Genomic DNA, 127,602 nt, shown 5'->3' with positions numbered 1-127,602 from the left:
CAAATCAAATGATAATATTAGCTGTGGTATCACCACAATTAATATGCTCATAACGTATTAATGACAAAAACAGTTTATAAAATGATTGCTTTTTAAAAATAAAAATTTTTAAATGTAATACAATTGACCACCAAAGTGTCAGATTTGTAGGACAGACATTAAAGGAACAGAATGCCATGAGGAAAGTGAGGTAGCTGACCAAAGCCTTGCTGAGGCTCCCCAACACCCTCTACAGTACTGGGGATTGAACCCAGGGGCCTCTACCATTGAGCTATATCCCCAGCCTTTTTTTATTTTTTTATTTTGATCCAAGGTCTCACTAACATGCCCAGGCTGACCTAAACCTTGTAATCCTGCTTGAGCCTTCTGAGCCATTGGTATTACAGGCTTGAGACACCACTGCAACTGGCTTTGCAGCAGCTTTGAATATGAACAGAGCCCCCAAACTTGGCTAGGCTTGGTGCAAATGGAGAACAGCCAGCAGCATATGGGGCAAGCACAAGAGCAGGAGCTCAACGGGAAAGTTCTGATTTACAATGTGTGTGCTGCCAGTGTTCCACTGAAAAATGGCTCTAAAAACTGACTCTTCAAATGCATCAAGGTAACAGGAGAGAGACTGTGTTTGACATTCAAATTGTCATACTTTTTCTCTAAATAGTTCTTCAATAATGCAAACATACTAAAAAAAACCACCTTCTGACCACAGAAAAGACAGGATAGAATATAATTCCTTACTTTCTTTAAAAATCTTCCATCATGTTTATTTATTGTAACTTGACGTTGTTGTTCTTGCTGCTGCTGCTGGTGGTGGTGGTGGTGTTTTGATACCAGGGATTGAACCCAATGGCACTTAACCACTGAGCCACATCCCCAGTCCTTTTTACTGTATAGTTGTTTGTTTGTTTGTTTGAGTCAGGGTCTCATGTTGCTGAGGCAACCTTTGAACTTGCTATCCTCCTGCCTCAGCCTTTTGAGCCACTGGAATTACAGTGTGCACCACTGTAATCACATGAAGCTCATTGGAAATTGTATAATGCTCCCAGAATAGGGAAGTAGAAAAATGCAAAAGGTCAAGTGACCCCCAAATTACCTAGCACTTGTTAGTGTCTGGTATCTACATTCACTACTGAGATTATACTCAGAGGTTAGAGTTATGACTTAGCCACCTGATGATTTTTTTAAAAGAAATTTTATGTTGGAAATAAAAGAATTGAATTTTCGCCCCCAGGGCCCATCTCTATAGCCTGGGGTACCTCCTTTCCCCTCTCCCCTCAGCTCCACTCCCATGCATTGCTTATTCCCATGGGTGGCCCTCCTCTACATGCTTTCTCTCTGCCCAGGGCAGCTTTCCACCACCACACCTTCCTATTCTAACTACTACACATGGTGGGTTCATACACATCCTTCAAAACATGGCTTAAGAGTCCCCTCTCCCTCAAAGTCCTTCCTGACCTGCCCTTTTTACTTCTTTCAATCTCAAGTAGAACTCTATTATGGCTCAGGTCACACTGTGTGGTTAGGGCTCATTTAGTTTACCCAACTACAGATCTTGTCAGAGTCACCTTCTCCTTTGTCCCGTGCCCAGCCAAGTGAATGACAGATGCTAAATTTGTTGAATGAACACGTGAAAAATGACTTTCTTTTTTTTTTTTTTTAAAGAGAGAGTGAGAGAGGAGAGAGAGTGAGAGAATTTTTAATATATATTTTTTACTTCTCAGCAGACACAACATCTTTGTTTGTATGTGGTGCTGAGGATCGAACCCGGGCCGCACGCATGCCAGGCGAGCGCGCTACCGCTTGAGCCACATCCCCAGCCCAAAATGACTTCCTTTAAATAACTCTCTCTCAGGACACCTGAGAGAGAGTTATTTAAAGGAAGGCAGGAAGGTGGAAAGTCAAGGTGGGCTGCTGGACTTCTACAGGCTCCCTCTACTATCAGGTGTCCTGTTTCCCCTTTCTGACCTTACCTAGGATATCCCATAGCATCACTTTGGCGTAACTCTACTGAATTCAAGGGGAAGGGACATAGATTCTATGTCTCCATGGGAGGAGTGTCTCACTTACAGACTATTGGGAGATAGTATGTGTCAGATCAGGCGGGGGAGGCTTTATTGAGATGTCACTCCCAGGCGGAACTCAATCAGACCCACAGAGGGGACAGGGGAAGGGTCTGAGGAGAAACCGCGAGGAAGCTCGACTGGACTGGACTTTTATGGGGCTTACAGCAGGAAGGGAAGGGCTTGGGACAGGAAAAGGTGTTTCTAGGGTCCCTTGCCCCCTTGAAGTTGGTCAGAGGAGTTGGCTGAACTCCAGGATTGGCCAGGGGGGTCCTGTTGATTGACAGGCGTTAGTCAGGAGATCTGGCTGATTGACGGGCGTTTCCGCCGGCATCTGATTGGGGGCTGCTTTGTTCTAAGTTGCCACTAAGTCGCCACCAAGTCACCGCCACCCACCTAACAGTATGTGGTTGTTTATACCAGACGAGTGCATCCATGTTTTACATTTAGCCCAATCCAGTTTTATATTTTGTTTGCCTTGTTCTAACTCCTTTAATCGATTTCCATATCCCATAACTGCTGCCCATATAAATTGGCAAGCAACTTTATCTTTCTAGGCCATGTTTAGTACTTTTTGGTTTATGTTGGAATTAACTCCTCTTATGATGCAGAGGCAAGGGGCTGGGGTTGTGGCTCAGAGGTAGATCACTTGCCTGCCATGCGTGAGGTCCTGGGTTCAATCCTCAGCACCACATAAAAATAAAATAAAGATATTGTGTCCACATATAACTAAAAATAAATAAATAAATATCTTTTAAAAAAGATCCAGAGGCAAAGAGATGTGATAGGGCCCTCAGGAGAACTGGAATCAGCTCATAAGGCAAATACCTCAGATGAAGTGACTGACTTTACATAGAGGAAAGCTATTTGAGAAGGGGGTGTGGATATGAGGGTAAGTTGCTTCCACTTCTGGGAAAATCTTAAGGGGTTCTGGGCATTTGAAAATCTTGGTCTAAACCACATCTACCCAAATGTTTCCATGCAATTTTCCCAGATTTCCATTCCTTCCTATATATGGTCCCTTTGGCGGGTGGTGGTGGGGGGGAGAGGAGATCAGGGAGAGCACATCCCCAGTCCTTTTTATTTTTTATTTCAAGACAGAGTCTCTCTAAATTGATGAGTACTTGTACTTGGAATCCTCCCGCCTCAGTCTCCCAAACTGCTGGGATTACAGGTGTGTGTGTGTCACCATAGCTGACATGTATATAGGGTCTTTATCATCTATATTGTGCCTTTAGTTGGCACCTCAACTCTGTATCCATTCTGTCATACCCGGCCTTATCCTAAGCCAAAGTGCCCTGGCATCTATAGAAGACAATACACTCAAAGCTGTGATGGAGGCTTTCTGAGGTTTCACCCCTATCATAGAAATCTACTCAAGAGAAAAGTAAACATGCATACAAAAAGTTGTGCAAAAATATTGTTAGTAACTTTATTTGTAATATACAGAAACTCTAAACAATCCAAATGACCATTAACAGGTCAATGGATGAACAAACTATGATTGATGTACTCCTCTTGATGACATTCAGATGCCAGGGCCATTATCTTGGACTTCTTGTTCTCCAGACCTGTGAGCTAAATAAACCTCTCTATTTTCTTTTTCAGTACTGGGGATAGAACCCAGGACTTTCTGCATGCTAGGCACACACTCTACCACTGAGCTTCTCCCCAGCCCTCTATTCTTTTTTTTTTTTTTTTTTTTAAAGAGAGAGTGAGAGGGAGAGAGAGAAAGAGAGAGAGAGAATTTTTTTTTCTTAATATTTATTTTTTAGTTCTCGGCGGACACAACATCTTTGTTGGTATGTGGTGCTGAGAATCGAACCCGGGCCGCACGCATTCGAGGCGAGCGCGCTGCCGCTTGAGCCACATCCCCAGCCCCCTCTATTCTTTATGAATTTAAAATACATAAGATAAATACTGCCTGTGGGAAAAATAATTTATGTAAAAGACCACCTCAAAAGATTAGTCAACAAGGGCTTGGGATGTAACTCAGTGGTAAAGTACTTGCTTACCATGCATGAGGCCCTGGGTTCAATCCCCAGTATGACAAAATGCATTTTTTAAAAAGGTTACACAAGATCACATCAAATTTAACAATTAACTGGAAGGAATCACAGAACTCAAAAAAGCTGACAGTTACAGATTAAAATAAATAACTTTAAAATTGTTAGCCCAAGGCACCAGGTATTCAAAAACACTTTTAGGCAGGATATTCCAAGGGCTTGAACGTCCTAAGCCTATTAATTAAAACTGTACTGCACAGATTGCACTGTAAGATTCCATTTGTACTCTATTCTCAAATGAAAAATTGTAATGATGGAGAACAAGTCGTACAGGTGTTAGGGTTGAAGGAGGGAATGCCCAGAAGAACAGCATAAGGAAGATTGGGGGAGGTGATGGAACAGTTATGTACCCTGATTATAGTGAAGTTATGAATCTACCACATGAGATAAAAGATAAAATTTCATCGAATTGTATATACACACAAGTACCTGTAAAAATGACAGTCTGAATAAGATCTAATATGTGATGTACATCCCAGGCAATGTGCTTAAGAGACTACAAAAACCGAAATAAATCTCATCCTTTTATACAGCCATGCAGATGTGCTCTATATCATACATGTTTACAAGATAAAAACTAGTCCTCAAGTAAGGGGACTTGGCAGCACCATCACACAGTTCATACTAAATTCACCACCAGGTGAAATGGGGTAGTTACTTGTGTTTGGTAATTGCCTTGATCCAAAGGAAAATTAAATTCATCATCTTAATGATAGAATGTAGGTTGCAATTTACTGGGTGCCAGCTGAAGTTGGGCTCCTGCTTTTCCACAGAACTGAGAAATAGGGACAATATCTCCCTTGGTTTCATGTTAAAGAGATGTTTCTTGGTTCCCTCAGAAAGATTCTTTGGTGGGGGTGGGAAGGAGGAAAAGAAGAAAAATCTGGCTAAGGGTGGTAGTGCACTCCTGTAATCTCAACTACTTGGGAGTGAGAATTGCAAGTTCAAGGTCAGCCTGGGCAATTTAGAAAGACCCTCAAAATTTAAAAAAATAAAATAAAAAGGGCTAAGGATATACCTCAGTGGTAAAGTGCTCCTGGGTACAATTCCTAGTACCATACACACACACACACACAAAGTTCTAGACAATTCATCATGACTAAAAGCAAATTAATGGTTACCTGGAGACCTGGGAGAGGTTTGGGAGACAGGAGCAAGAAGCAAGGGGAGAGGGACAAGGGGAGTGGTAAAGATCTATCTTTATTGTGGTGATGGTTTATGGGTATACATATATCAAAACTTAATTATATACTTAACATATGCAGTTTATTGTATGTCAAATAGTGCCAAGACTGTTTATAGAAAATCCAGGCATAGTACCTTATATCACTTAATTGATAATCTCTGATGCTAGAATCCAAGCATCAGTCATTTTTAAACTTGCCAGGTGATTTCAATAGGCAACCACGTTTGGAGGGCCTCTTAGAATTTTTGAGGTAACATACGTTTGGGTCGGCTGCTCCAACCTACTGACAGGATAACCCATGGCCTGCGATAATCAAAGGCTCCAAAGTGAGAAAGAGGCTCTGCAGAAGATTCTGGATGTGGGAAAGATGTTCTATGGAATGTTGCCTGAGAACTATTAGGACAATCACATTGCAGACTCCTAGATTTGGAGTAAGGACAAGCCCTCTGTCAAGAACTATTTTTCCTTTGGGGCTGTGGATGTAACTCGGGGTAAAGCACTTGCCTAACGTGCAATGCCCTGGATTCAAAATATACAAAAAGTATTCTACCTTTGAAAAGCAGTTACTGACTTAATACTGCTAGAAACTAAATGCTTGACCTAGTGCATTGCCCATCATACAGCAGTGCAATTTGATCCAATGAACTATAAAATGGGACATGCACAAAAGAATTGCAGTGTACAGGAAAATGGATGGAACTTGAAAGCATTATGTTAAGCAAAATAAGTCAGACCCCAAAAGTCATGTGGTTTTTTTCCCATTACATGGAAGCTGGAGAGAATCTCATGGAAATAAAAGGGAAACCAGTAGAGTAGAGGAAGGGGAGGAAGGAGAGGGAAACAGGAGGTACTGGGGAATGAAACTGACCAAATTACGCTGTGTATATGTGTGAATCTGTTACAACAAATTCCATTATTGTGTATAAATATAATGTAGCAATACTTTTTAAAAAAATTCCAGTGTAAAATGGAAGTAAAATATAGAAAACCAGGCTCAGGGAGGTCTAGAACGCACTAATGGAATTTTGGAGGCCCAAACTCCATTTGCTCACCCTCAATTTACAGTTATGGGTGTATGGAAAGTTCCCAAGTAAGGGGTGGAGGAAGTACGGGCTTGGTTTAAAGATGAATCCACAGCACTGGCTACTGAGACTGGTCACTGTAAAACAGCCCACTCTCTGTTGGCCCTAGAAAGCAATACTAAAGGGAAACTTATAGAGTAAAAAACTGGGCAGCATATTTGGTAGTTCCTTTGAAGTGGGAGAAGAGATAGCCTGAGGTATGATCTATATCAGTTCAGAAGCAGTGACTAAAGATTGACAGACTATTGATAAATTTGGAGAAAACAAAAATTGGTGACCAGGAAATCTAGGGCAAAATATGAGGCTGAATCTCTCAAAATATGAGGCTGAAAATAAATGTCCACAGGAGTAGACATTTCTCAACATTCAAATGGATAAGATAACCCCCCTTTTTTTGGTACTGGGAATTGAACCTAGGGGTGCTTAACCACTGAGCCATATCCTTACCCCTTTTTATATTTTGTTTAAAGACAGGGTCTTGCTGAGTTGTTCAGGACCTTGCTAAGTACTTGAGGCTGGCTTTGCACTCATGATTCTCCTGCCTCAGCCTCCCAAGCTGCTGGGATTACTTGCTTACTCATCTTTTTGATGTCAGTCTCTTGCCCTGCCTCCCAGGACTTGCTAAATGGGCTTATGCATGGACGGATTTCATAACAAGGTCTTCTCCTTACCAAAAATGATCTGGTTCCCACCATTACTGAGGGCCCAACCTGTCAATAGCAAGCACCAATACTGAGCTCCCGATATGGCACCATTTACCAGGGAGATCTGGTGGCAGGGTGGTTACATAAGGTTCCTCCCATCATCACAAAGGAAACAGTCCTTTGTTTTAATAGGCATACACATATATGCTAGGTATGGAATTGTCTGCTCTATTGACAACATTTCTGCCAGCAACCATTGTTGGTTTCATAGAATGTGTTATCATCATTGTATATCCACACAAACACACACACAAAATTGTTTTAGACCAGAGAATACATTTTACAGCAGTGGTCTCAAGCACTTAGAATTCACTACTGTATGTATTTTATCATCCACCCAGAAATAGTTGGTGTGATAGAACAGGATTGGCTGCTATAGTTCCAATCAGGAAAAGCTCGGGATACAGTATATACCTTAAATCAGCAGCCAATACAAGCTGCCATTCTCCTTAGTCAGAATCCGTGGGTCTTGGAACTAAGAAGTATAGGAGGGAGGTGTCCCTCACTATCACACCTATCTATCGCTCATTTGGAGAATGTTTGCTCCCCTCTCAATACCCTTGGGCATTTGGAGGTCCTGGTGCCTAGCAGAGGATGCTCTCAACCTCAACAGGGAACATAAAGGCTATTTCAGGCTCTTCATTTTGCTAAACCAACAGCTTGAGAATGGGACAACTTACTTGAGAAAATGAACCCAATTAACAGAACTGTAGGATCCAGCAATTCTACTTCAGGATATGTACATATCCAAAGGAACTGAAGTCAGTATGTTGAAGAAATATCTGTATTCCCATATTCACAAAATCCTAAGTGTCCATCAACAGATGAACAAAGAAAATAGTTTGTGTACATCACACACACACATTATTTAGCTTCAAAAAAGGCAACAAACCTGTTTTTTGTAACTACATGGATGAACCTGGATAATGATGAAGTGAAATAAGCCAGGCACTGAAGAAAAAACCACATTCTCCCTTACATGTGGAATCTAAAAACCCCAACCACCGGCTCTGGAGATGTTGGTCAAAGGCTTTCAGTTAGAAAGGATGGTGACTAGTTATTAACAATATATCCTTGAAAAGCACTAAGATTGTAGCCATACAAAGTGGCACACACCTGCAATCTTAACTACCTAGGGATGGCCAATCAAGGCCAGGTTGGCAAATAATCTAGACCCTGTCTCAAAATAAGGAGCTGGGAATGTAACTCAGAAGTAGAGTATTCCTGGATGAAAAAAAGAAAGCAGCATTGTGGGAAGGAGGGGGATCAAGGACTGAGGTTTTAAGTGTTCTTACCATTAAAATAGTGAAATAATGTATATGCTAATTAGCTTGATTTAGCCATTCTAAAATGTACACATATATCAAAGCATCATGTTGTACATGACAAATATATAATTTGCCATTAAAATTAATTAATTAGAGGGGGCTAAGCACAGTGGTCACACCTTTAATCCCAGTGACTCAGGAGACTGAAACAGGAGGACTAAGAGTTCAAAACCAGCCTCAGCAAAACTAAGAGTTCAAAACCAGCCTCAGCAAAAACGAGGCTCTAAGCAACTCAGCAAGACCCTATCTCTAAATAAAATTCAAAATAGGGCTGGGGATGTGGCTCAGTGGTTCAGTGCCCCTGAGTTCAATCCCCATACCCCCCCCCCAAAAAAAATAATTAGAGGAGCTGGGGTTGTGGCTCATTGGTATAGCATTTGCCACACATGTGGCACTGGGTTTGATTCTCAGCACTACATATAAATAAAAAACAACTGAAAATATTTAAAAAAGTAATTAGAAATAAAAAGGGGGAAAACTGGGTTTCTGCTACACAATAAAAACAAGGACAATTATGACTAGGAGATTTGAGGAAGTGACTTGTTATTCTGTTTTATTTTTGTGGCACTGAGGATTGAACCTAGAGGGGTTCTTCCACTGAGCTACATCTCTAGCCCTTGTTATTGTTTGAGGACATCCTTAACCTGCTGAGGCTGGCCTTGAACTTGCAATCCTCCTGTCTTACTCTCAAATTGCTGGGATTACAGGTATGTACAATGATGCCCAGTTCCCTATCAAGCCCTTTATGAGAGTACCTAATACAATTCATAAGGGCAGAGGCCTCATGAATGAATCCCCCTGTAAAGACTTCACATCTTAATACTGTTGCAGTGGAAACTGAGTTTCAGCATGAGTTTTGGAGGGGACACCATCATTTGAGTGGACAGCATTGAGGCTGGAATGTACCTAGCACTTGTCTAGCATGTACAAGGCCCAGGGTTCTGCCGCAGTCTGGCTGGGCACAATTCAGGAGCCACTTGTCAAAAGAAACTAACTTTATTTTCAGAACCACACACGCCAAACAAAACAGCTCCTCAGGAAAAATCTTCAGAGCCCAACTGCCACCACCGGCTTCCTACAAGCCTCTCTACCTCCCCCACTCCTCCTGCTCTTGAGGCCGATTGGCTGGGTTGTGTGGGCGGAGCCAAAAAAAGTCCCCCAATGAGCAGCTCCATAGTCTGAAAGGGCGGGGAAACAGCCCAATGAGCATCACCTCAGAGGAGCCAATCAGCTAGAAGTTGCTGGGCAGTTGTGAGCCAATCATCAGCTGGCGGTCTGAAAGTTTGCTGGGGCCCCTTGGACTGTGGCTCTCAACAGGGTTCAATACCTACCATCACCAAAACAGAGGGGGGGGGGAATGGGAAGAGGTAAGCACAGTGTCTACCATATTAAATGGTAGCTTGTCATTTCATTCATTCATTGATCCCAGGGATTGCACTCAGAGGTGCTTTACCATTGAGCCACATCCCCAGCCCATTTTATTTTTTAAGACAGGGTCTAGGTAGCTTAGGGCCTCTCTCTAAATTCCTAAGGCTGATTTTGAATTTGCACTCCTCCTGCTTCAGCCTTCTGTGTTGCTGGGATTACAGGCGTGCTCTACCACACCCAAAAGTAGCTAGTTATTTTTAAAAAGTTACAGATTTTTAAAAATCTATGCAGGGGGAAATGAGGATATATAAATCAGAGTTAGTTTGAATTTAGAACACAAAATGCGTGACATAAAGTATTCTATTTTGCTAAAGGATGTTTCCAAATTCGGTTTTGCAGTGCAAAAGAAAATAACATAAGAATTCACATAGCCCAGCCAGGCACTGTGGCATACACTTACAATCCCAGTAACACGGGAGGCCAGACTCAGCAACTTAGCAAGGCCCTAAGCAATTTAGCAAAACCCTGTCTCAAAAGAAAAAATTAAAAAAGCACCCTTGGGTTCAATCCCCATTACCAAAAACAAAGAATTCACACAGTCATATAAGCAAACAAACTGAACAACAAAAAACAAACAACCAGACCAGTTGAATAGAAGCACAATTATTTCCGGCACTGAGACCAAAGAGAAATATCTCCTATAGGTTTCCATAAGAAAGATATGGGGTAATACAATAAAGTCCATATTTTTGTAGTAAAAATATCTTTAGGCTTTTGTACAATTTCACAATGTTTCTAAAAGTGAGCAAATAAGACAATGTATGTATCTTTTTTTTTTTTTAAAGAGAGAGTGAGAGAGGAGAGACAGAGAGAGAGAGAGAGAGAGACAGAATTTTTTAATATTTATTTTTTAGTTCTCCGCGGACACAACATCTTTGTTGGTATGTGGTGCTGAGGATCGAACCCCGGCCGCACACATGCCAGGCGAGCGCGCTACCGCTTGAGCCACATCCCCAGCCCCAATGTATGTATCTTTGACGGTGTAATAGAATCTAAGACAACTTAGCCTTTAGGAAAGTTACCACAGATTGTTGAGAGCCACAGCCCAAGGGGCCCCAGCAAACTTCCAGCTGCCAGCTGATGATTGGCTCACAGCGGCCCCAGCAAACTTCTAGCTGCCAACTGATTGGCTCCTCTGCTGTGATGCTCATTGGGCTGTTTCCCCGCCCTTTCAGACCACGGAGCTACTCATTGGGGGACTTTTTTGGCTCCGCCCACAGTGACCCAGCCAATTGGCCTCAAGAGCAGGAGGAGTGTGGGAGGTTGAGAGGCTTGTGGGAAGCTGGTGGTGGCAGTTGGGCTCTGAGGGTTTTCCTGAGGAGCTGTGTGGTGTGGTGTGTGGTTCTAAAAATAAAGTTTGTTTCTTTTGACAAGTGGCTCCTGAATTGTGTCCAGCCAGACTGCGGGCAACAGATATTTCTCTCAGCTATATTTTTTGGCTGAAATTTTTCCAATAAACACTTCAGAAGTCCAAGTTTATATTACATTGATAATTAGCTTTCCATTTTTTTTTTACAGAGAAAAAGAAATGGGGAAGAATGGGAAAAGCATTATTTAAGCAGTAAATAACCAAAAAAAGTAAGCAACCTCTCCTTATATCCTTATATGTCCCATATTTTGTGTGTGTGTGTGTGTGTGTGTATGCACGCACATGTGTGTGTTTGGAGGTGGCAGGGGCATCTGTTCTTTATTCTTGCAAGATCAAAAAAATTCCTTCATAATGAGCATATAAAAATAAAAATTTATTCTTTCAGCTATACTTCATTTTTATGGAAAAAAAACCTTGAAAACAGCAACTAGTTTCAGTTAACTGAAATAAAGATCTTTCTTACTGTTTGAAAAGAATACAACACAAATGATATAAAATAACTTTTATTTACATAATTTATATCTATAGAACATAACTGCTTTCTTTAGAACAAGAAAATTTACATATGACAGATATTGCTTTTTTTGTCAACAACTTCTTCAAGCGGTAGTATACATGGTTGTGTCTTTTTAAAATAATATGGTGGTAAACAATGGATATTAATATTTTTATCGGTGTCTCAATCATTTACCAACAATTAGGCTTTGAAGCCATCATGTTGATCACATGCTAAGATGTAAGTGTTTAGGAGGAAAAGTCAAGAAAAGAAAAAGACTTTTAATCACATCTCCTTCAAGATTTATAAAATAAATTCTTTGCAACACCTTTACATCAGTCAGACTTAACACAGATCATTCCATCTTGTAAGGTAAGTGCAGTGATTAAACTTCTCTTTATCAAGATAAGTTTTAAGACTATAACAGTGGGATAATTTGTTAACTGACTTGATTCTCTATACAATGAATGCCCTATATTTGTTATTGTTATACATTAAGAAATTATCATCCATAAAACTGGTTTATTGTAGATGTTAGCAAAGTTAAAAAATAAATATTATACAGGGATAAATTATAATTTAGTCATGGCAATCTAATACCCAAACTAACACTAATTAAGAAATTTCAGAATGAGTTTTGTTTGGTTTGGTTTTTGAGATAGGTTCTCACCATGTTGCCCCTGATGGGATCAAACTCACCATACTCCTGCCTCAGCATCTCAAGTACCTGGGATTACAGACATGTGTTACTGTACTCAGTACAATATGAGATTTTTAAAAATTTATATAAATAGGTTATTAAAATAGCAATGTGATTTACTACCATGATTTTGTGACATTAATCAATAAAATAAATAAATGCATACTTATATAGAGAATTTCCACTCAGATTTACAGATCTTCATTCACGAGAAAAAGTTAAATTGTAAATTTCTCTGTAAGGCAATAAATAGAAGATGCTCTAATAGCAAGTTCCAATAAATTGGCATCACTGTTAAACTTGCTAAGCCATTATCCTCTTTTTAAGGAACTTGAAAACTGGCCACCATTTTTTCAAATTACAAAACCCTAAAATTATCTAGACTTTAAAATATTTTCCCAATTGAAATACTGATCATTTCATAATGCAATCAACACAGTTTTAACTTATAGGCACAACTCATAACTCCAATGACAAATAACTTATACATACAGATATCAGCACCTTAAGGTAAGAAAACTATTGTTTAATGTAGGGTTAAACTAAAAACAATCCAGCCATGGCCCTTCATTCAAGTACTGTCTGTGGCAGAGTTGCATAGCTGCCACACAGACCAGCTGGCCTGCAAACTCAAAAATATTTTGCAGAAGTTTATTAACTCCAGAGCTAATATATAATGTCCAGCTAGGAGGCTTTTCAAATAAAATCAGAATAAATCTGCTCTTTGAGAAATTTAATTTGAAACAGGAAAGGTTTGTTCAGGTAGAATGAATGGAAATATCAATCTCAAAATTAAAAATACTTACATTCATATTGATGACAATTACTGACCTTATAAAATCTTAAAATCTTGTTCTTATTTTGTTTTTAACATCACATTTATGTTCTGTGGTACATGTTCTTTAAACAGGGGTTGGGGGAGGAGCTATCAAGAAACATTTTTTTTAAGGAGTGTATGTAAAGGAGACTGAGTTTTTTTGGTTTTTTTGATACCAGGGATTGGATCCAGAGGTGCTTAACCACTGAGCCACATCCCTAGCCCTTTTTTTAAAATTTTTGACAGGGTCTCACTAAGTTGCTTAGAGCCTCACTAAACTGTAGAGACTGGCTTTGAACTAATGATCCTCCTGCCTCAGCCTCCTGAGCTGCTGGGATTACAGGCGTGTGCCACCATGCCCCACAGAAGACTGAGTTTTGTGTGAGAATTTGTCTCCTAAGTGAAGTTGAGTTTTTTCTCTCCCTGAAAATCCTGAGATTACCATGAAATAAGAAAAATAAAAATTCACAGTACAAAGTCAATATACTAAACTATGAGGAAAAAAAGCATTTAAACCATACATACTACTCAAACATTTTCAGTTATATCATTTTAAAATCTACAAATAAAGAGGGAAAGGAGACAAACATAAAATTTGTTAATGCCTTCTTTACCCACAATCTGAGGGGTGCATATAATTAAAACTGAGTATGCTTTTAAATAAAAATTTAAAAATAAATAAGCTCTTTGATGTATCAACTTTATAAATAGTAAATTTAAATACTAGTTCTTCAATTAGGACTAATGGTACATCACCATGAATTAGAAAAATACATATTTTTGAGTGAGTCAGATACACAACTGATAATAGAAAAGTTTTTTAACTTTACCATACAAGTGGACAATTTGCTTTCATATACTTGGAGGTAACTGAAAGGGCCTTCATCATCCCCCCAAAAAGGAAAATAAAAACAAAAACCTTTACAAAAGAAGTTCACTGAATGTTAAATACAAAAAACCTCCAATGTCGGCACTGATTTATACAGACATTAATCCACAATATTCCCAATGTCCATGTGTGCTCAAAATAGGAAGTGTCAAAATGTAAACAAGAGTTGTTATTTCTGAGAAAGCAGTCTTAATTGCTTGGTATTTCCAAAATGCTGAATCAATCAGAACCAAAGGAACCTCAGCAATGTTTTCCATTAATTATAAAAGCTTTAACTTGAGCTCATTAGATGTTCAAACTTGACCTAAAGAAAAATAAACAGTGATGCTTTTTTCTAAATGCTGCTTTGCTGATGTAATTGATTCTGGAAATTCCAATACTTAAAAAAAGAAAAAAAGAAGAAGAAACCCAAAAGACTTTCATTCTGTTTCATCTACTTCAATGAAGATATCACTGAAGAAATATTCAGAGACTGTGGTTGGCTCCTGATCAGGTGCCCGGTGTTGGCCACTTTTATGTTCTTCTTTCAGTAAGGGCTGATCACAAGAAACCTAAAAAGGTAATAAAAATAAATACGCAATACAACATTTACATATCTCTAGTGGGTACTTTTCTAGTGTGCACAAAGGCCCCGAGTTTGATCTCCAGCATGGGGCGGGGGGGGGGGGAGTAATTCTAAACACAACAGAGTTTTAACAGCAAGGTAATTTGTTACATCAGCTATAACAATAAAATTGGACGCATCCTAAATATACAACACTTCGACATGATTTGGCAAATTATAAGATGCTCAAGATCCGTTTCTTCATCTTAACTCTCAAGAAAAAGTTGTAATAACACAGAAAAACATAACATTGTTGAATCAGTAAATGACACTTCAATTACTGATGTAACAACAGATAGACCCATAAAACAGAAAAGCACCCAAAGGCATCACAAATCAGAGATCTTATCAAACACTTATAAATCTATAAAAAATTAAGATAGCATAGTATTGGCACAGGAATACATACAGATCAATAAAACAGAAGATTAGAAATAACATGGAAATTTATTATCTGATGAAAATTATATTTTGAAGAACAAATGAGAAAAGTTAAGATTATTCAGGAGCTGATTTTGGAGAGCTGTATAACCACTACAGGATGAAAAACCAGTCAGACCTATATTTTATCAACATAAATTCTAGATTAATCCAAAGACCTAAATGTAAAAACATTAATTAAAACAACCACAAAAAAATGTACTATAATATGCCATAGTAAAATACTTATAATCCTGGTTTGGGAGGGGAGTGATATCTTTTTAAATGACCTGAAGTCAGAAGCCGTAAAAGAAACAATTGATAAATTCATCTACATAAAAGCTAACAGATGGGACTAAAAGACAAAGGGCATGTGCAAAAAAAAAAAAAAAAAAAAAAAAAAAGCAATCTATATCACCAAAGGGCATTTTCCTCCCTAATAAGAACTTCTACAAATCAGTATGAAAAGATAAATAATTTTTTTTAAATGTCAAATTATATCAATATATGTTACTGAAAATAAAGCATGAGTGGGGTATAGTGGCAACCACTTAAAACCTAGCTACTTGGGAGACTGAGGCTACTTGGAGGATCACAAGTTTAGGGTCAGCCTGAACAAAATAAAATAAAAAGGGGCAGGGGGTATAGCTTAGTGGTAGAGCACTAGCCTATACGCACAAGGCCCTGGGTTCAATCCCCAATACCACACACACACAAAAAAAATCACATAGAAACTAATAAAATCCATATGGAGAACAATCAGGCAGTACCTATCAAAGGAATAATCATTCCTTTTAATATTAAATCAACTCTATTGCTAGGAATTAAACCAATGGGTATATGTAATGAGTCATTTTTAAGTTAAGCTATTACCACATTGCTTAAAATAACAAATAATTAAGAACAACCTAAATGCCTAAGAATACTAGACTATGATTATTATAAGATACAACCAAATAATGGAATACCATATAGTCATTAAAAACAATGAGGGTACTCTTGGACAGTTATCCCTGAAAAATAAAAATTAATGTTTATATGGAACACACACATGAATGATCATAACAATTTTGCTCATAATAGCAAAAATTCAAAACAACTCAGATGTCCTTTAATGGCTGAATGAATAAGTAAAACTGTGGTACATTTATAGTAGGGAATATTATTCAGCAACAAAAAGATCAACAAAATATTGATACATAAAACCACTTGGAAGAATCTCCAGGAAACTGCTAAATGAAAAAAGCCATCTTGAATGTATGATTCCATTTATGTAACATTCTTTTTTTTTTGTTTAAATATATATATATATATATATATATATATATATATTATATATATATATTTTAGTTGTAGGTGAATATATAGTATCTTTATTTCGTTTTTACGTAGTGCTGAGGATTGAACCCAGTGCTTCATACATGCTGGGCCAGCACTCTACCACTGAGCCACAACCCCAGCCCCATTTATGTAACATTCTTGAAATGATAAATTCAATGGTGAACAAGTTGCCAGCAGTTAAGAAGGGAGTGGATGTGTAATCAATGTGAATCTGCAATATGTATACGGTGTAAAAATGGGAGTTCATAATCCGTTTGAATCAAATGTATGAAATATGATATGTCAAGAGCTTTGTAATGTTTTGAACAACTAATAAAAAAAAAAAAAAGAAGGAAGTGGAGGGCTGGGGATACTGCTCAGTTGGTAGAATGCTTTCCTAGCATGCACAAGTCCCTGGGTTCAATCCCCAGCACAAATACAACAACAACAACAACAACAACAACAACAACAACAACAACAACGGGTGGGGTGGGGTGGGGAGTGGAAATGAAAAAGAAGTGGGTGCATCTTAAAGGGGTATTATACAAAGGACACTTGCAGTGATAGAGAACTGTTCTGCATTCTGACTGGAGCGATGTCAATATCCTGGTTGCAATACTGGAACATATTTTGCAAAACATTACCAATGGGGGAAAATAGATAAAAGGAAGATGGAACTCCTCTGTATTACTTACAACTAACTACATGTGAAACTACAATTATTTTAAAATAAAAAATTCAAATTAAGGAAGATAGAGACAGAGAAGAAGCTCTTCACTACTCTCCAAAGGTTTCTAAGACATACTGTTACGTTAAAAAAAGTAGGATATAGACAGATGTGTTGGTAGTCCAAGGTACTTGGGAGGTTGAGGCAGGATCAAAAGTTTGAGGCCAGGGGCTGGGAATGTGGCTCAAGCGGTAGTGCGCTCGCCTGGCATGCATGCGGCCCGGGTTCAATCCTCAGCACCACATACAAACAAAGATGTTGTGTCCGCCGATAACTAAAAAATAAATATTAAAAAATTCTCTCTCTCTCTCTCTCTCTCTCCTCTCTCACTCTATCTTTAAAAATAATAATAATAAAAAAAAAGTTTGAGGCCAGCCTCAGCAACTTAGCAAAATAAAAAGTAATAAGGGGGGAAAAAAAAGTAATAAGGGGGCTGTAGTTGTGGCTCAGTGATGGAGCACTTGCCTAGCATGTGTAAGGCACTGGGTTCAATCCTTAGCACCACATAAAAATAAACAAACAGGGGCTGGGGTTGTGGCTCAATGGTAGAGTGCTTGTAATTGAGATTCTTGCCTCATATTATATACTAAGTTGCCTAGGCTGTCCTTGAACTTGCAATTCTGCCTCAGCCTCCCATGTAGCTGGGATTACAGGAATGTACCACTGGGCCTGGATGAACACAGTCAAAATTTTAAAACTGATTACTGAAAAATTTAAAGCTCTGGAGAAATATTTCTTAAATAATAAGCTATACGCAGCAAAAAAAAAAATCAACAAAAAATACAAAAGAAAATTCTAGTAAATATATGGGGAAAAAAATCAAGTCATTAGTAACTAAAGAAATGCCAATTAAAACAATAAAACAGTGAAAATTATATTTTCACCTCTCCATCATTATATTTAATAGAAAAAAATTTTTGAAGTGTTTTTAATATCTAACACTGGCAAGGATATGATTAAACTGGCACTGCCTTACTGCTAATAATTATAGCTGTTCTATAAAATAATTTGGCAATGATAATCAAGATTCACAAGTTCACAAATTTTTGCCATTAGACAGTTACAGGATACAAAGAAATGAAACACTAATTCTAGTTTTAAGGTTCTAGTTTATCCTTGTGGGTGTCAGGACATTTGTCCTAAGGCAAACAAAATGCAAGCACTGCTTCATTTTGCTTCCACAAATCAGAAGCAATTTGATAAAAGAAATGGCAATTAAGTGTCTATTTATGGTTCTGAACTAAACTAGGTGTAACTTAGTAATCCAATACCTTATTTTTTCCAGGATAGAGGGTTTGATAGGGGAGAAAACTGATGTGAATTATTCTGAAATAATTTTTGATACCCAAATGAAAACAAAAGTACCATATTTTTCCCGAGTCTAATATTCAACTCATTTTATTATACAAACAATAAAATATGATAGTTATCACATACCTGAGCTGATGAACTGTCAATATTCTCCGATTGAGTATTAGTAGCAACACTTGGAGATGGAAGCAGATCAGAGGACTCTTGATTTTTTTTCTCGCCTTCACTAAGTGGATTAGATCGTTTCAAATTCCTCCTCGATACAGGTATAAGAGGTTTTACGCGCTTCTTACTATGGACGTGAGTAGGTTCATCAGATTCCAAATTATTCTTTGAGCATATTAAAGATAAAAATCCCAGGGGTCTTCTGCCACGCCTAGAAATGCAAATGTAAATATATTCATGAATATCCAAGGAAGACATATTCTTAATGCTATCTTCTTTCTACTAATGCTAAAATGGCACACTCACTATGTACTGGTGTCACTAAGCCATAACATACATCTCTGACAGGATCAAGGCTTACTCTAGAGTAGAGTTTCCCATGTTGAAAAGTTCATATCAATCACCTGGCAACATAATTAAAGTGAAAATTCTGACTGAAATGCTAGTGTGACCTGAGTCCTGCATTTCTAACAAGTTCTCAAATATGACCACACTTAAGAGAAGCAAGGCTCTGGAACAGGAGTCAGAGCAAATGATGGTCCAATCATACGATTATGTAAGTAAGTTTTACTGAAACAGGCATGTGCATCTGTCTATGGTTGCTTTTGGGGTTTTTAAAAATATATTTAGTTGTAGATGGATACAGTAACTTTAGTTAGTTTGTTTCCTTATTTTTATGTGGGGCTGGGGGTCAAATCCAGTGCCTTATATGTGCTAGGCAAGTGCTTTGCCACTGAGCTACAGCCCCATATGGTTGCTTTTATATTGTAACTGCAAAGCTAAGCTGAGTAGCTGCAAGAGAAACCATATAGTCCACAAAGCCTAGAATATGTACTATATGACCTTTTATATAACAAGCTTGCTGCCCTCTGTTCTAGAACACTGCTTCTCTCAGCTTGTTTTAATCCAAACCCCCCATTCTATTTTCAGTACCACTCTAAAGACAGAAAATATATCACTGAGCTTTACTTTCTATATAGTTTAGATAATACAGACAACAGATTTATTAAATAAGCATTTTAAAGACATGTCCTTTCCCCTTAGTGGAGGCTAATGTATGTTGCCTCCCTTCTACTCACCATGTAAATTTTTTCTCCTTTTTTTTTTTTTTGGCAATAGTGAGGATTAAATGCAGGTCCTCATGGATGCTAGGCAAGCATTCTACCACTGAGCTACATCCCCAGCCCCATATAAATGTTTTGAATGCTGCTGACAAACCAATAATTGTTGATAACCTAGAAGACTCACTTCTAGAGTATGAGAAAAAACAATGTGGGAGAAGTTGGCTTTGGGCTTAAATTTAACTCTTAGTCTTATAGAAAGCAAGCCATGGTTTAATATGAGATAAGGAAAATGAGATAAGGAAAGAAAATGAAACATTATTTGGGAATTCAATAAAACAACTTCCAGCAATACCTCTGTACCAATTCTATGTCTCTTATCATCAATGTGTGCATTAGCAACTACATATGGCAGAATGCATAATGACCTAAACAATAACCACAATCTGGGGAAAAATGTGTGCCATATATCTAAAAAAAGTCAGATGCTCTTCTTTATATTACTGATAGAGAACATGTTTTTAAAACATCAACTTTTGTATTGAATTTCTTCTCTATATTCGTGTTATAGCTATAGGTTATATTTTTTCAGTGGGTAATGGAATATTTATTAAAGATTTGCACATGATACCTGGACAATGGAGTTTTTGAAGGTGCCACTCTGCTACCCATTTGTTCAGATGTAGAAGCAGAATCTGTTCCTTTTTCTTTATCAGATACAACCATCTCATCCTGAGGCAACTGACGCATATTCTTTTCTATACACATATCTCTTATTCTACCAACAGACCTAGACCCTATATTCTGAGAAGTTGTTTCAAGTTTCTCTTTTTGAGGTTCTGGAGTTGCTCGTGTGCATCCTGAGGTAGGGAAAATACCTCGTTCCTGGTAAGAGTCCCCTTCAAAAAAAGAGAACAAATGGTAAGTATGTATATTAAAATTAATACTTATATTTTAATTGCAATATTTGAGGGGAAAAACCATGGTATCTTATAACAAACCTCATCTAATAAGAGAAGCCTAAATTATAATTAGTGGACTTACTTGGAAAATTAAAAATAACTGAGTAAAAGTTATAGTAATACCTTTGACAAAAATAGTGGTATTACTATAAAAAGTTTTTTTCCAAAAATATATTTTGAACTATCAAAATGAAAGGATGATCACTTTAAAATAATCTAAGACTCTTTAAACTATAGAAGCTAAACCAACCCAAAATATAGGTGGTCACTTGGGTATCTGTAGTCTAGTGGAAAAGAAAACCCCACAGGTTCTTAAACACTCAGGTTAGCTTTAAAGAGTTTTATTTTCCTAAATAGTAGATAAAACCCAAAGCAGCAGTTAGTTAGAAATGAGAAATTTCTTGTTAAACAAAAAATAAAAAATAAATTTCCCTTTAGATAGCTATTTCTAAGGCTCAGTTCCCAGTGAGAATGTCCTAGGCTCCCTGAAAAAAGAATGAAGTTGATAAGTATACCTACCTTTAAAAAACAAAACAAAACATGATTAAGGATGGCATATGAGGGGCTGGGATTGTGGCTCAGAGGGAGAGTGTTCACCTCGCATTCGTGAGGCACTGGGTTCGATCCTCGGCACCACATAAAAAATAAAATAAAGATATTGTGTCCACCTATAACTTAAAAAAATTTTTTAAAAAGGATGGCATATGATATATCACTATATCATTAATACTTCAGAGTGTTGTGATCTGTTAACACTTTTATCAGAGAGGAGGAAATAAATGAAACAGATATTAGAACATTTCTAAAAGCTGGAAACCGTAACCAGATTACAGTTTCACAATTAAAGTTGGACAATTAAGATTAAGTCAATGACATTGTTATTATCTTGTAAGTGTCTTTAAAAAGCCAGAACCAGGTCTTGGGGAGCAGCCCAGTAGTAGAGCACTTAGTTAGCATGAATGAGGCCTCGATTTTGATCCCCGGCACCATACAACAAACAAACAAAAACCTCAAATCATTAAACCCTTCTTTTCGAATTTTAACTCTACAAAGATGCCACCATTAATAATTTTTTTTTAATTCTTGAGAATTAAATTTTTAAAAAAGTTCTTAACCATTGCCATAGTTCAGCAATGGCTTAACAGGCCTAAGAAATGGTAAGTCTCAAAGAAATGAGGAATAATAAAAATTCAGGGCAAAGTTAAGGAGCTATAAGAACAACTGCCTTCATACTACTCAGTTAATTCCTAAAATGTAGTTACTGAGCTTTTACAAAAAATCTTTGTACAGTCATTATGTTTTTCCACTAATTACAGGATGAAAGGAGCTTATTTTGGCTATCAATATGCCAAATCCAATGTCTTAATAGGAGAGTAAATACTGACAATAAAATTAAGGTTCTTTAAAAAAAAAAGTGAGCAAGAGTGCTTCAAGCTCAAAATGTGTGGGAAATAATCAGGGGTACTTAGCAATGTGATCATGTTAAAATTTATTTCACTCACCTGTTTCCTCAAAAACATTTAATTTCTCTGAACACACCTGTTTTAAGAAAATTTACAAAAAAATTTAGAAATCTATTTGTCAAATAAAATTCCCTCCCTCCATTCCCTTCTTTCCTTTCTATAAAGAAGGCATGTATCTCCCAGGAAGCTCTAGAGTCACTAATGTTTTATAGAAATTCTAGCAAACATTTCTGGAAATGATTTGGCAACTGTTAAACTGGTACACAGGAGAGGGAAAGCTGCCAAATGCCTCTTATCTCAAGCATAATATCGACACCAACCAAACATCATACTTAAATGTCAAGTGCAATAGTACAATTGTGTGTGTGTGGTGCTGGAGGTTGAACCCAGGACCTTGTACATGCTAAGCAGGTGTTCCACCACTGAGCTACACTCCAACCCCTCAAATCAAATATTACAAGTAGCACATCAATAGACTAGCAAATATATAATAATCAAATAGTTTGTTTCAGGAATGTAAAGATGATTCAACATTAGAAATCTAATATAATTCAATAGACCTAAGGAGAAAAAGCATTTATTAACAGTATTATTCATTCCTGAAAAAAGTAAATAAAATGTACTAGATATGTTCTTTTTTTTTCCTTTCTTTTCCTTTCTTTTTTTTTTTTTTAATATAGATGGGGTCTCGCTATGTTGCCCAGGTTAGTCCTAACTTGTGGGCTCAAATGATGCTTTTGCCTCAACCTTCCTTCCTTCTTTTCCCTCTGGTACTGGGGATTGAACCCACAGCGCTTAACCATTGAGCCACATTCCTAGCTCCTTATTTTATTTTGAGACAGAGTCCTGCTAAATTGCTGGCTTTGAACTTGAGATTCTCCTATCTCAGACTCCTGAGCTGCTAGGATTACAAGCATGCACTACCACACCTAGTAACATTTTCTTAAAGCCATAAAATATAATCATTGAAAGGTGAAAGCTGGCATCCCACTTAATAGGAAGTATCCTCATTAATCAGGAATAAGAAAAAGATGTCAACTTTGGGATTACTTTTTTAACATTATTTTTTACTTATATCAGTCATTATAAATAAAACAGAAAAAATTAGGAGTATAAAAAGTAGAATTGGAATTCCAATTGCAGATGAGATGCCTGTTAACCTACAAAACCTCAAATCAACTGAATGCACATGAGGAAATTCAGAAAGTTCTCTTAATTAGAGAGAAAAGAGAGTGATTGAGCTCAATGATAAAAACAATATGATTAAGTTCTCAAGGATAACATAATAAGAAATGTATGAATTCTATAAGAGCTTAAAATAAAATTGAAAAGACACATAGCAACACTTAAATGGAAAGACATTATGTTTTTTGATTGGAAGATTCATTATTATAATTATATTGTCAATTTTCCTTATGTTCATCTGACGGATTAATTAATAATTAACTCTAATTAAGAGAACTTTCTGAATAAAATTAATGCAAATTTTAAAGACTTCAACAAACTAATACTAAAATCCATATAAATTTAAGAACACTAGCAGTAATGAGAAGTCTGAAAAAAAGAATAAAAGTATATGTTATTAGAGGAGAGACTATTCCTATAAAATATTAAAGCACAAAGTTACAATACTTAAAATAGTATGAGATTGTCCCTGGAAGATCAGGTAAATCCACATTAAAAAAGTCCAGGAAGATATACAAATACATATGGAGATGATAACTGAAAAAAGTATAGTTTTCATCAGTGGAAAAAAGATGAATTATTCAACTTATGGTGTTAGAACAATTGAAAAGTCATCATGGAAAACTTAAGTTGGCCCCATTCTTTACACCAAAATAAACTCTACATAAGTCAGTAATATTAGCTAGAAATTTTAAGACTCAAAGGATTTCCCAGAAGCCACACATGAAAAGATTGATGTTTGCATGTCTTTTTTTTTTTGGGGGGGGGGACAGTGATTGAACCTAGGGGTGCTTAACCACTGAGCCATTTTCCCAGCTCTTTTTTATTCTTTATTTTTTAAAAATAACTTTATTTTATTTATAATTTTTATGTGGTATTGAGGATAAAACCCAGTGCCTCACACATATTAGGTAAGTGCTCTACCACTGTGCTGCATCTCCAGCTCTGTTTTGTATTTTATTAGAGAGAGGGTCTCACTGAGTTGCTTAGCGTCTCACTTTTGTTGAGGCTGGCTTTGAACTCACAATCCTCCTGCCTCAGCCTCCCGAGCTACTGGGATTACATCTGTGTGCCATCACATCTAGCTGCATGTCTTTTTGAATGCACTCTATGTATTATTCTAGGATGTCTTTTTGAATGCACTCTATGTATTATTCTAGAATTCTGCATAAGAAATTCTTTTAATTGTTAAAGTACTGAAAACAAAAGTTAGAAAACAAAAATCACAAGTAAGCCAATAGACTATTTCTTACATATTCATAAATGTACAGTTATCATATTTTAGACCTATTATAATCTGGTAATGTTATTTCATAATGTTTTGTATTTGATAATATACTATGATCTTTTTCATATGTCACTAACTATACTTTTAAAATCAAAACAGTCTCTGCAGGGAATGCTAATAAATTGCTGAAACTGGTGACTAGTACATGGGAATACATTATATTCTACTGTCTATCTCTGTCTAGGTTTCAAAACTCTTCCATCAAAAAGTTAACCTTGAGCCAAGTGTGATGGCACATGCCTATAATCCCAGCAGCTTGGGAGGCTGAGGCAGGAAGATCCTGAGTTCAAAGCCAGCTTCAACAAAAGCGAGGTGTTACGCAACTCAGTAAGACCCTGTCTCTGCAATTCAGTGGTTGAGTATCCCTGAGTGCAATCCCTGGTACAATAAAACAAAAAACAGTTAACCTTGGCAGGACTGGGTTGTGACTCAGTGTAGAGCACTTGCCTAGCACTTGAGAGGCACTGGGTTTGGGTTTGATCCTTAGCACCACATAAAAATAAATAAAATGCAGATGGCATGCTGTCCATATACAACTAAAACAAAATCTTTTTCATTAAAAAAAAAAAAAGAGTTACCTTTAGTACTGTAAAAAGTTAAATAAATCTGCCTAAGAACACAGAGTCAAAAGATAAATGAGGGCTAGGGTTGTAGCTCAGTGGTAGAGCGATTGCTTCACATATATGAAGCCCTGGGTTTGATCCTCAACACCACATAAAAATAAATAAATAAAAATAAAGGTATTGTGCACACCTACAACTAAAAAAAAATTTAAAATAAAAGATAAGTGACAAACTGGAGGTAAAAATTTGCTGCTCATTACCATATCTATCTCACAGAATTTTTCCAGATCTATAAGAAAATAGCAACACTCTTTTAAAAAAATGTGTAAAGAATATAAATTCATTTCATAGTCAAAGAAACATAAATGGCTCTAAATCATATGAAACGATGTTCAATCTTACTCATTACAAGAGAAACTAAAACTATTCTGTGATACAATTTTTTTTACCTATCATAAACATGAAAGTATACTTCCTCTGTATCTCATCTAAGAACTATTGGTCTTCAGCTCTCCCTTTGAAGAAATAGAATTTCAATTGATTTGCCATAGTATAGTTACAAATTATAAATAGTATTAGAAATAAAACAAGAGGATACTAGGAAACCTACAACATGATCACTAGTGATTAAATCTACATCAAGGAGTTTGACTTTCTTGAGGCACTGATAACTGAGCTAGAGCAGTCTGCAATGTTTTACAAGGTAATGTTTCATATAGAAGGGACAGCAAACAAAATGCCTTGGGACATGAAGGATTATAGCGCATTTAAAGGAATTGAAAGATGGCCAATGTGGCTAGAAAGTGAGATGAAAACTAGCACAAAATCAGACTAGAGACAGAAATGGGTAAAACTATCTATAGGGGCTCAGACGCTCTGGTTTTATTCTAAGAGCAATGGAAAACTTTACACATTATGATGATATTACTATTATTTTATACATCAGAAAATCGATCCTGAGAGGTAAAGTATCTTATTTACAGTTCTATAGCTGTTGGGTGGCAGAGCTAAGATCCAGGTCTACATAACACTTTTGGCCTTATTTTCAGCCTACATCACAGAACTGAGAGTAGTTTTCCCGATTAGGTCAACTGATTTTTACACTTAACTAATAAAAAAGTGATAATCCCAAACAGGCCTTATCTATTATTTATGATGATAAGTGTCTGAACTAAGTTTATGTATCTATAAAAGTGTTAAGAGCCAGAAGGAAAAAATAGAAACATGTCTCTTCCACTATGGCCATCGCACTTACCTAAAGAGTCTATCTTACCTCAGAAGTATATTGTTGACAATCATCTCCTGAAGTGAGAGACCTTTTTTTGACAGGAGAAACATGGTTGCTTTCATCAAGAGTGCAATGAGATCTCTTCCTAGATATAAGATCCAAATTAGCAGGAGGCTGTTCAGAAGCATCTCTTGCAGAATTAGATAAACACATGGCATCTTGACCAACTGAAGTTAGTGGTAAACGCTTACTGCATAGAAAAAAAAATGCAGAGAAAAATCAATGAATCAAAAGTTATTTAATGATGTTAAAGACTGAGCTATTCCAATTAAATTTCTAATGAAACCAAATTCCAAATAAATAAATTCAAGATCACGGTCATTAAGATTCTAGTTCTGAGCTGCATTCATACTTAAAGGCTTACAACCTAATCTCCCAATATTTAATTAAATCTGAAGTATATGTGTTCATGTCTTTAAACTTTTAATCTAAAATGTCCCTTCCTAATATAAATGGCTTCAATTTCTAATGCTACTTCATAAGTTTTCCAATGGTAATCAAAATATAGCTTAACAGTTCTACATGAAAGAATTAAGAGTATCAAGAATATATGAAATTGAGATGGGTATGGCAGCAGGCACCTATAATCCAAACTATTTGGGAGGCTGGGACATGATGATCACAAATTTAAGGCAAATTTGCCTGGGAAAATTAGTGAGTCTGTGTTTCAAAAAAAAGGTAAAGGGTATTCCTACGGGTGTAGCTCAGTGACACAGCACTACTCTAATGTGTGGGGGCCCTGGGTTCAATCCCCAGGACCACAAAAAGTTTAAAAATCAAAAGTATTACTTCTCTGTACTATTTTTTTCCCAATTTCTGTGAATGTGTATTCAGTTATGTGTATATAACTATATTTGTAATAGATGTCACTATAATCTAGGCTACTAAATTTTTCGGTTGTCAAAACAAAATATTAATTTTCATTTAAATGGTACCTTCAACCTTCATCAACCACATTACTTTTTTTTTTTTCTTTCTCTAAGTTACCACATAATTTAAGATCTACATAGTCAATACAAATTACTGGCAGGGACAAGTTCATTCAATCAATACTATCAGATCCATAAAGCATCTTTCCCCCTAGAAGAAACAGTTAACTCATTTCTTACCTCATATCGCCTATTTCTTCAGTATTAATGGATTTGACCAATATGGGTGCTGGTAGTAAAGGGTTTGGCATTAACTGAGCAGCATCCATAAATTCTTCTGTAGCATTGGTTGGGATTTCCACCAGAGTTAAAATGAATGCTTGTTCATCCTCTCCATCTTGTACATCAGCAAACAGATTCACTATCGAAGTTGAAATGTTATTAATGAAAAAACAAAAAAATCATTTATTTCATCTCTAAAAAGAGAGCCTCATGACAACTTGTCATCAAGACTAAAAAACTAAATTATACCCCCCAAGCATCACTACAAAAAATTGTCGTAAATAGTACCAAACTATTGGGTAACAGGTTGCTGGATCTTTCTGGATAAATTAACCAAAAGAATAATTAACCAAAAGAATAATTTCACAAAGGGCACAGCCAGAAGAATTCATAATTCTGAATAACAAAACTGATATACAAAATAGTTTATTTGTTGCCTAACTATAAACACTATAAACAAAAAAGAATTTGTGTTTTCCATAGTTAAATTTAAAAATCATATTAATTAATACTATGATACCTCACTGAAGCAGATTATTATACCTGTTAGGTCTTCAGAATTGATTACACTCTCTTGTTGGACTTCTGGGATACTGGTTGGTATACACTGCCATAAAAAAATAAAATGAAAGAGTTAGGTTTTAAAAAGTTTCCCTGACAATGTGATACATAGTGAAGAGATAACTTCAAAATGCAATGACTTATCTTAAACATATACAATTTTCCCAGTTGAGATGATTTTTGAAGTGACATAATAGGGAGACTCAAATCCCTCAACCTCTCTGATCACACAAGCCATATGTAAGTGACATATGAATGGAGGCAAACTGCTCTCCTCATCTCCAGAGTGGCTTCCTCCAATTTGTTTTCCACAGAACTGCTAACACCATTTTAAAATGCAACCCTGATTGTAATTCTCCAGTGCTTAAAATCATAACACTTTCATTTTGCAAACTGTCAATAATTAATTCAGGGAAGATTCACCAAGGGATGCCAAAATTATTGGGTAACAGGTTGCTAGATCTCTCCAGATAACTTACTACTACAAAGTAGAAAAGATGCTTTTATAATGAAGAAATCTGTCAAGTACCATTCTAACCAAGTGCTCAGTCTGACATGTAATACAAAAGAAGACAAAATCACCTACATAGTAATCTTGCCTAAACACTGACTCCAATAACAATATCAGGAGCCAGGTATGGTGTATATGCCTGTAATCCCAGCAGCTTGGGAGGCTAAGGCAGAAGGATGTGAGTTCAAAGCCAGCCTCAGCAACTTAGTGAGGAACTACCTCTAAATAAAATATAAAAAAGGGATGGGGATGTGGCTCAATGGTTAAGTACCCCTGGGTTTAATTCCTGGTACCAAAAATCAAAAATAAAATCAGAGGCTGGGGTTGTGGCTCAGTGGTAATACACTTGCCTAGCACATGTGAGGCACTGGGTTCAATTCTCAGCATCACATACAAACAAATAAAATAAAGGTCGATTAACAACTAAATATATATATATATATATTTATTATATATATATTTATTATATATATATTAAAATATTAAAAATATATATATTAAAAATAAATAAATTCATACTGTGGAGCCATCTAAAATTGTTTAAAATTTTAAGTTCACAAACAAAAGAGAGCTACTCTAGATTAAGGAGAGTAAGAAGAAATGACAATGAAATGCAGTGTGACAATCTTGATTGGGTATTCAGTTAAAAACAAAAAAGCTCTAATGGACATCAGTGGGACAAGGGTGAAACCTGAAAACGAACAATATATTAAGTAATATTATTGAATCAATGTTAAATAGTATGATAATACTAATTGTGAGAAGAGTACTCTTACTTCTCTGTAAGAGAATATCCTTGCTTTTATGAATAGACAGAAGATACAAACACACTATTTAGGGGTGACAGCTTGTGTTTGCAACTTACATGCTGCTTTTTTGTTTTTTAAAGTACTAGGGCTTGAACCCAGGGGCCTGGTGCATGCTAGACCAAGTGCTCTACCACTGAGCTATATCCTTAGACCTTTTTATTTTTTATTTTGAAAGTAAATCTTACTAAGTTGCTGAGTGTCATGCTAAACTGCTGGGGCTGCCCTTGATTTTGCAATCCTCCTGCCTCAGGCTCCCTAGTCACTCATAGGCTTGTGCCACCAACCCTGGTTCAAAAGCTTCAGTTTTTTAAAGTATTTATCTATAGAGATGGATAGCAAGACAGAGTAACAAATGAAGCCAAGTGTTAATAATTAATGAATCCAAGGGAAAAGTATGAGTTCTTTGTTAGATTCTTATAACTTTTCTTAGTTTCAAGTTATTTCAAAATAAAAGGCTACAATTTAAAAGTTGGAGGTGGGCAGGAATCTCAACTATGGAAGGAGCCAAATTCCTTAGGGAGTCATCAAACTCCTTTTATGATTTGCCTGTAGGCTGCCTTCCTAACTTCCTCTCTAACCACTTTCTTCATTTATATTCACTCAGTGATTTGGGGAGTGGTTAGGGGGGACACTGGGGATTGAACTTAGGGGCATTTTACCACTGAGCTGCATCCCCAGTCTTTTTTACTTTTTTATTTTAAGGTAGGGTCTTGCTAAATTGCTGAGGCTGATCTCGAACTTACAATCCTGCTTCAGCCCCCCAAGATGCTAGAATTACAAAAGTGTGCCACCATACCCAGCCTCAAGTTGATTTTATGGGTTGGGGAGCATGGTGCTGTGGATTATACTCAGGGGTGCTTTACCACCACTGAGTTATTTCCCTGGATCTTTATAATTTTTATTTTGACACAGATTCTCACTGAATTGCTGCGGCTGGCCTCAAACTTGTGATCCTCTTGCCTCTACCTCCCAAGTCCCTGGGATTACAGAAACATACCATGGTGCCAACCCAACTCAGTGATTTATAATCCTTGAACATGTCATACTGTTTCACATCTTATTTTTTTTACACGTGTTCTTCACCCTTTTATTGACCATTATACTCATTCTTCAAGATCAAGCATTCTCGCACTTAGGGAACTTTTAAAAGAAAATCTTATTGTCTGGGCCTCATTCCCAGAAATGAGATTGGTTTGACTGGGTGGAAGACAACTGGTACAGAGTCCTGTTCAAATCTCCAACAAAGTATCTTTCAAACCAAGCTTAATCATTCATTTAGTCAGCAGTTTCCTGAAGATTTATCTTCCAATACCTCACAGTACCTCAATCATACTTGCTCTGTTAATAAACTCCTCAGATCCAGGAGCTAAGAAACAAGAAATGAATTCTCTGTGTATGTTTATTTAATTTTTTCTTCACAACAATCCTGAGTAACAGCTCTATTACCTCTATGCTCCAGAGACTAAATACACTCTGTTGAAATTCTACCACAGTAGAGTTTACGAAAGTAAAACTATAGGGAAAATGAATCAGTGACTATTAGGAGCTGGTAGGGAAGGAGAAGGGTGACTATAAAAGACAAGTGGGGAATAAGGATGATGGAACTGTTCACATATTGGTTACATGAGAACTTCTAAAACTACAAAGGGTAAAGTTTATTACATGCAAATTATACTTCAATTTTTCAAATGGGAAAAACCCCTCCTACCCCTTCTTATAATCTGTTCTTTTACCTCTGGCACAGGATGTTTGAGCACACTGTCTCCTTCTGTGTTCTTTCTCAGGAGCTCTTCAAAAGAACTCTCACCAAGATCCCTACCCGAATCAAGGGTATAGGGTCCTTGCTCAGAGGAAACAACTGGAGTAACTGACACTATCTCAACCTCTTGAGATCTCTCCTCTTGATCTTCATTTCTGAAAGAAAGTTGTAGTATATGTTACCTGAAATCAGGCAAACCATCATGGGATTATTTTTAGAGATTGGTGTAATTAGATCATCCAATTTAATGATTTTCAAGATTTAAAAATATATTTGATGCAACAGAACTCCTCAAGCAAATTCTTACAGTTATAGCCTTTGGTTACAGCTGAAAGAGAAAATGAACTGAATTTCAGACTCTATTTCCTCTTTTACCTTTCTGTTAAGTTTGCTTCTTGTGAAATACTGGTCCCTTTGATATCATGTACAGATGCCAATTTGTTCTGCTCCTTACTCTCTGTTGTTGTAACTTGCCCAAGGCTTTTCTCTCCCAATTCTGTTGCTTTGGAAGCATTTTTCTCAGTTTCTTAAATAAAAAAACACACGTAAGATACAGTTCAAAACAGAACAGCTAAAAATCTCCATATTAGAAACATTCTCTCTTAAACAATAGACCACTATGTAGTAACTCCTCCAAACTCTTCTTAATCCAAAAATCAACATGGCAGCAGAATGGTTCTGGCCAATGAGATTTCTGAATAGTAAACAGATGTTTAATGAATCTTGTACTGTAATACATTTCACTCCTGGCTGCCACAGCAATTGTGTCCCTACTTTATGGTAACAGTACTCTAGTACTATCATCAAAAATAATAGTGTTGTTAAAAACTCCCACCCAAAAGAGGTACAGAGTATAGATGAAGTCTGGCTAGGTCCACCTTAGGGGAGATTTTGGGAAGGGAGTTGTATGACAAAGATGTCATAAAGGAGAAGAAAATATTTCTGCGGCTCTAGTGATTGAACCTGGGGGCCCTTAACTACTAAAACCACATCCCCACCCCTTTTCAAAATTTTTATTCAGAGACAGGGTCTTGCTAAGTTACTTAGGGTCTTGATAAGTTGCTGAGACTGGCTTTGAATTCCTGATCCTTCTGCTCAGCCCCCACAAGCTGCTAGGATTTCAGGCATGGGCCACTCACTGCCCATTAAGCTTTGGGTGCAATATAGAATTTTTTGCCACGTGTCTTCTGTGTATACCCCTCCCATTTTTAAAATCTTATTTATTTATTTATTGTAGTTACAGATGAACAGCATGGCTTTATTTATTCATTTGTAGATAAACACATCTCTTAGACACAATATCTTTATTCTATTTATTTATTTTTATGTGGTATTGAAGATTGAACCCAGTGCCTCACACGTGCTAGGCAAGTACTCTGCCGCCGAGTTATATCCTTAGGCATGTATATCTTTCTAAGAGACATTTGAGTATTCATACACACACAGGTACATACACACACACCAAAAAAAGAAAAAACCTGATTAGGCAAATACAGCAAAATGATACCAATTACTGAAACCAGTTGGCAGATTTATTTTATAGCTCATGTGATATTTTGTATTTAAAAACAAAGTTAAAATAATTTTAACAAATCATCCCTTTGAAATACTAATATGATTTCTGTGTCAAAGCAATTTTATAGTTTGTAAGTGAAAAATAAAATTTACCTCTTTGAATTTCTACTTCTTCCCCTTTTAAAACACAAAAACCAGGAACTTTCTGATGAGCATGAAACCTGTTGGTCCGTAAAACTTTCTCAAGATTTGGCTTTGGCTTGACAAATCTACTTCTCATTCTCAAATTATTGGTCACTTTAGAAGTTGTATTCCTAAAATGTACAAAGATAATAGAAATTTATGAATTACTAAAGAATTCTTTTACTCTCTCACACTGATTGCAGTTAACGCAATACCTTTCAGGTATCATGGTATACTTAAGTGTTCATTTCTTAATTCTAAAATTACTAATTACTACATTTACTGGAGGTCTTGAGAAGAAAACCTGTAGAACATAGAATACATTTACATAAATCTTTTAAATTAAATCTTCAAAGACAGATAACACTGTTATAATTTTAATAAGTAAATCATTAAACTCTAGATCAACCAATTTGTAATTTAATTGGTGAGAAATTAACATTGTTACAAGCATTACTCAAATCTATTAACTAAATTTATGATGGGTTTAATAACATTTAATAATTGAATATAAAATAAACCTGGTCAATGTAGCATTCTTCTTGACTTCTTCCATTAAACCAACTTCTTCTCTAGTACTTTGTTCCTCCAGTACAATCTTGTTTTCTTCAAATGATGCAGGAGATGTACTAATGACAGGTGTAAAAACCTCCTGATATTCATGAACAATTTTGTGATTTACATTATCTGGGATAAAAGGGATATGACTTTTATCCTTTGAATGAACATCAGGAAACACACATACTCCTACTACAGAAAAAAATAGGAAATTAAAATTGACCCAGTATAAATAGATATCCAAGTGAAAATTAATTCTTCAACACTTAATAATTATAAAATTCTACGTTATTATTAAAGATTGCTCTTTTTGGATCCAAACTTAAATTCATGATCTCATATTTCATTTTGGGGATTTGACCTGTAATGAGCTTAATAATTCTTATGACTAAAATTTTGTGCTACTGAAAGTAATGCATCCCCCCGCCTTTTTTATAAAATTAATGGACTATATACTTTTTTTAATTTTTCTTTTTTAGTTGTAGTTAGACTCAATACCTTTATTTTATTTATTTATTTTTATGTGATGCTGAGGATTGAACCCAGCGCCTCACACGTGCTAGACAAGAGCTCTACCACTGAGCCACAATCCCAGCCCTGATCTCTTTTTTAATTACTTCCAATGATTGCATAATGCCGAATGGATTTCAAGACAGGACTGCCTTCATTTATTAGCTTTTAAGATCTATATTTTATGTCTTCAAGATTTGTGACAAGCGTTACTATAATACTCTGTCATTGAGAATGAAGCTCTATAGCATAGGGAACACAAATCATACTTTCCTAATAAATATAGTGTAACAAGCATAAACATCTAACAACTAAAATGAATGGCAGATAAGTCATTAACAAAGTAATTACCAGAAACACAATTAGCATGATTTTTCACTTAATGTAGTTAAAGATAATCAATGGCAAAGACCATAACTTGTAAGTCCAGCTCAATATATTAAAAAATAGAGAGGATGTGGAGAAAAGGGTACACTTGTACATTGCTGGTGGGACTGCAAATTGGTGCGGCCAATTTGGAAAGCAGTTTGGAGATTCCTGGGAAAGCTGGGAATGGAACCACCATTTGACCCAGCCCTTCTCGGACTATTCCCTGAAGACCTTAAAAAAGCATGCTACAGGGATACTGCCACATCGATGTTCATAGCAGCACAATTCACAATAGCTAGACTGTGGAACCAACCCAGATGCCCTTCAATAGATGAATGGATAAAAAAAATGTGGCATCTATACACAATGGAGTACTATGCAGCAATAAAAAATGACAAAATCATAGAATTTGCAGGGAAATGGATGGCACTAGAGCAGATTATGCTTAGTGAAGCTAGCGAATCCCTAAAAAACAAATACCAAATGTCTTCTTTGATATAATGAGAGCAACTATGAACAGAGTAGGGAGGGAGAGCAGGAAGAAAAGATTAACTTTAAACAGAGACATGAGATGGGAGGGAAAGGGAGAGAAAAGGGAAATTGCATGGAAATGGAGGGAGACCCTCATTGCTATACAAAATTACATATAAGAGGTTGTGAGGGGAATGGGAAAATAAACAAGGAGAGAAATGAACTACAGTAGATGGGGTAGAGAGAGAAGTTGGGAGGGGAGGGGAGGGGGGATAGTAGGGGATAGGAAAGGTAGCAGAATACAACAATTACTAATAGGGCATTATGTAAAATTGTGGATGTGTAACCGATGTGATTCTGCAATCTGCATTTGGGGTAAAATTGGGGGTTCATAACCCACTTCATTCTAATGTATGAAATATGATATGTCAAGAGCTTTGTAATGTTGTGAACAACCAATAAAAAATTAAAAAAAAAAAAATAAAATAAAAAATAGAAAGGCAATTTGTAAATCAATGGAAATGTAACTGATGTGACACAGCAATCTGTATACGGGGTAAAAATGGGAGTTCATAACCCACTTGAATCAATCTGTGAAATATGGTATATTAAGAACTATGTAATGTTTTGAACAACCAACAATAAAATAATTAAAAAAAAAAAAATCTAGATTGGCATTGTCTTTTGGCTTCTGTCCAAACTATCACAGGGCTGGAGATGTGGCTCAAGTGGTAGCGCGCTCGCCTGGCATGCATGCGGCCCTGGTTCGATCCTCAGCACCACATACAAACAAAGATGTTGTGTCCGCCGAATACTAAAAAATAAATATTAAAAGATTCTCTCTCTAAAAAAAAAAAAAAAAAAAAAAAAAAAAAAAAAAAAACCAAACTATCACAACAGTTTAAATTCTCTCAATGATTGTGAAAATCTTTTCAAGCAGCAAATCCTTTGCTAACGATACGAGTATAAAGTGACAAAATAACCTCAATTAACCAATGATGCTTATGATGATTAACATAAGCCATTAGAGCAACTATTCAATGAATCCAAATTATTCTTTTCTTTTTGGTACCAAGGATTGAACCTAGGGATGCTTAACCACTAAGCCACATCCCCAGCCCTTTTACTTTTTTGAGACAAGGTCTCGCTAAGTTGCTTAAGGTCTCACTAAGTTGTTGAGGCTGGCCTTGAACTTTTGATCCTTTTAGCCTCCCAAGTTGCTGGGATTACAGGCCTGTATCACCACACCCAGCTTCAAATTATTCTTAAGAAACTAAATGCACTATCTCAAAATGGTTTTCACCACACCTAAAGGGGCTGACAGTGGATGAGGACAGGCACAGTGGTAGGGAGGCTGAGGCAGGAAGATCTCAAGTTTGAGGGCAGATTCCGCAATTAAGCAAAGCCCCAAGCAACTTAGCGTTACCTTGTCTCAAAATAAAAAATAGAAAAGGTTGGGTATGTGGCTCACTGGTAATGTGCCCCTGTGTTCAATTTCCAGTACAATCTAAAAAGAAAACATAGCAAGAGGGGGAGGATGGATCAACACATAAGTATTACCATTTCTGGAAAACAACAGTGATGACAATTTCAAATGTAAAAGGCTTATTTATTCAAAACATGGGTGTAATTTCTTAACAGATTTTAAGTTTTTTTTCTCATTGGTAGGACTTAGCTTTCACTCTTACCATCACCCTGTTCAGTGCTGATCTCTGACTGCAATACTAGATCTCCCATTGTTAGTAAAGTTATGGCAGCTTCAGTACTTCCATCATTGGTGCCTTGTGAGGAAATATAACAAAATTAAAACAGAAAAACAAATCTGGCAATTAATTTACTTTAAAAAGACTGTTAGCTCCGTTGTTTATTTTCCTGCAATGGATTTCAATATCCTCTGTTATTCCCTTACTAGTGCTGTGTTTTGTTCAGTTTATACACTACAAATTTAAAAAATCATCAACTGGTGGCTCTTATTTACTAAACCATTTTCTCCCATAAATAATGCATTCAAAGAAAATGTCCTCATCTTTGTAAATTAAGAGGAAACACTCAACAAATACTTTTCTGAACTTTCAGCTCACCTTTTAAAAGTAGTATCCCAAGGATTTAAGTTTATAATAAAGATAACATACAACACCTGAACATTTTTGTTCAATTCTTCAGCACACTGACTCATTCACTATGACCAGTGCTAAATCATTGTGCTAGTGCTAATCAAGTAGTTTTAGCAGTTTCCTTAACAGTTACCTGGTTCATCTTGGGTCTGTTCACCTGTGGTTATTTCCTGAAAGAGGAAAAGATAGGGAACATCTGAAGTATTTCCCCCAAACACATGCACTGTCTCTCAAGAAATATTACATTTTATAGATCTTTCTATACCTTTAGTTATAATAATATTTTAAATTTATGATTATTCATAATATTTCATAAACAAGAAGAAAATAATAGCAAATTCTTTTCTCTCTTGCTTCTAATTTTACCTCTTCTTAAATGTAAGTTTTAACTCTAATCATCCTGCTATGTACACCTAACCATTTCTACTTTTTTACTTTTATAATCCTTCAAGTCCAGTCAAATCTGTTACTAGCTTTTACTGAAATCTGAAGAACATCACAAATTTTTTACACTACTAGGTGGCTTAAAACTTGAATATAGATGGCATAAAGCTCAGTGGATGGATCAGCCTAATATATTAAAAATCTAGTTTGGCATTTCTTTTGGCTTTGTCCAAACCATTGGAACAGTTTAAACTAAATTACTGCAATGAATGCAATTGACCTTCATAACATATTTGTCATCTAATTGTGAAAAACAACTTGTGTTTAGCATGCAAAAAAGTTCAATCCTCAGTACCACCAAAAAAAAAAAAGAAAAAAAATTAATAAATTGAGAAATTACAGGATCCATTTTAAGAGCAATACCAGGAAGAGCTCCATTGATCTATTCCCCAGTAAAACTGGTGAAAATAACATTAAAAAAGCAAAGCATTTAAAGCCTCTGAATGGCCCTAAAAACAAAAGGTGAATATGAAGAAACATCAATTCAAGATCTATAAAAATTTATTTATAAATAAAGGCAAGCATTTATGTGAACCTTGGGTGCTCTCTCCTCCTTTTCCCAGTTCTCACGATAGAGATGGCACCTCAGACTGCTACAGCCAAGAAAACAAGGCCCCTCTCCCATTGGTCCCAGCTGGAAAGCTTTCTTCCCAAGGGGAGCAGGACTTCCAACATTACAAGACAACCACATAAATATGGACATAGAAACCTTCAATAAAATAATAAACTCAGGGCTGGGGATGTGGCTCAAGCGGTAGCGTGCTCGCCTGGCATGCGTGCAGCCCAGGTTCAATCCTCAGCACCACATACAAACAAAGATGTTGTGTCTGCCGAAAACTAATAAATAAATACATATTTAAAAAATAATAATAATAATAATAAACTCAATCCAGCAACAAATAAAAATGACACATCATAACTAAACAGGTTTTATCCCAGGAAATTAAGGTTGACTTAACATCCCAAAATCAATGTAATACAATCAATATAATAAAAGAAAAATCATACAATCATCTCAATGGATAACAGAAAAAAATATATGATAAATTCTACCATCCTTTCCATGATAAAACACACAAAAAGCTAGAAATAGAAGAAGGGAATTTCCTCAACCTAATAAAGGGCATCTAGGAAAACCCACAGCTAACATTATTCTTCAGTGAGAAACTGGATGCTTTCCCCAAAAACCAAGACCAAGTCAAGAATGTCCACTCTTAGCCAGGTATAGTGACATCTACCTATAATCCCAGGGGTGTGGGAAGCTGGGACAGGAGGATCACAAATTTGAGGCCAGCCTCAGCAACTTAGTGAGACCCTCCTCAACAAATAAAAAGGAGTGAGGATGTAGCTTAGTGGTAAAGGACCCCCAGCTTAAATCCCAAGTACAGACTTAAAAAAAAAGAATGTCCACTCTCTAAGAAACATTTAACTAGAGGTTCTACTCAGGGAAATTAGGCAAGAAAAAGAAATAGCATTCAGATCAAAGAGTGTTGCAGACTGAATTGTGTTCCCCACAAAAATATGTCACCCTTATTCCAATATATCTGGTGTCCTTACAAGAAGATGAGAAAAGACACAGACACATAACAGGGAAAATGCCGTGTGGTATTGGAGGCAGAGAATGGAATTATGCTGGTCAAACCATGAAACGACAAGCACCGCCAATAACAACCACCATGGAGGGGCTGGGGATGTGGCTCAAGCGGTAGCGCGCTCGCCTGGCATGCGTGCGGCCCGGGTTCGATCCTCGGCACCACATACAAACAAAGATGTTGTGTCCGCCAAAAACTAAAAACTAAATATTAAAAATTCTCTCTACCGCTCTATCTCTAAAAAAAAAAAAACCACCATGGAAATCATGAAATGATTTCCCCCTCAGAGCCTCCAGAAAGAATCAATACACTGTGATTTGGGGCTTCCTTCTCAACTTCAGAACCTTGAGAGAATAAATTTCTATGGCTTTGAGCCACTTCAGTTTGTGGTGCTTTGTTACAGTTGCCTAGAAAACTAGTATAGAAAGCATGAAGTAAAACTAACTGTATTTGCAGATTATTTGATTTTGTACAGAGAAGATACTAAGGCATCCACTGAAAAATGAGTTTAGCAAAGTTGCAGGATACAAGATCAATATATAAAAATCAATTATGTTTCAATATACTTGCAACAATCCAAAAGTGAAATTAAGAACACAGTTCCAATCACAATAATGGTAAAAATAATAGCACACTTGGAAATAAATTTAGCAAGGAAGTGCAAAGCTCACATTCTAAAACTACAAGCCATTTTTGAAAGAAATCAAAGAAGTTCTAAATAAATAGGAGGACTATGGGTGTAGCTCAGTGGTAGAGCTACAATGGTGGGTGGAATGCTTGTAGTATGCATGAGGTCCTGGGTTCAATCTTCCAAAAAAGGAATATACCCCATGTCCATGGACTGAGAGTCAACAGGTTAAGGCTGCAACTTCTTCCCAAAGATCTATAAATACAATGAAATTCCAAACATAATCCCACCTGACTTCTTTGTAGAAACTAACAAGTTAATTTTAAAATTCATATGGAATTAAAGGGACTCAGCCAAAATAATTCTGACAATAATAAAATATTTATTGTATTTATTATTGCACTTCTCAACTACGAAACTTTGTACAAAGCAACAATAATCAATGTAGCATCACTAACCTAAGGATAGCTATGGGTCAATGGAAAAGAATTAACAGTCCCAAAATAAACCCATATATCTATTATAAACTGATTTTTGACAAGGATGCTGGAACCATTCAATGAAGTCTCTTCAAACAAATGGTGCTAGGGCAACTGAATAGTCACATACAAGAAGGAAGTTGGATAAAAAGATTATCACAATATTTACAAAAATTAACTCAAGATAGATCAAAGACTTAAACTATAAAACTTTTAGAAGAAAAATAGTGGTAAATTTTTATGACTTTGGATTTGGCAAAGGATTCTTGATATGACACCAAAAGCAAAAGCAACAACAACAACAAAATCAATCAGGAGCCAGGCACAGTGGTGCACACCTATAATCCCAGTGACTTGAGAGGCGGAGGCAGGAGGATCATTAAGTTTAAAGCCAGCCTCAGCAACTAAGCGAGACCCTAAATAACTGAGCAAGATCCTGTCCCTAAATAAAACATTAAAAGGGTTGGGTATGTGGCTCAGGTTAAGAGCCCCTGGGTTCAATCCCTGGTACCAAAAAGAAGAAAAATAAAATCAATTAGACTTTCATCCAAAGTAGAAATTTTTGTGCTTTAAGGCAAATAATCAAGAACATGAAAAGATAGCTCATAGAATGGAAGAAAATATCTATTAATCATACATCTGACAATGGAATTGTACCTAGACTATATAAAGAATTCTATGGGATGGGGATGTAACTCAGTGGTAGAGCAACTGCCTAGCATGTGTAAGGTCCCTGGTTTAATCCCCAGTATCACACACACACACAAAACAAACAAACAAACAAACAAACAACAACAACAAAAAAAAACCTTACAACCAATTAAAAAAGATCTGGGAGCTGGGGTTGTAGCTCAATGGTAGAGCAAGTACTTGCCTCACATGTATGAGGCACTAGGTTCAATCCTTAGCACCACATATAAATACACAAATAAGTAAATTATTTATGTATTTACAACTAAAAATAAAAAAAATAAAAATATAAAAGATCTAAATCAACATTTTCTCCAAAAAAATACTGATGGGCAATACACACATAAAAGATACTCAACATCATTAGTCATTAGGGAAATGCAAATCAAAACCATAATGAGACAATACACTCCCAAGCATAGATCAAAAGAAGTCAAATAAGTGTTGGCAAAATGTTAATAAACGGGGACCTTTAAATACTGCTGATCATTATACAATATTATACTATTTCTATAAAATGTCCAGAATAAGAAAATCTATAGGCAAAAAGCAGATAATTGGCTGGGCACAGTGATGCACATCTAACTACTTGGGGAGGCTGCAGCAAAAGAAGAGGATTACAAGTTCGAGTTCAGCAAGTTCTTTTTGAGATCCTATCTCAAAATAAAATATAAAAAAGGGCTGGGAATACAGCTCTAGGGTAAAGTGCCCTGGGTTCAATTCCTAGTACCAAAAATATAGTTGGTAATTTGTTCCATAAGCCTATAGAGATTTGCAGGGGAAATAGGGAGTGACTACAAATGGATATGGAATTTGTTTTTGAGGTGATAAAAATATTCTAAAAATTGATTTGTCATACTTGCACAACTCTGTGAATATACTAAAAAAAATCACTGAACAGAACACTTTCAATGGGTGAACTATACAATGTGTATATTATATATCATTAAAAGCATTTTCAAAAAGTTACAATTCCATGCTGGGCCTGATGGCACACTGTAATCCCACCACCTTGGGAGGCTGAAGCAGAAGGATTGCTAGTTTGAGGCCAGCCTCAGCAACTTAGCAAGGCCTTCAGCAACTTATAAGACCCCGTTTAAAAAAAAAAAAAAAAAGTTGGATGTAACTCAGTGGTAAAGCACCCGGGTTCAATCCCTAGTGCCAAAAAAAAAAGGACAATTCCAAGTGTTCATTTGCAAAAACAAGGTTAAATACTAAATATGAAAGAATGGCAAACAAAATGAAACTAAATATATTTTAAGTAATTTACATTTGACATAGATTTAATGCAATAGAATTTTCATATAAAAGTCTATCACTTATCAGCCTTTTGGCTAAGATCAAATGTAAAGTCAACAGGGACATTAAAAGCTCTAAACACACACACACACACACACACACACACACAAAGAAAACCAATGCTTTCCAAGTCAAATACAAAATCCACGACTATTCCCAAACTTTTACTATTTATACTAACAACTCCATACATGAGAGAAACATCAAAGAACTGAAAACTTAAAGCAATCAAAGTAACCCTATAGTCTTTTGAAAGTAAACAAAGGACAAAAGACAAAACATTAACATGGATACTTACAAATGATGATGTATTCAAATTTTTTTCTTCTTTTACTTCCTGAGTAGATACATCTGTGTTTGAAAGCTCATGTTCAACAACAGTTACACATCCTATATCTGCAACATTCTCAGTTATTTCAAGCTGTCAAAATAAATGTTTTATTATTTTCCACATGAACAAATAAAATTAAATTTCAAATGAAGGAAACAATTCACATTCACACAAAATTTAAAAAAAGAAATGTGATTCTAAAAACTGATTGATAGCAATTTGTCAAAAGTAAAACATTTAAAGTTTTTGAGAGGGCTGTGACTATTACAACCAGTAACCAAAAATTTTAAGGCTTAATCATAGTGCCTGGCATTTCATTTCTCATCCTCCCCACCCTGCCCCTAATTTTCCCCAATTTCTTCCATTTGTTAACATTTATGAGGTGCTTCCTAAAAACCAGAGGGATATGGGCATAGAGGCACAAACCAAATAAGGCACATTTGGTCCCTGCCTTCAATAACTCACAATATGCAAGAAACACAGTAATAAATGAACTATACAGTGTCATACATGCTATAATAGAGAGGAGTTAAAGTGCTTTAAAAGACTGATCATCACCTCATCCCCAGTACAACAATCTTTTCCCAAAGTCCCAAAGCTTACACGATTCTTGACACCCATGGAAATGGGTTCACTCACAGTTATTCTCATGTGGCAGCCCTACTAGTCAAAGAGCCCCTATGATCAGAGTTTAAAAAGACACTAATTTAATCTCCTAAAATATATACACTACAATATGGCTCCTATTCCCTTATTAACAGAAAGATAAATGCTGCGCCCCTCCCCTGATTCAGGCAATGGCAAGGCCCTACTGAGGTGGATGGTGCAAGGCGTCCATCTTCTGGAGGAGTGCAGTATGTTTCTGGGAATGGGCTGGTTTGTTTTTGTATTCCTTTAATAAGTATAGTTGTGATTTCTCATATGACCATTAAGTATGAAGGAAAAAACATGACTTTCCCAATTAATGCAACTACTTCTAAGAATAGATCTGTTTGCTCTAAATACAATGATTCAGCTGTGGAGCATAAATTGTTAATGTCTAATGAAAACTCCCTGTATTCCTGTCAAGGAAGTTTTTGAGAAATTAAATTAAATCTAGAGAAGAAGAATTAATGTTAAGAAGACAGATTAGTGCTTAGTACTGGGCAACTTGTTCTTGTTCCTGTGCACAATGGTTTGTGCTCTTACTCTTGTTTGATTAAAATTAATAACAAGTTAACCACATGCCGTAACCATGGCACCGGTTCCAGTCAGTAAGTCAAGAAAGAATAGTCAAGGTATAGGCCAATAGTTGGGACATTTCTAACTATTATTAAAAGTTAACTAAACAGAAACAGCTCAAAGCAAAACTAGAACTGAAAGGAAAAATGCTTGCTTATGCATAAGCCAAGATACATTCTTCTGTTATAATTGTCGCTACGTAATATTTTCTTTCTTTGAATAATGATTCCTGTTTGTAACCACAAAGTAATGTGAGCCTGCCAAAATGAAAAGTATATATGACCAACTTCACAAGTAAAGACTGGGATCAGCACCTTCACTTTGGTGTCTGTGTTGTTTCTCCACCCCCCCTTTCGCTGACTCCTCACCATCTGTTCGTCTCCTGAGACCCCCCTGTTGGAGCTGGACTCCGAGATAAGTATAAAGCACTATGTGATTCAATAGAATGTATGAGTATAGGAATGAAGTCTGAGAATCTGTCTTCAAGATGTAGTTACTAGGGCTGAGGTTGTGGCTCAGTGGAAGAGCGCTTGCCTAGCATGTGTGAGGCACTGTGTGTTCAATCCTCACCACCACATAAAAAAATAAAAAAGCAAATAAAGTTATAAAAAATGTTTATTTAAAAAAAAAATAGTTACTATAGTTCTTTGTCTTTCTTCAAATGCAAAACTAAAATAAAAATCTTCATTAATATCCAAAAGGTCTGGAATGAATTTAAAATTTCAAGAGATTTGTGAAAATAAAATATATTCCGAAAAGTTGGAAATGGGTAGGGAAAGGGAATATTCTAGATAATTTTAAAAAGTTGATTCTTCAGGCTTCATACAGCTTACTAATGCTGTATTTTTTTTATAAGAGCTATACTAAGATATAATTTACATACCATAAATTCATCCTTTTCCTTTTTTATAGTACTGAGGAGTGAACCCAGAACCTTGTGCATGCTAGGCAAGAGTTCAAAACCTGAGCTACCCCCAACCCCAATTTGCCCACAAAGTGTACAATTCAATATATTTTGGAATACTTATAGATGTGAGCAAACATCATCACACTCAATTTTAGAACATTTTCATCTCCTCAAAAAGAAATCCCATACCTCTTAGCTATCACTTTTCCAACTTCTCCCCTTCATTTCCCAATCCCACTAATCTATTTTTTCCATAGATTTTCCTACTTTGGACATTTGATATAAGAATAATCATGTATGTGATCTTCTGTGACTGGCTTCATTCACTTAGTATGTTTTCAAGTTTCATCAATATTAGAGCTTATATAATTTCATTTTATTTCAATGCTTTTTAAAGAACATATAAACAAATGTTGACATGTAAACAAATGTTAACATTTAAACAATTTTCATTTTAGTAAGCTGACTAAAAGGAATATAAGTTTTCCCTGTTAAATTATTATTATTAATTGGGGGTTCATAACCCACTTCAATCTAATGTATGAAATATGATATGTCAAGAGCTTTGTAATGTTGTGAACAACCAATAAAAAAAATTATTATTATTACTGCTATTAAATAAGAAGATATTCTGTGTTAATTCAGGGATACATATTAAAATCTACTTTCAGAAATTAATTTTTTTTAAGAAATTAATTTCTGATATCAGTTTTCACTAGCAATCTATCTTCATGCAAAGAAAAATACAAAATATATAACTAAACTATCATGTAGTATACTAATCAGCTGTCTTTCCACAAAATTCACTATTCTTCTGTTTGATTTCAACTAAATCTTTAATTATCTTTACTTTAAATTTTTCATTACAAAAAGCCACCTGTTTTGTGTCATTTTCAGTTAGTTTCAAGAATCTATAGTATGCTGTGATTAATAGTGAATAAAATAAAATTAAGTTTTGATTTTCATTCTTAAGTGTGACTCTACAGATTCAGGCAATCCATTACTTCTTAATGGATCTATCTTAACATTAAGGTTAACTTTAACATTATTTGAACTGTTTTATGTTTATGTTTCCCACTGATTATCCCTACCACAATTAGCTAACTCTTGATTCTACTTCAAATGACTCAGAAACTATTATGAATAGACAAAACTGATTCAAAATGCTTCTCTTTAGTCAAATGACTGGCTAAAACTAACAGAACAAAAAACTTTGAATTTACAAAGTTGGAATACTAAACCAAGAGGAGAAAAAAAAAGACTAAGGAAGCAAAATATGTTCTACCTCAAACTCATTAAGATAACTACCACTTTAATTAAAAGTGTACAGCTGAGTACAGCTCAGTGGTGAAGTGCAGTATCTAGAATTCATGAGGACCAGGGTTTGATTACCAGCATAGCAAAAAAAAAAAAAAAGTTAGAAAATAACAGCTGTTGGGTAAGGATATGAAAAACTAGAATACCTGTCACTGCTAGTAGTAAAATGATATAGCCACTATTAAAACAGTGACAGTCACTAAAAAAGATTCAATATAGAATTATTTTGTAATCCAGTAATTCTACTTATGAATACATTCCCCAAAAGAACTGAAGGCACAGATTCAAAGAGATATTTGTCTTACATGTTCACAGGAAGACAAATTAGAATAGCCAAAATGTGGAAACAATTTAAGTGTTCATTGATGGACAAATGGATGAACAAAAGGTGAGAGAGACACAAAAATATTATTCATCCTTTAAAACAGGAAAGACATTTTGGGCTAGCCACATAGCCCAGTGTCAGAGCACCTGCCTCATATGTGCAAGAATCTGTCTGGGTTCAATCCCCAACATCACCAAAAAAAACCACAAAATTAGGAAGGATATTCTGACATATGCTACAACTTTATAAATGAACCTTGAAAACATTATGCTAAGTAAAACAGGCCAGTCACATAAGGACAAATACTGTATGATTCCACTTGCACGAGGTTTCTACAGAGTTAAATTCAGAGACAAAAATTAGAATGGTGGTTGCCAAAGGTTCAGAGGTAGGAGAAACGAGGGATTATTGACTAACAGGTATAGAATTAGAGTTCTGCAAGATGAAGAGTTTTATGAAAGGATGGTGATAATGGTAGTACTGAACTGTACAGTTAAAAAAATGTTAAGATGGCAAATTTTATATAATGTGTATTTTATCAATTTTTTTCAAAAAAGGATAAAAAAGTCCCTTCTATATCAACCAGAACTAAGTCTGACCCTATTATAAAAAGTTACAGGAAATATCTTCCCAAACATTTTAAAAATTAATAAAAAAGCATATTAAGCAACTTCTACATAAAAGTATAGGCAGAATTCTATCACTACTGTTCTACCGGTTCCCTTGCTGAGTCTTGGACATAGGGGCTGAGTAATCAGAGGAGGTCACAGAAGGCCACTTTTAGTGATTCCTTAAGCTATTCATTAGGTCCTAAACAGATTATATCTGGTGGCAGTTTATTTAGAAAAGGAACTCTTCAAATCCTAATATCTACTAAGAGAAGAAATAATGATCCATTAAAAGAAAAAGGAAGAAAAGTATAAGTTGATGAAATGTTAAAGATTCAAAAATTAGTACCTCTTCCATTGTTTCCTCAATCTGAGCAGAAACAGGTTCAGGGGATCTCAGACCAATAGGAACAAACACTGGTGCCTTGTTTAATTCTTCTGGGGCAAGATGATAGTTTTCTTCTTCATAGTCAGATTCAAAATCTTCAGCATCATCTTCATCTTCTTCCTGGGAAGCCCGAAGAGTCACCAGCGTTGACTTGGAAGCTCTAGGTTCCTTCTTTGAGGTTTTACCCCGAGTTCGTTTTGATCCACGCCCTTTAGTGACATTTGGTTTGATCTTCCTATGTGTTCTCCTTTCACTATGATCTGTCTCACACACAGAGGCAGTACTTCGATCCAGAGCAATTTTGGAGGAATCTGATTCTTTTAACAATTGTGGACGGCTATATGTTTAATTAAAATAACAATATGGTCATATATGCAATAATTTTAATGAAAACCAAGGTGTTGAGAGTGAAGTCTCAGTTCAGTCATTAAAACGAAAACTCCCACCACCAATTCTTTTAAAGACTTATGTCATGAAAATAATAATTAACTACTACTTATTTCTCATTAAGAATTCTGCACAGTAATGTTTAAATTCTGGGCTATTTTTCCCCATTATAAGTGGTGGTAGAGATGAAATTTTTAAAAACTTGTAATTATTAGAACAAAAAGGGATAAAATACATGGAATAATTATAGACTGTGGGATCAAATAGTGATACTGATTTATCTTACTGGGTGAATAGTTTAGGTTAAAAGAAAAAGGGCAGACAAAAAAATTTATCAGAGCAATGCTGTTTTCTAGAACTTAGGTTCCTTCCCACTTTCTTCAAAAACTAGAAAAGAACCGGGTGTGGTAACACCTACATGTGATCCCAGCAGCTCAGGAGGCTGAGACAGGAGGATTTTGAGTTCAAAGCTAGCAATGGTGAGGCACTAAGCAACTCAGTGAGACCCTGCCTCTAAATAAAATACAAAATAGGGCTGGGGATATAGCACAGTGGTTGAGTGACCCTGAGTTCAATCCCCAGTACCCCACCCAACCCCTGCAAAACAACCACCTAGAGAAGGGTACCATTCATTCGTGCTTAAAATCTCATATGAATTAGTACTCTAATAAACATTACTCTTTGATCAGGCATTTGCTATTATCTAACAGACTTGACACCCACAAATTATACATCTGGGTGTACAACTGAAAATCAGAAAAAAGTAAAATGTAGTAAATAAACACTAAAATTAGGAAACAAACTTATAAATAAAAAACAATCTCACTTCTGTTCATAAGCCATGTTTTTGCTCTAACAGTAATTTAAGGTAAGACACCTATAAAGAATAAGTGATTTTTATTTCCTACTCTATTTGTTAAAGAAAATATTACCTTGTTACTTTACTGAGATATTGCTCTTCTACAATTGAAGACACAAAATTAGTTCCTACATTTTCCTCTCCAACACTTCCAGATGGTCCAACTTCTTCTAATTGAGCATCTTTTTTGGCCAAACTAGATTCTCTAGAGCCTAAAAAATCTTTTCTTGCTGAAACCTCCATAGATGACAGATTCTCCGCTTTTTCCTTAAATTTAAGATGAAAAAAGGTAATATTACCACAGAAAGAATCTCTATGTAAATTTAACTGTTTGGCCTAAAACTCTAATACTGCACAGATACACAGTGATCAGTTTCTAAATGTTTCATGAAAACAGTTATAGTATAAAAGTCAAAATTAGCCAGTTACCGTGGCACACACCTATGATCCCAACTACTCATAAGGATAAAGTAAAAGGATCACAAGTCCAAGACATGGTGGCACACATCCATAATCGCAGCTACTCAGAAGGGTAAAACAAAAGGATCACAAGTTCAAGACCAGGCTAGCAATTTAGCAAAATCCTGTCTCAAAACATAAAATGATCTCAGCTACCCAGGAGGCTAAGGCAAGAGAATTAAAAGTTTGAGGCCAGGCTGGGCAACTTAGCAAGACCTTATCTGGAAATAAAAAATAAAAAGGGCTGGAGATATAGTTCAGTAGTAGAGTGCCACTGAATTCAATCCCCAGTATTGCAAACAAAATAAAATAGGGCTGGGGATGTGGCTCAAGCGGTAGCGCGCTCGCCTGGCATGCATTGCGGCCCAGGTTCGATCCTCAGCACCACATACAAACAAAGATGTTGTGTTCGCCGAAAACTAAAAAAAAGATATTAAAATTCTTTCTCTCTCTCTCTCAAAATAAAATAAAATAAAAAGGATTAGGGATGTAGCTCTATGACAGAACAATTGCCTGCAATGAATGAGGCTCTGGGTTCAATTCTAGAACCACGCAAAAAAAAGTTAAACTAGTAAGGTATGGTGGTACACACCTATACCCCCAGCTACTTGGAAGGTTGAGGCAGAAGGTTCACAAATTCAAGTGAGACCCTGTACTAAAATAAAATTTTGTAAAAGGGGTTGGGGATAATAGCTCCATGGTAAGAGTACTTGCCCAGGAGGAAGGCCCTAGGTTCAATCCCCAGTATTGTAAAACAAAACAAAATAAAATAAAAAGTCAAAACTGTATTTCACCAATACTCTCCTTCACAATTCTGACAGAAGAGAGCCTGCTAAAAGAAATTTTCCCCAAAAACTTACTTTTAGAAAGAAATGGATGTCAGAATTCCCTTGCTGTGGCAAATTATCTTCTTGTTTGCTTGTCTTACTTTGATATGTACCTTTTTCTATACCTGGTTCCTCTTTCTTACTGTGTGCCCTTCCCAAATTTGGCTTAGACTTTTGGAATTTCCTTCTTATCAATTGTGCTGGAGTAGGAACATATGGTTTATTTTCATGTCTGAAAGGAAGTGTAAATCACATTGAAAAAATAAAATCAGAATTCCTTATTGATATAACAGCTATTCAATGAAGTTGGATACAAACCAATTCTAAATTCAAAGCCTTATATACAAATTGGAGATAAAACCAAGTATGTAAAATAAACTCCTACATTGCTGATATAAAAGTAAAAGCATATAAGCTGGGCTGGGAATGTGGCTCAAGTGGTAGCGCGCTCGCCTGGCATGTGTGCGGCCCGGGTTCGATCCTCAGCACCACATACAAACAAAGATGTTGTGTCCGCTGATAACTAAAAAATAAATATTAAAAAAAAATTCCCTCTCTTTCTCTATCTCAAAAAAAAAAAAGCATATAAGCTTTTATAGCTTCCATTTTATGTATATATTGGGAATATTTTTATAATATGTATCTTTTTTACTTTATTATTGATTTTGATGTGTAGTTTCATGCTGCTTTAAGTAATTTTTAGAGAAATAACTGAAATACCCAAAACCAGTAGCTGAAAATGATTTCATAATGGTACATCAAGCAAATGCCTTCTATTAGACTCTAAAGCCTACACAAATACACAATAACCACCTGGGCCTTCTGGCTCAAAAGCAGGCTTGAGGTTAAGAATCTATTTTTCTACCATATTTCCAAAGGCTCACAGAAAACGTGAGGCCCTGGGTTCAATTCCCAGCACTAGGGATGGAGTGGGAAGGAGGATACAACTCTCACAGAAAAGGGTTTATTGACAGTCATGTCGTAAGATTTTTAACTTAATCCATTTGTATATGCCATATCAGACAAGGTTTTAACATACAGTAGTAGAATCACAGCTTTTAGGACAACCCAAATATCAATCTTATGGTTTCCCAGAAATATTTAAGCAACTGGCAAGGAACTAAATTAAGAAATATAAAACCTAACATAAATTTTGTTATACGAGTTCTCTAAAATATTTGTATTCAAAAACTAATCTGGGGCTGGGATTGTAGGTCAGTGGTAGAGTGCCTGCCTAGCAGGTGTAAGGCATCGGGTTAGATTCTCAGCACCATATATAAATAAATAAAATAAAGGCCCATCAATAACTAAAAAAAGATACATTTAAAAAACAAACTAATCCTAAGAACATATTTAAATAAAATATCTAGAAAACAAAGTACATAGACATTTCCAAATATACCAATCTTACAAAATTCTAGTAGTAAAACACCAAGAAAGTTCACATCATGTTTAAAAAGATACAATTCTGGCTAATGCATGCCAGTATAAGCTAAAGTATTTGGGAAAACAAGTTATATTTAAGTTAACTTAAATAAGTTATACTATAAGTTATACTACAGCTTTATCAATTGTGATTTTGCAAAGATATTGAAGAAGAAAAATACATACATAAATTCAACGTGCTTCTGAGATGAAAAGAAACAAAACTAATATTAGACATAAGAATAAGCTATTTTAAAACTAAAAAATTTCAAATTTTACAAGTAAGCTGAGATGGTTTCTCTTGGCTACAGTACAGCAACAGTTGGTATAAACTTTATGATCTAGAAAAAGTTAAAGATTAAGACAGGGGACTGGGGTTGTAGCTCAATGGTAGAGTGCTTGCCTAGCCCACATGAGGCACTGGGTTCAACCCCCAGCACCACATAAAAATAAATAAAATAGCCAGGCATGGAGGTGTATGCCTGTAATCCCAGCAGCTTGGAAGGCTGAGGCAGGAGGATTGCAAGTTCGAAGACAGCTTCAGTAATTTAGCAAGGCCTAAACAACTCAGTGAGACGGTCTCTAAATGAAATACAAAAAAAGGGCTGAGGATGTGACTCCTGAATTCAATCCCTGGCACCCGCTCCCCCCAAAAGAAATACTAATATTAATGATAAATAATATAAAGATATTTTATCCATATACAACTTTAAAAAAATATTTAAAAAAAAAGAAAGAAAAGGCACGGGATTGATTTCTACACAGGAAGTCTTAATAGTTACAATTCTCTCATTAAAAAATACAAAGGCTAAGCTGGGCATGACTGTAATCCCAGCAGCTCAGGAGGGTGAAGCAGGAGGATTTCAAATTTAAAGCCAGCCTGATTGTAATTTAGCGAGGCACTTAAGAACTTGGCGAGACCCTGTCTCTAAATAAAATATTTAAAAAGGGCTGGGGATGTGGCTCAGTGGGTTAAACGCTCATGGGTTCAATTCCTGGTACAAAAAAAAAAAAAAAAAAAGGCTAAGCATATTTGAATCATGAAAAGCTTCTTTCAGGAAACACTGTTCATATATAGTAGAAGCTTACCAATCTGAAAGTCATAAATCCTGAAAAATTAAATTTAAATTCTAAATTGCCAATATTACTTTAAACTATTTAAGTCCTCCAGGTCTACTTAGTCAATTATAGATGAGAACATTAAGAGAAACCAACCTTGAAAGTCACTAATACGTAAAAGCCCACTAGAGTAAATATCAAAATCCTCACAGTGTCTCTACACAACCTATCTTGATCGTCCAGCCTTTAACTCTCCTATGTCTACCACTCCTTGCTCTCACTCTGGTCCACACTGGCCTTTCTGCTGTTTCTACAAACATGTCAGGCATACTCTGAGTACTTCTGAATTGCTGTTCCTACTTCCTGGACATTCTCTTAACCTATTCCTTCACTACTTTTATTTATTTATTTATTTTAAAATTTTTTAGTTGTTGGTAGACCTTTATTTTATTTATTTATATGCGGTGCTGAGAATCTAACCCAGTGCCTCATACATGCCAGGCAAGTGCACTACTGCTGAGCCCCAACCTCAGCCCCATGTTCCTTCATTTCTTTTAACTTTTGTCTCCAATGGTACTCCTTCTCCAGCACTTTTTGTTTTTTTCTAATTTATAGTTATTTATTCAAGTTATTTCTCTTGTTTGTAATCTGTCTCCTCTATTCAAAATAATCTTCACAGTGACAAAAATTTTTGTTTCTTCAGTCTCTTATTATCAGCACTTAGAACAATGTCTGGCACAAAGAGGACACTAAAATATTTGTGAAATGAATGAACAAGAATAAGGTCATAAAATTCTGTCAGATCAAAACCAGATTAAATTATATACAGAAAAGAACAACATAATTAGTAACTAGGAGAGTCAAAGATGTAAACAGGTTCATCTTTAAAGTTTGGGAGAAAGTGTTTCCTAGAATCATTAAGGGAAATTAATTATCAATTCTCCTTGGAATCAGTCATCAACCTAATCCAATAGCATTTCTGAAAGAAGTGTATTTGTAATACACTTTAGTGAAAAAAACACTACTAAGCATCAGTGACTTCATTTAAACATCAAATTATTAAAAAATGAAGAAATGGCTTACCCATTTCTTAGTCATTTCATTAAGAATTTGAAATTAATGGGAAGTAAAAATTGACCTTAATCATAAAATGAAAAGACTATCGAGAAAAGAAAAAGTAAACAAAGTGAATCCATACTAAACCAATAAATGTTTTACACTAGAAACCTATTCCAATGAAAGCAAACTGTTTAAAACAACCTAAACTCAACAGCACCCTGTGTTCAGAAAGATGATATAACATGGTTAAATTTTTTTTCTATGACTTCACTTAACTAGAGAATAAAAAGATATAATAATGTCTCTTCTGCACCACCTCCACCCCCACCCCCCACACAAAACCACTATCACTCCATAATTAAAGAACACTGGACAGTCAAAGTAAACCCATAGGTGCTGAAGACATCCTAGAATGAATAAATATTTCACTAAAACATACTCTAGTTATAAAGATAACATCATAAATTATATGGATCATGAATTATATTCAGAAAGGAAAGGTGTTTTTTACTAAAGAAGCTAATACTCCTACTTTAATACTAGTAGTAAAGCAGACTGCAAGAAATATGTAAAAGCATTAATGACAAAATGTCTACTAACTGCAACTTATTTAAACTCATTTTACCATTTGGCTTAGATGTAGTTACCTCTAAATAGAGTATCTAGTAAGTACTTCATAGCACTTATTAAGTCTGATTTTTACTTATAAATCTCTAAAGATACAAAGGAATCCTTTAAGTATTTTTAAAAAATAAAGCAAAAGAAAAGAACCTTAAAATATAACAGTTTAGCTTTAATGACAAAACTAAGGATAGCTGCCAAACATTCAGATTATCAGCAATGTGACTCTTAAAATATTTAAAGAATTAAATTTAAAATATTCTAGTTCATCCAGGCACGACAGCCAACACCTATAAACCTAGCAATTCAGGAGGCTGAGATTAAGAGTATTCAAGTTCAAAGCCAGTTTTCCAACTTAGTGGAAAGTACTCCTGGATTTAATCCCCAGTACCAAAAAATAAAAAACCTTCTAACTTAATTATTACTTTATCCTTTCATAAAATTTTCAGAATACAAAGTTATATAAAATTATGCAAAAATCCAAACAATGAAAACATTTATGCTTTTCTCATTAAAAGCAAACTTACCTCATCTTTTCATCTAAAATATTTCTTTCATTAACATGAAGGTTTTCTACAAGAACCACATGACTTTGATTTTCATCCATTCTGCATTCTGAAACTTTGGAGGATACAGCTTCAATTTCAGTTTCAAGTTGAGAATTTGACTGAAAAGATAAAACCATATTAATGTATGTATGTTTTTATTTTACAGAAGAACATACCTCCCAAAATACTTCAATCATTAAAAAGGCTATCTAGTTTAATTTTTTCTTTTTTTTAGTTGTAGGTGGACACAATACCTTTATTTTATTTATTTATTTTTATGTGGTGCTGAGGATCACACCAGTGCCTCACATGTACTAGGCAAGTGCTCTACCACTGAGCTATAACCCCAGTCCCCAGGTATCTAGTTTTTGTTTTTAGCTTTTGGTACTAGAAATTGAACCCAGGGCCTTTTTTCACTGAGTTATATCCCCAAACCAGGGTATGTAGTTTTGTAAAATTAAGATTGAATAATGCAGCCCCCCCACCCTAAAAAAAGGCAAAAAACTTATTACACAGAATATATTACAAAAAAATCAGTAAAAAATAAAATTAAGATTCAAACTGGGTAAGTGATGTTCATGTTTTGTTGTGAAAAGAAGACTGGCTAGGTCAGAAAGAAAATTACAATGACTATCACAGTAATATGTTTAATGCTTGAAAAACTACAAAAAAAAAGTTTAACAGATTTTTTTTAAGTATTTTGGCTCAAATAAGGATTATTATAATCATATAATCACTTTAAATCTAGGTTTTCCCTTATTACAGGAAAAATAAGGACTACCTGAAATAGTTTTAGGCATTATACTACTTAGTTTTTTTTTCTAATACCAAAAGATTTACTAAGAGATTTCTTAAATTATCATTCAAGATAGCATTGTGGGCTGAAATTGTGGTTCAGTGGTACAGCGTTTGCCTAGAATGTGTGAGGCATTGGATTCAATTCTCAGAACCACGTATAAAGTAATAAATAAATAAAGGTTCATCAACAACTAAAACAATATTTTAAAAACCCACAGTATTGTCACATAGCAAAAAGGGTTTAAATCCTATTTCCTGATATAAAAATCCAATTATAGTATTAAGTGTGAGCATAAGTGTGCATGGAGATTAATTCGGTAAGATAGGTCAAAAGATTCTCAGTGGTTATCTCAGGTGTTGACACGTGAGGTTTAATATTACTTTGTTTTGATTAAACATTTCACGTAAGTGTCATTAGTTGGGCAGGTAATGTCTTTTTGGTTTAAAAAAAAAAAACCTGAAATAGTAAATCAAACAAAATTGGGACGCATTATGTATTCACTAGGGAGAATAAGGGTGAGATGACTATATTCTACTTCAAGCCTGAGCTATCGCTTGATGTTTTTTGTTTTGGGAGGTACCAGTGATTGAACTCAGGGGCCCTGGACCACATATCCCAGCCCTATTTTGTATTTATTTAGAAACAGGGTTTCACTTTTGCTGAAGCTGGCTTTGAACTCCTGATCCTGCCTCAATCTCTGAGCTGCTGGGATTATAGGCTTTCCACACCGGACTTGATGTTTTAATATGCATTTAAAAGGATCGATTTAGTTATATGATAACTCACCATTGTCAGGGACTTCTTATTACTTTCATTTTTTTGTAGTAATGATCTTTCTTCCTTAATTATGCCTTTGGCTTCATCATTTTCTACTATTTGCCTGTGTCTAGCCTTTCTTATATTTGGTTTAGGTCTCTGAAGTCGGCCCCTCACTGGTCCAGAACTTTGGATAACACTTTCCTTCACTTCTTGTGGGAAAGCTTTAATTTCAGGAGTCCTGTAAAAGAATAGGAAGAAAGAGAGAAGGCCTGATAGTAAAAAGTTGAAAACCATTGTAAAAATATGTAATTTAAACCTCTTCTAAAAGCCTCTATAAAAAATACTTCTTACCATTAAAGGAAAATGATGTTTTTTATTATAAAAATATTTTAGAAAAGTTATAAGATAAGGGAAGTTAATGCTTAATGGGTACAGTTTCAGTTTGTAGGGGGAAAAAAAACAAAAACAAAAAAGATCTAGAGATGGATGATAGTAATGACTACAGAATAATGTAAACATACGTAATGCCTCTGGTATGTATGCCTCAAATTGGTGAAAATGGTAATGAATTTATGGCATATATACATGTATTTTTTAATGAATTTCTTTGTAGAGAATCTTAAGTAGGGGTGGGGTTGTGGCTCAGTGGCAGAGTGCTTGCCTAGTATGTCTGAGGCACTGGATTCAATCCTTAGCACCACATAAAAATAAATAAATAAAATAAAGGCATGCTGTCCATATATTTAAAAAAAAAACTTAAGTAGTTAATAGCGAAGCATTAAAATGTCAATCTGAGCCAGGCACGATGGGGCATGCCTATTACCCAGGAGACTCAGAGGTTAAGGGAGGAGAACTCCCAAGTTTGAGGCCAGGATCAGCAACTTACCAAGGCCCTAAGCAACTTAGTGAGACCCTATTGAAAATAAAAAATAAAAAGGGCTGGAGATGGAGCTCAGTGATTAAGTGCCCCTGGTTTCAATCCCCAGTACCAAAAAGTACCAAGTTGAATTCAATTTTATTTTCTATGTAGACAGTCTGCCATATCAATTAAAATAAACCAAATATTCTTTATATTCCTTTTTAAAAAACATTAGCACACTTAAATATTAATAAAAAAGTTTTCAAAGAAATGTCTCTTAGATTTTCAAGAAAATATCACTGTTTACCCCGTAGGAACAACTAATTCGTTTTCCTGTGTTTGTGTTGACTGAGACTCCTCTTTAGGTTCATGAGAATTTGAAGGTGAAGTGTCTTTTTCAGTCTGTATACATGGTAATGTGACAGTCTCCTCCTTCTTGTGACCCGATTTATCTTTTTCTCTTGATGTTATTGGGGAAGCCACATCCTGGAAGGCAGAAAAAAGAAATCATCCTGAGTTGGTAAAAGTATAGGGAAATAAGGCCAAGGCAGAAGGATCTCAAGTCCAAGGCCAGCCTGGGTAACTTAGCCAGACTCTGTCTCAAAATAAAAATTTTTAAAAGGGCTGTGTATATCAGAGGCAGAATGCTCCTGGTTTAATTCCCAGTATCCATTCCCACTAAAAAGTATAGTGAAACAAAAACTTTCATACACCACTTGAAGTAGAAGACAATGGGGCAGTTATTGATCAAAAATTTAAAGTCCCAGCAATTCCACCTCTAGAAATTCATCTTAGGAGCTGGGGATGTGGCTCAGTAGTAGAGAACTTACCTAGCATGTGTGAGGCACTGGGTTCAATCCTCAACACCACACAAAAAATAAACAAATAAAAGCATTGTGTCCATTTATACTTAAAAAAAAAAAAACATATATATATAAAAAGAAAAAGAAAGAAAGAAATTCATCTTATAAAAATACTCAAATAGGGCTGGGTTGTAGCTCAGTGGTAGACCGCTTGCCTAACACATGAGGCACTGGTTCAATCCTTAGCACCACATATAAATAAAATAAAATGTGAAAATACTCAAATAGCTGGGCTTATTGATGTACCCTATAATCATCCCAGCAACCTGGGTGGCTGAAGCAGAAGGATCCAAGTTTGAGGCTAGCCTCAACAACTTAGCAAGACTCCAGAACATAAAAAAGACCAGACATGTAGCTCAGTGTGTAAAACACCCCTGGGTTCCATCCTCAGTATTCCCTTCCAACAAAGTACCTATGAGCAAACCCCCACCCACCCCCAAACAAACAAGATATTGGACATACAACAGATCTATGAGTGGGAGATGATATAAACTTTAATTTCTTTACAATGCAATATGACATAGACATTTAAAAGACAAATTTTACCAGACATGATGGAACACACGTATAATCTCAGCTACGTGTGAGGCCGAGTCAGAAGGATGGCAAGCTCCAGGGCAGCATGGGGAAACTTATCAAGACCTTGTCTCAAAATAAAAATTTCAATAAAGGTCTGAGGATGTAGCTCAATGGTAGAGCACTTGTCTAACATGCACAAAGACTTAGGTTCAATCCTCAGTACCTCAAACAAAGACATTTCTCTGTATTGATCCAAAGAAAATGTTCACAGTATTGTGTTAAGTAGAAAAATCAGAAGGCAAGAATGATGCCATTTTTGAAAATAATAAAAATACTTTTATATTACTTTATAAATAGCTACACAGAAAAGTCTAGGAACAAAAATGCAAAGCTGCTATATGATTAATTGGGATGGAGGGATGAGACATTATAAAGGACTCTCACTTTTTAGAACATAGGTATTTTTTTCCAAGTTAAAATTCTTATAATCAGAAAAAATAATTAATAAAAAAGTAGTTTATCTTTTATAAACATAAGGTCAGGAAAAATATAAATACTGATGTACTTTAAGATGCCATGTAAGAATTTTAATTCTTGTTATGGACCATATACTGATCCTCAAATTCATACTAAGTTTTTAATTTTTCATTTCACCTTCACAACAGAGTAAAATAAAGCACTATAATTCCCATTTTCCTAGAAGAAATCTGTAACATCATTTGGCTACAGTTGTGAAGCCTGTTTTGGTTTAGATATGAGGCATCCCTCAAAAGTTCATGTGTGAGACAATGCAAGAATTTTTTAGGTAAAAAGAGTTAGAAGTGTAGCCTAATCAATGGATTAATCCATTCTAAGTATTATCTGGGTCAAAACAGTAGACAGGTATGGTATGACTGAGAGGAAGGAGGTCACTGGGTGCATACCTTGGGGTTTACATTTTGTCCCTAGAGAGCAGTACACTGTCTCTGCTTCCTGATTGCCATGTTCTGAGTTGATTCCCCCCACCATGTCCTTCTTCTATAATGTCCTACAAAGCTAAGGATCTGGCCAACCAAGGACTGAATCTCTGAAACCATGAGCCAAAATAAACTTTATCCTCTTCTATGTTATTCATGTCAGGTCTTTTGGTCAGTGACAAAAAGCTAAGGGCTAGGGATATGGTTCAGTGGTATAGTGCATGCACCAGGCCCTAGGTTCAATCCCCAGCACAGAAGTGGGGGTGGGGGTGGAGAGCTAACTAAAACATAGCCAGAATCTCAACTTCCTATGACACATTAAGATTCCTACACAAACTCTGCAGAATAATGAGGCACATTAAGCGTGGGAACGTAATCATACAAAATAAAAATTATATGAAGAAACTTACAACTATAGTAACTAACCCCCAACCCACATACACAAGCATCATCTCTTCTTTTCTACCAGGGATTGAACTCAAAGGCACTTAACCATGGAGCTACATCCCTGGCAATTTTTATTTTGAGGCAAGGTCTCACTAAGTTGATTAGGACCTGCTAATTTGCTGAAGGTGGCCTCAAACTTGCGTCAGCCTCCTGAGTTGCTGAGATTACAGGCTCGTGCCAACGCACCCAGCTCCCACAACCTCCATCTTAATCACTCACATGTTGAGAAGGGAGAGTACTAGCTTGTTCACTGTCCTGCTGTATCACAGTGGTCTCTACTTCATCAGTTTCCAACTTCTTCCCATGTACATATTTTTGTGCTTCTGCAGTCTCTTTCTTTAAAGCTGCTCTTGTTAAATTTGGTTTTGGTCTTTTTAATAGGCTTCTCACAAAAGGTGCTGGTTTAACTTCAAGTGCCTTCTGTTCTTGAAGAAGAGATCTGCTTTGGAAACAAGGACTATCAAACTTTAGAATGAACTGAAGGGGCAGTGCAAGTGGGGTTGAAGGACAAACTTAGCAATTAGCAGTAAACATTAAAACCTAATTCTTTTTTTATTAAATTATTTATTCTAATTTGTTATATATAATGGCAGATTGCAATTCATTTCATATTACACATATAGAGCACAATTTTTCAAGTCACTAGTTGTACACAAGTATTTTCAGACCATTTGTGTCTTCATACATGTACTTAGGCTAATGATGTCTAACTCACTCCACTGTCTTTCAAATCCTAATTCTTAACAGGAAAACAAATCAACTTATTTGGTAGATTTCAAAAACCAAGAGTAGTACAATCCAGGCATGAATCTAGGGAATTACATTGTCATTATACAAAGAAAGCAGTTTGTAAAACCTATGTTGACTTAGGAGTAGGTGGTCTGTCAATTTTATACATGATAGTGATTCTTACAAGCCAGTGTCAGAATGACCTCAATCCCGTCTCCTAGTCTTCCAAAAACTATTTAAAAATCTCTAACACTATCCCGTATGTTATGCCTTGAAACCTTAGTTTGACATAATCTATAAATAAAACTTTATATGCTTTTTCTTTAAAAACACTTTGACCTTTATAAACTTATACCTTAAATTAATATCTGAAAACTGTTCTGGAACATCTGGAGGTCTTATCTCCTGGTCTTCTATTTCACCAATTTCAGAAGTTTGTGAAGAAGTCTTCAAATGACTCAAATGACAGGATACCTCCTTTTCAGAATTTCTGTTTTCTTCTGTAGGTATATGCATCACTGATAATACTTCACTGCTAATATTCTAAAGAAATAGTTGCAGTAAATGAGCACATACACATTCTACAAGCATTTCATACATTACAAACTTCAAATGTCTATTGTCTTCTACACACTTTACTTTAAAACTTTCGTTCTTAATTTCTAAATAAAATTTAACATACAAATGTTAAAACCCAGAACCAAGGAAAAAGTTTTCTTTTTATATTGTGCATTAGGATTTTTCCAAACCACAAGTGCCATTATCTAACCGAAAAAAGGTCAGAAAAAGAGGCTGGGGCTGCAGCTGGGGCTCAGCAGTAGCATACTTGCCTGGCATGTGTGAGACACCAGGTTTGATCCTCAGTATCATATATAAATAAATAATATAAAATTCTATCGACAACTAAAAAAAATTTTTTTTAAATGTGTATTTAAAAAAAAAGTCAGAAAAAAAATTCTTAAAAAAAAGGATGAACTTCAAATAACATGAACAAGATGAAATTTTCAACAAAAGAAACTTAGAAGTAAAGTAAATCAGGTAGAGCAGTAAATAAAGAGAAATATAGACACAAATGTGGCCAAAATAAAAATTCCAGCATATGTTCACACTCCTTTTATCAAAAAAAAAAAAAACAAACCTTCAAATAGTTATTAAAAATTTGTTCGGCATGGTGCCATATGCCTATAAAAACAGTGACTATGACTACAGAGGCTGAGACTAGAAGTGGAAGATCTCAAGTTTGAGGCCAGCATCAACAACTTAGTGAGACCCTATCCCAAAATAAAAAATTAAAAAGGAGAAGAGGATGTGTCTCAGAGATAAAGTGTGTCTGGTTTCAATCCCCAGTATCTAAACTTTTTGTTTGTTTTGTTTTGTTTTTTAAAGAACACAGTTTTTCAAGGTCCAAAATATAAAATTTTAAGACTGGGAAAGACTTGCAACTTTTAGAGATTTAAAGTGTTGTTGGATTTTTAAAGTCAATAATCATGGAATTATTTTGGTAACTTTGACCTGAAAAAATTATTTTTAAAAAACTTAAAGGACAAAAAATACATACTTTCATATCTAGGGAAGGTACGGTACTGGTGTCACCACTACTGCTCTGTATTACATTTGCTTCAGTTTGCTTTGAAGTACTGGATTCCTCTGATTCATTTTCCCTTGGAGAAATGTCTGTTTTTCCAGTTTTTTCCAAATCTGCCACCATTTCCTCGGTAACACCCATCTTTTCAGATCCTCTCTTCCCCAAGGAATTTTTTCTTCCAGTATCTTTCAAATCTGCCTCCATTCCCTCAGTGGCAATCATCTCTTCTGATATGGTCTCCATCGGGGAAATGTCTCTTCCAGTATCTTTCAAATCTGCCTCCATTCCCGCAATAGCAGTTATCTTTCCTGATATGGTCTCCATCAGGGAAATGTCTGTTTCAATTTCTTTCAAATCTGCCTCTATTCCCTCAATGGCAGTTATCTCTCCTGATATGGTCTTCATGGGGGAAATGTCTCTTCCAGTATCTTTCAAATCTGTCTCCATTCCCTCAACAGCAGTCATCTCTCCTGACACAGTTTCCATAAGGGAAATGTCTATTCCAGTATCTTTCAAATCTGCCTCCATTTCCTCAATGGCAGTCATCTCTCCTGCTATGGTCTCCATCAGAGAAATGTCTCTTCCAGTTTCTTTCAAATCAACCTCCCTTTCCTCTAGGTCACTGACCGTCACTAGAACCTTTTCCCTTTGGGAAATATCTCCTGTACTTTCTTTCAGATCCGTTTTCATTTCATCTATAGTTGTGACTTCCTCTGGAGCCTTAACTAACGCAGATATTTCTCTTCCTTCAGTTTCTTCCAAATCTGTCTTTCTTTCCTGAGTGACATCAATCTTTTGTGGAGTCCTGTCTCTTATGGGCATCTCTCTTCCAGTTTCTTTCAAATTTGTCTCCATCTCACCTATAGACTTGATCTCTTGGACATTTTCCTGTGGGGATATTTCTCTTATTCCAGTTTCTTCCAAATTTTTGTCTATTTCCTGAATGGCATCAATCAATTCCTGCACCTTCTTCCTTGGGGAAAACTCTCTTCCAGGTGTTTTCAAATCTGTCTCCCTCTGCACAGTGCTCTCGGTCATTTCTGATAGCATCTCCCTTGGGCAAATTTCTCTTCCAATTGCTTTCAAACCTGCCTGCATTTCCAGAGTATTATCAGTTATTTCTGGCATCTTCTCCATAAGAGAAATGTCTCTTCCAGTTTCTTTTAAATATGACTTAGTTTCTTTAGCAGTAGTGGTTGTCACTGGTACCTTCTCCCTCGGTAGGGTGTCTAGTTTTACAATTTCTCTCAAAGCCACTGTCGTTTCCCCAGAGGCAAGAATCTCCTCTGGTACTTCTTCCTTAGAGGATCTCTCTCTTCTTCCATTTCCTCTTCCTATATTTGGCTTTGGTTTCTGAAATCGGGTCCTTGAAACAGGGACTTGTTTAACAACATTTGCTTGTTTATCTTCTTGAATGCTATTAAAAAAAAAAAAAAGAGGAGACAATCAAATTTTAAACAAGAAATCATTATGAAAACACCAGACATGCTCAAATTTTAAAATATTAAGGGGCTGGGCATAGCTCAATGTTAGGGCATGTTCTTGTATGGCCCTGGATTCAATTTCCAGAAATAAAAATTAGAATGAAGTAAAAATAAAAACAATCAAGGAAGCCCCCAGGATCACTGGAGAAAATTTTAAAATCAAAGGAGAAAAAAATTATCTTTTTAAATTATAGTAAATTTTAAAGTAATAACTGTACCTACTTATACAAGACACGTATAGAAAGGTCATATATTAATGAGATCAATCACAGTAGCCACTAATTGTCCCTGAATAGTCCCTTTCCAATTGTCATTCTCACCATTCCATGCAAATACTAGCTGGGAAAGACTCTGATAATCTATGTTGGCATTACTTCATGATGTTCTTCTGTATTTCCCTCTCTTTGCTCCAATTTTCTTCTACCCAGACATACATTTTGCGATGACAGACTTGACCATCTCAAACAGTTAGATGAAAATATGATTTGAATAAGAAAGTCTTCTAAGGAACTAGGTCTGCTTTCCAAACTTTTTTTTATTTGTTCTAATTAGTCATACATGACAGCAGCAGGATGCATTTCAACTCATTGTACGCAAATGGAGCACAAGTTCTCATTTCTCTGGTTGTACACAATGCAGAGTCATATCATTCATGTAATAATACACATACATAGGGTAATAATGTCCATCTCATTCACCATCTTTCCCATATCCACACTCCAATTCCCCTCTGCCCAATCCAAAATTTCTCCATTCTTCTCTCCCCTGCCCTCATTATGGATCAGCATCCATTAATCAGAGAAAACATTTGGCCTTTGGTTTTTTGGGGATTGCTCACTTTGCTTATCACCAAAGTTTTTTTAGTTGTATATGGTCACAATACTTTTATTTATTTGGTGCTGAAGATCAGACCCAGTTTCTCACATGTGCTAGACAAGTGCTCTACCACTAAACCACAACCCCAGCCCCCAAACATTTTTTTAAAATTTTAAATGACACAATGCACTAAATATATATATTTTTATTTTTAGTTGTAGTTGGTTGGACACAATACCTTTATTTTACTTATTTTTATGAGGGCCTCGAATGTGCTAGGCGAGCGCTCTATCTGAGCCTCAATCCCAGCCCACAATGCACTATATTTTGCTGAACACTATTGGACATTTTTTTACAATCACTATCCACAACAAGCACTTTGTTCTCCAGAAAGCAGCAGCATTCTTTTGCTTTGTATTTTCCATTATAGCTAGTAAAACCAATTGAAATACATACACAAATGAAGGAGCTTAGTTAGTATTGAGCTTAGTTAGGTCATTAATCTTAGGCAAAAGCTAGATCAAAAGAAAAAAGATTTATTCAGCCATGTCAGGCTGAACAAGTATATAATTGCACATTTAACAGCTTTAAAAAAAGATTTATTAGGGGCTGGGGTTGTGGCTCAGCGGTAGAGTGCTCACCTAGCATAAGTGAGGCATTGGGTTTGATCCTCACCACCACATATAAATAAATAAAATAAAGGTATTAAAAAATAAATTTAAAGAATGTGTGTGTGTGAATTATCCTTAAAATTCACGAACTTTAAAAAAATATTAAAAATTATGACTGCAGAAGGAGGAGATGAACAGAGGATGGTTAACATGTATGAGGGTATAAATATGTAGTAGAAATAATGTCACAGAAGGATAACTATGATTAACAATAATTAATTAGATATTCAAAATAGCTAGTAGAGATGATTTTTAAAAAATTGTTTTTGTAGATGGACACAATACTTTATTTATTTATTTATTTATTTATTTTTATGTGGTGCTGAGGATCCTACCCAGTGTCTCACACGTGCTAGGCAAGTGCTCCACCACTGAGCTACAACCCTAGCCCGTAGAGAGAATTTTGACTGTTCCTAATTCAAAGAAATGACAAATGTTGAGACAACAAATTTGCCAATTACCTTGATAATTATACACTGAATATAAGTACTGAAATATCCCACTATGCTCCATAAATATATGTAATTACTATGTGTCAATTAAATATTTTAAAACATTTTTAAAATAGAGGAGCTAACAGACAAGCACTTCTTGTAATTAAGAAAAAATATTTTTATTTTTTTGAAAAGAACTAAAGCTAAGCATAATGGCGTACACCTGTAATCACAGCCTCAGCAACTTAGCAAGGCCCTAAGAAACTTAGTGAGACCATATCTCAAAATTTAAAAACAGCAGGGCGGAGGCGACACATTGGGGAGGATACGCAGGTCTGTTACTCAGTGCTAAAGTGCTTCTGGGTTAAATCCCCAGTATTAAAAAAAAAAAAAAAAAAGACTAAAGTTAAATGACAGGATTTTCAGGATCTTGCTCCTTTCACACCTAAAAACAGAAACTGCACCATTCACCTGGGGTAAGTAAACACAGAAAAGGGCCACAATGTCAGGTTGCCAACTTTAGAAGGATGACCAATGAAAGAAAATAAATGCAAGGCCCACCCAAGTGCAAAACTCCCTTCTACCAACATGAGCCCAAAGTCAGTGGGCAGTACAGTATAGGCCATCTCAGACCATAAACATTTTGAGATTTGAAAAAGATACTATATCAAAGGGATAAAAAAATAACAAAAATAATGAAAAGGAAGCTATTACTTGCACGAATTTTTGTAGGATCTAAACTTTCTTCACTAAAATATCTGTTTTTTTATAATGTGATTTTTTACTTTAAAAAGTCTCTAGGAAATAGACTGATTTTCAAATTGTACTTGTTTATATAACTGAGGTATTTATATCTATCACTAACTTTAGTGAACAATAAATGCAAAATTAATATAAACTGACAAAGGAAATTTAACGTGGTTAATCCTGGATGGATTTCACTCCATTCCTTTTTTTTTAAATTATTAAATATTTATTTTTTAAGGGCTGGGGATATAGCTCAGTTGGTAGCTCAGCTTGCCTCACATGCACAAGACCCTGGGTTCAATCCCAGCACCACAAAATAAATAAATAGATAGATAGATAAATATTTTTTTAGGCAACACAATACCTTTATGTTATTTTAATGTGGTGCTGAGGATTGAACCCAGTGCCTCAAGCACACTAGGCAAGCATTCTTCCTCTGAGCCAAAACTGCAGGCCCTTACTGCATTCTTTGATTATCTTCATCCAAAAACACCTAGCTTTTATTGAGGTTACTTTGCTAGGAATATGATTTGAGAATCATGAGAAAAGAGAATTTTTATAAAGTCATATTTTCAACACTGGTTTATCCTTTAAACATATAAATGCATTAATAAGCAAATACTTTATTGGCAGTTTCCTTATTTCAGTATCAATTCAAATTGTAAGATACAAACATGAAATGTTATAATTGTGCTTAAATAGCTGAAATTGTTTTTATATAATAAAAGGACTTTCATAAGTTTATTTTTATGGATAAAAAATATGATATATGATAACTCACTGAGTTCATGAATAATAAATCAACAAATATTTCTAAGTCCTATTACATGCCAGAAAGTACCTATGAACTGGGAATACAATGATGAGCAACACAGACCTTTTCTCATAGAATTCATATCAGCTGCATAATTAACTGAAGGGCAGTTTTTGAGACTGGAATTCAGTTATGTAGTTAATTCAGAATATTTCTCAACTTAAAATATACAATGGATATTGTATTCTCTCCACAGATCACAGAATTTAAGAAGAAAAGCAAACAAAGGAGATCATGACTAAAGAAAGAATAGGCACAAAATTATACATCTACTTCCAGGTCCACATTGTGTTTTTCTAAAATGTAGAGTTAAGAATCTACAAAACATTTGCATGCCTCCTTAAGATAAATCATCAATCATGACACAAGCCCCAATATTTATATAAAAGATACATAATTGTCTAGAAGATTGTTTGAAAAAAAAATTCACTAATTTATCTAGCAAAGAATTTTTTAATACATTATCCATTTCTCTTACACAGCATCTTGAACAAGCCAAAGTGTTCAGAGTAGGGAAAAGGGAAAACTGCCTAGTAAATACAAAGAGATATATGATTTGACAAAACACAGAATTTTAGAATTTTTTTAATGATCCTGGACATCCAGGAAGTCAGAAAAGTCGCATGATAAAGCTACCTGTGGAGAGGGAAGTTGCTGAGATCAAATTGTGTACTGGTGTTAACAGTATCTACCAGTTTTCTGAAACTCAGAGGCACCCAAAGAAAATCTAATTTTCTACTAAGCCACACTATTATTATGTGTGGTGCTAGGGATTGAACCCAGGGCCTTTTGCATGTGGCAAGCACTCTACGAATTGAGCTATATCTCCAGCCCCACATTAATTTTTAAATGTTTTTTTTCATTTACATTTTTTTCAGTTGAATGCAGGCTCCAACCTGTCAGTCTCCTATAAATAAAATCTGATACATAACAAGTAATATAATTGGACAGGTTCCTACTCAAAAAATTCTGTGGCACATTGGTAGCGAAAGAGTTGAGGGGTGAAGCAAAAATAGTAGAGGAAGCAAGAAATACAGAAATTTTTCTGTTTTAATAAAGGTTTAAATACATTTAAATTGGTGTAACAAAGCACAGCAGCTGGGTATGGTGGTGCACACATATGATCCCAGCTACTTGGGAAGTGAAGGCAGGAGGATCACAAATTCAAAGCCAGCCTCAGCAACTTAGTGAGGCCCTAAGCAACTTGATGAGACCCTATCTCCTTGGACAGTGTATACATGGAAGTCCATTATTGTTCTCTCTGCATCTGTGTGCATTAACCATTCCCAAAATAAAAATTTTCAAGGTACACTAATAAATCCATCACTCTGGTTTAGTACCCTCTGAGGGGAAATAAAAACTTTGGCTACAAAATAGTATGGGTTTTGGGCTGGTGTTGTAGCTCAGAGGTAGAACACTTGTGTAGCATGCAAGAGGCACTGGGTTCGATCCTCAGCACCACATAAAAATGAAATAAAGATATTGTGTCCACCTAAAACTAACAAATAAATACTTTTTAAAAAACAGATGGGTTTTCATTAATAAGTTCTACATAAAATTTATATCAATCTTTTAAAAAATTTTTTTTGTAGTTGTATATGGATAGAATGACTTTGTTTATTTTTTATGTGGTGCTAAGGATTGAACCCAGTGCTTCACATGTGCAAAGCAAGCATTCTGCCACTGAGCTATATAGCCCCAGCCCTATATCAATCTTAAATAAAAGCAATATGTGATCAATCTAATACCAAAAAAAATAAGAAATAGCATTTGTAGGGGCTGGTGATGTGGCTCAAGCGGTAGCGCGCTCGCCTGACATGCGTGCGGCCTGAGGTTCGATCCTCAGCACCACATACAAAGATGTTGTGTCCGCCGAAAACTAAAAATAAATAAATATTAAAAAAAAAAAAAAAGAAATAGTATTTGTAGGCTGGGGTTGTGGCTCAGTGGTAGAGTGCTTGCCTCGCACGTTTGAGGCACTGGGTTTGATCTCAGCACCACATAAAATAAATAAAGGTATTGTGTTTATCTATAACTAAAAAAAATAGCATTTACATATTTAGATACAGGCATTTAACTTAATATGCATATTAAGTGATAAGCTACTCAAGTTAATACAAATTCTAATTTATGGTAAGTAACTCTTTTCAAGCCACCAATAACTAAGAAGTCAAAATAAAAGATATGACATAAAGTTCCTTGGAGATCAAGTTGTACTTTGAAATATCTTTGAACATTTTATGACTTGTACTTATCACACAGAAAATAAATCCAATCTGATTTGGTCTAAAAGAACTGATTAAGTTCTAAAACCATACAAAATTAAGCTTGGTACAGTGGTGCACACTGGTAATCCCAGAAACTCAGAAGGCTGAGACAGAGGATTGAAATGAAAGGGCAGCCACAGGTCCTTAGGGAGGCCCTAAGCAACTTAGTGAGACCCTGTCTCAAAATAGAAAATAAATGGGGAGATGGGGTTGTAGCTCAGAGGAAGAGCACTTGCCTTGCATGTGTGAGGCACTGGGTTCAATTCTCAGCACCATATATGAATAAATGAATGGAAAATAAAGGTCCATCAACGACTAAAAATATATACTAAAAAAAAAAACATGAGCTGGGTACGATGTAGCTCAGTGGCAAAATGCTCCTGGGTTAATTCTCTAGTACCAAAAAAAAAAAAAAATTCAAAAATTACATCATCAATAAAATGATGCTTACCTTAGACATTCACTAAGAGTCTTGGGCTCATCTGGTTCCACTTTTTGAAAAGAAGAATCTTTTCTCTCAGGTTGTGATGTGACATGTGACATTTCCCTATTGAAATTTTTACATGACTGATCTTCTATTTGTTGAGGAATCTTAATAACAAAGAAAAATTTTTTAACATTTTAGTTTTCACAATCAAAGATAATTTTTAAAAATTGCACTGAATATTTTGTGTTATATGAGAAAAATGAAAAAACTTCAAAACTATAAAATGAAATTCAAAGGGTTCTTTTTAAATGTATTTTCTTTAGGTATCTCAGAAAAATTTCATAAGCCACAACTTTTACCTTATCTCAAAGCTCCCATTCTTTTCTGCCAAATCATAAAGCAAGTAACTATTTTAGACTGATCTGTGAGAATTATTTCATGGTGTCTCTCTTTCTGAATCTTTATATTTATTATAATTGCATTACAACCAGATAAATTACAACAGAGGAAATCCAAATCTTACATCATACCAACCTTCTTATAAAGACTATGTAAATAATCTAAAATTCATGATCTTTGTTCCTGGAATTATGGTTTAGAGGGAAACTTTCAACATCTTATTCTATTTGAGCCAATACTAAAAGTTACTCATTCAACTATCTTTTCAAATGGAAAGGGTAATTCAGAAATTCGTAGAGTAATAGGGAAAAAGCAAGTCCAAATATGAGGGAATGTGAAAGCAAATTACAAATCATGTCAATTATCAAAATCTAAAATGGCTTTACAGTTAGCAAAACTGGTATCTATGAAATTTTGACGATAAACTTAATAATCAATGCAACACAAACTATTTAGCCATTTGTTGTTTTTAAAAGGAATGAGAGATTTATGTTAAGACTATGTACTTACATAACACAATGTGAAAAACAATCAAAGTACTTACTTCTCTATCAACACAGGACTCATTTTCATTATTCTCCTTTTCAGCCCCTATTTTTTCCTGTGATCCAAGAATTTCTTTTCTTTCTGCAGCTTTCCCTATATTTGGTTTTGGCCTTGGTAATCGGCCCCTTATTGGTCGTGTAGGTCTAAAAGCCTTTGATTGATTATCTTCATGCAGACAAGATTTGTCACTCAAACTAGAACTACAAAAAAATAAAATCAATGTTTATTTTGAAGTCACAAACTGCTTGTTTTTTAGTATTTCCTTCTCCATGATATTAATGAGAAAACCATTCAGAATATAAAATAATTCACAGGTATCCTCAAGAACATCTTCAAGGTTATTCATACATCTACTCCCTACTCTTTTGAACAGATATAATCCTGGAAGCCTGACTACAAAAAAGATTTTTAAATCAATTTTTCATTACAAAATTGGTCAGCCAGGTATGGTAGTGTACACCTGTAATCCTCACTACTTGGAAAGGTGAAGCAGAAGGATGGCAACTTCAAGGGTAGCATGGGCAACTTGGTAAAACGCTGTCTCAAAATCAAATAAAAAAGGGATGGAGAGGTAGCCCAGTGGTTGAGCACTTTTGAAGCTTACGTCAGGTCCTGGATTCAATCTCCAGCATCACAAAAAAAGAAGGAAAAACAAAACTGGAAAAATCTACATCAATCAAGGATGTCATACTAGTATGCCTCATACAGAATACTACTATATGTTATACAATTCCAGGATATTAGTCCCAAATTATAGTATAAATTGGACCACATGAACTAGCCCAGAACCTACTGGTTAAAGTCACATTGGAGTGGAGTTGTTATGGTTCTCCACATTAAGTTAAATATTCCCTTCTGAAATCCCTTACTATAAAATTTTCCAGAAATATTATCTTAACCATTCCTATATTTAACAATACATTGTGAAAATTACAAATGTAATTGCTAATTCAATGGGTCCAAGCCATAATTTGTATTTATGATGTGAAGCATAGAAAACATTATTAAAATGTTTCATCACCACCTACAGTTGAAAATGGACTTAAATTAGATGAAAATACTAATAGAGTTTATCAAGCAGAAAACAAGTGATTAGAATCATTCCTAAAAGTTAACTACTTTTATATTACTTTCTAAGTACTTACTTAGATACAGTTTCAGCTTCTAGGTTCTCTCTTTCTGTATTCTCCATTTCAAAACAGTCACCTGTATTCACTTCATTTTTTTCCATGTGATTCTGTGAATTTAATTTTTACAGTTAATCTACTTATTATTAAAAAGTTCAAACTGTGTTAGAAACAAATGAAAATTAAAACAATGAAATTGCATTTTTTGTATTTACACCAGGAAAGATTTTCTAATAATCCTAAATGCAAATGAGAATATTATAAAACAAATAATCTCATTCATTAATAGCCCTTTTCAATTTGAAGAGTCTTGAAAATGTTCATATTCTTTGACTCAGTAATATCTTGTGAAGACTTTTAAGAAAGTAAATGGAAAAATATCTACACACTAGATTGTTCAATGGAACATTAAATAAAATAGCAAACACTGCAGACAAATTTTCCAAAAATGAGAAAATAATTAAATAAGTTCGGTTACACACCACTGTAAGAGTATCACTAAAAACCATGTTTTCATTTTTGCCTTGTACCGAGGATTGAACCCAGGGCATATTACCACTGAACCACTTCCCTGGCCCTTTTTTTATTTTTTATTTTGAGATAGGGTCCCGATCAGCTGCTTAGGGAGGCTGTCCTTGAACCTCCAATCCTCCTGCCTCAGCCTCCCAAGTAGCTGAGATTACAGGTGTGTGCCACCATGCCCAGCAAAAACATGTTTTTCAGAAGTTTAATGATATGAGAAAAAAAAAAAAAAACATTTGTGAAATGTTAAAATACCAAAAGATATAAAATTAAATTCATATCACTACTCAACTTTATAAAAGAAAACCTAGGATGATAAATGTGAAAAGACTGGTTGCATCTGGATAATGAAATTACAACTTATTTTTGTTTTGATTTTTAAATCAACCTGTATTTTCCAAATTTTCTAGAATAAAATCCTATTATTAAGATTAGGATAAGATAGCTGTACAAAAAACACACATCTCCCCTCCCCCCACAAAAAAGCTAAGAAAGATACTTCACTTAAGAAATAACTAATCAACACTGATCAATGGCCAGGCATGGTGGCACACACCTACCACCTCAGCTACTTGGGAAGCTAGGTAGAAGGATTACAAGTTTGAAGCCAGCCTGTATAACTTACAAAAAACCTGTCTCAAAATAAAAAGGGCTGGTTCAAGGCCCTGGATTAATTCCCAGTACTGAAGAAAGAAAGCTGGCCAATGTTTTAAAAAGCGATTTAGCCAAAATTAAATTTTTCTAATATAATTCTCAGAGACAGAAGAAAACAGGAACATTCACTCAATGCTAACAGCAATGTAAATAGATTCTTTGACAATGCATAAGAACCATAAAAATATTTTAATTTGAACCAATAATATAATCCCCATGACCCATAAAAATATCGTTTCTTTAAGAAAACTCCACTTACGTTGGGTACAGTAGCACCATGCCTGCAATCCCAGCGGCTCAGGAGCTTGAGGCAGGAGGATCACAAGGTAAAAGCCAGCCTCAGCAATGGCAAGGCGCTAAGCAACTCAGTGAGACCCTGTCTCTAAATAAAATACAAAATAGGGCTGGGGATGTGGCTCAGTGCTTAAGTGCCCCTGGGTTCAATACCTGGTACCAAAAACAAAAAGGAAGAAGAAGAAGAAAGAAGAAAGAAGGAAGAAGGAAGAAGAAGAGAAAACCCTACTTCCAAAATTGCTTACTTTTATTTTTAAAAATTAAAGAAAAACAAAACAATCATATAATCCATTAGAGAAATGATCAGGTAAATCAATAATATTAATCCAATGCATTTTTGGTTATTTGTTTATTTATTTATTTTTGTGGTACCAGGGATTGAACCTAGGAGCACTGAGGCACATTCCAGCTCTTTTTATATTTTATTTAGAGACAGAGTCTCACTGAGTTGCTTAGAGCCTTGCTCAGTTGCTGAGGCTGGCTTTGAACTCACAATCCTCCAGCCTCAGCCTTCATTGGGATTATAGGAGTGTGCTACCATGTTCAGCCCAATACATTATTTAAAAGTTCAATCAGACCCAAGAATATATATATGAATAGCTCCAGATAAAAAATGTTTTAACTATTGTACACATCATGGTTAGGCACTAGAGAAATGTTTTCATACACAGAGAAAGTTCATAAAGTACAAATAGGAATGTGACTGCCTATATTCAGATAAAAGTACTATGGGTATAATGTATAGATGGTTTAAGAAATATTTTTTTAAAGTTTTTATGTAAGTAAACAAAAGATTTATCATTACTGAGGATGTTTCAAATGATAAGTCCCCTAGCTCTAAAGAAAATATATAAAAGAGGGGTTGGGGTTGTAGCTCAGTGGTGGAGCACTTGCCTAGCATGTGTGAGGCACTGAGTTCAAGTCTCAGCACCACATGTCAATAAATAAAGTTCTATCAACAACTAAAAAGAAATTTTTTTTAAAAGAAAATATATCAAAGGGCTGCTGTTGTAGCTCAGTGGTAGTGTGCTTACCTATAAATAAATAAATAAAGCAAGCTCCATCAACAACTAAAAAATATATAATTAAAAAAATATGTAAACAGGAGACTAATAAGATAGAAACAAACCTAACTAATGTTGATGTGTAAGTTACTTTATTGGTTTTAATATCAGTAACAGTCATCTGTAATTACAAGGTGAGTTTTTTGTTTTTGGTAGGGTTCTTTTTTTTTTTTTTTTTTTTTTTTGTCTTTTTTGGAACTGGGGGTCGAACCCAGGGCTTTGAGAATGCAAGGCAGACGCTTTGCCACTGAGCTACATCCCAGCCCACAAGGTGAATATTTTTATTACCAATTTCTTAGGAAAAAATTTTATTTTATAATTTTAATTCCAGTATGTCTCCTATGTCATACCTTCTCAACTGAAGTTTCTGAACATGAACTCTTGCTCTCTGCATCTGTTTTGTTTTGTGAACGAGTTGATTTCTTCCCAACTGCTCTTGATAGATTCGGTTTAGGTTTCTGGAGTCGACCTCTCAAAATTGGTTTTACGTTTTCTGCCGGATCCGTCTCCCTAAAAAAATTACTTAAACTGTAAGCAACATGCAGTTATATTCAAGTAAAATTCTGAACCAGAAAGAATTTCTTTCTTTTTTTTTTTTTTTTAAAGAGAGAGAGAGAGAGAGGGAGAGGGAGGAAGGGAGGGAGGGGAGAGAGAATTATTTAATATTTATTTTTCAGGTTTTGGCGGACACAACATGGTTGTTTGTATGTGGTGCTGAGGATTGAACCCAGGCCGCACGCATGCCAGGCGAGCGCGCTACCGCTTGAGCCACACCCCCAGCCCTGAACCAGAAAGAATTTCTTTGAAAGTTTACTTACTATAGAAATGGCAAAGAAAATTGAGAGACTAACTTGTTCTATTAGATGTGACAAATATACTGCTGAGCATCAATAATTAATGCAGGTAGTGGTATTAACATATCAATAAACAGATAAATGAAACAAATTCCAAACACTGATTCTAAAATGTATATTTTAACACATAATAAAGGTAGCATCTCAAAACAGTGAGGAAAAAATGAAATACAAAATACAGTGTTTAAAAAATATACTAGATAAAATTAAATAAATGATGAAAAAACTGAATAACATTGAGAAAAAAATAAAACAAGCATCATCTCTTATACTGTGCTGACAATATATGCGAAGTAGATCAAAGATTTAAATTAAACCATAGAAGTAATATGGATGAGTTGCTAAGGCTGACTTTGAACTTGCAATCCCTCCTGCCTCAACCTCCGGAGCTAGTAAGATTATAGACATGTGCCACCACCACGGCCCAGCCACTTCATAGCAGTTAATGTCTGAAGCATATGAATGTACCTATTGCATTGTGGTCCATGCCTGTAACACCAGCAACTGGGGATGTTAGACAGGAAGTTTCCAAGTTTAAAGCTAGTCTGGGAAACAGCCAGAGCCTGTCTCAAAATAAAAAGGGTGGAGACTTAGCTCAAAAGTAGATTGTCCTGGGTTCAACTTCTGATTTAAAAAAAAAAAAAGCTACTATTTTTGAAAAAAATAAAAATAACTCAAACCACTACAAGTAAAATCTCATAGCAAATATTTCTTTTTTTTTTTTAAAGAGAGAGTGAGAGAGGAGAGAGAGAGAGAGAATTTTTTTAATATTTATTTTTTAGTTTTCGGCAGATACATCTTTGTTTCTATGTGGTGCTGAGGATCGAACCCGGGCCGCACGCATGCCAGGCGAGTGCGCTACCGCTTGAACCACATCCCCAGCCCTCATAGCAAATATTTAATCCTCTGAACTATTTTAGAAGTTCACTGCTAAATTACCACCTTGCTGAAAGCTCACACATCAAGTATGAAAATTTGTATAATGGAATATAAAGTAAAAAACCCTGATATAGCACTAACAAGACCACAGTTAAATTATAAAATAAATGGTCTATGTTAATGATCCCTTGTAATTTCTAAATAAAATGATGCTATAATTTAAGAATGCTATTAAGGGTTGGGGGTTGGCTCAATAGTAGAGGTTTGCCTAGCACTTGTAAGCCCTGGATTCAATTACTAAGACAGGAAAAAACATTTTAAAAATTGAGAACCTTATTAAAATATGAAGAAAAGAAAAATCCTATCATATAAAATACTTACATTGATTTATTCTTCAGGTCAACATTTCTTTCTCCTGCACTACTCTCAGCATTATTCACCTCACATGATGTTCTAATTCCAACTTCTGATGGAGGCAAATCTGAAGTGCTTAATTCTGAAAACTCAGTTGCTACTGGCATGGTATCTTGTTGATTACTAAGGAAATGAAGACACATTAGCAAAAAAAAAAAAAATCTAGTAATACATTATTTCATACTATTTAAAAATTTTTTAATAGATAACACCAATACTTTGGGAAATTATCCCTCATTATGGAATAAGCACAAGCTATGCTGGCTTTTCTATGATACTTCTTGCATAATGTTATAAAGACCTGTACCTTCAGAGAAAGTAACCACCACATACCACCAATAGGCTTGGGAGAACTCAAGAAGTGTCAAAATCAAAAACTATAATTCAAAGGGATTCACAAATCAAATGTGTGTGTAAAATTATAATGATATTTAGGAATTAGTTTTCATTAAAATTTTATATAGGCAGTCCTTACTTTGCATGGGACTGTTAACCAAAAGTCATATAAAAGGAGGACACAGTTTCCATAAGCACAAATTGTAGTTAACACTACTATGGAAAGCAAAGATTATTTTTTATTATGAAATATATCAACTAACAATAATATAACTGATAGTCACACATTACCTAGCACTGTTTCAACACATATTTAGTCTTTTTATTTTATTTATTTTCTTGCTTATTTTTTCTACTAGGTGTTTCTCTTTTCCTGATGTATTATTAAGAGTTCATTAAGGGTTCTCTATAGGGGCTGAGGCTGTGGCTCAGTGGTAGAGCACTTGCCTAGCATGTGCGAGGTACTGCGTTTGATCCTCAGCACCACATAAAAATAAATATTTTTATTTAAAATAAAGGTATAAAAAAAATCACATCAATCTTTAAAAAAATAAATAAGAGTTCCCTATATATTTTTATTGGCCAGTTATTATACCTAAACCTCCCAATCAATAGCTTGCCTTTTACTTTACTTCTGGAGTCTTTGTTAATAGAAGTTATTTTTTCCCAAGTGTTAAGGAATCCTTAACATCGCAAAGATATTTCCCACATTTCTTCTAAAACCTTTAAAGATATTTTCTTATATGTGTAGTCCTTAATTCATCAGGAAGTTAAAATTTGACAGGGCAAAATAGGGATATAATATTATCTTTTTCATATCTCAGCACCACCTAATGAATAGTTAGTTTAATCTTTGCCCACTCATTTCTAAAGCAACCTCTGCCATAAAAGATTCCCAAATGTCTTTTCCTACATTAGACATTCAGTTCCACTGAGTAAATCTGTCTATGCCTGTTATCAGTATCACAGTGCTTTACTCTAGCTTTAGAATAAGCCTTAATATATTCCCTCTCCACAGCTGTTTTTCAAAACTTTCTTTACCATTCATAACTCATAGCTTTTGCAGACAATTTTTCAATCAATTTACTGTTTTCCAAAACTTGTTGGGATTTTAACAGTTAGTACAAGATTGTTGTTTTGTTCCTATAACAGAATAAGTCATAGGTATGGTTTTGTGCATAATTTCTGAAATTAGTTTTATCTTTGAAGTCACACTTTAAATTATAAACTGAGAGCTAGGGGTATAGCTCACTGGTAAAGTACTTTCTTAGCATATTCGAAGCCTAGGGTTCAATCCCCAATACCTCAAAAAAAAAAAAAAAATGAGGTATAAACTGTCAACCAACAACAAACAACTGAGAAATAGTGTATGATTACACTGAAATGTAGTGTAGAAGTTTCTAGAACAGGTAGATTCATAAAGAGGAAAAGCAGATAGAGATTACTAGGGTTTAGGGTAGATGGGAATTACTGCACAACTTAGAATTTTGGTTTGAAAATACAAAAAGGTTTTAGAAATGGTGATTGGTACACAAAAATGTAAGTGTAATTAATGCTACTGAACTATATGTTTAAAAATGGGTTCACACAGCCAGGCAAAGTAGTGTGGGAAAATATCTTTGCGATGTTAAGGGTTTCTTAACACTTGGAAAAAAATAACTTCTGTTAACAAAGACTCTATAAGTAAAGTAAAAGGCAAGCTATTGACTGGGAGGTTTAAGTATAATAGCTGGCAAAAAAAAAAAAAAAAAAAAAATAGAGAGAGAGAGAACTCCTAATGATAATCCCAGGGGCTTGGGAGGCTGAGGCAGGAGGATCATGAATTCAAAGCCAGTCTCAGCAATTTAGCAAGGCCCTAAGCAATTCAGTGAGACCCTGTCTCTAAATAAAATATAAAAAAGGACTGGGGATATGGCTCAATGATTAAATGCCCTGGGTTCAATCCTGTTACAACAACAAAAAAAGGTTAATATATCTAATATACACACACACACACACACACACAGATATACATACACACACACATATACATATACACACATATATACATATACGCACGCATATATACATATTATATATATAAATAAATTAGTATATACGTATATGTATGTATATATATTTTTAAACCACAGCAGAGAAAAAGATAATAACTAAGAATATGAAAAGAACTCAATAATGAAAAGAACTCAAATCACAATTCCAAAAAGATCAGAGAATCCAAGTAGAATACATTTTTTAAAAAAGAAATCTTGAAAAAGAACAAAGCTAAAAATAATCAAATTTTAAAATGGACAAAGAATTTAACAGACATTTATCCAAAGAAGAACACCAATAGCTAAAAGGTATATGAAAAGGGGTACAATATTACTAATCATCAGGAAAATGAAAATCAAAACAAGGTATCACTGGCTACCTGTTAGGATGCTATTTACAAAAAAACACAATAAAAGATTTAAAAAAAATAGTCACAGGATATATAAAAATGAACCCTTAATAATAAAAGTGTTGGTGGGAACATAAATTGGAATACCAGGTACTGGAAACAGTAGGGAGAGTTCTTCAAAACACTAAAATTAGTCAGGCTCAATGGCACATGCCTATAATCCCAGTGACTCAGGAGGTTGAGACAGGAGGTTCACAAGTTTGAGGCCAGGCCCAGAAACTTAGCAAACCCCTAAGTAACTTAGCAAGACATTGTCTCAAAATACAAAACCAAAAAGGGCTAGGGATGTGGCTCAGTGTTTAAGCATCCCTGAGACCAATAAAAAAAAAAAAAAAAAAAAAAAAAAAAGGAGAATTACCATATGATCCATCAATCCCAGTTCTGGAGTTCTTTTAATTAAATCAGGATCTCAAAAAAAAAAAAAAAAAAAAAAACTTTTTTGCACTTTTATTTTCACTGCATAACTCACTAGTTAAGAGATGGAAACAACCCAAAATATCTATTAACTAATAAGTGGATAAAGAAAATGTTGGTATATACATACAACTGAATATTATTCAGGCATAAAAAGTAAATTCTACCATATGCACAACACAGATAAACCTTGAAAACTAAGTAAAGTAAGCTTGTAAACTAAGTGAAATAAGGCAATCATAGAAGTTAAAATCACACCATAATTCCACTTTTATTAGGTCTCTAAAGCAATCAAACTCATGGAAACAAAATAGATTGGTGGTTGCCCAAGGCTGGGATGAGGAGAAAACAGGGAGTTGCCATCCAATGAATCGAGTTTCAAGAATGCAAGATGAAAAAAATATCATAAGTCTGCTCTACTATACTGTTCTTATAATTAACAGTACTGCATTATACACTTAAAAATTTCTTAAGAGGGGCAAGGGATGTAACTTAGTGGTAACAGCACTTGCCTAGACTGTACAAGGCTGTAGGTTTGACACCTACCCCCTCAAAAATAAACTATATTTTAGAACACACAAGATAAGAAACATCACATTCAGTCTGATGAAACTAAAGAGAAAATCTTCTACCAATGCCAATGATCTGTATCCCCAGTCCCAAAAAGAAAATCTTTATAGAAAACAATAAGAGAGCGTAGGGCCCTGGGTTTGATCCCCAGCGTGTACACACACACACACACACACACACACACACACACGTATAAACCCATGCAGACACTAACTAAAAGAAGGCAAAAGTATTGTTAGAAAAAAGATCTGAATCAGCCAGTACCAGGCACAGTGCTGCATGCCTATAATTCCACTACTCTTGAGGCTGAGGAAGGAGGATCACAAGTTCAAAGTTAACTTTGGCAACTTCATATGAGAATGTCTCAAAATGTTTAAAAAATTAAATAAAAAGAGCTGAGGTGGGCTGGGGTTGTGGCTCAGTGGTACAGTGCTAGACTAGCATGTGTGACACCGTGGGTTAGATCCTCAACACCACGTAAGATAAACAAGCAAAGGTATTGTGTCCATCTACAATTGAAAAAAAAATAAGAAAAAAGAAAAGGACAAAGGGGCGGGAGGAGAAGGGAGGAGGAAAGAAGGTAGGAATGATGGTATAATGAATTAGACATCATTACCCTAAGTACATGTAGGTAGACACAAATGGTGTGAAAACACTTTGTGTACAATCAGTGACTTGAAAAATTGTGCTCTATATGTGTAATATGAAATGAATTGCATTCTGCCATTGTGTATAACAAATTAGAATAAATAAATGATTTCATAAAAAAAAAAAAAGATGGGCTGGGGATGTGGCTCAAGTGGTAGCTTGCTTGCCTGGCATGCACAGGGTGCTGGGTTCAATCCTCAGCACCACATAAAAGTAAAATAAAGATGTTGTGTCCACCAAGAACTAAAATATAAATATTAAAAAAAATTCTCGGGGCTGGAGATGTGGCTCAAGTGGTAGCGTGCTCGCCTGGCATGCGTGCGGCCTGGGTTCGATCCTCAGCACTACATACAAACAAAGATGTTGTGTCCACCGAAAAAACTAAAAAATAAATAAAATTCTCTCTCTCTCTCTCTCTTTAAAAAAAAATTTTCTCTCTCTCTCTTTAAAAAAAAAAGAAAGAAAAAGAAAAAAAAGGGGGTGGGGAAGGTACATTGATGACTTAACAGCTTTTTCTTCCTAGGTAGACTCATTTGGAATGAAAGTGATTTTTTTTAAATATTTATTTATTTATTAGTTATTGGCAGACACAACATCTTTGTTTGTATGTGGTGCTGGAGGATCGAACCCGGGCCGCACGCATTCCAGGCAGGCGCGCTACCGCTTGAGCCACATCCCCAGCCCCGAAAGTGATTATTTAGAAACCCATTTCATTCTAAGTAAATGTCTTTAACCTAGGAAAATAAAACAGCAACTTCTGGCTACCTCCTGGGGAAAAAAAAAAGTCGGGGAGGCTGGAGGTATAGTTCAGTGGTAGAATATCCCTTGGTTCAATCCCCTAGTACTGAAAAAGAGAGAGGAAAGGGGGGCGGGGCAGCAGAAGACAGTATATAATAAGAGATTTCAGCAAGATGATACAGTATTTATGCAACTAACAACAAAGCTTCAAATAAATGACATAAAAACAAACAGAACTATGCTGGGTACACTGGCACACATCTGTAATCCCAGCAACTTGGGAAGCTGAGGGAGGACTGTAATTTGAGAACAGCCTCAGAATCTTTCTCAGACCAGCCAGACCCTGTGTCAAAATCAGATAAAAAGTTGGGCTGGGGATATGGCTCAAGCGGTAGTGTGCTAGCCTGGCATGCGCGCGGGGCGCTGGGTTCAATCCTGAGCAACACATAAAAATAAAATAAAGATGTTGTGTGCACCGAAAACTAAAAGAAAAAATTATCTCTCTCTCTAAAAATCAATCAATCAATCAATCAGATAAAAAGGGCTGGGGATATAGTTCACATAGTTCACTGGTAGAGTGCCTCCAGATTCAATTCCCAATACCATTTAAAAAAATAAATAAATAAACGAAAAAGAGAAATACAAATCTCCAATTACAGTTAGAGAATTCAACACTACTCTCCCATCAAAAGATGAGATAAAGCCAGTGAAGATTTAGAAAATACCTTTCTGAAAGGACAGGGTCAGCTCTCTTCTCAACTTTTTCACCAGACGCTAAACTCACAATGTCTTCTCTGTTCTGTGCACAGGGAAGCTTCTGTTCCTTATTGTTTTCACCTTCATTTACTTCAGGCCTTGAAGATGGACTTTTATCTATGAATATAAAATGCATGATATTCTAAAAAAATTACAGCAAAAACACAAACACCTTCTTTCATATATATATATTAATATTAATATACAGATATATTAATATACATACATATATATTTTAGTTATAGGCAGACACAATAATACCTTTATTTTATTTTTATGTGGTGCTGAGGATCGAACTCAAGTGCTTCATGCATGATAGGTAAGCATTCTGCCACTGAGCCATAACGCCAGCCCAAACACCTTCCTTTTTAAAACTACAAAAATATTTACATGTAAGACTCTTTTTTACCCATAAAACAATTCAATCAACATTCAACTTCTTATTTGTAAGACACGATCTTATTTTAGAACGTAATGAAAATTTAATCAACTTACAATGGTTTGTGTTTTGAATATCAGCCCAAGTTCCTGGGAAGTTTGTAGCATTTTCCCTTATCTTTCTGGGAATTTTTTTTTTTTTTTTTTTGGTACCAGGGACTAAACCCAGGACCTCTTAACCACTGAGCCATATTTCCAGCCAATTTTATATATATATATATATATATATATATATTTTTTTTTTTTTTTTTTGAGACACAAAATCAGATAAAAAGGACTGTGATTCAAGTATCTCATGGCCTTGTCAAATTGCTGCTGCTGGCCTTAAACCTGGGATCTTCCTACCTCAGCCTCTGGCCTTAAACCTGGGATGTTCCTACCTCAGCCTCCTGAGTTACTGGGATTACAGGCATACACCACTATACCCAGCATCTTTCTTAAATTTTAAGTGATTAATGACTTGCTTTATTATGTCTTGTTGGGAAGCTAAAAGTGGACTTGGTTGTTCTTTTGTTCCTTCAGAAGTGTAATAATTAATAATAAGGTAACAGCTACCATTTACTTACTAAAAAGCAAGAACGCAAGTCTATCAGATGTATTATCTCACTGAATACTCAAAAATCCTATTAAAAGGTATCATTGTTAACCCATGATAGAGAAGAACTGAGTTCAGATATATTAATTGATAGTCCAATGTCAAGAGCTAAAATAAAAATACAAGAATTAGCATTAAAAAACAAAGTCTGTTTAACTTCTAAAATCTGATTTCTTAATCAGTAATCTTTCCTGCTTTATAAGCAATGTCTCTTGTAACATCAACAAAAAAGCATAATGTTGTTAGGCTTATAAAATCATACTACTTTAACTACCAGAATTAATTTATTAAAATCATATTAGTGAAGATGAACTGCATGATATTTAAATTCTATAAAATGTTGTTCTGGTCTGCTACAACTTTTTCTTCCTGTCTTTACTTGATTATGTGCTTTTATTTTTTCATGTTGGGGATTAAACCCAGAGCCTCCAGATGCCAAGCACAATCTCCTGAGTCTCTGGATTACAGGTATGTGCCACCATGCCTGACTGCTTTTCTTTTTTTTTTTAACAATAAATTTTTTTCATTTAATTAAAAATAAAAGGGTGCTTGCTTTTTTTTTTTTTTTTTTTTTTTTTTTTAGAGAGAGAGAGAGAGAGAGAGAGAGAGAGAGAATTTTTAATATTTATTTTTTAGTTCTCGGCGGACACAACATCTTTGTTTGTATGTGGTGCTGAGGATCGAACCCAGGTCGCACGCATGCCAGGCGAGCGCGCTACCGCTTGAGCCACATCCCCAGCCCAGGGTGCTTGCTTTGATAGCACATATACTAAAAACAGGAACAATACAAAGAATATTATCATCATCCCTACACATGAATGACATGCAAATTTGTAAAGCATTCTGTATTTGAAAAATAAACTTTAAAAGATAAAAATGCTTAACACAGGGGCTGGGGTTGTGGCTTAGCAATAGAGCACTCAAAAAATATATATATATTACAAAAGGCTGGGGGCTGGAGTTGTAGCTCAGTGGCAAGAGTGCTTACCTTGCATGTGTGAGGCCCTGGGTTCCATCCTCAGCATCACATAAAAATAAATAAATAAAAATGAAGATATTGTGTTCATCTACAACTTAAAAAAAAAGAGCGCTCATCTAGCACTTGCCAGGCGCTGGGTTTGATTCTGACCACTGTATATAAATAAATGAGTAAAATAATGGTCCATCAACATCTAAAAAAATTTTTTTAAAGATACCTAACACAGTACTATCAGTACAGATCAGTTAACAAACCAGGTACAGTAGCATACACCTACAATTCCAGCAATTAGGGAAGCTGAAGAAGAAGAATTATGAATTCAAGGCTAATCTCAGCAACTTAGTGAGGCCCTAAGACACTTAGTGAGACCCTGTCTCAATGAGAGAGACTAAGGACATGGGTCAGTGATAAAGGGCCTCTGGCTTCAATTCCCAGTACCAAATAAATACATACATACATACATACATACATACATAAATAGCATTGTTCAATCTATCCAAAAGAAAAGTACTTGTTATATACCACATTATTTACGTCTTAAAGTAATATAAGGCTATTAAAATGCATAAGAAACTTACTCTTGTGTTTTTCTTCTTTAAAAGGGACTGAATGAACACTGGCATTTCCTAAAAGAGTTTTTACTTCCTGTTCATTAGCATCATCTTGATTCTTCCTTCTCTTTTTCTTTTCATTTCGGTCTTGTTCTAATACAACTTGTTCTAAATCTTGTCCTGATAAAGTCAGAGACTCTTCTTCAACTGTCTGAGCATCCTCCTGAGTATCTGAAATTTTAGTACTCCCAGACTCATCGGGATCATCATTTACTCCTTCACTAATAACTTTTCTCACTGAAAATAAGTGAAACAGTGATAAATACATAAACAACCTACAAAAAAATTATTAAAGGTAGAGAAAATAAATACTCAAGGATATCCTCTATAATACTATTTATGTGAACAAAACATTGAACAAAACTAAAATATTCAAAAGGGAATAACCGGGGCTGGGGATGTGGCTCAAGCGGTAGCGCGCTCGCCTGGCATGCGTGCGGCCCAGGTTCGATCCTCAGCACCACATACAGACAAAGATGTTGTGTCCGCCAAATACTAAAAAATAAATATTAAAATTTAAAAATAAAAAAAAGGGAATAACCAATAAGTTACAATACATTCATGATTTAAAAATCCATGCAGAGATGGGCTGGGGGCATAGTTCACTAAAAGAACACAGGTAGAATACGGCCAGACATGGTGGCAGATACCTGTAGTCCAAGCAATAGGGAAAGCTGAAGCAGGAAGATCCCAAGTTTGAGAATAATCTCAGTAATTTAGTAAGACCCGGTTCCCAAAATTAAAAATAAAAAAGGCTAGGAATGCAGTTCAGTGGTATAGTACCACTGGATTCAATCCCCACTACCAAAAAAAAAATCCATGTAGAATGTAGCTCAATGATAAAGTACATACTCAGCATGCACAAGGCCCTGGGTTCAAACCCTAGCACCACATAAACATGAAATAATCCACAAAAGCAATAACAAGATGGGTTCATATACAGTAAAGTGAAAGATTTCAAAACATACTGTTGTATTTAAAAAAAAATCAAATGACAGAAATATGTGCATATTTCTAATTCCATTTTTATTAATAAAACATACATCTTTAGATTAGCACATACATATGAACAGAAAAATGTTTATAACAGGTGGGAGAGAGTGTTAAAAATTTAATCTTCAGCGAGGTAGGCTGGTACACACCTGTAATCCCAGTGGCTTAGGAAGCTGAGACAGGAAGATAAAAGTTCAAAGCCTGCCTCAGCAGTGGCAGGGCACTAAGCAACTCAGTGAGACCCTGTCTCTAAATAAAATACAAAATGGAGCAGGGGATGTGGCTCAGTGGTTGAGTGCCCCCCTGAGTTCAATCCCCCTAGTTCAATCAAACTCTACCACTCAACTACATTCCTAGCCTTTTTTATTTTTAATTTTGGGACAGGGTCTTGCTAAATTGCTGAGATAATTCTCAAACTTGGGAGCCTCCTGCTTTAGCCTTCCATATTGCTTGGACTACAGGTCCAAGTGTGCCACCATGCCTGGAAAAATCTATATGGATTTTTCTTTTGAAGGGGGGAGTATTTTTTGCTTTTGTAATGCTAAGGATTGAACTAGAATCTTGCCCATGGTAGTAGGCAGGTGTTCTAAATTAAAAAAGAATTTAATCTTCACTCATTTGTGCTTTTTTCATATTTTTATTAGTGCATTGATTGTATAAAATGGTTGAATTTGTTGTTACATATTCATACACACACAATATAAAAATATAATTTGGCCAATATCATTACCCAGTATTTTCTCTTTCCCTCCTCCCCTCCCTCTTCCAGATCGCTTTCCTATACTCTATAGCTGATATTACTTTGATTTTTGTGAGACCAATCCTCCACATATTTTTTCCTTTTTCTCTGTTTTTCAACAAACAACAACAAATATGTGTGCATATGTGTGTGTGTCTGTGTGTAAATAACACAAGGTCCCCCACATACACACTTTTTTTTTTTTTTTTTTTTTTGAGATAGGGTCTTTTAAAGTTGCTTAGGGCCTTACTAAGTTGCTAAAACTGGCTTTGAACTTGCAATCCTCCTGCCTCAGTCTCCCAAGCCACTGGGATATAGGAGTGTGCCACTACCCCCAATTCAAAGAAAAATATTTTTAACAAATATTTGAAAATAATTGCTAGTGCCCTACCTACTAGCAATTTTATGCAGTAGACATATTAATAGTCAACTGCATAAAATATGTGAAAACATGAATTATTTTTTAATTATTTCAAAAGATTAAAATGAAAAAATAATAGAGATCACCATGAAAATAGTATGTTTGGTTTGAATATCCTCAAAAAACTCAAGTTGAAATTTAATTGTCACTGTAACAATTCATGAGTTGGCATCTTTATGAGGTGATTAGACCAAGAGTGCTGTCCTCACAGAAAAATTAATAACCAGTATTGAGAGGAGCCAAGTTCATTCCCCTCTTGCTTTCTCTCTTTGACCTTCTACCAGGTGATGAAGGAGCAAAAAGGCCCTTGCCAGATGACAGGTGCCTTGATCTTGAGCTTCTCAGCCTCTTGAGCTATGAGAAATAAATTTCGGTTCTCTATGAATTACTCAGACTCAGGTATTCTATTACAGCAGCACAAAACAGACACCCAAACCAAGAGCAAATTTAACTTCAAAACCATGGTTGATCAGATATTTTCTTTAAAACTATCCAATCCCAAAATATAAAAAATTCAATTTCATTCACTTACATTTTTTAAAAAGTGAAAATAAACCAGGCATGGTGGTGTATGCCTATAATCCCACAGACTCGGAAGGCTGAGGCAGAATAATTGCAAATTCAAAGCCAGCTTCAACAACTTAGCAAGGCCCTAAGCAATTTAGCAAGACACTGTCTCAAAAAAAAAAAAAAAAAAAGAAAGAAAGAAAAGAAAAGAAAAGAAAAAGAGTGGGAGAGGGGCTGGGGATATGGCTCAAGTGGCAGCGTGCTCACCTAGCATGTGTGAGGCACTGGGTTCGATTCTCATCACCACATTAAAATAAAGATATTGTGTCCACCTGAAACTAAAAAATAAATATTTAAAAAAAAAAAAAAGAGTGGGAGATATGGCTCAGTGGTAAAGCGCCTCTGGGTTAATTCTCTGGTACCAAAAAAAAAAAAAAAAAAAAAAAACCCAGACTGTAAAAAAGAAAAAAAAAGTGAAAAGAAGATTTCAAAATTGAGAAAAAACACTTGATTGATTCACTTGATTTATTCAGTCAAAATAACCACAAATTTCTAAATTTTGAGTTATAATAATGTATCTTTAAAATTCTTACATTAAATAAGATATAGTGAGTTATGCGTGCTATTTACATGAAAATCAAAGAAGAATTAATACATATTAATCTCCTAAAGCTAAATATAGTAAGTTTAAAAACATTTCTTTGGCTAATAAATGAAATATGAGCTGGGCACAGTGGCATACACCTATAACCCCAGCTACTCAGGAGACTGAGGCAGTAGGAGATCACAAATTCAAAGGTCAGCCTAGGAAACTAAGCAAGACCCTGTCTCAAAATGAACTTAAAAAAAAAAAAACAAAAACAAAGTCTTGAGGGTACGCCTCAGTGGTAGAGCACTTGCCTAGCATGCACAAGACCTTACATTCAATCTTCGTGCTACCAGAAGAATAAAGCAACTTCAGTTATCAAAGATAGAGGTACCATACTCTAGAAAAAGAAATTCTAGATTGGCTTTATACAGAGAAGAGTTAATACAACGGGTTCCACTGTCATCTTCTGAAAGGTCTGCTTAGGAGTTGGCTATTGGGCCATGTCCAGGAAGATGGTTTGGAGAAGGTTTCTATTACTCTAACTGATAAGAGTGGCTTGCTGTGCCTAAACTGTTTGTACAAATAATATGGTTTACGATGAACTCTCTTCCTTTTGGTAGTCTGGAATTTTGGTATATGCCAGACATAGGGTGCTGAAAACTGTTTGTCCTCCTACCAATAACAAAATGTGGTGGTGGTCTTGCAGACCTCCACCACAGGCTCTCACAATTCTACCTTGAATCCTACCTCTGCCCCATCTTAAATTCTGAGAGCATAGGAAAAAGTTATGTAGGATCTTTGGGGCTGTTTTTCAGTGATTAAAACAATGGAAAGGGGCCTGGGATGTGTTTCAAGCTTCTTTAAATTATGTGATTATAGCTGAACATCATTCTTAAGAGTCCAGAGTTGAAAGGTTTAATAAAATAAAAGCCTAAAAATAGAAATACCCACACAAATGCAATTTTCTTCCTGGTACAAGTCACTGTCAACCTTCAGAAATTAAACTATGCTCAAAGAATAGAAGATAGTCACAACCCCCAAAATATTAGAGTTCTACCTTTTTTTTTTTTTTGATATATATATTTTTTAGTTGTCAATTAACCTTTATTTATTTATTTATGGTGCTAAGGAGCAAACCCAGGTCCTCACACATTCCAGGCAAATGCTCTACACTGAGACACAACCCCAGCCCTGAGTTCCACCTTTTAAATATTATAATTTTATAACATATTTGTTTTGCAGAACAATAATAATAAATAACCAAACACAGAACATGACACTTAAAAAACTAAGTCTGTCCAATTGGATTCCCTCATGATCTCAACTACCTGAGCTATACCTAAATTCTCAATTCCTGAGAGACAATATTGAAAGTTCATTATTAATAAGTAAAACTGAACACTTTCTTATAAAATTAATACCTTTTACATTTTTCCGTGGTTTGGAGGATTTCTTCTCCTTTAAATTCTGACTTTTACTGGATTTTTGTTTTCTTTTCTCTTCCTCAGCAAGAACTTTCTGAAGCAAATGAGCAAAAAAATCGAAGTCAAAAGGACGCTTTTCCTCTGTTTAAAAAAAAAAAAAAATGGAAAAGAACCTTCAAGTATTTATTTTTTAAAAAAAAGAAGAAGAATTTCTGGTTTTTAAAATAGCACATTAGCAAAAGCAAGTTTATTTACCAGCAAAATAATGGATAAACAAGTACATAACAGACCATGTAGAAAGGAAAAACTATTAGTTTAAAATTTTAAAAAAAGAATTAGTGATATAAGCAACAAAATGAGTTAATTTCAAAAACAGGGAGTAAAAGAAACCAAGCACAAAACAGTACATACTGTAGGATTCCATGGATAAAATATTCTGGAACATTCTAAACTAACCCATGTGATTCAAATGAAGAGTGGTTACTTGTGGTCAAGAGGACAGAATTCAATTGATTGAAAGGGAACCAACTGACCTTATTAAGCAATAAAAAGTTCCATCTTAAAAATAAAAAGGTCCATACATGTTTGGGATGGTGATTACATACATATTATTTGTCAAAATTTGAACTACACTTTTAACTATGTGTAAACATGTCTGGTTCTTTTTTTTTTTTTTTTTTTGGACAGCAGAAACTGAACCCAGTAGCATCTAACCACTGAGCCACATCCCCAGTTCTTTTACTGTTAATTTTGAGACAGGTCTCACTAAGTGGCTTAGAGCCTTGCTCAGTTGCTGAGACTGGCCTCAAACTTGCCATCCTCCTGCCTCAGCCCCCCTTCATTTGCCGCTCCAGCCACTGGAATTACAGGCATGTGCCACCATGCCCAGCTATAAATTGACATTTTTGGGGGGACGGGGAGGATAACCAGGGATTGAACTCAGGGGCACTCAACCACTGAGTCACATCCCCTGCCCTATTTTGAATTTTTTAAATTTAGAGACAGGGTCTCACTGAGTTGCTTAGCATCTTGCTTTTGCTGAGGCTGTCTTTAAACTCACAATCTTCCTGCCTCAGATTCCCAAACCTCTGGGATTACAGGCCTGTGCCAACAAGCCCAGCTATAAATTGATTTTTAATTTTTTAATTTGTTTTAATTAATTATACATGACATTAGAATGTATTTATGCACTTGGATTTATCATACATAGATGGGATATAATTTCTCATTTTTCTGAGTGTACACGTTGCAGAATCATATTGGTTGCAGTCACACATATACATACAGTAATAATATCTGTTTCATTCTACTATTTTTCCTATCCTCACATCCTCTCCTCTCCCCTCCCATCACTTCCCTTTACTTAATCTAAGGTAATACTATTCTTCCTTAGTGTCCCCACCCTATTGTGAATTAGCATCTGCATATTAGAGAAAACATTCAGCCTTTCGTTTTGTGAGATTGGCTTATTTCATTTAGCATGATAGTCTCCAAATCTAACCATTTACTGGCAAATGCCATAATTTCACTCTTCTTTAAAGCTGAGTAATATTCCATTGAGTATATACACCACATTTTCTTTATCTATTCATCTATTGAGGGACACCTAGGTTGGTTCTAGCTATTGTGAATTGAGCTGCTATAAACACTGATATAACTTCATCACTATAGTATGCTGATTTTAAGTCCTTTGGGTATAAACCAAGAAGTGGGATAGCTGGGTCAAATGGTGGTTCCATTCCTAGTTTTCTAAGGAATCTTCATACTGCTTTCCATAGTGGTTGCACCAATCTGCAATCCCAACAGCAATGTATGAGTGTACCTTTTTCACCACATCCTCACCAACATTTTTTTTAATATCTTTATTTTATTTATTTATTTTTATGGGGTGCTGAGGATCGAACCCAGGACCTCCTATGTGCTAGGCAAGCACTCTACAGCTAAGCCACAATCCCAGCCCTCACCAACATTTATTGTTGCTTATATTCTTGATGATTGCCACTCTGACAGAAGTGAGATGAAATCTTAGAGTAATTTTGATTATACCTACAGCCAAAGAGGATTATTTTTTAGCCTCTTCAAATGATATTTTGTAAAAGAGGTCAGAAATACTTACGAAATGCTTTGTCTATTCTCCATCCATTTGTCTTTTCTTCACGTTTAAATTTATTCTGTTAAGAGAAACAAAACTTACAGTAATTTTCACCCATTAAATGAGTAAAGGTTATTTTTAAAATTAGCAAACATTAAAATAAAACTGTTATGAATAACATACTATTCTCTGCTAACTGAATATGCCTTCACTAAAAGGCAAGTTAAGGTTCACTTTTTTAAAATGAGGATGAAAGGTTTATACTAAGTTTCTGATCCTGCTCCTCCTCCTTATTGTTATTTCTCAAATTAAAAAATAAAAGAATTAGGGATATGGATCAGGAGCTGAGTGTCCCTGGGTTAAATCCCCAGTAGTAAAATAATAGTAATAATAATAGTAAGGAGGAAGAGGAGAAAGAGAGGAGGAAGAGGAGGCTGAGGCAGGGCTTAGACTATAGCTCAGGGCAGAGTGCTTATCTAGAATGCTCAAGACTCAGGCTTTTATCCCTAGCATCACAAAAAAAAAAAAAAAAAAAAACAAGACAAAAACCAACAGGGTTGAAATAAGAACATTTTGGTAACTGAAAGCAGAGAAATTTTTTCAATAGCAGAGTACTGGGCTGGGGTTGTAGCTCAGTGGTAGAGCACTTGCTTAGCATGTGTGAGGCACTGGGTTCAATCCTCAGCACCACATGAAAAATAAAGAAAGAAAATAAAGGTATTGTGTCCAGCTACAACTAGAAATATTAAAAAAAAAAGAAAAGAAAAGAAAAGAAAAGGCAGAGTATTCATTCAGAACTACAGGAAAAAATGAAAATCACCAGAGCCGGGCAGGAGCATGATTGTAATCCCAGCAACTAGGGAGGTTGTGACAGGAGGATTACAAGTTCAAAGCCAGCCTCTGAAATTTATTGAGGCCCTCAGAAACTTAGTGAGACTCTGTCTCAAAATAAAAAGGGCTGGGGATATAGCTAAGTGGTCAAGTACCCCTGGGTTTAATCCCTAATACCAAAACAAATAAAAGAAAAGCACTAGGAAAGGTAAATATGTACTCAATATATTGAAGACTAACTTTGTTTTTCTATTCTCCCTTTTTTTTGGCAGTACTAGGAACGGAAGCCAGGACCTCACACATGCCACATGCCGGGCAAGTGCTCTATTAACACTGAGTACATCCTCGGTCCTTTTTTTATTTTGAGACAGGGTCCTGCTAACCTGCCCAAGCAACCCAGTTGCAATCCTCTTATTGTAGCCTCCTAAAGCATTAGGGTTCAACACACCCAACAAAAAGTATACTGTAGAATCATTAAATTCATTATAAGATGGGGTTTAAAGGCATATAGAAGTAAAAAAGGACTTTAAAGATCATAGCACAGGGATTGGCAACAAATAAAAGTACATTTTTTAGAGGGTTTTTTGTTTTTGTTTTTTTGGTACTGGAGATTAAAGGCAAGAAGGCTTTATCACTGAGCTATATTCCAGTCCTTTTTTTAATTATTATTTTACTTTGAAATAGGGTCTCACTAAGTTATCCAGGATAGTCTCAAACTTGTAAACCCCTGCTTCAGCCTCCAAAATAACTAGGATTAGAGGTATGTGCTACAGCACCCAGCAAGAGGTTATTATTTGTGTAAGCCAACCTCAGAAAATCAAGGATCAAATGTTTCTATCATATGTGGAAGCTAGAGAAAAAGAAGAGAATGAAGGAGAGGAAGATCAAATATCATAAAGATTTAAGGATGGGGCTGGGGATGTGGCTCAAGGGCTGGGGATGTGGCTCAAGCGGTAGCGCACTCGCCTGGCATGCGTGCCGCCCGGGTTCAATCCTCAGCACCACATACCAACAAAGATGTTGTGTCCGCCGAGAACTAAAAAATAAATATTAAAAATTCTCACTCTCTCTCCTCTCTCACTATCTCTTAAAAAAAAAAAAAAGATTTAAGGATGATCAGTAGAGTAGAAGAAGGAAAGAGGGAGGGAGAAGTGAGGGGAAGGGGGAGGAAATGTGGAAGGAACTTTAAAAAATAGTACTATGTGAACATATACCAAGGGAATTTCACCCTTATATTTAAGTAGAAAGAACCAATCAAAACTAAATAAAATAGATAAGCAAAAGGAAGACCTGTAGACTACAGGAAGGAGGATAGGGGGAGGGAACAGGAGAAGAAAGAGAACAGGAACTAAAAACAAATTCTATGTATGTACAATTTTTGTCAGAATGAACTCAACTACTATGTATAACTATAATGCTCTAATTAAAAAAAAAAAATTAAAAAGTTGTTGGGCATGGTAGCACACACTAGTAATCCTGAGACAGAAGGATGGCAAGCTAAGGTAAGCCTTAAAACCCTGTTTCAAAAATAAAAAATAAAAAGGGTTGGGATTCTAGCTCAGTGACTAAGCACCCCTGAATTCAATACCTTGTACAAAAAAAGGTTATTATCTGTGAAGTATAAAGTAAAAAGAGAAAAATGATATAACAGATAAAATAGATTTGATTAACCCAAAATAAAATAGAAAAATGGAATTTAAAAACTGAGATAGAAGCTGGGCATGGTGATGCATGCCTGTAATCCCAGTAGCATGGGAAGCTGAGGCAGGAGGATCATGAGTTCAAAGCCAGCCTCAACAAAAGTGAGGCACTTAACAATTCAGTGAGACCCTGTCTCTAAATAAAATACAAAATAGGGCTGGGGATGTGGCTCAGTGGTTGAGTGCCCTGGAGTTAAATTCCTGGTAACAAAAAAAAAGCCAGGATATAGCTCAGTGGCAGAGCACTTGCCTCACATGTGGGAGATCCAAGTTTCAAATCCCAGTACCATCAAAGGAAAGAAAAAGTTAACCCTGACATTAACACAAATTGACTGATTGCAAAGACTTGTAATATGGATAAGGGGGAGGAGGGAGAGAAAACAAACTCTCAAACAAGGTTATTACCATAGATCCTACAAACATTAAAATGATAATGAGCCAGGCCTAGTGGTGCACACCTGTAATCCCAACAGCTCAAGAGGATGAACCAAGGTTTCAAGTTCAAAGCCAGCCCTGGCAACTTAGCAAAGCCCTAAGAAACTTAGCAAGATCTTATCTTAAAATAAAAAATAAAAAAGGGCTGAGGATATGGCTCAGTGATTAAGTGACTCTGGGTTCAATCCCCAGTACTAAAAGGAAAAATAAAGATAAATAAGTAATGAGATTGCATGAAATCTGATGCCTGTAGCAAGAAATTGAAACTTTTCTTTTTTTTAAGGATAGGGTCTAATTGTAAACTCCTAGGCAAAATCAATTCTCCTGCCTCAGTCTCCTAAATATGGGAAGACAGGCACATGCCATTGTGCCCAGTTGAATCTGAAAATCGGAATGCCCTAAATGATACTTTAAAAATTGAATTTATAATCTAAAGTCTTCCTCCAAAGAAAATCACCTGATTAGATGATTTTACTAGTGAATTCTATCAAACGTTAAAGGAGAAATAATATTAATCTTAAATTCTTTCAGAAAGCAGACAAGGGAACATTTTCCAACACATTTTCTATAATCCTTATACCAAAATAAAACAAAGACATTAAAAAAAAAATTACAAGGGGGAATGGGGTTGTGGCTCAGCAATAAAGTGCTCGCCTAGCACAGGTGAAGCCCTGGGTTCGATCCTCAGCAACACATAAATAAGTAAGCAAGTAAATAAATAAAGTATTGTGTTCAACTACAACTGAAAAATATATATATAAAAAAAATTACAAGGGCTACAGATATGACTCAGAAGTAGAGCACACACTTAGCATGTAGAAGGCCCTGAATTCAATCCCCAGCATTTCAGAAAAAAAAGAAACAACAACAACAACAACAAAATACAAACCATTAACCAATATTCTTCTCATGAACAAAATTAGAAAAAAAATCTCAAAATGAGCTGGGCATGGTGGCACATGCCTGTAATCCCAGGGACTTGGGAGCCTGAGACAGGAGGATTACAAATTCAAAGTCAAGGTCATAAGCAACCTACTGAGATCCTGTCTCAAAATAAAGAATAAAAAGGGGTGGGCATATGGCTCAGTGGTTAAGCACCACTGGCTTCAATTTCTGATACAAAAAAAAAAGAATAAGCAGTTTCTGATCTCTTGAAGAAATGCAATAATGCAGTGAGGAAGGATATTTCATCATACTGTACAATGCACTTTACATAATGTGCCCAGGCAACCAATCAATGTCTAATCTGGTTCTAGAGGGAAAAATGATCTTTCCTATTAGCAATTTTTTATTAATGTAATGAATATGATAGGGTGGGAAATGAAGTAGAAGACTGGGTAATGTACTACAGCAACAGAGTAATAGCATGCAGAGGTTCTCCAATTCAGGAAACATGTATGAAGAAAAAGTCCTCCCAGGAATGTTACAGCTATAATTGACATCACTGCTACTGCTAACAATGCCATTCTTTTCTTTATGCTGTCTTAGAAAATTTAGTAATATATTTTGTGTTCCAAAGGCTACTCTTAAGGATAGGGATAGAGCTCAATGGTAGAGGTCTTGCCCAGTATGTACAAGGCGTTAAATTAAATCCCTTCCATTACCCCCAAAAATGGTGTTCTTATATATTTATCTTCTCTTTTCATTCACTGTCCAACTCTTAATTAATTTCAGTAACTTTACTGGTACACCCTCCAGTCCGTGAGAAACTTGATCAAATACATGAGAGACTCGATCAAATTAAGTAGAGTAATACTAAAAAAGATTTTACCAATGATAGAATTGAGAAATATTGCTTTACTTCTCAGGCGATAAATGGAAAATGTAATATAAACATCACTGTGAAAATCAAGAATTATGAATAAAACCAAAGTTAAAAAAAATTTAGCAACTTTTGAGTTTTTCTAATCAACAAATATTATGAGGGCTGGGGATGTGGCTCAAGCGGTAGCGCGCTCGCCTGGAATGCGTGTGGCCCAGGGTTCGATCCTCAGCACCACATACAAACAAAGATGTTGTGCCCGCCGATAACTAAAAAATAAATATTAAAATTCTCTCTATCTCTACCTTTCTCTCTCTACCTCTCTCTACCTCTCAAAAAAAAAAAAAAAAAAAAAAAACACAAATATTATCAGTTTACTTTACCTTAATTTCTATCCTTGCTCTGTGAGGAAACAGTTGTCCAATCATCGAAAAGTCAGTTCCTACCATGCTGATGGCTAAAAAGAACATATCTGTTTCTGTAAAAATTAGATAGAGAATCATTAAAAAGTATTTTCAGAGGAAAGAAATCTTACATAGCACATATTATGAGTTAAAAATAAATTCCACAGTACTTTCTTATTGAAAAAAGAGTCATGGAATATCTAAACAAATATCTTGAAACATTAAAATGGGGGGTAGAATAAGAAATTTTTATGCTCATACCAAACCAGCCAGAAATTTTTTTTTTATTTTTTTTTTTTGGCACACAGGCTTGAATCCATGGGTGCTTTAACACTGAGCCACATTCCCAGCCTTTTTTATTTTGTTTTACACTGACTTTATTTATTTTTATGTGGTATTGAGGCTCAAACCCAGTTCATCACACATGCTAAGCAAACGTTCTACCACTGAGCTACAACTCCAGCCCTTATTTTTTATTTTGAGACAGGGTTTCCCTAAGTTGCTTAGGGCCTTGCTAGGTTGCTGAGGCTGGCCTTGAATTTGCAATCCTCCCATTTCAGCTTCCCAAGTCTCTGGGAGTATAGTCATGCTCCACTGCACCCAGCCAGAATTTTTTAATAAGACATTGTTCTCTGGTCTCATTCAAAACACCTTGAAGAAAACTGTCAAGTCATAGCCAGAAATGGGTATGTGTGCAACTAAGATGTCCTAAGTCCTACATAAAAAAGTAACTTAAAGGGCTGGGGTCATGGCTCAGTGGTAGAGCACTTGCCTAGCATGTGTGAGACACTGGGTTCGAGTCTCAGCACCGCATATAAATAAATGCATAAAATAAAGGTCCATCAATATCTAAAAATATATTTTAAAAAAAAGTAACTTAAAAAAATACATGAGAAACTTGATACAAGTCACCTCAGGAGAATAGGAATAAGGTAGTCAGAGAAAGGAAGTAAAGACTCTTTCCTTCTGCTCTATATCCTTCTGTCATATTTGAATTTCTTCCCAAAACTCTATTGTTTATATAATAAAGAGTAAATAATAAGCATCACCATGCAATAGGTACTATATACTTTAACAGCCTAATTTTTATCTATAATAACTTTAGGGGGCTGGGGATATAGTTTAGTGGCAGCATGCCTAGCACGCATGAAGTCCTTGGTTCAACTCCCTAGCACACAGGAGGGGGAAAAAATAGAATCTTTACTAGATAAATTATCTTAAGTAGGATATCATGACCATTAGAAATGTTGATTTTTTTTCATTTAAATGGTATTTCTTTGTAGTAGAATTTGACACAGGAAGATTTCAGACAAAATGACCAAAGAACTAATTCTTCAAAAGATTTCTAATTTAAAACCAGGAAGGGTTGGGATTGTGGCTCGGCGGTAGAGCACTGGCCTCGAATGTGCGAGACCCTGGGTTCAATCCTCAGCACCACGTAAAAATAAATAAGTGAAATAAAGGTATTGTGTCCAACTACAACTCAAAAATAAACATATTAAAAAAACAAACCCAGGGATATAGTTCCACAGTAGGAGCAGGTGGGAGGTGTCAATAAAATTTGCTAGACAGAAAACAACATGGCAGTTTACATTTCACTTCGCTTAAGAGAGATTTGATTTAAGCCAGAAATATAGTTTATTTCAAGTAAGTAACTTAAACAATTTTTAATGAAAATTTGTTACCTTTATTGGACCATGGCTTAGAATAATAATTTTTTCTAAAGCTGGAATATGTAGTTGTAGAACCACGCTCAAATATAGGATCATTTTCCTCAACAACACAGGGGCCTTTTGTCCTTAAAACTTCTACAGTTAAACTGAAAGAAACACATTTTCAAACAGAGTCAAAATAAAAACAAGTAAAAAGACAAATAGTAGATGAGATTTAAACAGCTATACTTTAGAAATATACTATGCAGGGGCTGGGGATGTGGCTCAAGTGGTAGCGCGCTCGCCTCGCATGCGTGCGGCCCGGGTTCGATCCTCAGCACCACATACCAACAAAGATGTTGTGTCCACCGAGAACTAAAAAATAAATATTAAAAATTCTCTCTCTCTCTCTCTCACTCTCTCTCCTCTCTCACTCTCTCTTTAAAAAAAAAAAGAAATATACTATGCATTTGAACAAAAATGACAATAATATGTATTTGAAATACATAGATATTCAGACATACATACTTACCGACTAACGAATTGTTATTTATAATGTGATTACCAAGAAGTATAAATAAGTACCGATCTGTTTTCAAAATCCACAATAATAATATAAAATTGAGAAAATAACTTTGGGGCAACTAAGCTAGGCATGGTAGCACACACCTGTAATTCCAACAACTCAGTAACCTAAAGTAAAAGGATCACTACTTCGAGGCCAGCAATTTAGTGAGATCCTATTCCAATATAAAATAACTAGGGATATATCCCATGGCAGAGTAACCCTGGATTCAATCTCCAGTATCAGAGAAGGAAAAAAATAAAAAAGGCCAGCTATAGGGTCACACACCTGTAATCCCAATGGCTTGGGAGGCTGAGGCAGGAGGATCATCAGTTAAAAACTAGCTTCAGCAACTTAGCAATGCCCAAGCAATTTAGCAAGACAATATCTCAAAAGAAAAAAATAAAAAGGGCTGGGGATGTGGCTCAGTATTTTTGAGGTACCTAAAAAATATTTTTGTTGCCTTCTGTATGCCTCTTATAGGCTATACATATTTATTATGCGAATATTGATAAATACAAGCATTTTATATTTTACATGCGTGCAAACAAAGCAGTTAAATACATTTTTAACTCTTTATCAACCAGTAAACTCACCATCACAAACTAATGGAAAAAGCAAACAAAATTATTACTATTATTACTAGCACTATTAAATTCATGTTTCATCAGCATAGTTTTTTTTTTTTTAGAGAATCCACTCCTTTTTTTTTTTACTATTATTTCTTTTTTTTTTTAAAGAGAGAGAGAGAGAGAGAGAGAGAGAGAGAGAGAGAGAATTTTTTTTTTTTATATTTATTTTTAGTTCTCAGCGGACACAACATCTTTGTTGGTATGTGGTGCTGAGAATCGAACCCGGGCCGCACGTATGCCAGGCGAGCGCGCTACCGCTTGAGCCACATCCCCAGCCCTTTTTTTTTTACTATTATTAGTATTTTTTACTTATAGATGGATAAAATACCTTTATTTTATCTGTTTGTTTTTATATGATGTCAGGGATGGAACCCAAAGCCTCACACATGCTGGGCAAGTGTTCTACCACTGAGCTGATACCCTGGCCCCATCATCATCATAGTTTTATTATTGGTGTTTTTTGGTTGGGGTTTTGTTTTGTTTTTTTTTTTTTAAGTAGTGGGGATTAAATCTGGGATGCTTTACTACTGAGCTACATTTCAAGCCATTTTTTCCCCCACACTTTTTCACTGGTGCATTATAGCTATACATAGTGATGGGATTTGTTACATATTCACACATGCACACTCTGGTCCTTTTTATTTTTTTAAATTTTTTTTTTAATTTTTTTTCAGAGGGTACCCAGTATTGAACTCAGAGGCACTCAACCCCTGAGCCACATCCCCAGCCCTATTTTGTATTTTATTTGGACAGGGTCTCGCTGGGTTGATTAGGGCCTCACTAATTTGCTGAGGCTGGTTTTGATCCTCCTGACTCAGCCTCCCAAGCTGCTGGGCCTTTTTTACTTTTTTTTTTTTTTTTTTGGTACTGGGGATTGAACTCAGGGGCACTCAACCACTGAGGCACATCCCCAGCCCTATTTTGTATTTTATTTCAAGACAGGGTCTTACTGAGTTGGTTAGTGACTCACCATTGCTGAGGCTGGCTTTGAATTCACGATCCTCCTGTCTCAGCCTCCTGAGACGCTGGGATTACAAGCATGCACCTAGGAGCATGGCTGGGCCTTTTTATTTTTTGAGACAGGGTCTCACTAAGTTACTGAGGTTGGGTTCAAACTTGTGATCCTCCTGCCTTAGTTTCCAGAGTTGCTGGGATTACAAAAACCATCACACCACCCAAATTTAAATGCTATAAAATTTTTTAATAAACCAAAAGCAATAATGCAAGCCTATAATTTCAGCTATTTGGGAAACTGAAACAGGAAGATGCAAGTTCACAGTCAGCCTCAGCAACTTAACAAAGCCCTACACAACTAAGCAAGACCCTGTTTCAAAAATAAAAAGGACTGGGAACATAGCTCAGTGGTAGATATACTGCATTCAATCCCCAGTACCAAAAACAATAAAAAATTTAAAAAGAGCTCAGTGGTAGAAGGTATCTGGGTTAAATTCCCAGTACCGGGGAGAGGGAAAAAAAATTATTTTTATTAATTAGGCAAGAAACTTTTCATTTTTTCATACTTACTAACTTATTAATATAGCATATCCTCTTTAAAAAATACACTTTAGAAAGAAAACTGAATCCTGCAATGCCAAACTGAGAAATTTAATTTTATAACTGTGAAAGTGGAGAGTAAACAAAATCTCACCTTAACAAAACTCCCAAAATGTCAAACCTGTCTCATTGTATATCCATTATTTATCATCGTATACCAGAATATGGTATTAATTAATTACATGAAAACTTGAATACTGACTTCAAGATTAAGTTAATTCTAGAAATCTATTCTCAGTGGAGAACAGCATATAATTAGTTTAGCAGCTCAGCTCAATTACCAGTAAGGTTAGTAAAACAATGGTGTTAAGACTAATGTATGACAGAACAGCAGTATCATCTCATACAAAACACATAAAAATTGCTAAAAATGAACTGGGCAGAGTGCACATGCCTATAATCCCAGCTACTGAGCAAGCTGGGGCAGGAGGATTCCGAGTTTGAGGTCAACCTGAGCAATTTAGAAGGCCCTCCTCTCAAAACAAAAGAAACAAACAAAAAAAGCTACAAGTTTTGAATTAATGTAACCCACTTTTCTGATTATAGCATTCAGGATATAAGTATAAACACTGCGGTATAAGTGATAATGACAGATTCAGAAATTGGATCCCTCTCCTTAAATAAAGCATGCTTTTTCTGGTGAAACCACAACAAATCTCTTTAACTTACCTTTCTTCATCCAAAATAATAGAACCATCCTCTGCCACTTTTACTCGAGGAACCAGCAATGGCCCATCATCTGTCTCTTCTTGCATTTCTTCATTATCTTCAACATCAAGCGTGCTCTTATTTTCCTGCCTACTAAATGTAAAGATAAGGTAATTCACATAGCTTAGAGAAGTATTTCCTGGGACAGAAGTGTGACTCAGTAGTAGTACACATGCTTAGCAGGCCCAGGGCCCTGGGTTTAATTCCCAGCAACAAAAATAAATACATTAATTGATTAATTAAAGAGAAATAAATGCTCATCTTTTCAACTTCAACACAGTATTAACACAAACTATCCGGTTATTAGGGAATTAACAATAATAATCCTTACAGTTACTTAGCACTTGGTTCCAGAACATTTAATTAACTCTTTAGTATTTTCATACTCACTTAAGCCTTAGAGAAAATAGAAAACTTACGCTCTAGATTACACAACAGTAAGGACAGTAAGAATAGAACAAAAAGCCAAATAGGCTTTTTTTTTTTTTTAGAAAGCTATGTGTATGTATATATTTTTATTAGATTTTAATTTTAGCTGATACAGAAAAACATGAAAATAGTACATATTAATGGGGTATCATCTACATGATGTTTCAATATGTGTATATGCAATGTCTAAATCAGGTTAAACAAAAACATTTATCATTTCTTTATGTTGAAAATTTTCAAATCCTTCTAGGCAAGTGTGGTAGGTGGCATATGCTTATAATCCCATCTATTCAGGAGGCTCAGATAGAAGGATGAAGAGTTCAAGGCCAGCCAGGGCAACATGGCAAAACCTTATCTCAAAAAAAAGAATCCTTCTTAAAGCTTTTTGAAATATACAGTACATGACTATTAGTTATCTATAGCTACCCTACTGTGCAATAGCACACCAGATTATCTTGCTTCTAACTTTTAGTTTTTCAAATAACGATTCCAAATTCCACACACTTTCCAATCTACTACACTGTTGGATATGTTTTATTGAAGTCAACATAAATTATAAACCTGTGAAGCATAAACTATTTTTAAAGCTTCAGAAATGTGCTTTAAAACATTATGCATCCTAGGCAAAATAATAAGCTTACTTAACCCTTGAAGTGATAGCTCTGAAACTGTTTTAATGTTTCTGCTAAATTTCAACAATCCTTCACTTTAAAATATACAGCTACTTGGGCTGGGAGGTAGCTCAGTAGCAGAGTGCTTGGCATAACATGTGATTAGGCCTTGAGTTTGATCCCCAGCCCCACAAAAAAAAAAAAAAAAAAAAAAAAAAGAAAGAAAGAAAATACCAATAACTTCCTAAAAAGGTCTTTTGGTGGAATTTCTTCAGAATAAACTAACATGATAGTTTTGAATGTAAAAAGCATAGGGAGCTTGTGCTTATACAGACTACATATAGTGTCATCAAAACTAAACCTATTGCCAGGCATGGTGGCACACTCCTGTAATCCTAGCAGCTTGGGAGGCTGAGACAGGAAGATCACTAGTTCAAAGCTAGCCTCAGCAAAAGCAAGGCACTAAGCAATTCAGTGAGACCCTGTCTCTAAATAAAATACAAAATAGGAATGGGGATGTGGCTCAATGGTCAAGTGCTCCTGAGTTCAATCCCTGGTACCAAAAAAAAAAATCAAACTAAACCTACTGCAGGACAGTGTATATAGCATGCTAACTTTGATGTATAAAAAAAATTTAAAAAGGGGCTGGGGATGTGGCTCAAGCGGTAGCGCGCTCGCCTGGCATGCGTGCGGCCCGGGTTCAATCCTCAGCACCACATACAAAGATGTTGTGTCCGATGAAAACTAAAAAATAAATATTAAAAAAAATAAAAGAAAAAGAAGCTAGGCTTGATCAGAGGTAGAAGAATTTTTACAATATTCACTTTTGTTCCTTTTGAGTTCTGTATCATGCAAAAATTATTTTTCTAAAACAACAATTAAAAAAAGCTTTCTTATTCTAACAGCTTTAAGTTACCATCATAATACTGGTCAGTTATATGTGCATAACTGACCAGTTATATATGCATTACACAAATAGTGTGGGATTTTCAAGCTCATTTAAATAAAAGTTACTTTTATTCATAGGTGAGTCTATTTTAAAAATTCAAACAAGGCTAATAGTATAGTTCAGTAGCAAAGCATCTGCCCAGAACACACATGGCCCTGGGTTCCATCCCCTGCACCACAAAAAATAAATACAAAGATCCAGTCAAGCCAAGCGTAGGAAGGCTGAGGGAGGAGTATCACAAGTTTGAGGCTAACTTCAGCAACTTAGCAAGGTCCTAAGCAACTCAGCGAGACCCTATCTCAAAATAAAAAACAAAAAGGGCTGGAGCCAGGCATGGTGATGCACATCTATAATCCCAGCATCTCGGAAAGCTGAGGTGGGAGGATTTCAAGTTTAAGGCTAGCCTCAGCGATTTAGCAAGCCCCTAAGCAACTTAGGGAGACCCTATCTCAAAATAAAAATTAAAAAAGGGCTGGGGATTTAGCCCAGTAGTAAAATGCCCCTGGGTTCAATCATTTCTTTTTAAAAAAACTTTCCTTTAGAGAACTTTCTCTATTTTTGTATTAACTGCTTATTTAATTAGAAGACTGGAAAGAAAAATCTGGACACAGACCTCAAAATCATTTCACTTTTTTGAAAAGATATTCCCATAATAGAATACATTCAAAAAAGAATAAGATGGAATACTTACTCTCTTGACTGGATGGGAGTCAATGACTTTTCAGTTTTCTTTTCTTGTTCTAGTGAAGAACTATTAAACACAAATAACAATACTTTTTAATGACTGAATTTGTCTTGCCAATTCTATCTGTAAGCAAGAAGAAAATTAACTTCTATGTGTTTTTTCAAAGATATAATAAACCATAATACTTCATTAATAATGGCACAGTTTAACAATCAATTTTTCAGTCACAGCTGGGGTTTTAGCTCAGTGTGCATTTAGTATGCTTAAATCCCTGGGTTCAATCCTCAACACAGAAAACAGGAAAGGGAAAAGAAGGGAAATTAAGAAAAGGGAAAGAGGGAGGAGCGGAGGGAGGAAAAAAATTTTTCAGTCAAAAATTTGTAATCAAGTACAAATAATCTGTTAGGTTCATGCTCTTAGTAATTCCTGATTCCTTAATAAAGGGAGGCTCCCAATCCCGAGACATAAAAATACCTACATAGCTTGACTTCAATGTGTGTATGTCAAGCAACTCAAAATCTAGGTTTCCGGCCCTTCCTTCAACTGGGTCAAACACCTGGTGAACCCCAAAAGGTCCTACTAAAAAATATGTTCCCCCTATCAGCTAAACTATCAACAACAATGACCAGATTTATTTAGAAGACTTCTGTCCCCAACCCCAACCAAGACTTTGAAGCTTTATTCTTGAAAGATTTGCTAATCAAACTACCATTGAATTTAATCCCGATGTACTGCTTAAAATCTTAGATAGCTCCTTTAGATTAGGTTATAGTACCTAATAAAGAGAAATTGCAACCTTGATTATACAAAAGTTGCCTAACTGGTTTTACTACATCCTGTTAATTAATATAACAAAGGAAACTTATTTTTCATATCATCGATAAAAAGTATCATTTGCCATCCCCAGAAAACAGTTAATTGCAATCACAGCTGGGGGTATAGCTCAGCAGTATATACAAGCAAGGCCCTGGATTCAATCCCCAAACAAGGAAAGGGGAGGGGAAGGGAAGTGTGTCTTCTTTGTCATTATTTATACATTCAAAGATTTTTCAGATTTAACTTCAACTACTTTGATTTCTTTTCTTTTGTATATCAGAAAACTTTCTTTTAGGATCTTTACTCTTATGGTTGAGATACAGATTTTTTTATATAGATTTTTCCCAGCATGAGGGGAGGGGAGGGGAGGAAAGAAATAAAAAAGGCAAGAGGTATGGGACTATAATCCCAGTGACTCTAAAGGCTGACACAGGAGGATATCAAGTTCAAGGCCAATGTGGGCAACTTTTCCAAGACCCTGTCTCCAAACAAAAAAAAGGGTTGGGGATGTAGCTCAGTGATGCTTAAGTGTGAAGTCGAGAGTTCAATCTCCAGTGCCACAAAAAGAAAAAAAGATCACTAATAGTTTTCATAAAATCTTCAGTCACAGTATAACATATGTGCTACAAATTTTTTCAACATGCTTTTAGAAAACAAGAAACTATACTCTAAATGTGGTACTTAAATCACTACAAAGAAACTAAAACAAATAAATTTTACTTACGTCATTGGATTATTATCTGGCAGGTAATATATGAAGTCTCTCATAGTCATTTTTGAACGATCTGGTGGCCTCTGACTTTCATTTATAGCATATTTGTTTTTCCATTGTTTCTATATATACAAACACACAGATCCACTTTTATTTTATAAATATAGAAGAATTTCAAATGTACTATAGTCAAATATATGGACCACTATTACATTCATTCCAAGAGTTTTAATATTAGTCCTATTCTGATTATATCTAATTTTAGGGAAAAAATTGTGAGCTGAATATTAAAAAATTGTAGCACATTACCCATAATAGTTTTCAGTTTTTAAAATCTAAAGTGATTGGGACTGGATGAAAGTTCAATGTACAAAATCCTGCTCACTGGAGCTGGGTGTTGCTTTGCAGTAGAATGCTTGCCTATCTATCATGCATGAAGCCCTGGATTCAATCTCTAGTACAGAGGGGAGGAAAAAAAAATGCTGACATTTGGTGGACACTTAATATTTTCATCAGAATTTTTTTTTTTTAAAAGATGGGGTCTCACTGTGATGCCCAGGTTGGACTCAAACTCACAATCCTCCCACCTCGGCCTTCCAAATAGCTGGGATTACAGGCATGCACCACCATACCAGCACTTACTATTTTCTAGACTTAAGTTTAAATATGTTTCACATGTATTAATTCATTTAATGTTCACAATCCTTCAATGAGGTAGATGCTATTATTGGTCCTATTTTACAGATGAGGAAATAGACATAGAAAGATCAATTAAACTGCCCAACATCACATAGCTAAGACTCAAAGCCTAAGTATCTAACTCCAGAGCCAGCATGCTTCACCACTATTACCATGTCCTTCCAAGGGAAAAAAAAAATTAGTTTTCAAGATTATAAAGAACATGGACTCTACTATATGCATTGCACAAATATTTCCCATTTGTAATTTTCCATACAGTTAACTTAGAAAATTATCAATTCATATTGCTCAACCATGTTTATCTTAATTCAAATACCTTTGTCTTAACAAAAATAAATATATAGCATGTCACATGGATATCTTTATATGAAAAATCCGATTCAAGGTTTATTTTACAAATATGCCTATGTATCTATATATATATATGTTCTTATAAAACTTTTACTTGTTGCCCTCACTAAAAACAAAGAGGAATGATACTGGCCAAATTATGTTGTACATATATAAATATATAACAAATCCCATCATTACATACAACTATAATGCACCAATAAAAAATGGAAAAAAATAAAAAACATAATTAAATGAAGTACATAAAAATTTTTATTAGTTGACTATGAAGTTCAACATACTTCTCAATCATCTATTAACAAAGGGAGATGTTATTTTGGTTTTGCTACAGACGCTTAAGGGATGTTATTTTGGTTTTACTAGAGATGCTTATTTTTCTTCCAAATGATGCCATACTAACCTAAAAACAGAAATCTAGCAAGCAACATTGAAATTGGGATTTTCCTCCCTTACCTTCTCTTTTCTCAATTCTTCTTTTAACATTTCCCTCAGTTTCTGGGCTTTATATATTCGGTATCTGTCTGAGCATGGCTGTTTCTCTTTTGTTGGAATGGGGTTTGGCTGTGGAGCATCTTGATTAACTGTAGATAAGGGATGAGACTGTGAAGGAACACTGACACTAGGCTTAACCAAACTAGAAGTACTTGATATTCGCTTTCTTCTCTGTGAAACAGTGGAGGACAATTTGCTGGATTCTTCAACATTATTTTCACCACCAATCTTCTCATCACTGTTGAAATTTAAAAGAGAAAAAGAGAAAGAAAGAAAAAAGAAAAACGAACACCATGAATCTTCTTTCGTATGTCCTAGTTTTAAAACCTAGTCTGATAAAAATCCAAAACACTAAAGTCTCATTATTAAAAAAAGAATTAATGGGGGTCTAGGGGTACAATTCATGGGCTGGGGATGTGGCTCAAGCGGTAGCGCGCTCGCCTGGCATGCGTGCGGCCCGGGTTCGATCCTCAGCACCACATACCAACAAAGATGTTGTGTCCGCCGAGAACTAAAAAATAAATATTAAAAAATTCTCTCTCTCTCTCCTCTTTCACTCTCTCTTTTAAAAAAAAAAAATAGGGGTACAATTCAGTGACAGAGAATGTGCAAGACCCTGGGTTCACACTAGCATGTCCAATGACTTAAGATTTATGCTGATTACTATAAGTTTTGTTTAAAATCTTTTTAACTTATATAAATTCTAATGAATACTGTTAATCTTTTCAAATATTATGTACCTAAGCTCAGCAGACAACATAGTTATATGCTAGTTTCATCAAAGCAAACAAAAACCTAAGTTTTTACAGAACAAACTTAATCAACCTACTTTGAATAACTGAGGGTTTTAAGACTTAACTTTTTTGTTTTATGTTTCTGTTTTACATATGATGCTGGGATGGAACCCAAGGCCTGAGGTTTCTTTTCAAATACAGTCTATACATCACTTTGGCATCTCCCTAAATTGGTCTAAATTATTGGCACTATATCAACATGAGATCAGTCAAAGCAAATACACAAAACTTCAAACTTATAAAATATTTGTATTGCAGTATTTGAAGACATACATTTAACCTCATTAGCCAAACAAATTCCTTTTTTGTTAGTTTGTTTTTTTTTTTTTTTTTTTTTGTACCAGGGATTGAACCCAGGGGTGCTTAACCACTGAGCCACATCTCTGGTCCTTTTTATGTTTTTGAGACAGAATCTCATTAAGTTGCTTATTGCCTTGCTAAGTTGCTGAAGCTGGTCTTGAACTTGCAATCCTCCCGCCTCAGCCTCCTGAGCTGCTAGGATTACAGGTGTATGCCACTGCACCAGACTCAAACCAAATGCTATTTGGAGCAGGAATCATTTATTCTTTTTCAGGTACAACTCTACTTACACAGCCGAAATATTCAGTCACTTCAAAATACATACTAGATATGGTACAGATAAGACATAAATAATTCAAGAATGGCCTAAAAACAAATCAAATCAAGAAAAGAGAACAGGGTGAATGTTGGATAGAATGAATAACTTCTAATATACTATAACACAGTCAGGTAATAATACAATTGTAGGGTTAATAACAAATAATTTTATATCTCAAAATAGCTAGTAGAGAGAATTTGAAATGTTCCAAAGACAAAGAAACACTTTTGAAATAATGGATACACCAATTTCCCTGATCTGATCATTACACATTGTATACATGTACTGAAACATCACACTGTACCCTATAAATATGTACAATTATTATGTAACAATTAATTTTCTTAATATTAAAAAGAAAAAAGGGGCCAGGGATGTAGCTCAGTGGTAAGAGTGCTTGCCCCAGCATATGTGAGGCCCTGGTCTTGATCCCCACAACCACAAAATAAGAGAAGAAAAAAAAACAAAAAACTTTTCATATTTTATAATTGGTTTTTATATAAAAATGCAAAATGCCTTAACCTATGGAATAACCTTTCCAGAAAGTTTCCAGTTTAAATTCTTATCTCAGGCTGAAGAGGTAACTGGTAGCAGAGTGCCTGCCCAGCATGTTCAAGGACCTGGTGCCCACTCCCAACTGCTGCCCACTCCCCCCAAAAATCTTATCTCAGCCCTTATAGAAATGATATATGCATCATGTGCATTTTGCCCAACTATGTTGAATGCATAATGGCAGAATATACACCCTATCAATTTTTACATCTAGCAAAAACGCCCACACACAAAAAAATGCAGTTCAAAAACAAAATATACTCCTTAATTTAAATTCTAAGAAATCAATTAAATACTCTAGAGCATGAATGTCTCAGGACTACAGTCTGAGACATATAACAATAATTTATTAAATTATTAATCATCATGCATTCCTACACTGTTAATCAAATCTCTCAAAACTTTATTAATTTAGCAGTAAGAGGTATTGTATCTCCATTTTAAGGAGAAATTTTAAATCAGATTCATGTAAAAAAACTTGGAAATAACTAAGCATCAATGAACTATCAAAATAAACACCCTATAACTAGCACCAGCTTACTAGAAAGTTGTGCTCCCACAAAAGAAAATGTTCACCTTTTTGTCACAATATAAACAAAATTTGTACCAACTCACTGGCACTTAACAGGGCTGGTTTTTTACTGTTTCCTCCTACATACAATATAAAAACAGAGACCACCTTATTAACCTGGCAGGTTTTTAATTTAATTACTTTCCACTGTCACCCTTTCTTAAAACTAAGAACTTTGGCCAGTGCCTGGGCACACCTGCAATCAGGAGGATAGCGAGTTCAAAGCCAGCCTCAGTAAAAGTGAGGCACTAGGCAACTCAGTGACACAAAACAGGGCTGGGGATGTGGCTCAGTGATCCAGTGCCGCCTAGTTCTATCCCCGGTACCAAAAAAAAAAAACAAAACGAAAAAACAAAACTTAAGAACTTTTGTAGGGGAACTATTCTGGCCTGTGCTGTGCAAGTAAATTATCTCGAATCTCCAAAATAACGCCCCCAAAGAAGATAATATTATCCTTATTTAGCAAAATTAATTTTGTCTAGGAAAAGTCTACTTAAATTGTTAAATTAAGTAAAAGAGTCCTTAATCCAAATGCGATACACGACGCTAAAGCCATGATTCTTGATAAAGTGCACCCCTCAAACCCAAAGCAAGCAACCGAAACTTCTTTCCTTGACACAAATCAGCAGAAGCAAAACAATCTGGGAACATAGCTCAGTGGCAGAGCGCTTGCCTAGCATGTGCGAGGCCCTGAGTTCGATCACCAACACCGGGAGAAACAAAAAAGCAATACTGGCGATCTCCTCTTTAAAAATAAGTATTTTTAAAAAAATTTTAAACCACTCTCCTTGCAAAAAAAAAAAAAAAAAACTTAAAAAACTACGATAATTAAATTCTCAAGTGACAACGTGGCTATTCTCCCTTCAGATTGCTATACTGGATTCCCATCACCACCAACTGGAAGACCAGGTCTCCTCCTGAACATACAGATCCTGACGAAAGGTCAGAGGGACAAACTGCAGTTTAGAGTGGGTTCATCCAGACTCTGAAAGCAAGGGAGTACTCCTCTAATAATGTTCATGTGCTCAGCTTCATTTTCCCTCTGCAAGCGCTTACCTGCTCCTAGGAGCCTTTTCTTGGGGCTCCGCTGCCTCGGAATCCACCGCGGGCACATCTGTGGGCTCCACTGGCTTCGGAGCGGACTCCGCCGTAGGCTCCGGGGGCCTGGGAGACTCCTGGCCGCGCTGGGGATTGGGAGCGGTAGAGCCCCTGCCGCTTACACCAGGCCTGACATTCGGCTTCACGCTAAGGCGTGCCCTGCGGAACATGGCGGAGCCAGGGGGCCCGGGGAGGCGGCTCCACGGCCGCGCTAAGCCCCGAGCCCCGGCCGCTGCCCAAGAGGGGGCTAGGACCTACGCCCTCCCCACAAAGCCACACCACCGGCCCCGCGGGCGGCTACCGCAGTTTCGCGCCCCCGCCGCCGCCACCTCTCTCCCACCACCGCCTCTTCTTCATGACCCTGCCACACTAAAGAGCTAAGTTCTCCCTCCTCGCTGCTCCCCCGCCCTCAGAGGGCGCCGGAACTGATCGCGTCACCAGGCAGCGCAGCTGACTGACGTCAGACTCAGGGCGCCGGGAGCCATGGCAACTACCGAGAGCTTGGGTTACCTGTGAACCGGAATTTGAGAAACTAAGATGTATGCTATTCCTTCTTCAGGCGTCCTTAGGAGTTGTTGAAAAGAGAGAGAGAGGAGGTCGAGTCGACTCCACAGCTCAAAGCCTTCAATTTTCCCCTCCCGGGGCTGGGAATCGAACCCAGGGCTTTCCGCTTGCTGAACATGCAATCTACCGCTAGGCTACCCCCTCAGCCCCCTCAACGAAAGGCTTAATGGAAACTAGTAAAATAACTGGCCAATTTATTTTTAAAGGGTCTCCAAGAGCATTTAAGCATATGAGAGCGGCGCCTGCACACCAGTATATGGGGATCCCCAGGGCTCAGAAATTCTAAATTGAAGCCTGGGGCGGTGGCTTAGTCCTGTAATCCCAGCAACTCTGAGGCCAGGCTGAGGCAACTGGATCGCAAATTGGCCGCTGGGTTCAAAGCCCAATACCAAAACATAAGTAAATAAAATTTAAAAATTATTTTCCAGCTTTCAAAAAATCAAAATTGAATAGAATATAGATTAGAAATTCTGTTGTGAAGGCGTGATTACACTTGCACCCTAGGAGAGGAACCAGGTTTCTGCTAAGCATCCTGGGAAGACAGTTCACTATACCCCCTTGTGTACTTTCGAATGTATTGCCCATTCAAAAATTATTGTAATCGAAACTCTGCAAGTCAGTATGAGTATTCTTAATCTGCTTCAAGAGATAGCAATACAGTAATAAAATGTTCTTGGCTGGGGAAGAAATACAACAAAAAAAATTTTTTTGTTTTTGTTTTTGTTTTTGTTTTTGGTACCAGGAATTGAACCTAGGAGCACTTAACCACAAGCCACATCCCCAAACCTATTCTATATTTTATTTAGAGACAAAGTATCACTGGGTTGCTTAGCCCAGTGCTGTGGCACACACCTGTAATCCCAGGAGACTCACTAGTTCAAAGCCAGTCCCAGCAATTCATCAAGACCCTGTCAAATAAAATATAGAAAAGGGCTGGTGATGTGGCTTAGTGGTTCCGCGCCCCTGGGTTCAACATCCCTGGGTTCAACCCCTGGTGCCAAAGTGTGGTATATATGTGTATACTCACATTCAATGTCATGAAATAAATTTAAATAATAATAGAGAGTAATGAGGGGCCTTTATGGTAGGAGGCAAAATAACCAGAGATAAGGCTCACCCTGTAGGTATGAAGCAATGTTTGAACCTGTGATACAAATCCCATGACTTATGAAAACAACAAAAGCCTGATTCCTTCTTGAAAGGAGAGGGGAATTCCATAAGAACATCCCCTGACATTAGTAACAAAACATCAAAGAAACAAAATCCTGTACTGGCTGAAAAAAATAGGTCATCCAGAGGGAGAAAGAAAAGAAGCAAGTGCTTTTGAAAATATGAAGGCAAGGCTGAAAGTAGAGATGAACTAAGAGATTACTTTAAGAATGGGAAGAAAGTGGAGGTCTGTAAGTTCTGTGGGCCCTCTCCAGTACTCTGGAGATAAAAACCATGATCTCAGATTAATTTTTTTTAATTTCTTGTTTTTCTTGGGGTTTTTTTGTACTTCTTTTCCCTCCCTAAGATGCATTTAAAGAAACTCAGTGCTTAGCCTGCACAAGGCCCTGGGGTTCAGTTGCCAGCACCAAAAATTTTTTAAAAGCCCAAAAATTGAAAAGGAATACCTTGCCAGATGGACATAGTGGCCCACACTTCTAATCACAGCAACTTGTAAGGCTGAGGCAGGAGGATTGCAAGTTCCAGGTCAACCTCGGCAATTTAGTGAGGCCCTGAGCAATGTATTGAGACACTGTACCAAAATAAAAAATATAAAGGGCTGGGGTGTAACTCAGTGGTAAAGCACCCCTGGGTTCAGTCCCCAGTACAAAAAAAAAAAAAAAAAAAAATCTTGCCAAAGAAAAGATGTCTCGGGATCTTAGAGCCATTGGTAGGACCATACAGATTTGGACAGAATGTTCTGATGCAAACTGAAGACACAAGGCCTTCTTTCAAATGTTCTGTTCCACCAAGAATCTAGAGCATTCCAATAATTTTATAGGTAAATAAATCAATAATGACTTAGATTTAGTTTTCTACTAGTAAAGATATGGCAGTAAAGTCAGATTAAATTTTTACTATTAAACACAGTCATAAGACATTTGTAACACACCCAAATTTGTGGAGTAAATTCTTAGTGTCATTAGTATTTTAAAATCTCCAGTATAACACCTATAATCCCAGGGACTCAGGAGGTTGAGACAGAAGGGTCGCAAGTTCAAGACCAGCATCAGCAACTTAGTGAGACCATGTCTCAAAATAGAAAATAAAAAAGGTTAGGGATGCATCTCAGTAGTAAAGAACTCCTGAATTAAATCCCTAGTACCAAAAAAGAAAAAGAAAAAGAAAAAGAAAAGAAAAGAAAAGAAAGAAAAGAAAAGAAAAGAAAGAAAAGAAAAGAAAATCTCCAGTTTTCTCTGGAAGACACACTTGACATATCTTGTGTATATGATGTACATCATGCATACCCCTCCAACTCAAATACTATAATTTCAGCTGCAAAGAAAAAAATCAATCATTATAAATTGAAAACAAAAAACAAAAACAAGCTTTTTTAACTATTATTGCGGATTGAATCCAGAGACACTTTATCATTGAGCTTTCAATCCTTCTGCCTCAACTTCCCAACACACTGGGATTACAGGCTTATACCACCATGCCCTGTACAAAAACAACTCTTTCCCACTTTCCAACCCAAAATTCATTCCATCCCTCCCTCTTTAGATGATCTCTTTATAATAGGTGGGCCACAAAGTTAATCTTTTCCTTCTGCTTAAGTTACACAAGAAAAGTTCACATCTCCAGAAATGCAAAAAGGAGGAGGAGGAGGAGGAGGAGATTCACTAAATAGATCTATAAGCAGTATTAAAGAGAGGGTCAGGAGGAGCATGGGAACAGTGATAAGTATGCAAAGCTAAGGTTGACAGAACAATGAAAAAATAGCTAACATATTGAATGCTATGATATGCTGATGCTTCACCAAATACTTAAAATATTAATCAATCAATGAGGGAGGTACCATTGTACCTTACATTTTACAGGTAAAGGACGCTTTAACACAATGAGTTCCCAGGTTAACAGAGCTACTAACTGACAAAGCTGGATTTTCAACCCAGAGGTTGCATTTCCAGAGCCACTTTCTCCTGCCTTCTCTAACACAGGCAATTTTGTAAGGTGCAGAGGTGCATGCCTGTGATTCCAGTGACTCTGGAGGAGGCAGGAGGACAACAAGTTCCAGGCAGCCTCAGCACCTTAACATGACTCTAAGCACCTTAGAAAAACCCTGTCTCAAAAAGGGATGGAGATGTGACTCTGTGAAAAAGTGCCCCCGAGTTAAATTCCCAGTGCCATAAATAAAAAATAAAGAAAGAAAATAAGCAATTTTATAAGATAGTAATTGTTGAAGTTTGGTCAAATGTACTTGGGGGGGTGCATTATAGTATTTTCCACATTTCTGTATATATTTGAAATCATCCAAAAATAAAAACAAAAAATTTTTAAAACCCCTTTTTTCTTTCCATATGGGGGGGACTACATTATAATTGTACAAAATGAAACAGTTTTAAAAAACACTGACCAAATTTAGGGTGTCCGTATAGTCTCTTTTTGTAACAATGGAATAGGTAAGAAAATACGGATCAAACATAACACACAAACATTTCTTCTTTTTTGTGTGTGGCTGTCGCTGGGAGTTGAACCCAGTCTCTCATACATGCCAGGCAAGCATCCTACCACTAAGCTACATCCCAGCCTTGTGGAGGGCTCACATGTTTGTTTCTAGCTAAGGCAGATGGTCCCCAGTTTTTGCGTAGGCTGAGGTTATTCTGAGCTATTCTAAATTCTGCCCTCTTCTTCCCACCTCACAATCCAAGCAGAGAGCCTGTAACCTAAAACTCCTAAAGCCTTACTGACTGCGACAAGGGCACTGGGATAAAATGAGAAATGTACAGAGTTTAGAGTTCATGTTAAATTTGATTCTCACTTCTATAAATCCCTTCTTGTGAATCAGCCTGTTCTGTAAAATGAGAACAATGAAGCCTACTTTGCAGGGTGCTTGCTAGAATAAGGAAGGAAAACAGAAATGGTCCACACTGTCATCCGCAGTTAACCCTTTAATTGTTCAATCGCCTTCCTCCCCTTTTCGCCTCTGCAAGGGGATCTGAATGAAAGCTAACGTTCTTTGTCGAAAATTAAGATTTTGTAGTGTTTATTGTCCCTTGTTGTCAAAAAAGGCTGATTAAGCCCCAGTGCGTGGGAAATCCACACACACACCTAAGCCTCTCTTAGACACGGGACCTGCTTCTCCGACACCTGCAAACGCCAGGAGCCCCCGGGCCTGGTGCAGTCGAAGCTCCGGAGCTGCGACCCCGCCCTCGGGGAGCGACCGCCCACCCCCCAGGCGCGCACGCGCAGTAGCTCGCCAGCCACGCCGGCGGCTGTTGTCAGGGCTCAGCGGGGCTGGGCGGCTAGCGGACTGAGCGGAGGCGTTGCCCCGCGGAGGGCGGGCGCGGGCTCAGTTTTTCAGATCGACGGGTGGCGACGATAGCTAAGCGTGCGAGGGAGCCGTTGCTTTTCCGAGTCGCTTTTTTCCAGGTTCCGTCCGGTGGTCGGCATGGCCCGTGAGTGTGCAGACGGGTGAGGGAAGCGGCGGGCGAGGGAGCCCAGTACCTAGCCCGACACCGGGGCAGAGGCGCGGCGGGAGGGGAGTGGGGGCTGCCGAGTGAATCCCCTTGGGTTCACGCGGACGGGGACTAGGGCTGCCCTCGGCAGAGGGATGGTCAGTTGGCTCCAGGTGGTACCGGCGCCTTGCCCTCAGCTGCGAGTTTGCCTGGTAAAGAACACACCTCCAGGAGGCGTGGGGCGACAGCCACCCCAGGAAGGGTGCTAGGCTGGAGGCGGTCCATAGCTGCTGCTACCTGAAGTCTGAAGGCCTGATGAGGATTGGGTGGGAGTCCGGACTGGGTGTTCTCCCTAGTTCTTTTGTTTGGCCCTCACAGGTGATGTTTTATGAGCATCTGCATTTGCTAGCTTTAACAATCCAATTGTGATGGGCTAAACTTGAACTAGGTGGGATCTCCTGTGTGTCTTTATCCACCCACACCCTTCAGATGCTAGAACTTATTTTGGAATTCTGGCCCGTATAGACATACCATTGCAGTGCCTGTTTTAAAAGCTTGGGTATTTATAGCTAGTGAACACCTAGACTGATATGATAATACTCTTAAGTTGTTAGGTATTTACGTTTAAGCTTCCTCGTCAAATCTGGGAGCACCTCTGTGCAGTGTTCTGCTTGCTTATTCATTAAAAAGCAAACTTCCAACTCCTTTAAATAAAAGCTCTTAAATGCAATTATTAATAATTTTGAAGATGGGAAAAGAGCATGACTATTTATCTTTGTAGGTGGAAATCAGCGAGAACTTGCCCGCCAGAAAAATATGAAGAAAACCCAGGAAATTAGCAAGGGAAAAAGAAAAGAGGATAGCTTGACTGCCTCTCAGAGAAAGCAGAGGTGAGTGGAACTCATAGAATTTTCAAGTCACTGAAATTTTTATTAAAGCCACATTTCAGGAAATGGAAAGCATTTTTTAAGCACAGAAGGGGATAACAGTTATGAATATCCATTTTGTGCCAAGCATATTGAAACCTTGTGGAGTAATCATCATCCCCACCTGTGGACAAAGAATTTAAAGCTCTGACGGCTCTCATTTGATTTGAAGAGAATCTCACACAGCTTCTCCACAACTATAATAGTTTTATTCAGCAAAATAATAGAACATCTTCCATACACAAAGCAGTTAAATGCTAGGGATACATCTTTAAAGCAGTGAGCCTATCCAGACTAGTCTGGGTGACAAGTGACTCAATTACAGAAATAACTGTCCTGGAGGCAGTAACAAAAAAGTACATGTAGCTACACTGACTCCTGAAGAGCCATTGGGTTGAAGAGAATGCATGTAAACAGCTTGATGATATATGACCTTTAATGACAAATAGTGCTGAGGACAGAGCGCAGAGGTAGATCACCTGTTTAGCATGTGTAAGACCCTAGGTTCCATCCACAGTACCACCAAAAAAAGTGAGGGGTACTGGAGCTGTAGCTCTGTGGTAGAACGCTTGCCTAGTATGCTTGAGGCCCTAAGGTCTAATTCCTAACACTGCAAAAAACTATATGGCAAGTAATACAGAATAGCCACAGAAATACTTTAGTGAGAGCTTAGGTGAAAAATGAATGCATTCATGTTTTTTAAAAGAAAAAAAAAACTAAACTAACCAAAGGTTAATTTTACTCTCAAATCTTTTTATTTTTCTTGGTGCATGCAGAAGACTGAAGATTGAAATTAGGTCTCTTAGTACCCCTGAGGTATACCCCCAACCCCATATTCTAAAATCAAATTTTATTGTTTCTATGGAACTTGGAGGTCAGTGACTGACTAAATGTGCTTCATTGTGACTTGGGGTGGTTCTCAGTCCTGCACATGGGCATCACCTGGCATCACAGCTGCCCCTGTACTCAGTTTGATTTTTTTCTTTTTGGTACTGATGCGCTTAACCACGGAGCCACATCCCCAGCCCTTTTTATTGTTTTTTATTTTGAGATAGGGTCTCACTAAGTTACTGAGGCTGGCCTTGAACTTGCTATCATCTTGCCTCAGCCACCCACACCACTGGGATTAACAGCCCCAATTCTGATTTAATTAGCCTGGTGTTGGTCATTAAAAGCATGCTGGGTAATATTTATTTTACCTAAGTTATAAATTAAACCTGACTAAAAAATAGTTCCCCAGGTAATTCCATTGTGTAGCTGCAGTTAAGATTCAATTGTTGGGGCTGGGGATGTGGCTCAAGCGGTAGCGTGCTTGCCTGGCATGCGTGCGGCCCGGGTTCGATCCTCAGCACCACATACCAACAAAGATGTTATGTCCGCCGAGAACTAGAAAATAAATATTAAAAATTAAAAAAGATTCAATTGTTGGTCAAAATCCTTCACTATCACTTTACACTTTCTTCTAGTGACAATTGTTATTTAAGCAATGAGCTTTGCCTTAAATTTCTTTTTACCCACTTTGGGGTAAAAGTGGAATACATAAGTGACCCTGAAATAGTCTTTTTACTGCAGAACTTATTCGAGTTTGGTTCAGAAATAGCCATTATTTACTGAGTACTCCTTATAAAACTACTTATAAAGTTACTCCTTATAAAGATCTGTGCTAGCTGTTCTGTGTTATCTCTATTCATAATAGCTCTTTTTTTTCTTTTTTTAAAAATTTTTTAGTTGTTGATAGATGGTTATTTCATTTATTTATATGTGGTGCTGAGAATTGAACCCAGTGCCTCACACATTCCAGGCAAGTGCAATTCTGCTGAGCTACAACCCCAGACCCACATCATAGCCTTTTTCAAGATAATTGTTTTAATCAGCTTTTTCACTGCTGTGACTAAAAGATCTGACAGAACAACTATAGAGGAGGAAAACTTTTATTTGAGGGCTCATGGTTTCAGAGGTCTTAGTCCATAGAAGGTCAGCTCCATTCCTCAGGGCTTGAGGTAAGGCTGAACATCATGGCAGAGGAGTGTGGCAGAGCAAAGTGGCTCATGTGATGATCAGGAAGCAGAGAGAGGGCTGAAGTTGTAGATTGGTGGAGGAGCACTTGCCTGGCATTTGTGACGCACTGGGTTTGAGACTCAGCACCACATACAAATAAAATAAAGGTCCATCAACAACTAAAAAATATTAAAAAAAAAGCAGAGAGAGATCTCCACTTGTCAGATACAAATATATATCCCAAAGCCACACCGCCAATGCCTACCTCCTCCAGCCACACCCTACCTGCCTTAGGTTAACCCCTATCAGGGGATCAATTCACTGATTGAGTTAAGACTCTCACAACCCAATCATTTCTCCTCTGAACTTTCCTTTTTTTCCCTTTTATTTTTATATATTTATTTTTAGGGTATCGGGGATTGAACTCAGGAGCATATGGCCACTAAATCACATCCCCAGCCCTATTTTGTATATTTTATTGAGAAACAGGGTCTCACTGAGTTACTTGGTGCCTTGCTTTTGCTGAGGCTGATGTTGAACTCATGATGATCCTGCTTCAGCCTCCCGAGCCGCTGGGATTACAAGCATGTGCCACCATACCCAGCTCCTCTGAACCTTCTTGCATTGTTTCACATGTAAGCTTTTGGGGGACACCTCACATCCAAATCATAACATTCCACTCCTGGCCCACAAAAGCTCCATTCTGTCCATTCCCAAGAGTCCCCATAGTCTCAACAGTTCCAAGATTTTCCAAAAATTCAAGTTCAAAGTCTCCTTTGAGACTCAGGGCAAGCTTGCATTGTGAGTTCCTATAAAATTACCAGCAATTTTACAAGTATCTAATTTTTTTTAAAAAGGGGGGGGATATAGAAAGAAGGGCTAAGACCAAAGCAAGACTGAAGTCCAGCTGGGCAAACAAGTTCTATAGCTCCATGTCCGGCATCTGGGGCATATGACATGGTGATATTCTGTTCACCAGGCTTCTGTAGCTCTGCCCCATGGCCTTGTTGGTTACAGCCCAACTGGCTTTTCTTTTGGCTTGTCTCTATTTGATTCCTGCAGCTTTCCTAGGACAATGTCCCACATTACTGGCATTTCTTAATCTTGGAGGTCTCCACTGCAGCTTAGGCTTCCTCCTCACCTCTCCACACTTTGCCCTCTCAGGGCTGCTTGCAGGGACTCTGACCCTGCTGCAGCTTACCTGACCTCCCAGGCTTTCCTTTGAAATCTTGGTGGAAGCCTCAAGACCTTCTAACTCCAGCATCTTGCATTCATGCAGAATCAGCACCACATGGTTGATGCCAAGTTCTGCTGCATCTTAAGCAGTAATAAAGCCTCCAGGGACCACAGCTGTAGCAGCCTCTGAGTGCCTGGGTAGCCTCTGTACCTTTATATATTGGATATTTGTTTTTTGTTTTTGTTTTTTTTTTTAAGTGAGAGAGGAGAGAGAGAGAGGAGAGAAAGAGAGAGAATTTTTTAATATTTATTTTTTAGTTCTCGGCGGACACAACATCTTTGTTGGTATGTGGTGCTGAGGATCGAACCCGGGCCGCACGCATGCCAGGCGAGCGCGCTACCGCTTGAGCCACATCCCCAGCCCTATATTGGATATTTGTAAGTTGCTTTTAATTTTACAGGAACTCACAATGCAAGCTTGCCCTGAGTCTCAGAGGAGACTTGAGCATGTTGAAAAAAACTTCTTAGGCCTCTTTGTGCAAGAAAGAACCCCACTGCTCTTTTCTCAAGAGAATTTTCACTTTTATTCTCTTGAGCCCAAAAGCTCACATGTGAGACAGTGCAAGAAGGTTCAGAGGAGAAATGACTGGGTTGTGAGAGCCTTAACTCAATTAGTGAATTAATCCCTATGTGAGGAATAACTGAAGGTGGTAGGGTATGTCTGGAGGAGGTGGGCATTGGGGGTGTGGCTTTGGGATATGTGAGTGTGGTCTTACCAGGTCCTGAGATTCTCTCAAGCATTCTTTCTTATTGTCTCTGGGCAAAGTCTTCAGGATTTCTTTAGTAGCAGCAATGTCTTTAACAACTGCAACTTCCTTAGCCCAGGTTTTACTCCTGCCTTTCAAGTCCAAGTGTTTCAAATCTTTCTTCTCTGATTTCTGCTCCTGATTATCACAATAAATTTGGCTAAAAGCCACCAGTAATATCCATGCCACCTCCTGAATGCTATGGTGTCTAGACATTTCTTCCACCAGATTAAGAAGTCCATTACTTTTAAAAAAATCAGTCTCAAAGTATCAGGACATGGGCAAAATGCAGATAACTTCTCAGTCAGAATGGCCTCTACTCCAAATTCCAATAGAGTCCTCTTCTGAATCCTCTTGAGCCCATGGTCCTATTGGCATTGTCTTCTGAGCTCCCACCAGAATTGGCCACTAAGCTCGATTTACAACAATCTAAAGCATTTCCAGCTTGCACTACCAAACATCTCAAAATTCCTCCCGCCAATTTAAAAAAGATCCCAAAAGCTTCTGAACCACATAGTCAGGATAGTCACAAAACAATCCCACTTCTTGGTACCAATTTATGTTTTAGTCAGCTTTTTCATTGCTGTGACTAAAGGACCCAACCAGAAAAATAGTATTCACACCAGTGTGTAGGATAGGAAACTAAAGCTTTGGACTGCAGTAACATTACTAAGGTTATATAGCAAGCACAACAGAGCTCAGTTTCAAACAAAAGTAACTATATGACTGTTCTGTTGTTCTATAATTTTTTCTTTGTAGCTGTCTTGTTTTTCCTTCTTTATTTTTACTGTTGGCTTTGCATAAATGTCTTAGTCATAGACAAGGGTATTCAATCCTCAATTAAAATGTAATTCTAAATCTTTGCAATAACAAAGAAAAGCCTAGACTTTGAAATTGGACGGACATTGGTATTTATATGGTTTGGAGAAAAATCATTCAGTGCTAAGCTTTTTTTAAAATATCTGAAACATGGGCTGGGGATGTGGCTCAAGCGGTAGCGCGCTCGCCTGGCATGCGTGCGACCCGGGTTCGATCCTCAGCACCACATACAAACAAAGATGTTGTGTCTGCCAATAACTAAAAAATAAATATTAAAATTCTCTCTCTCTCTCTCTCTCTCTCTCTCTCTCTCTCTCTCTCTGTCTCTAAAAAAAATAAAAAAAATAAAAATATCTGAAACATGGAGACAATAACTCAGATTTAGGCCGAGCCAGTAGTGCTTGACACATAGTGGGTGTTAAATATATAGTCATCAGTATATTTTTACAATATGCAGCTAGGAGTGTAGCTTAGTGGTGGAGACTTTGATTAGCATGTGCAAGGCCCTAAATTAAATGTCCCGTGCCAAAATGCAAATTTTTTTTCTTTTTGTTTTTTCTTATAGTACTGGGGATTGAACCCAGGCCTTGCACATGCTAGGCAAACTCCGTAACACTGAACTACAGCACCAGCCCATAAATTTTTTAAAAAGTAAAATAAGGATCCCATGAACTCATGAATCACCTAGTCCAGATAGTCTGGTTAGAGTTCACAGTTAATATAACATATGGAAGTTCAGTTAGAGATAAAGGGTTAAGAAAGCACCCTGAATATCTGGCTTTTCTTAAGAGTAAGCCAGTTTTAATTACTAGCTATTGGGCTCCTGGCTTGTAAGAAACTGAATTGTTTCATAACATCTGTGTACTGATCCTAGGTACTAGTTAAGATGTCTAGGAGACTTCCTGAGTTCCTTTTTCAGGAAGAAAATTAGAGTGAATTAATCTTAACAACCTAGAGTAATTGCCATTATTTCTGCATATAACTGTCTAACGTCAGACACTTTTAAATATATTCATAACTGTTTCTCAGAACAACCTTTATATACAAAATTTCTCCAATTCTGAAAGAACTTTGAGATTATTTGCTCAAGGTTATGATAACAGTAGGACTGGTGTTCAAAATAAGATCTGACTGCAAAGGCTTTCTAGTCTTTGCCTTTCCATTCTGTTATCTATAAAAACCGAAACCATGCATATTTATATCTACTTTTTAAAATTGTCTTCTGCTGGGCGCAGTGGTGCATGACTATTATCCCAGCAGCTCAATAGGCTGAGGCAGGAGGATCGAGAGTTCAAAGCCAGCCTCAACAAAAATGAGGTGCTAAGCAACTCAAACCCTGTCTCTAAATAAAATACAAAACAGGGTTGGGATGTAGCTCAGTGGTTGAGTGATCCTGAGTTCATTCCCTGGTAAGGATGGGGGATGTGGCTCAGTGGTTAAGCTCCCTAGTCCCCAAAATAAATAGTCTTCTAAAGTACTGAATGAGTTATGTATAGAAAACAAAAATTAGTTTTTCTGTGACAAATTAACAGCCTTTTCTCCCATTATAGGGACTCTGAGATCATGCAACAAAAGCAGAAGGCAGCTAATGAGAAGAAGTCTATGCAAACAAGAGAAAAATGACGAATGGCCTTTGGAAGACCTGGGTGCTACAGCCAACTGGGTGCATCATATGCTCTAAGATTTCTTGAGAGTGAACATTCATTACATATAACTTATCTTTATAAAACTGTCTATTTTAAACTTTACTTTTCAGCCTTGGTGTGATGTTTTAGCACTGTTCTTCAAAGAATAAAGTACTAACCATGCATGTAACATATTGGTGAACATTATTTTTTTTATCAGCCGTGAAATTTATGTAATTTAGTAGCTAAGTAATGTGACTCAGTTGCATCCCTTATATAACTCTAAAATTAGATCTGTAAATTTAATTTTATTGTATAGGGCTGGAGATATAGCTCAGTGGTAGAGTGCTTTCCTAGCACGCACAAGGCCCTGGGTTCCACCCCCAAATCCACACAGAAATATTGATTGTATAATTTGAATTTAAGATTCCTTTGTACTGGACATGGTGGCACATGCCTGTAATTCCAGCTACTCAGGAGGCTAAGGCAGGATGATCGTGAGTTCAAAGCCAGTCTCAGCAACTTAGTGAGACCCCGTCTCTAAATAAAACATAAAAGGCGGGGGGTGGGGGCGGCTGGGGATGCAGCTCATTGGTTAAGTGCCCCGGGGTTTAATCCCATTACCAAAAAATAATACTAATAATTTTGCTTCGTAATCAACTGGTTTTTGTATGAATAAGTTACAATTCATAAAAAAATTTAAAGCCATAAGTAGAACTCGTGCTGAGGCCTCTCATTTATATTCATTTAGTTGCTGTTCCAGGTAGTTGGTGCACCACCACACCTGGCTTAGCCTGAGGTTTTTGTTGTTTGTTTGCCATGCTGGACACTGAACCCAGAGCACTCTGCCATTGAGTTAATCCCCAGTCATTTTTTTTTTAAGGCAGGTTAAGTAAATTGCTCCAGCTTGTGATAAATTTTTAATCCCTCTACCTCAGCCCCCAAGTAGCTTGGATTATGGGCATGTACCATTGCACCCAGTTAATTTTTACTTTTTTTTTTTAAAGAGAGAGAGAGAGAGGGAGAGAGTGGGGGAGAGAGAGAGAGAATTTTAATATTTATTTTTTAGTATTTGGTGGACACAACATCTTAGTTTGTATGTGGTGCTGAGGATCGAACCCGGGCCGCACGCATGCCAGGAGAGCGCGCTACCACTTGAGCCACATCTCCAGCCCCCTAATTTTTACATTTTTTAAAAATATTGTTTTTAGTTATATATGGACACATTATCTTTATTTTTTTATGTGGTTCTGAAGATTGAACCCAGTACCTCACACATGCTAGGCAAGCACTCTACCACTGAGTCACAACCCCAGCCCTGAATTTTTTTTATTAAGATAAATCCTTGCTAAATGGCTCAGGCTGACCTTGAATTTATGATCCCCTTGATTCAGCCTCCCATGTAGATGGGATTACAGGCATACACCATTGCACTGAGCTTGGTCTGAGTCTTGATCTTCATAAGCACAGATCTTTTTATGGTCTATCCCTTAGATTAACTTCGGTCTTCAACATTTTCTATGGTGGTAGTCACAAGGGCAAAAAGGTTACAACCATTTAAGTTACATTCTAATAAAAGAGATTAAGTCTGATTGTACCACAAAGATTCATTATGGGTCTGATTTCTGTAAATCTTTTTTTTTTTTTTTTTTTTAAAGAGAGAGTGTGGGGGGGGAGAGAGAGAGAGAGAGAGAGAGAGAGAGAGAGAGAATTTTTAATATTTATTTTTTAGTTCTGGGCGGACACAACATCTTTGTTGGTATGTGGTGCTGAGGATCGAACCCGGGTCGCACGCATGCCAGGCGAGCGCGCTACCGCTTGAGCCACATCCCCAGCCCATTTCTGTAAATCTTATCTCCAAAATTATGCAAAGAAATAAGCCATGAATACAAGAAACTTTTTATGCTTTAAGCTCTATTATTTATTTGCTTTCTTTTCAAGCAAATAATTTCCATAGTTTAAATTATCCTATTTGGAGTTGAAGGAATTTTAGGCTTCTGAAAACTTAATTCCTATAAATCTAGGGAAAATTAGTTTCCAAAATAACACGGATATTAGGATAAAGATGATGTCTCGACTATAATTAATCCTTATGACACAAATTCAAAACTGTTCTTGAATAATTTTATGGCACTTAAATTCATTGCTAAAATGAGGTCTTTTTGTTTTAGGTACGAGGGATTGAATCCAGGAGTGCTTAACCATAGTCATGTCCCCAGGCCTTTTTATTTTTTATTTTGAAACAGGGCCACATTAAATTGCTTAGAGCCTTGTTAAGTTCCTGAGACTAGCTTTGAATTTGTGATCCTCCTGCCTCCTAAGCCAGTGGCCTGCACCACCACACCAAGCTAGGGGTTTTATTTTTAACTTCAACATGACCATAGAGTTCCTTAAGGCAGACAAGAGTTATCTGAGAAGAAGAAAATTAAATCTAATTATTGTTATATGTTGTCAATGGACCTTTATTTTATTTATTTATATGTGGTGCTGAGAAACAAACCCAGTGCCTCACACATGCTGGGCAAATGCTCTACCACTGAGCTACAACCCCAGCCCAAGATAAAGTTATTTAGGTAAAGTAGTACTAACTTTAGAATTTAATTTGGAAAATACCAAATTCCATGCAACACTTTTTTTTAAAATTTTTTAATATTTATTTTTTAGTTTTTGGCAGACACAACATCTTTGTTTGTATGTGGTGCTGAGGATCGAACCCAGGCCGCATGCATACCAGGCGAGCGCCCTACCGCTTGAGCCACATCCCCAGCCCCTCCATGCAACACTTTTGTACGCATTAAAAAATATTGTCTTAGCTGTGGGTAGTGGCACAGGCCTATAATCTCAGCAGCTTGGGAGGCTGAGGCAGGAGGATCAAGAGTTCAAAGCCAGCCTCAGCAACAGCAAGCGCTAAGCAACTCACTGAGACCCCGTCTCGAAATAAAATACAAAATAGGGCTGAGGATGTGGCTCAGTGATTAAGTGTCCCTGAGTTCAATCCCTGATATCCCCCCCAAATTTAAAAAATACTGTCTTAACCAGACATGGTGATGTTTACCTGTGATCCCAGCAACTCTAGAGGCTAAGGCAGGAGGATCCCAAGTTCAAGACCAACCTCAGCATTTTAATGAAACCCTATCTCAAAAAATAAAAAGGAGCTGGGGTGTGGTGGCAGACATCTATAATCCCAATGGCTTGGGAGGCTGAGGTAGGAGGATTGTGAATTCAAAACCAGCCTCAGCAACTTAGGCCCTAAGCAATTCAGCAAGACCCTGTCTCTAGATAAAATATACAAAATGGCTGGGAGGGTGCTGTAGTTGTGGCTCAGTGGTAGTGCACTTGCCTAGCACATGGGAGGCCCTGGGTTCAATCTTCAGCACCACATAAAAGTAAATAAATAAAATATAGGTATTGTGTCTGTCTACAACTAAAAAATATTTTTTAAAAAGGGGCTGGGGATGTGGCTCAGTGGTTAAACACCCCTCGGTTCAAACCCCAATACAAAAATAAATAAAAAGGACTGGGGGTGTGATTCAGTGGTAAATCACCCCTGGGTTTAATCCCTAGTAGCAATTTTCTTAATTCTTTTTTTTTTTTGAGGTGGGTACCAGGGATTGAACTCAGAGCACTCCACCACTGAGCCACAACCCCATTTTTTGTTTTTTATTTTATTTAGAGACAGGGCCTCACTGTGTTGCTTAGTGCCTTGCTTTTGCTAAGGCTGGCTTTGAACTCGTGATCCTCCTGCCTCAACCTCTAGAGCCACTGGGATTACAGG

At 36.3% G+C, this 127,602-nt stretch overlaps 2 protein-coding genes across 7 annotated transcripts; one reads left to right on the top strand and one right to left on the bottom strand.

Moving 5' to 3' along the window:
- Positions 1-11,711: 11,711 nt before the first annotated feature.
- On the bottom strand, positions 11,712-111,705 carry BDP1 (BDP1 general transcription factor IIIB subunit). 6 transcript variants are annotated; one of them, XM_081284665.1, is made up of 39 exons: positions 111,265-111,705; positions 107,634-107,910; positions 106,143-106,252; positions 104,609-104,668; positions 101,890-102,021; positions 98,503-98,636; positions 96,797-96,891; positions 91,710-91,764; positions 89,591-89,734; positions 84,888-85,157; positions 82,267-82,414; positions 76,360-76,515; positions 74,596-74,755; positions 71,730-71,821; positions 70,583-70,784; positions 69,664-69,803; positions 61,953-63,396; positions 60,750-60,937; positions 59,885-60,107; positions 57,188-57,366; positions 56,049-56,259; positions 54,443-54,582; positions 49,785-49,983; positions 48,539-48,732; positions 47,181-47,556; positions 42,421-42,543; positions 37,124-37,160; positions 36,565-36,657; positions 33,490-33,718; positions 32,939-33,099; positions 31,646-31,796; positions 31,245-31,425; positions 28,174-28,237; positions 27,589-27,769; positions 26,465-26,669; positions 22,195-22,231; positions 20,362-20,629; positions 18,631-18,880; positions 11,712-14,673 (listed from the first exon to the last, which is right to left on the bottom strand). In XM_081284665.1, exons 1-39 carry the CDS (start codon positions 111,474-111,476, stop codon positions 14,542-14,544), a joined length of 7,653 nt encoding a protein of 2,550 aa, XP_081140791.1. In that variant the 5' UTR covers positions 111,477-111,705; the 3' UTR covers positions 11,712-14,541. The 6 variants fall into 6 exon arrangements, with proteins under 6 accessions (XP_081140791.1, XP_081140792.1, XP_081140793.1 ...); XM_081284666.1 differs by having other exon boundaries at positions 59,885-60,104; XM_081284667.1 differs by having other exon boundaries at positions 101,890-102,018.
- Positions 111,706-116,293: 4,588 nt separating this feature from the next.
- LOC308653706 (small EDRK-rich factor 1) lies at positions 116,294-124,030 on the top strand. The gene is made up of 3 exons (XM_081302372.1): positions 116,294-116,477; positions 117,259-117,367; positions 123,753-124,030. Exons 1-3 carry the CDS (start codon positions 116,471-116,473, stop codon positions 123,823-123,825), a joined length of 189 nt encoding a protein of 62 aa, XP_081158498.1. The 5' UTR covers positions 116,294-116,470; the 3' UTR covers positions 123,826-124,030.
- The last annotated feature ends 3,572 nt before the right edge of the window (positions 124,031-127,602 follow it).

Source organism: Spermophilus citellus (genome assembly GCF_964194105.1).
Source record: "Spermophilus citellus genome assembly, chromosome: 1".
Taxonomy (NCBI): Eukaryota; Metazoa; Chordata; class Mammalia; order Rodentia; family Sciuridae; genus Spermophilus; species Spermophilus citellus.
Note: the sequence above shows the minus strand (reverse complement) of the source record. Positions and strands in the feature narration are given on the sequence as shown.

What these genes read in the sequence shown, in the direction of transcription:
- BDP1 (XM_081284665.1), bottom strand. Translation starts at nt 111,476, where the DNA reads ATGTTCCGCAGGGCACGCCTTAGCGTGAAGCCGAATGTCAGGCCTGGT. An exon ending in ACAGACCCAAGATGAACCAG is followed by an intron (nt 36,658 to 37,123) that starts GTAACTGTTAAG and finishes TTTCCTCACAAG; the next exon opens with GCACCAATGATGGAAGTACT. An exon ending in AAATGTTTTTGAGGAAACAG is followed by an intron (nt 20,630 to 22,194) that starts GTGAGTGAAATA and finishes CTTTTTTTGAAG; the next exon opens with GGGACTCTTACCAGGAACGA.
- LOC308653706 (XM_081302372.1), top strand. An exon ending in GCCTCTCAGAGAAAGCAGAG is followed by an intron (nt 117,368 to 123,752) that starts GTGAGTGGAACT and finishes CTCCCATTATAG; the next exon opens with GGACTCTGAGATCATGCAAC.